Source organism: Pinus tabuliformis, chromosome 4_1, assembly GCF_031772625.1.
Source record: "Pinus tabuliformis cultivar Carrire ecotype Pingquan chromosome 4_1, CPIR1, whole genome shotgun sequence".
Lineage (NCBI taxonomy): Eukaryota > Viridiplantae > Streptophyta > Pinopsida > Pinales > Pinaceae > Pinus > Pinus tabuliformis.
Genome location: NC_142303.1, coordinates 536,268,942 through 536,413,120, shown reverse-complemented (window position 1 = coordinate 536,413,120; position 144,179 = coordinate 536,268,942).

The following is a 144,179-nucleotide window of genomic DNA, read 5'->3' as shown; positions in this document are numbered from 1 at the left end:
TCTACCCATCCATAGTGGCATTCACCTAGTCTTGTTCTCACACCGTTATCTTGTAGATTTGGTCCAGATCATCATCACTTTCATAATCGCGGACTAGTTTCGTATAGCATGATCCTTCAGCAGGATCCAAAGGTATTATTACGCGGAGTGCTTTCTTCTCAAATATCATCTTTCGCTTCTTTAGATTGATTACCCCATTCATATCAGTAGCCTAGTCGATTCCCAGGAGTGCAAGGTAGGGATTGTTGTCATCTACTATCTCTATTACTTCAAAATCTGGCAACGCGCTCGCTCCCTCAATATCCACAGTCACTCCTTGCAGTCGCCCCATGGGTAATATTTTTTGTTGATTCGCCATCCTCTGCTGAATTGGGGACCATTGCAGCACAGGTCTCCCCATTCGCTCCCATGTCTGCTTCGGTAGAAAATTCACATCTGATCCCAAATCCAGAATGACTTGATCCATTTCGTATTCTCTGATCTGCACAGTGAGTCTCATTTCATGCCCCATCCTTGTGTTATGCTTGCCAATATTTCGAACTACGCACAGTTCGCCTAGCGCAGTCCCAACACATCTATTGATGAGTTCCTGTAACCATTTCACAGCCTTATTGTCGTGCGATAACCTCATACAGGATTCCAAGAAAGTTGTGAGCATAGAGGGGTCCATCTCCGGCTCCGATTTATCCTTGCTTCCTGAAGTGGAGGCCTCAGTGAAGCTCTTCTTAGCTTCCATGAATGCTTCATGAGTGTGCTCCAAATCAAACTCAGCCTCTTTTTTTAGGGCTTTGCGAACCCATGTACTGTCTTCCGGTTGTTTCCCCTTGTCATCTCCTATCGTGATTCCACTTCGGAGCACTATATTTACATTCGGATCTTCCTCACACAGCTCAGACCTCATCATCTGCAGGTTCTGAGTCAGGGGAGGTGGTAGCGCCCCTTTGTCACATATCCTAGCTATCAGCATAGGAAAATCTTCTGTTTCATGATAAAACAGTGTGCAATACTTGCATGAAGGGTGCGCTAGATTAGTGCAATTGCAAGCATAGTGTCCTAGCCCTCCGTAATTGTAGCAAATCAACTGTTGTCGATCTCTACCAGGTCCTCCTCCACCTTGGCCTCGTCCACACCCCTGAAATCCTGTTTCCCCCATCCTTGCATTGTGGTCAAGGGGCTGCGTTTCGGCCTGAACCCTGTAAGGGGGAGTTCTATCCATCATCAATTGATAGCTCCTGCAAGTATGGTCATCATGTCCTACCGATCTGCAAAGGTTTCAGAAAAATTGTTGTGGTGCTTGCACATACTTCTGTAGTAAGTGACAGTTATCCATGGCATGTTTTCTGACTACCTATTAGATAACACACCATAAAGCAGGCACCGCGCTAGGTCCTGCTTGAGCTTCCGGCCTTAAAGGCATCGGTCCTCCTCCTGCAAGGTAATTTGCAAAGACCAGGCAATGGTCTTTGTCATGACCCTGACCCTTGCATTTCAAGCACCATACCTCCTTACGTACCTCTAGATGAACCATCCTATACTGCTTCAAACTTTATATCTCAAGGCACAGATTCTACAGCTGCTCATGGATCTGATGAACTCCTAGATTAGGATCTTGCATCGAAGTCTTGTGTAGTCTCATGGAAATCTCCAAGGCCTCTGCCTGAGTTGTTATCTTCTACTGCAATAGTGCGCTCCTTAAGTGGGGTAGTAGTGAAGCCAAAAACCACTCGCGATGTTGTCCATCTGTCAAATTCATATTGGCTTCGCAGATTTGACACTTCAATATTTGATCCAATTCCCACGGTGTCTCGCCTGGTCGCATCGCGATCTCTTTGAAGCCCACAATCGACTGCAACTCAGATTTAGGCCTGCTAAATTCCCTGTTTAGTGCTGTCTAGGTGTCCGCTACTCTAACATTCGAGTTATTGTTGGAGTACTTAATATACTAGGTTAGCACGTGATCTTGCAAAGCACTAACTAGTGTCACCTTCTTTTTGTGATCATATGTAACACCTTGAGCTTCCCATACAGCCCTTACAACGAACCATAATTGGTTCGAGTCCTCATTTCCCAAGCCTTTGAACAAAGGCAACTTCACTGTATTCACCATACTGAATCGTGGTGGAGGTGGAGTTGGTACGAGCGAAGTTGGAGACGATGGTGGTGAAGTCGGAGGTGGTGTGGGCTTAGGTGGTATTCGCGGGAATCCTTGTCTTATCAACTGAATAGCACTTCACATAGAGACCTTTGTTATCCCTTCTTCGTCCCTTCGTGGAGGTGAAATGAAGGGGCTATACTCCAGACCTTTATTCCCTTCATTTCTGTAACTTTTTCGCTTCACGTAGTCCCAAACATCAAGGTAGCTGCATAACCTATTTTTCGCACAACATCATTTTAATCCAAGTATTCCAAGATTTTACGTACTTACCTCATGCTCCTTTGAAAATGTGTCACTCTGCCTCTCTATAGCTGACTGAGGTGTCAACCATGAATTCAGTAACAAATCCTCCTATGATGCGATCGAGGCAATGATCAACAACGCACGCAATCTTATCCTCTGATGCTTCCAACCTTCGTACTAGCTCTGGGGTCCACACAATAGGACCGTCAAGTTTCCACCTTCCTTGGCTATTTTTTAGCTTCGCGATCCACTCGTATAGCTTAGTAGGAAAGGAGGCGAAAAATATTTCGTGGATCTCCGTATATAGGTATCGGTCCAACCACTATTCTTTTGACAATCGCGGGTTTCTGTTTTCTTGTGCCACAAACTCGTGAATCCTTCTATCCAACTAGCCTTCGATTTCTTGCTTAGTTGGATTCCAATGATACGACATCACACATCCCTTATGAATATTCTAGTCCTGGCAATGGAAACATTTGTTGGCTTGAGGGGGCCTGACCCAGGTTCAGCGTTAGTTAGCCAAAAAAATCCCTACACTACTGGCCCTTTCGGCATCATCCCGCGGAGCGTGGACTGAAGTCTCACTCGAAGCAGTATGGGGGGATGCTGGAACCAAGTTTCCACACCCTTGAGATGGTTGTGATGTTGGTTTATTCTAGCTAGACCTGCCTTCGTGCAGGTTTCTTAACCCTCTATTCCACCCTTCAGTACCTTCGCGAAAGGGTACAATCAACTTTCGTGTAGCCTTAACCTGGGGCTGATATAATTTTGTGCTACTAGGGCAGTGAACTATGATATTTCCTAAACCAAGCTAAGTATCTTACTTATCTTATTAACAGATATTAGTTAGCTTCATGTAAACAGATGTTCTTACTTGCATTCACTTAACCAACACAATTACATATATTCGCGCATCATATAAGCATTATAAGTGATATTCATACCCAACATAACCAGATGCATAAACAGGAAATAAAGACGCATAATTTGTAGAATACTTCTCTTTATTGATAATTCCAAACAATTACAGACTCAACCCGCCCTGCGCACTCAGCTGTAGGGGTCTGCACACTCAACTACAGACTTCCAGGCCTCTGTGCACTCAGCTGTAGAGCCTCTACCTATGCTACGACCTAAGATTTAGACTTCTACTTCGCTATCTCTCATACATCATATCTTCATTGCTACATTGATTAATTCTTTTTTTCTACTTAGAGCTTAGCTCTATTTATACAATCCCATGGTCCATGGACCATGGGTAGATCTTCTACAACCGACATTACATTTTCAAAATAAGGGTGGACAACCCTATAACTCTTTAACACCTACACGCTTCGCGACCACAAAATGCGGAGTCTTTACACTTTGATTACAAAGTTTGACCAAAATATGGGATTTTAGCCCCAAAACTACTCTTGGGGGATCCCGCGCCCAACAGACACATATCTTATTGAAGACAAAAGAAAGAAATAACAAAGAGTGGCTTGACATGGGTATGTCATCTTGAATTCCATGTCATTAGTGTCATTTCATGGCATATCATGAGTCATCATGTGCCACATTATCTTGTGGATTATGTAAATTTAATATTAGAGACATGTAATGTAAAGTGGAATTCCAAGCGTCATCCATAGAATGTGAAAATACATGAAGGAATCAAAGAGTCATGGAGAAGTCAAATAGTCATGAGTGTAGTCCAAGAGTCACAAGGGAGGTGAATGGCCACCCAATTTGTTATATTTACACCCTCATAGCCCAAGCAATGGACTTTTCACCTTGGCACCTCCTATCAGGAATTAGAGAGGAAAATAGTTGTTTTAGAGGAGTGAGTGACTTCTCTAATGCTCCGGGGCTAGTGGTGTTCATTGTCTTGATGTATCTTGGAACTTTTACTTAATTCAGAAGCTCGTTGAGCTAGAACGATTTCATGTATATGTCATGAATATTGTAATACTATTCTTTGAATGTTTCCGATCTATGTTGTTTTCATCTGTACTGAGGAAATTGAACTATTTCGGTGACTTTGGCACTTATCTTGTTGAAGGTGTGTTGCATTTCCTTTAACAATCATTGCTTCCTTGTGAACTATTTCACTAGTCGATCAAAGATTCATTCATATGTATATGTTCACGTGCCTTTTCTAGATAAGTATTATTACTTGTCTTTAAAGGGCCCACTTTTCTCTCCCCTTTTAGTAGAATGACCTTTGATACTTTCCACAGCCAAACATTACACAAGGCATACTCACTGAGTGGAAAATAGTTGTGTTTTACTCTTTTGTGCTAAACCTTGTAACCAAGGAAAATATAGAAGGATACATGGCAGCTAGGTTGATACTCTCGATAGGGCTCCTATTCCATGTAGTGTGAGGTCTAATTGGGATTTCACGTCGAGGAGACCACCTTGGTTGACGAATTTCTAGCACCCCTCAACAAAATGGCATTAGAAAGAGGGCTAGATGACAAGTTGTGCATGTTGAGTCTATTTTGAACCTCTTATTTGAGATGTCTCATTCTCAAATCATAATCCCGAGGTATTATTCTAACCTATCCCCTAGTGAACTTTCAATCCCTAATGAGTCTCTTCGTGACTTGTCTCAATTAAAGTTTGATGGTGAGGATGATACATCCATTATCGAGCATGCATATTTTTTTTAAAAGCTCTCTAAATACTATGAAATTTATTGTGATGATGTGGCTTGTATTCTTTTCTACCTCACCCTTGAAGGTTGCATTAGCCCATGGTGTCACACTTTACCCCCTGCTTCCATTCATTCTCTTGAACACCTCATCAAGGAGTCTGATTTAGCATTTGAAAGGTATGATTACCAAGATGTTTATAAAAGGATTAATCAACTAATAATGAAGCCTAATGAATAAATTAGGTATTTCACTAATTGATTCCTTCGCATCTGTTATGAATTTCTTGAAAAAGTCATATATTGGGATTTCTTTTAAAAAACGTTTGAGAATTTGGTTCATATCTCTTTTCACGGTGAACCCAAACCAACTAATGGTTCTTCTTACCCAACTCTTGTAACTCATGAGGCACCCCTAATTTTAGAGGAGGAACTTACTATTCCTTTTTTTCCTTGTCCTCCTCCTTTTTCAGTTCCAATACGGTGCCTCCTTGTGATGACAATAAAGTTGGGATATCTACAAATAAAATTCCTAATCCATCTTCTCATCCTCCTTCCTCTTTTCATGATTCAGATCCCATGGAGGAAATCCTAGAATGGTTCATGAAGCCTATGGTGAAGACTAATTTCTCCATTCCTCAAGATGATATTATTACTCATAATTTAAATCTTGAATCTGATTTGGATACTTGTCATCCTCTAACATCTCTTTCTCATGACCCATTTTCCATCAATCTGACTAATTAATATCTTCCAAATCCAAGCATTAAACAAGCGCAAGGTAATCACATTTTGCAGGTAGAGGGGTAGGAAGGTGAATATTCTTTCGATATTTCTTTTCTTTTTAAAGTCCTCCGTGTGAAGATGGTATTGCCTCACTCTTGGTTGATAATGAATCTAGTAATCTTGGTCGTAAATAAAATGTAATCAATTCTCCTAATCAATTTGAAGTTTGGGAAACAATAATTCTAATGAGGATGAATCTCTTGATATATTTGATGATGAATTCCCAAGTGCACCATCTAATCTTTCAATTTATTGAGAATATTATGTTTTGAAATATTTAGATCTCAAATCTGTTTCGGTCAAAGAAGATTTTCTTATGAATATTTTTTCCTTTTCACCTCCCTATCCTTTGTGCTCTATTGTTTGTAATGCATCAACTTGCGATGGAAATTATCATGTTCTTCAAGTTTGTCATCTGATGAGATGAATCTTGAAATCACATAGGATAGTGATATTATCCATGATGAGGAAGAAAGCAATGAAATTATAGAGCATCCATTCCATTCCTTATCATCTCTTGCTTTGCGTGGGGGAAACTTTTCGAATCAGTGTGATCATGATATTTTTCCGATGCATACATTCTTGGACTTGCGACCATAATAATATTACGACTTGAGTAATATGTTTGTTGAAGTTGAAGAATCTAATAAAACCAATGATGTAGATAGTTTCCATCCAGATAGTGATCATCTTGTTGACTTAACTGATAACAGTTGTCCACATGTAGTTCGCAATTTGACTCAATTTACAAAAAATTGTTATCTATCTTTTCAAAGTCCTGGAACTTGTCAGGAAGTCGAGGCACTTAAAAGCTTGTTGATGGTTATGTCAGATTCTCACAATCCCAGTGAAATTCCTGAACTATGTCAGATTTGGATTTTCTTTCAGTATGCTTTCATTCGTATGGGTTTCGCTAGTTGCAAACTCATTCTTGATGGATATCAGGATTTCTCATTACTATTTTCCTATTTATTGAGATCAGGTTTCTGATTATATTGTTGTAGTGAATTCATCCTCATACAAATATCTTCTGTCAAATTTAGGTTTGGAGTGTACAACTTTCTTAAATGCATGAAATCATGAAGCTGATCAATTTGAACATTACCTTTGGCCGAAGAGTTCATATTTGTTGAATGCTATGCTGGATAATCAACTCCTAGTCTCTCTTTTGGATGTATTGACAACACTAGAAATCCTCTTGAGTGTTAGCAAGTTATTGAGTTATTTGTTGAATCAAGTTCCTAGTTTTCATACATTACACCCTAACTGGTTTCGTATATTTTCTATACTAGCATTCCTCTTCAATTATTTTGATGGTTATGATGCTTGTACAATTTGTCACCAACTATGGGAAGATGATTTTTCACATTTGGCATGTGAGAAAGTTGGTTCTATTGTTCATAGCATTCACAAAGCTATTCAAATTGATTTATCCTTGTTAATTAAAAACTAGGAATTTGATTCTTTAATCAGCCCATCTGATCATGATTTTGTCTCTGATGAATGTCATTTAACTTACCATTTTCCCATCAGAACATTTGATTACAGTTTTTTTCCATCCTTTGATATTTATGGTTTATCATCTCAATATCTATATACTAGCCAAGCAGTTGGGGCACTTCAACATTCACTAATGGTTATGTCAGATACTCATTGTCTTGACATGCTGGCTAAATATGATCAGATCCATTTTCCCTCACAAGATTCTCATCCTGGCCCTATGATTCTAATTGAAAAATCATCTTTTCAAGGATTTTGGGGTTTTCTAGAGGATTGTTTTGAATTTCACAATCCAATTTATGATTTCCTTCAAGCATCTCACTTAGCAAGCCCTTTTTTTAATAATATGTTTTGGTATTTTCTCATGCCTGCCAAGCAAGACAATGCAAATGAAGATACATTCGCAATAAGTCTTTGAGGTTTGTTTGATTTTGGCTTTCTTTAAAAAGGTAAGACTCTAAAATGGCTAGAGGTGGTTTTTGTGAAACATCTTTCTGATGATCGGAAAGACCTTCGATTCGTTGTGCAAGTTATTCAAGATCTTCTCTTTTGCATTGCACACTATTTTATATCTATTTTAATTGCTCGTATCTTCGTGTATGCAGGTTGGGAGTAGCTACGGTGGCTACATTGGAAATTTCATTATACATGACCCTAACCCTTTAGTTGGTTAGCTTAGGAGTAGGCGTAGCTGCATATTAGTATTCCCTTGCACACTCATATTGTACCCTCTTTCTATACTCTTTCTTGTGTTTTCTTATTTTGTCTTGCATCTTGTTTTCAGTTTAGCCTCCATTATTTTTTCCTTTCTGCTTTTGTTTCCTTTTTGTGTCTTGTATCTCCTTTTGTGTTTTGTTTAATAAGACTTTGCATGGAGGATGTTCCTTTGGCTAGAAAGATAATGTAGAAAAATAGAAAATGGATTTGTGACACTACAACATTTCACTAATTTTTAGTCCTTCTTATACATCTTGGTTATCCCTCTGGTCAATTATGTTCTGACGCAAAATATGATCCTTGTGTGAGGAAATATCTGCGTTGAACCATGATATCCACGTCTATTTTGTAAACCTCATACCTATACTCAGTTATTTATTTTTCAATGTTATCCATGCTGATCTGATTGAGTAGAGAAGGACAAGGTGAAAATCTAAACAAGTAAATCAATATCAGAGGTCTTACACTTCTCTAAAGGGACAACCTCTTCTGCTATCAATAAGTCAGGATTCCTCTTCCTCCCGTGAAATAAATAAGCTCCAATGCATAGTTCTATATAAAATAACTAAATAAATGGTGAAAGAAGAGAAATGCTTCCTATGCAAGGAGGTGGAGGAAGAAAATCCATCAGGGTACTTACCAGGCTCACTAACAACAGAGAAATGATTGTGCTCCTAAAGTGACTCTGTCGGGGTACTCTCCAGGCCTGCTAGCAGCAAAGAAACATTAGAGATGAAAGACTATACTATGAATATCTAAACCTCATGTGCTACATTACCCTTTCCTTATCTTGAAACATTGTGATATTGTTCGTTTTATGTTTTTGCTTAACCGAGGAAGAATGAAGGGGACTATGTTTATCCATGGGTTAGGTGGCAAAGTTGTGATAATCTGAACAATGAATCAATACTTCCTTAAGAACTAGACCCTGCACAAAGACTTTACCAAGGCAAATAAGTTGGATTTCTACCTGTGTGTCGCTAAGTGTTTTCGTTGTGACAAACACCCTCAAAAAAATTTCCTACACTTGAATTTTGGAGCCTACTGTGGATCTTTTGATCAGTTGTTTTGTAGTCACTTCTTGGCTAGTTGATGCCTGGTTAAGTATTCGGGCTCCCTCATTGAATTCCAAGTGTCGAAGTCACCTACTCACACATGCTCAGTCTGCAACAAGTTCATGAGCACATTTTTTTACGCAAGCTTGAACAAGTTCAACACAGTCCATCAAGATAGTGCATATGGAATGTTCAACATATGTTAACAATCAGTTCCCACTTTTAGTTGACAATCTCTCACCTTGTTTGCGATCGTATTTCTATTTCGAGGAGTTTCTCCTATTGTCGCTTTTTATGCACTTTTACTATCACATGTGTCTTTTTAACATTTATGACAGTCACTTTCTCTTGATTTCACTTTAACGAGTGTTGTTTCCATGTTATCCTTGCTCTAGCATGTGTCTCTTTCACTATTGTTCATATATTGCAAGTGTCATTCACACTTTTCTTTTCGTATCACAAGTGTCATTGTTTGGCATGGGAAGTGTCGCTTATCATGTAAATTTGATTTATGGCTTGTTTCAAAGGGTAACTTTGGTATTGATGAGTCCTTTTAGTCAAGTAGACATGTTTTACACTCATTTGCAAAGATTTACGTACTACCACACAAGTGTCATCACTTTCATTGCAAAGTGTATCTTTTGTGTCACACGTAGAGAGGTATGTTGTATCACCATTGCATTGAGGGAATCATGTTATTATTTTCTTCTAAGTGATCAATTTTGTATTTTCAACTGTTTTGAGTGTGTGATCGTGATCTACATTTTTCTATGTTCACCTTAGCTGCACTAATCCCACACTTAGCCTTATTTGTAAAATTCTACTTCCGAGCAACTTGACCTCACTCAGCCTTCCTGAACCATGCACTACGTAGTCTCAACCCTCAAGCCCTAACCTTACCTCTTGGAATTGCACACTATGTAGGCTCAGTGTCCAGTCCCAGTCCTTAAGCTCTAGAACTACACAATTCTTTCCTCCAACCTGCCTTCACTGCGCACTATGTAGTCTCAAGCATTAAGCCTTACCCTTGAGCTCTTGAACTACGAAATTGCACAATCACTTTTTCCCTCTCCCTCTAGAACTACACATTAGGAAACTTCAAGCCTCAATCCTCAAGCTTGAGGTGTTTAACCCCTCAACTACATAATCTCCCAGCCTCTTCTCCTGTCTAAACTATGCATTGAGGAACTTAAAGCCTTAATCCTGACCTCTTAGGTTCCTCAACTATGCAGTCACTCAGCCCAAACCTTTAGAACTTCGAATCACATAGTTTCAAGCCTAAAGCCTCTAGCTTGAGCCCTTGAGTCCCTCAACTGAGAATTCCCTCTTCCTAGGCCTCCAAATCTACACATTGTGTAGTCTTAGGGCTCAAGCCTCCAACCTGAGCTCTTGAGTCCCTCAACTATGAAATCCTTTGAAATTGGACATCCCGAACTACACATTTTGCAATCTCAAGCCTCATTCCTAGACCTTTGCCTTTGAGATTCAGTCACTCAACTAGTCACTAATTCTAACCCTAACAAGTGACTTCATGAAAATTGCTAAATTAGGTGTTTTCATACTTATGTCATCTTGTCATTAATGGTTTTCAGTTGCAGGTAATTTATCTTATCATGATAGGATGATGATGGAGGGAAAGGAGAATGAGAACATGCTAGAGGACACCGATGAAGCTGAAGAGATAAGATGATAATCAAGTGAGAAGAATAAGGAACACCAAATTACAACCAAAGACAAAAGATCAAGACCGCATGAATACTCCATCTGATTCACAACGCTTTGGAGGGTGGATATGAAGAACAAATCATATCTCTCATAAATATGAAGTATTGTATACATCACTTATTAAAGAAAAAAAGAAAGAAACAACAAAGAGGGGCTTGACATGTCCATGTCATCTTGAATTAATTATTAATAATAAAAATGATAAATAAAAATTAATATTAAAATTAAAATAAATTTATTAGCTGACTTTCAATAAAAAATATTTCTTTAACTATTTATCCTTTCACAAGCTCTTCTTCTATCATTATTCAGATTGGTCCTAATGATGGATCCTTGTTGGGATTTGAAACGTTGACAGAAATATGGTCTCTACTGTGGATACTCCGAGACTAAGCTAAAAAGAAATGAACCACAAATTCCTAAAATCCATGTCCATGTCATCTTTAAGTCCATGTCATTAGTTCCATTCCATGGCATGTCATGATCATGTGCCACGTCATCTTGTGGATTATGTAAATTCCATATTAGAGAAATCTAATGTAAAGTGGAAGTCCAAGAGTCATCAATAGAATGTGAAAAGTCATGAAGCAGTCAAAGAGTCATGGAGAAGTCAAACAGTCATGAGGGTAGTCTAAGAGTCATAAGGGAGGTGAATGGCCACACCATTTGTTATATATGCACCCTTATCACTCATGCAGTGGAATTTTCACCTTGGATCCTCCTACCAAGCATTGGAGAGGAAGATAGTTGTTTTGGAGGAGTGAGTGACTTCTCTAATGCCCCATTATTGGGGTTAGTGGTGTTCACTATCTTGATGTATCTTGGAACTTTTACTTAATTCAAAATCTCATTGAGCTAGCACGCTTTCATGCATATGTCATGAACATTGTAAGACTATTCTCTGAATGTTTGCAAAGTATGTTGTTTTCAGATGTACTAAGGAAATTGAACTATTTTGGTAGCTTTGGTACTTATCATGTTCAAGTTGTGTTGTATTTAATTTAACAATCGTTGCTTCCTTATGAACTATTTCATTGGTTGATCAACGATTCATTCATATGTATATGCTCATTTGATTTTTCTAGATTAGTACTATTACTTGTCTTTAAAGGGCCCACTTTTCTCTCCCTTTTCAATAGAAGGGCCTTGATACTTTCCATGGCCGAACATTTCACAAGTCATACTCACTTCCTTATCTAAAAATACATGTGTATTACTCTCTTGTGCTGACCTTTGTAGCGAAGGAAAATCTACAAGGATACATCGTAGCCGGGACGATACTCCAAATGGGTTTCCTATTCCAAATTGTGTGAGGTCTAATTGGGAATTCAAATTAGGGAGACCCCCTTGATTGACATATTTCTAGTACCCATCAACATGAAGATTTCCTTGAAATCTAAGGAGAGCCTTCTTGAGTGGTTGGTCATGCCTTTTAGGTTGATAAATTCCCTTACAACTTTTATGAGGCTGATGGATGACATATTGCGGTCCATCACAAACTCGTTCATGGATTTATATTTGGACAACATACTCATCTTCAGTAAGAATTGGGAAGAGAACTTGCACGACATTTGACACATCCTTCAAACCCTACGAGAACACAAACTATATGCCAACTTGGAGAAATGCACCTTTGGCATGAATAAAGTCCAATATGTAGGTTACATAATTGATGAGAAAGCCATGTATGTGGCTCTGGGTAAGATCCAAGTCATTTGGGATTGGCCAGCCTCAACCACTCTAATATTGCTTTGCATCTTTTTGGGCCTTGCCAATTTTTATCAAGGGTTCACATTAAGATTTTCTCATATCACTTGTCCTTTGAGTCAAGTTACTAAGGGTGGAGAAAAAGAAAAAAAAAATTGAGAGGCATGCTAGAAACCTTAATAGGGATGATGGATGGAAATTAAGTAAAAGCTGGATTCTAGCTCTCTCCTCATGACTCTTCCTCCCTTCCCTCTCATTTCTCCTTTTCATTTTTCTGATTCTCCATTTTCGTCTTCAGGCTTTATCCCCTTTTTATTTGTATTAATTTTCTTTAACTTCTTTTGTTTAACATGAGAAGTAAATTTCTAATCAAAATGGTTGACCTAACTAATCCTGACTTTTTAATATTTATCTTATAAACCTTTAAAATTATCTCAACCATCCTCCTATTTAAAGGAGATAAGTTTTCCTCTAACAAATTATGGTCATATTAATAATATTCTTATTAATAGAAATTAATAATATTAAATTATAATGAAATCTAAATACTTTAATCTGAATTATTCCTAACAGTAAGTCTCTAACCTAATTTATCTTGAATAAGTCAAACCCTAACAAATTAAATTATATAAATTAATTATTTTTAGATAACATGATTATAAAAATTAATATTATTAGATAATCAATTTATAACATCGAAATAAAATATTTAATTATTACATAACAGTTAGTGTCAAACTAAATATTAAACAATTTAACAAATAATATTCTTACTATAGAAATTAATAATATTCTAATTTGAAATATTATCAAATTTATCCTAAGTAAGTCAAACCCTAAGAAATTGTATTATAAAAATTAATTATTTTTAGATAATATTATTATAAAATTTGATATTAATAAATAATATATTTATAATATCAAAATAAAATATTTAATTATTACATAACAGCTAGTTTTCAACTAGATATTAAACAATGTTTCCTCAGTAACAAATTAACCAACGGCTAATTTTCAACAGCTTACTCTGGGCAATGATGCATCCATGCTATTTATTCGTTCAGATCAGCTGATTTCTCACCTTGTCCTGAGGATGAACAACATTAGTTGGTTTGAAATGTCGACCAAATCCTAACGATGTGATTAATCTGAAAGGTTCATATCTACATTATGGATCACAAAAGTCTTAGATCCAACAAAAAAAAAAATTGGTCTGAGTCCCAAAAATAGGAATCTGATGAGTTGAAGAACCACATTTTCTTTACACCAGTACTCACATTTCTAGATCTACAAAAACCATTTGAAATTGAGACAGATGGCTCCAACTATGCTATTGGTGCAGTTCTCACCTAGCAAGAGCATCTGATGGCCTATCACAATGAGATGCTCTCTGATACTATTCATAAATACTCTACTTATGATAAAAAGATATATTCCATTATGCAAGCTTACCAATAGTGGAAACATTACATTCTGGGGAATGGGACAATCATCCACACAGATCACTGGCCTCTTTAGTTTATATAGACACAAGGGAAGTTGAAAAATGATCACCATCAGAAATAGTCCACATATCCACAAAAATTTCATGTAAACATTACATACAAGAAGGGAAACACCAATAATGTTGTAAATTTCCTACGTTGCCACCTGTAGCACTGACCACTATTATCAATTTTTGTGGGCACGAGACTTCTGGATAGCTCCAACTTTACAAAAATGATCAAGAATTCACCATCACATACAAGAAGGGAAACACCAATAATGTTGTAAATTTCCTACGTTGCTACCGGTTGTGGCACTGACCACTATTCTCAATTCTTGTGGGCACGAGACTTCTGGATAGCTCCAACTTTACAAAAATGATCAAGAATTCACCATCACATACTAGATGTTGATGGATGGCAAGCCAGTTCTGCACTTCCACCTCCAGGATGCACTGTTGTGAAACTTGAGACACCTTTGTGTTCCTTCAAGCGAGCATGCCAATATGATTTTGGAGGCGCACTGTAGTCAGTTCGCATGACATTTTTGTGTAGAGAAGACAATTGCAATATCGTAGAAGTATTTCTATTAGCAAAATATTCAATAGGATGTTGGAAAATATATCAGATCCCACACTTCCTATGACATCACCAAACTAACCATTAAGAAGCAAGGCCTATATACTCTTCCTAGTCTTGGTTGGCCCTGGGAATCTATCTCCATGGACTATATATCTAGAATTCCTTCTACCAAGCATGAAAATGGCTATGTATTTGTGGTCATTGATAGATTTTCTAAGATGGCTATATTGGCTGCATGCAAGAATAATATCACAGCAGAAGCCACTGCCAAATTTTTCTTTGAGTGAGGGTGGGTGAATTTTTGGATCCCGTAGAACATTATATTAGACTCGGATAGAAATTTTCTAAGTCTCATCGAGCCTCTAGACATTGTTGGACACCAATGTCACCAGGTCAATTGTATTTCACCCCTAGACTGATGGCCAAAGAGAGGTTGTCAATAGGATTATTATGCAAATACTTCCATATACAACTCTAAACATCTATGAACATGGGATGAGAGTCCTCCCTATGTGAAACACAGTTATAACAGAGCTCTCAATTTCTCGACTTGCCACAATCCCTTTCAATTATGCCTAGGGTTTCAACCATTACGTCACATTGATGTTGCATTTGTTGGGTTGTGTTATATTGTTTCCACGACTAAACCACGTAGTTCACTGAGGGGTTAGAAGGGGGGCGGATTCCCTGCTTCATTTCACCGATTGCGTAGCAGGGGCAGTCACAAGGGGGTTAAGGGGTGTAGGTAACCCCACTCTATGTGGTCTGAGGTAGCACCCCGGAAAATTTTGGTTTTGGACCCTATGTTAGGTTGGGCGGACCTACCTATGGTTTTGTGCATGATTTGCGCACATGGTTTTGGACGCGATGGTTTTCAGTCAATGGTTTTGGATGCGATGGTTTTCGGTCCATGGTTTTGGACGCTTCAGCATGTATAAATATGTATTGTAACATTGAAAGGAACATAATGAAAAATCGAGCTGGTAGTCCTGGTTTTGGGATATAGGGGAAAATCTTTGTGTATATGTGTTTTATGTGTTATTCTCTCATATTGTTTATTTTCTATGTTTTATAATTCCTATATAGGTAATTTCTGTACGGGGTTTAAACCTACATTTGGTATCAGCATTGTTTTGGCTTCAAGTGGACGCCTTTGTTTCTAAGGGGTTTTGCTCGGGCCTGTGGTAGACCCTGTTCAGTGGGAGATCTGCGAGATTGATTCTGGTGGTGAAAGAAGATGGCGAGCAGTGGAAAGATAGAGATCGAGAAATTTAATAGTCAGAGTTTTGAGTTGTGGAAACTCAAGATGGAGGATTTTTCGGTGGATAAAGATTAGTGGATCGTTGTAGATCTGGGTACTAAACCAACAGGAGTATCCGATGAAGAATGGAAGAAGTTAGATTGGAAGGCAAAGAGCACAATACGATTGTGTGTCTCAGATTCAGTATTTTTGAATGTATCAGGGGAATCTACGGCTAAGGCTTTGTGGGAAAAGTTAGGGACTTTGTACCAATCTAAGTCTTTGGTGAATAAATTATTGCTGCGGAAAAAGTTGTATAACCTGAGGATGAAAGATGGAGACTCAGTGATAGAGCATCTGAACGAATTTAATACTGTGGTAAGTCAATTATTATCTATTAATATTAAAATTTTAGATGAAGATAAGTGCATGTTCTCTACCAGATTCGTGGAATAGTCCGGTTATTGCAATAGGTAGCAATACAACTACCTTACAGTTTGATGAAATAGTCTCATCCTTGCTGATGGAGGAGATGAGAAGGAAAAATATGGAGAGCCAGAATGGTGATGCCTTGTCTGTACAAGGATGGTCCCAGAACAAAAACAAAAATAATTCATCGAGTGGGAGATCTAAATCTCCAGGAAAACCTGTAAAGGTGGTGTGCTGGAAATGCGCAAAGGAAGGGCACTACAAAAGGGACTGTAAATCTAAATCTCCTAACAAAGGAAATGGATCTGATGATGCTCCTTCTGCAAAGGCGAAAACCACCTCAAATGAAGGTGGGGATGAGTACTTGGCTTCTTCAGGTACACATGTAGATCATGAGGCATCGTTGATTGACTCAGGTGCATCCTTTCACTTCACTCCCCATAGAGAGTGGTTCTATGAGTATGAGAAATAAGATGGTGGTGATGTCTTCTTAGGGGATGATAGGAAGGATAAAATCATTGGTCGCGGAAAAGTAAAGTTGAAGTTGCAAGGTGGAAGGTTTAGAACACTTCCAGGTGTTCTACATATTCTTGCATTGGCCAAAAATCTGATTTCTGTAAGAAAGCTGGATGATGCAGGTGTAAAAATAGTGTTCGAGAAGGATACCTACATGATGGTTTAGGGAGCACTGGTATTGATGCGGGGAGTTCGGATTGGAACTCTGTACAAGCTGCAAGGTAGCACTGTTGTTGATGGGCACAACAGTTCTGTGGTTCCTAAAAGATGAGTAGAAAATCTAGTCGTTTATGGAGAGAAGACCATGTTGTGGCATCAAAGGCTTGGACATATTGGAGAGAAGGGCCTTCGAATACTTCATGTTAAAGGTATGGTAGAAGGTATGAGTAATAGCTCTCTGAATTATGATTCCTGTGAAAATTGTTTATATGGGAAGTAGAATCAGGTGAGTTTCCCCTTTGGTGGTAAGAGGGAGAAATAGATATTAGAGCTTGTGCACGTTGATGTGTTTGGAACTGTGAAGGTTCCATCACTGGGTGATTCTATGTAATATGTATCATTTATATATGACTTCTCAAGGAATACATGGGTATATTTCCTTAAGAAGAAATTTGAATTCTTTGACAGGTTTAAAGAATTTAATGCTCTGGTGGAAAACCAGATAGAGAAGAAGATAAACATGTTGAGGATAGATAACGATGGAGAGTTTTGCAGTAAGGAATTTGAAGAATTATGTAAGAAGTGTGGTATAGCATGGTATAAGACTACTCCATATACACCTCAGCAATATGGAGTTGCAGAAAGAATGAACAAGACGTTGATGGAAAGGGCAAGAAGCATGCTCAGTGGTGCCGGGTTAGGACAGGAATTCTAGACAGAGGCGGTGGAGATAGCATGTTACCTGGTCAATAGATCACCTTCATCAACGTTGGAGGATAATACTCCACAAGAGGTATGGACTGGTAAGAACCCTCTCTTTCACATCTAACAGTATTTGGATGTGATGCATATGTACATGTTCCAAAGGAGAAATGAACCAAGTTGGATAGTAAATATGAAAAGTGCATCTTTATTGGGTATAAGGATGGTTTAAAGGGTTATAAGCTTTGGAACCCAGTAACAAGGAAGGTTGTGTACAACTAAGATGTGGTGTTCAGAGAGGTGAAAGATGTTATTAAACATGAAGTCCAACCAAAGGAACCTGAGAGGATAGAATTTGAGCTAAAGGAGGAAGAATCAGACTGTACGACAAAGGAGGAATCAAAAGATGAAGAGCCACAAACTTCTGGTGCGAGAAGATCAGTTCGAGAAAGAAGGCAGCTAGAACAGTATATTCCATCTGCTTTCTGTTCTAATTTTTCTTTATCTGTTACTGATGATGATCCTAGAACTATGAAGGAAGCAGTAGATTCAGAGGATGGAAAACTCTAGAAAGAGGCCATGGTTGATGAAATGGCATCTTTGCACAAAAATGAGGCTTGGGATTCGGTGGAGTTACTGGCTGGAAGGAAACCCATTGGCAACAAATGGGTGATCAAGAAGAAGAAAAATGCAGAAGGAAATGTGGAGAAATACAAAGCTCGGTCGGTAGCAAAAGGTTATTACCAGGTGCTAGGAATTGATTTTGGTGATGTTTTTTCTCCTGTTGCCAAGGTAGCTTCTCTTATATTACTTTTATTTGTTGCTGTTGCTTTTGGTTTTGAGGTAAAACAGATGGATGTGAAGACAACATTTCTTCATGGGGATTTGGAAGAGGAGATATACATGAATCAACCTAAAGGCTTTGTGGTGAAGGGTAACAAAGAACTGGTATGCAAGTTAAATAAGTCTCTGTATGGATTAAAACAGTCACCAAGGATGTGGTATTAGAAATTTGATACATTTATACGGGGACTTGGCTTCACCAGAAGAAAACCAAATCACTGTGTGTATTTTAAATTAATTGGTGACCGTGTTATCTATCTGCTCTTGTATGTGGATGATATGTTGCTGGTTGGAAATGACAAAGAAATTATCCAGGATTTGAAGACCCAATTGTCCTCCAAATTCGACATGAAAGATCTTGGTGCTGCAAACTATAATTTGGGAATGGAAATTAAAAGAGATTGGGCAAAGAGGAAGCTCTGGTTAAACCAGAGGAAGTATGTCAAGACAATATTGTAGAGGTTTAATATGCAGGATAGTGAACCGGTGAAGGTTCCTATTCTTGTAGGTGTAAAGTTATCTGTTGAACAGTGTCCCAAGACACAAGAAGAGTAAGAGGACATGTCCCATGTTCCATATGCAAGTGCAGTCGGTAGCCTAATGTATGCAATGGTCTGTACTAGACCAGAAATTGCACATGCAGTGGGAGTATTGAGCAGGTTTATGTCAAAACCAGGGAAGGAGCACTGGACAGCAGTGAAGTGGGTTTTCAGGTATTTGCGTGGCACTAGTGATTATGGTTTGTGCTACCATGGAAGGCCAGGATTGGACAGAGTGTTGGATATTTGTGGCTTTGTTTATGCAGACTGGGCTGGAGATCTGGATCAGAGAATATCTACAAGTGGGTATGTGTTTAACCTATTTTGAGGTGCAGTCAGTTGGATGAGTAAGAAACAATCTATAGTGGCACTATCAACTACATAGGCAAAATACATGGCAGCCACTTATGCAAGCAAGGAAGTAGTTTGGTTGCAGAGATTGTGTTTAAATATGGGGTTAGTATAGGGATTTATAAGGATAGACCATGACAGCGGAAGTGCAATTTTCTTGGCAAAGATCCCTACATATCATTCAAAGACAAAGCACATTGATGTTCAGTATCATTTTGTGAGGGATATGATAGAAGACAAAAAGGTGATGCTAGTAAAGGTGGACACTTTGAAGAATATTGCAGATGCATTGACAAAATCTATGAGCTGTTAGAAGTTCTCTTGGTGTAGAGAAACAATGGGCGATGCAGGGCCGGATAAATGACTAAGCTCTCTAAAGTGTGGTTGCATTTCTAGAAAGAACACCTTACCAAAGCCCATTGGAACCACTCTGATATGAGCCTTACATCATCACCAAGGTTGTGGGAGACAAAACTTTTAATCTCAGTATCGACCCATCCTTGCCTTGTACCCCTTTTTCAATGTGGCCTACCTTCGACCATACTTTCCACCATTGTTGGACACATCAAACATTGTAGAGCAGTTGACACCAACATAAATCAACCAAGACTGCATTGAACATGCCACAACTAATCGAATCATGGAGACATAGATCAAGAAAAATTTCCAATAGAGGATCCCACTATATCGGGTTGTTAAAGTTGGCTAGCTCCTTTACCAAAGTGAGTGGATCACTAGGGACTAAGTTTAGCAGAAGTTTCCCCATCTCATGGAGGCTCTCAACACAATGTAGATCATTGCTTCCTTGGGGGGGGGTTGATTCAAGTGGATATTGATGGCCACCTTACTATTCCACTTGGACCCCCAAAACTATTTCCTTTTAGTTTCCTAATTTCTAGCACAGTTTACTATTTTTGACAGTTTCTAGAGTCCTGAAATTCCAGAGTCATTTTGAGGCCCTAAACGATGTTTTTTTGGAAAAGGGGCATACTTATATTCTATAATAGGGTTTATAGTCGAAATTTTTTATCCTCGGATATATATTTCTAATGAGGTATTGTACGTGTCAAATGAAGATCATATGCCAAACTTATGGCCCTGGGAAGTTGATGTACAAACTAACCCCAACGGGGCCCACACACTTTTGGCGCTTCATCTCCCAGGGTTAGGTTTTTGGATGTTTTTAGTATTTGTTATTAATTATTGATGTTTATTATTCACTATAGCACTATGTTTCTGTTTAAATTTGTATTTCATTTCTTTCCTACATAAATATGGATTGGTGGTATTAGAGCGGTCTTCTCTTTTTGTATTTTTTTGTGCATGTCCCCAATGAGGTTGAGGTATAAGGAGTTTGGACTTCAACTGGTTCAACCCTTGCAAGGCTAGCTTCACTGACCCTGTTGGGCTCCCATGGAAAAAGAAAATAAAGGTGAGGGAGTAGGAGATCCTTTCAGAATTTTGATCGAAGAAGCCCTCAAGCAACAAAGGAACAAGATGATGGATAAGTTTTTCCAGATCCTTCAGTGAGTATCATTGGGAAAAACATATTCATTTGGAAACCATCTCGGAGGTGCCACCCCCCTTAAGTAATAAGCTAAATTTGACATTCCTATATTTGAAGGCCAAATAGACACAATGTCGTAGATAAATTATTAAATTTGCTGGAAGGATATTTTCGATTCATAATTTTTCCAATAGAGAAAATATTAGTTTTTAACTTCTCAAAGCACACCCCCCCCCATGTCAAGGACTGGTGGGAAACCTACTGTGAGCACAGGGACAAGAAGGAACCCCCATTGTTTTTAGCCACACACTTCTGGAATTCTTTTCAAGATGTCACTAAGGAACAATATTACCCTATCAGGAGCTATGAAGATAAGTAGATAAAATGGACCACACTTTGGTAGTAAAGGGATTACGACATGCAATATTTCACAAATATTTTTCATACCCTTTGATTAAAGTTGGGTATATGGGATTTTGAGCAGCATCTGGTACTACAGTACCACGCCTATCTGCTCAAGTACATCTTGGAAAAGAAGGATTTCTTAGACATCTCCTTGCTTGGTGTTTCATATCGATATTTTGTTAAGATTGAGTTGAAATTTAAATAGAAGAAGCAAGACATTGGATTTGCAATTATGAACCATGGAAAAAGCACTTCCAAATCGCAAAACAAAGGAAAAATCCAAGGTGTGCTGACCCAAGACAACCCATCGAAGCCATAAGAAAATAATAGCACCACGAAGATGAAGAAGGACATGAGAAAATGGTGTGATTTCCACAAGAGTCCCACTCACAACACAAATGAATGTCACAAAAACCTGCCATTGGTGGATGAGCTTAAAGATTCAGAGTCAGGTGTATGTTCTGACTTTGGGTTGGAACCTGATAAGGGGACCAAAAAGGGGAAGCATATTATCAATGTTGATCCTTGCATCATAGTTTCCACCACTAGGGTCAAGAATATTGAGCCCGAAGATCTAGACTGGGGGGGCATCTCTTCCACTCACAAATTTGGGTAAAGGTTTCTCTGCTGCTGTTCATTGTCGACAACGGGATCCAAAATAATCGCATCTCACTTGAGTTCATGAAGTGGTTAGGCATACCGATGATAACACACCCACAACAATACACCATTGGATGGATCCACCAAGGGCGATATATCCTTGATAGCTAGCAGTGTTTCCTACCCTACAACATTAAGCCCTTCACGGATGAGGTACTGTGTGATGTTGCTCCCCTTGAATTTTGTGATGTGTTATTAAGCCAACCATATCTATGGAAGTTTCATGTTGTGTATAAGTCTAGGCCTTGCACTATTATTATTACTTTGGAAAGTAAGTTATGTAAGATACCAGAGGTAACCCGACCTAATGCCATTTCTTTGATATTTTTTAAGCAATGTAGTAAGATCATCTCCGAGACATAGAAATTCTTTATTTATTTTTTTATTTTTTTTCTGATTCGCTCTCAAGGTAAGGGAAAGATCATGGCCACATCCATAGCCCCTAAGAAAGGAACCTTCACGCATTAGAGGAAGGTGGATAAGGTCATGGAAGAATACATGGACATCTTCTCCTCACCAATATGGGTACCTTTGCACCATCAGGTAAGCATTTGATCGACCTAACTCTTGGAGCACCTCTACCCAATTGGCTAATATACTATTGCTTTCTTCTAGAAAATGAGGAAATCAAGTGGCAGATCCAAGAGTTGCTACAAAAAGCGCACATCTTACCAAGTTCATAACCTTTTGGGAGCCCAATTGTACTCACACAAAAGAAGGATGGGACCTGTTAACGCTGCCTTGATTATTGGGCACTAAATAAAATCACTTTCACGAACATGTATCCAATCCCATAGATTGATGACCTTCTTAACCAGTTGAAAGGGGAAACGTACGTCATCATGATTGATTTGAAGTTTGGTTATCACCATATTCCAATAGAACCCGTAGATGTATGGAAGACCACGTTGAAATCTAAGGAGGGTCTTTCTGAGTGGTTGGTCATGCCTTTTGGGTTGACAAATGGCCCTGTAAAAGTTATCCCTAGATTGACATCATCATCTTTAGCAAGAGTTTGGAAGAGCACTTGCAACACATTCAATAAGTACTACAAACCATAGGGAAACAAAAATTGTGTGTTAACTTGGATAAATTCACCTTTGGCGTGAACCAGGTCTAATATCTGGTTTACATCATTAATGACCAAGATGTGCATGTGGATTCAGTTAATATCCAACTCATTCGATATTGGTCAGCACTGACCACTCTTAACATAACTTTGGAGCTTACTAGGTCTTACCAATTTCTATAGAAATTTTTTGTTGGGATTCTCTCATATCACTTAGCCTATGAGTCAAATTACCAAGGGTAGAGAAAAAATAATGCTTTTCTAGTTCGAGTCCTAACATAAGTACCCACCTTGCCAGATCGGCAAGAGCCATTTGAAATTGAGACAAACACCTCCAACTATGCTATTGGTGCACTTCTCACCCAACAAAGGCATCCGATGGCCTATCACAGTGAGGAACTTTATGATATAACTATGAAATACCCCACATAGGATAAAGAGATGTTTTCCTTCGTGCAGGCTTTCCATTAGTGGAAACATTACATTGTGGGGTAGGAGACTATCATCCACACAAATCATCGGCCTCTTCAGTTTATAAAGACACAAGGGAAGTTGTGGAATAACTACCATCACAAATGGTCCACATATTTGTAAAAGGGAAGAACTAATAATGTTGCAGATTACCTCAGTCAGCCACTAGTTGTGGCACTAATCACTGTTCTTGACTCTTTTGGGCATGAGACTTCTTGATGGCCACAACTTTATAAAAATGATAAAAAAAATTCCATAACATACTAGATGTTGATGGATAGAAAGACACTTCCAAACTTCCACCTCTAAGACGCACTGTTGTGCCACCTGGGGTACATTGTGTTCCTTCAAGAGAGCGTACCAAGCTTATTTGGGAGGTGTAGTAAAGTTGGGTTACAAGACATTTCAATGTAGAAAAGATAATGGAAGTACTACAAAATTATATTTATTGGCCAAATATCTGACAATACATTGGAAAATATATGAGATCCTGCACTGTATGTCCCATCACCAAGCCAACCATTAAGAAGCAAGGTTTGTATACTTGTGGCTGACCCTGGGAATCCATCTCCACAAAATATATGTCTAGAATTCCTTATACAAAGCATGGAAGCTACTGCGTATTTGTGTTCATCAACATATTTTCTAGGATGGCTATATTGTCTACCTACAAGAAGTATATTACAACAGAAGCCACTGCCAATCTCATCTTTGAATAAGTTTTTGTGCATTTTAGGATCCTGTAGACCATTATATCATATCAAGATAGCAATTTATTACGTGCATTTTGGTTGAGTCTATGGTCATTTTTAGGTACCAAGCTTACCAAGTTGACTGCATTCCACCCCTAGACTAATATCTAGATAGAGGACGTCAACATGATGATTGTGCACATACTCTGCATGTACAACTCTAAGAATTAGTGAAAATGGGATGAGAATCTTTCTTATGTGAAACATAGTTATGACAAATCTCTTCATAGCTCGATTGGCCACAACCCTTTCAATGGGCCTAGGGTTTCAATAGTTATGTCCCATTGATGTTCTATTTCCTTTTGCAACTACACATGAGGAATCTACCCATGTTCAATCCGAAGCTAATAAAGGCACCAAATTTATTGAATGGATTCATCACATCTGCCCGCAGGTTAACAACAAATTAGATAAATTCAATGCCAAGTACAAAAACGACATGATCATTATCAAGTGCCACATAAGTTTCAGGTGGGCAATATAGTGTGCTTGCAATTGTAGAAGAAATTCATTACCAGAGCCCATCAAAAGCCTTGATCACTCTGATACAGACCTTACACCATCATCAAGGTTATGTGAGCTAACACTTTCAAGCTTAATATCCCCCCATTCCTTGGCTTGCACCCCATATTCAATGTGGACCATCTTCGTTCATACTTTCCACTAGTTTAGGACACATCAAACATTGTTAAGGAGATGACATCCATAGAGCTCAACCCATACTACATTGAAAAAGCCCCAAATTATCTAATCATGAACACACAGGTCAAGAACATTTTCCAACAGAGGATCCCACTATATTGGGTTGTTAAAGTTGGCCAAATCATTCACCATGGTAAGTAGCTCACTAGGGATCAATTTTATGAAACTAGCTCACAAAAAGATAGAAAAGATAGATCAACGCCTTAGAATTCAGCCTCTTCGAGGGGGCAACCTCATTTACATTACACAAATGAACAATTCTTGGATGATACAAATGAAAATACCTCCTTTCTATATATAGGAGTCTAAGGGGTCATAACATAATCAGAGCCGACATAACAATAATAATGTAAGGGCACAATAATAATAATAGTGGGCTTCTATGTCGCACAATAGTAACAATATGGGCACTACATGGGTACAGCAATATAATAAGTGGGTTGTACTAATAACAATAAGGGGTTACACTACTAGTATAGGGGCCTAACATGCTGCTCTCCTTCAAAAAGCGTTGTCCTCAATGCTTGAGTAGTTCTTGATGCTTCTGTATAAAATTCTTGTCCTCCCATGTGGAATCTTCAGCGGGTAAGTTCTTCCACTTGATGAGATACTCTGAAATTGATCGATTTCGTAGCTGTCAGGTTCTTGTTTCTGTGACTGCTCCAGGTTCCAATATGTTTTTTCCTTCCTCTTCAATTTTTGGCAATATTGTTTGAATTGGGATCTTTTGCAACTTTTGAATAAGTGGCCATACTTCTTCGTCCTTGTTCCATTCATCCCTTGCTTCATTTATCCAATCTAGTTGGATAATAGAAATAGCACAAAACAATGCTTCCACATCCTCATCCTTGAAGAGTCTTCCCATTCGGTAAGGTCGCCATTTTTTAAGTGCATGTAGTATTGCCAACATTTCCTTCTCATAAATAATTTGCTTGAGATGTAGCAGTAAAAATACCCAATCACCTACATCAAAACATTTTTCACTACGATGTTGATCTACTTGTTGTTTCATTTGATTTTGCACCGAAGTGGCATTATCCTTTAAAATTTGGAGAACTTTTTATTGATGCTCGATGTGATCTTTCACTGCTTGAACCTTTTTCTTCTTGATATGTCCTTCTATCTCTAGAGTTTGAGGAGTGGTAATTTCTTCCAATCCTTTACAAGATATGGTCGGATTCATTTCTTGATGCTCGATGTGATCTTTCACTTCTTGAACATTTTTCTTCTTGATATGTCCTTCTATCTTGATAGTTTGAGGAGTGGTAATTTCGACCAATGAATTACAAGACATGGTTGGATTCATTTCTTCTTTCTCGATGTGATATTTCACTTCATGCAACTTTTTCTTCTTGATATGTCCTTCTATCTTGAGAGTTTGAGGAGTGGTAATTCTTGCCAATGCTTTACAAGATATGGTCTGATTCATTTCTTCTTTCTCTGGGGTGGGGTCCTGGTGTATATCTTCTTCTTTTGATGTTTCTTGATCCTTTTCTTCCTCCTCTTCATATTCTATGTAAAATAATTTCTTCTCAGCACACTTATGACCCTTAGTGCATTTGCTATCAAAATTGTAACAAAGCCCTTTTTCTCTTTTTTCTTCTAATTGTTGTGGTGTAACCCTTATAGGTTGTGGAAGGCTAGGAGAAACAAAACTTCCATCTTTATAGTTGCGAGGGGTATGCTTCCTGGTTTCCATAATTTTTCTTTCCATTATGTCACAAAACCCTTTTACTCTTTCCAATTGTTGTGGTGTTGCTCTAAAGAAGGTGTTGCTTTTTGTATCCTCATAATGTGCTATCATTTCCTCTGTGAAAATTGACCATTTAACAAGTTGTTTACGAGAACAAAGCCCTTCATACCATAAAAATTGATCTGGTTCTAAATATGAAGATGCAATACATACCTTTTGTAACAGTGGTACACCATGTAGATCAAAATATTGCTCCATCTGAAGTATCCAATTTACCGGATCCTTGCCATCAAACTTCCTCATCTTCCTTTTTCTTGATTTTAGGAGCTCGATCTTGAAACAACTGTAACTCTGTCCTTTTGGATCTTTAAGTTTTAAAATGGAAACCAATGGTATCCCTCTTTGTTCTCTTTCCAATGCCACTAGTCTGATCCAAATTGGATTCTCCAAGAAAGAGTTATGCACAATCTCCCAAGATGACCCGATTACACACCTTTCCAGAAGATCGAACTTGTATGAAGTGCCACGTGTCACTGTTTTGACCTTTGGCTCTAAAAAATATCTACAAGAAACTACAGTCCGTCCTCTTTCTGTACCTTCTTACAAAATTTCAATCCGATGCTCAGAGAGAAAGTTATGATGATTTTCCCCAGGTCACCTGTTTGGAATGTAATTCAGGAGTCTGCAAAAAGACCAAATTCCTCAGATCATATCGCCGCAAATATAGCACAAAATTCTCTGAAAGTCGGAACCAAGATTCAGTGCGATCTTGTCTCAAATGGGTTTTATTTTTAGCTTCTGAAACATCACAGAAAAAAAAGTTATAGCGAAAATGCCACGATGGCATGTTTGGAGCAGCGAAACCCTAGAATCCAAGCTTTGATACCAAATGTTATGAAACCAGCTCACAAAAAGATATAAAAGATAGATCAACGCCTTATAATTCAGCCTATTCAAGGGGGAAACCTCCTTTACATTACACAAATGAACAATTCTTGGATGATACAAATGAAAAGACCTCCTTTCTATATATAGGACTCTAGGGGGTCATAACATAATCAGAGCCGACATAACAATAATAATGTAAGGGCACAATAATAATAATAGTGGGCTATTATGTGGCACAATAGTAACAAAATGGGCACTACATGGGTACATCAATATAATAAGTGGGTTGTACTAATAACAATAAGGGGTTACACTAGTAGTATAGGGGCCTAACAATCAAGTTCAGTAGAAAGTTTCCCATCTCATGGAGGTTCTTAATGCAATGGGGACCATTGCTTCCTAAGGGGGGAGGACTAATTTAGGTGGATATTGGTGGTGAATCTCCTATCCCACTTGGAACCCAACACTATTTCCTCTCAATTTCCCAATTTCTAGCACAATTTACTATTTATGGTAGTTTTTCAGGTTCCATATTTTCAGAGTCATTTTGAGGCCCTAAACCACACTTTTTTGTAAAATAAGCAAACTAATAGCCTCAAACAGGGTTTGTAGTTGAAAGTTGTTAAAATTAGATATATTTTTCTAATGAGGTATCATACACAGTAAACAGAGATTGTATGCCAAAGCTACAACCCTTGGAAGTTGATGTACCAACTAACCCCAATGGGGCCTTCAAACATTTGGCTCTTCATCTCCTAGTGCTAGGTTTTTGAATATTTATGGTTTTACCTTATTTCTCAATAATAAAAAGGCCTTCAAGCCTCATTGTAACATATTTTAGAAGGCATGTAGTTGTCACATGTCTTCTCAAAGATAGCTACCATTGCATGAGATAGTTTATTTCCCATCTGCATGTAAACAATTTTCAATATTTGTTATTAATGAATTGAAGTTCAACTTTCATTGTAGCTATGTCTTTATTTTTAAATATTGATTTTGTCTTTTTTCGTGCATAAATATTGATTAGTGTTATTAGAGTGGTCTTCTCTTTCCCTATTTGTCTATTAATATCCCCAATGAGGTCAGGATATAAGGATTTAAGACTTGAACTAGTTGAACCCTTGCAAGACAGGCCTCACTGAACCCAATGGCCTCCCATGGTAAAGGAAAATAAAGATGAGGGAATAGGAGATCATTTCAAAATGCTATTCGAAGAAGCCCTCAAGCAACAAAGGAATGATATGATGGATATATTTTCCTATGTCCTTCAGCGAGTTTTAGAGGGAAAAACATCTTCATTCGACAATCGCCTCGGAGGCACCACCCCCCTTAAGGTACAAGTTAACTTTAACATTCCTATATTTGAAGGTCAGATAGATGAAAATACTGTAGATAAATTATTAAATTTGCTGCAAGGAAATATTTTGGTTCATAAATTTTCCAATACGGTAAATATTATTGTTTCACTCCTCAAAGTTGCCCCCCACGTCAAGGACTAATGAAAAACCTACTATGTGTAGAGTGAAGAGAAGAAACCCTACATATTTTCAGCCACACCCACTTGGAATTATTTCCAAGATGTTGTTAAGGAATAATATTACCTTGTCAAGGGCTATGAAGATATATACATAAAATGGACCACAATGCGGTTGGTAAGGGAGCAGGACATTCGAGAGTTCACAAATATTTTTCATACTCCTCGCACGAAGTTAGGTATCAAGGATTCTTAACGACATCTAGTAATCAAGTACCGTAGTTGTATTTGCAATAATATCTAGGAGGAGATGAAGTTCTTGTACATATCCTAGATTGGCACCCCACACCGATATCCTATCAAGTTCAAGTATAAATTTAAACAGAATAAGAGAAACATTGGATCTACAAATCCAAAGAAGAGAAATGGAACCTCCAAACTATATAATAAAGGATAGAGCGAAGGTGGGCTGACCCAGGACAAACCATCAAAGCCACAAGAAAATAATAATACCATGAAGATGAAGAAGGACATGGGAAAATGGTGTGAGTTCCACAGGAGCCCCACTCACAACACAAAAGAGTGTTGCGCCAAGTAGTCATTGGTGGCCAAGCTGAAACCTTTAGAGTCAAATGCATGTTTTGACTCTTAGTTTGATCCTAACAAGGGGACTGACAAGGGGAAGCATATTATCAATGCGGAGCCTAGTGCCATCGTTGCCACCACCAATGTCCAAAACATTGAGCCTGGAGATACAAAGGAGGGGATCATCTCATCCCCTCACAGATGTGGGTGAAGAGTTCTCTGCTACAATTCATTATCGATAGCGGAAGACAAAAGAAACTCATGTTAGTTAAGGTCATGAAGGGGTTGACCTTATGATCAACACCACACCCACAACCGTAGACCATCATATGGATCCAAAAAGAGTGAGATATTTGCATCAGCCAGTAGTGCTAGCTACACTATAACATCAAGCCCTTCACAGATGAAGTATTATGTGATGTTTCTCCCCTTGAAGTTTGTGATGTATTTTAGACCACTATATCTGTGGAAGTGGCATGATGTGTATGATTCCAGACCTCGCACTATTATTATTACTTTGGGTAGTATGATATACAGGGTACCATAGGTAGCCCTACCTTTCACCATTTCCTTGATCTCTACTAAGTAATGCAGTAAGATCATCACCCAGAACAAGAATTTGTTTTCTTTCTATTTCACTCCCAAAAATAAGGGGAAGATTGTGGCCACATGTATTTCCCCCAATAATGGTACCTCCATGCACCAGAAGTAGGTGGATAAGGTTGTGGAAGAATACAGGGACATTGTCTCCTCACCCACAAGGGTACCGTTTAACTGTTAAGTCAATAATTCGATCAACATTACTCCCAAATAACTTATATCCAATGGGATGATATACTACCGATATCTTCTAGAAAATGAAGAAATCATGTGGCCAATCTAGGAGTTTCTACAAAAATGGCACATACGAGCAAGTTCCTCACCTTGTGGGAGCCCAATCTTACTCCTACAAAAGAAGGATGTGACCTGTTGACTCTGCATTGATTATCGAGAACTAACAGAAATCAATGTTAGAAGCAGGTATCCAGTCCCATGGATTGATGACCTTCTTGCCCAGCTCAAGGGGCCCAACTAATTCAAAAATATTGATTTGAAGTATTCCTATCACAAAGTTCCAGTAAAACCCACATATGTATGAAGGACTACCTTCAATTCTAAGGAGGACTTTTTGAGTGGTTGGTCATGCCTTTTGGGTTGACAAATGCCCTTTCAACTTTTATGAGGTTGATGGATGAAATATTGTAGCCCTCACCAACTTGTTCATGGTTGCATATCTGGAAAAATTCCTCATCTTTATCAAGGTTTGGAAAGGGCACTTGCAACACATTCGAAAACTCCTTCAAACCCTATGGCAACAAAAACTATATGTCAACTTGGTGAAATGCACCTTTAGCATGAACTAGGTCCAATATCTAGGTTACATCATTGATGAGAAAGGTGTTCATGTGGATCTAGCTATGATCCAAGTAATTCAAGATTGGCCAACCCCAACCAATCTAATAGAGCTTCACAAATTTCTAGGCCTTGCCAATTTCTATTGAAGGTTCATGTTGGGATTCTCACATATCACTTGGAATTTGAGTCAAGTTAACAAGGGCAGAGAAAAAGAAAAAAAATTCTAGTCTGAGTCCCAACAGAAAGAATTTGTTGAGGTGAAGCACCACCTTTGCTCTGCACTAGTACACACATTGCTAGTTTTGCAACATCCATTTGAAATTGAGACAAATTCCCTCGACTATGTTGTTGGTGCAGTTCTCACCCAGTAAGGGAATCTGGTGGCCTATCATAGTGAGAAATTCTCTAATACAATTCAAAAATACCCCACCTATGATTAAATATATGTATTCCATCATGTAGGATTTCTAGCAGTGGAAAAATTACTTTATGTTGAAGGAGATGATCATTCACATAGATCACTGACCTTTTCAGTTTATATAGACACAAGGGAAGTGAACAACCACCATAAAAAATGGTCAACATATATGCAACAATTTCATCTGAACATTATGTACAAGAAGGGCAACACCAATAATGTTTCATATTTCCTCAGTCATCCACTAGTTGTGGCATTGACCACTGTTCTTGACTATTGTGGGAATGAGACTTGTGAATGGCCACAACTTTACAAAAGTGATCTAGAATTCACCACCACATACCAGGTGTTGATGGATCGAAAGCTAGTTCCATACTTCCACCTCTAGGATGCACTTTTGTGCCACTTGGGACACTTTTTTGTTCCTTCAAGCGAGTATGCCAAGATGATTTGGGAGGCATACTATAGTCAGGTCATAGGACATTTCAGTGTAGAGAAGACAATGGTAGTATTGTAAAATTATTTTTATTAGAAAAACCTCTGACAAAATGTCAGAAAATATATAAGATCCTACATTGTCTGTGTTATCTCCAAGCCAACCATTAATAAACAAGGTCTATATACTCATATTCCTACCCTTGGTCGGCCCTAGGAATCCATATCCATGGACTATATGTCTTTCCTTCCTTCTACCAAGCATGGAAATTGTTGTGTATTTGTGGTCATTGACAAATTTTCTAAGATGTCTATATTGGCTTCCTACAAGAATAATATCACAACATAAGCCAATACTAAACTCTTCTTTGAATGAGTATGGTTGTATTTTAAGATCTTGTAGACCATTATATCATATTGAGATAATATGTTCCTAAGTGTATTATTGCCAATCCCCTAGTCATTGTTGGACACCGAGATCACCAATTTGACTGCATTACACCCCAGACTGATGGCCAGATAGAGGTTGTAAATAGGATGATTGTGCGCATACTTCACATGTACAACTCTAAGCATTCATGAACATCAGATGAGATTATTCCCTGTGAGCAACACAATTATAATAGAGCTCTCCATAGCTTGAATGGAAACAAACCCTTTAAAGTGAGCCCAGGGTTTCAACTATTATGTCCCATTGATGATGCACTTCCTTTTGCAACTACACGGGAGGATTCTACCTATGTTTAGTTCAAAGTTGATAAAGCCAATAGGTTTATTGAATGTATTCAACATATCCACCAACAGGTTCACAACACCTTGGATAAATCTAATGCCAAGTACAAACAACCACATGATCATCATTAGGTATTGCATAAGTTTCCAGTGGGCAACAAAGTGTGGTTGCATTTGCAAAAGGAATGCCTTTCTAGAGCCCATCTGTAGCTTCGACCATTTTTATATGGTCCTTACACAATCACCAAGGTTGTGGGAGACAATGCTTTCAAGCTCAATATCCCCCATTTCTTGGCTTGCACCCCACATTCAATGTGGACCATTTTCGACCATACTTTCCACCATTGTTGGACACATCAGACATGGCTGGGAAACTGACACCAAAAAAGTTGAATCTAAACTGCATTCAATAGGCCACAACTGATCATATCATGGACACACATATCAAGAATACTTTCTAATAGAGGACCCCACTGTATCAGGTTGTTAAAGTTGGCCAACTCCTACACCAAGGCAAGTGGCTCACCAGGGACCAAGTTGAGTAGAAGTTTCCCCATCTCATGGAGCCTCTCAATGCAATGGATACCATTGCTTCCTAGGGGGGGAATGATCCAGGTGGGTATTGGTGGCCACCCGCCTATTCCACCTAGAACCCCAACATTGTTTCCTTTCAATTTGATAATTTCTAATATATGTTAGATCTAAGACTTTTGTGATCGATAATGTATATATCAGTCTTTCGGATTAATCACGTCATTGGGATTGGGTCAACGTTTTGAACCAACTAATGTGGTTCATCCTCAGGACAAGGTGAGAAATCACTGGATCTGAAGGAATAAATAGCAAGGATGCATCATTGCCCAGAGTTAGCCGTTAGAAAAAGTAGTCGTTGGTTAATTTTTTAAAAACTAGCCATTATGTGATAATTAAATATTTTATTTTGATAGTATAAACAAATTATTTAATAATAAAATTATTAATTATTATAAGGTAATTTGTTAGGGTTTGACCTATTTAAGATAAATTAGCTAGTATTACAAATTAAAATATTATTAATTTCTATAATAAGACTATTATTTGTTAAAATGTTTTAATATTTAGTTAGGAACTAGCTGTTATGAAATAAAGAATTATTATTTTATTTTAGTATTATAAATTAATTAATTTAATAATATTAATGTGTTATCTAAATAATTAATTTATATAATGAGATCTGTTAGGGTTTGACTTATCCAAGATAAATTAGGATTAGACATAATTTATATTCAGATATTTAGATTCATTTGATTAGTATATCATAAATTGTTAGAGGAGAACTAGTCAAGATTAAACAGGAGGAAGGCAGAAATTTTAGGATAAGTTAATCCAACCAATTAGAGAACAATTTCTCCAGATAAGTAAAGGATGGGAAAGGGAGAAATAGAAGAACAAATAGGAAAAAGGGGGGAGGGAGGGAAGAGTCAAGAGGAGAGAGCTGGAGTCCAACTTTTACTTAATTTCCAACCATCATCCCTATTAAGGTTTCTGGTGTGCCTCTCAATTTCAATCGCTTCCGTAAGTTTCCTGTGGTGGAAATGATCAACCCGAGCAATGACTTTGGATTCTTCAATGCACACATGATGTTTTGATTTCTCTACATGTTCGTCAAGGATTGATGTGCGAGATCAATTGTGTCTAACGTCAACAACATGTTCAATAATTCTTTACTTGATGGACCTTCCCATTTCCCCAATGTATGGGATACCGCGGGAGTAGGGAACAAGGTAGACCCCTTTTGTGTCTTTAGGGTCAATAAGGTCCTTTACGGATCTAAGGGAAATTTTAATGGTTTTGAGAGGTCTGAAAGAGGAAGAGACATTCATATTCTTAAGAATATGGGCATTCATGTCTGTGGTTCCTTGGATATAATAGAGATGAACCTTAGTGATAGGATCATCGTGAGTGGATTTAAATCTAGGTGCTTTTTAGCTTTATGAAAGGCCTTAAGCCTCTGGGGTCTACTATACCCATTATTTTTAAAAACTTCAAGAATATGAGATTTCTCTTGATCAAGGTGGCTGTCATCAGAGATTCTTAGAGCATGAGTAGCCAGAGTGTTGAGAACCCTGAATTTCTGAGTAGGGAAGTGATGAGAACTAGCATGGAGGTTTGGTTCGAAACATCGACCCAACCCCAACGATGTGATTAATCCTAAATACTGATATATAATTTCTAATATATTTTAATATTTTTGGCAATTTTTTGGTTCCTGAACTTCCAAAACTGTTTTAAGGACCTAAACAATGCTTTTTGTAAAACATGCATATTTGTACAATAACTTAGGGTTTGTAGTTGAAATCTGTTATCCTCAAATAGATCTTTCTAATGCGGTATCGTACACGTCAAATAGATACCGTCTACCAAATTTAGGACCCCTAGAAGTTGATGTAACAACTAACCCCAAAGGGTCCCATAAACTTTTGGTGATTCATCTCCTAGGATTAGTTTTTGGATGTTTAGGGTTTTCCCTTGTTTTTCAAAAATAAAAATACCATCGAGCCTCATTGCAACATAGTTCAAAAGCTGGATCTATCTCTAATCATTTAAATGAATTTAACACAGTTACCAGTCAGTTAAGTTTTGTAGGAGTAAATTTTGACGATGAAGTTAGGGCTTTGTTATTTCTATGCTCATTTCCAAAAAGTTGGAATGGATTAGTTATGGCTATTAGTAAATCTATCTCTGGGTCTAGTACTTTGAAGTTTGATGATGTTGTTGGTGCCATCCTTAGTGAGGAAATGTGACGAAAAAGCTCTGGTGAGACATCAAGTAATGCTTTGGCTACAGAGACTAGGGGAAGAAAAATGGAAAGAGGGAGGAGCCCAAGAAATCGTATTAAGTCAAGAAAAGGAAGATCTAAACCTAGATTATGGATAGTGTGCTAGAAATGTGGGAAGAAAGGACACCTAAAGAGAGACTAGAAATCTCAGAAAGGAAAAGAAGGAGATGGACAACAAGAGAACAATCATGAAGCGAATGTGACAGATGATGTGTTGCAAGATTCTTTGAGTCTTTCATTAGAAAATATTATTAATTCTTGGGTGGTTGATTTAGGGGCTTCATTTCATGATACACCTAATAGGAAACATTTTTTTGACTATGTTCAAGGAGATTTTAGACATGTTCATTTGGGTGATGATAAACCCTATAAAATCATTGGAATGGGTAAGGTTTTTATAAATAAACAAAATGGAAACAAATTACTATTGAAGGACGTAAGGCATGTTCCATATCTGAAGAAAAATATAATTTCAACAAGGCAGTTAGGTGGTCAAGGCTGTGTAACTACATTCACAGAAAAAACCTAGAAGGTCACTAAAGGAGCCTTGGTAATAGAAAAAGGAGAAAAGGTTGGTATGTTGTATTTATCCAATGGTATTTATTATTATGTTAATTATTTGACCTCCATAGGAGAAGATACGACATTGTGGCATCATTGGATCGGGAGCATGACTGAGAAAAGGATGCAGATTATTCACTCAAGAAATTTGTTGCCAGGTTTGAAGCATGTGATTTAGATTTCTATGAAAACTGTGTTTACGGAAAATAGAAGAGGGTGAGATTTATCAGAGTTGGGAAGGAAAAGAAGAGAAAAAAAAATAGAGCTTGTGAGTATAGATGTATGGGGAACTTCTTAGGTTTCATCTCTTGGTGGCTCTCGCTATTATGTTACTTTGATTGATGATGCAACTAGAAAAACCTGGATTGATTGTATTAAGAATAAATCTGATGTATTTACTACTTTCAAAGAATGGAAAGATTTGGTTGAGAATGAGATAGGAAAGAATTTGAAGTGTCTCAGATCCGACAATGGAGGTGAATAATACAGAAAAGAGTTTGATAACTACTATTCAGAGCATGGGATTCATAGAGACTAGACAGTTCCTAGAACACAATAGGAAAATGGTGTGTAAGAAAGGATGAACAGGGAATCATGGAGCATGCAAGGTACATGAGATTTCATACAATATTACCCTTAATATTTTGGGCAGATGTTTTAGATACTGCTATTTATCTAATAAAGAGAAGGCCTTCAAGTTCCTTGGATGGTGGTATTTCAAAGGAGGCATGGACAGGTAAAAAGGTAAACTACTCGTTTTTAAACACTTTCGGTTGTGAAGCCGTTGTTCACATTAATAAAGAAAATAGAACAAATATTGAGGCAAAATCAAAGAAATGTACCATTTTTTGGATATGGTGGTAATGATTTTGGTTATTTATTATATGATTATGAAAATCATAAAATAATTAAGAGCATGGATGTCATATTCAATGAAAATGCCTTCTATAGGGATCACATGAAAGGAAAGAAATAGGAAAAAGAAAACAAAGAATACACAGTGATTGATGAGATCACAGAAAAAGTAAAGGTGTGTGAAAATCATAATGATCAATAGCCACAACAACAACAAAACCTCAATAGCAAAAGAAACCTCAAACACCTGAAAGTAGTGTTAGAATATCTAGTAGGATAATTAGAGCCCCCAAACAATACTATCCTTCATTATATTATGTATTGTTGACTGGTTTTGGTGAACTAGAAAGTTTTGAAGAAGTAATGCAAGTAGAAACCAATAAGAAGTTTTAGCAAGCCACTTCTTCTGAGAAGGAAACCCTTGGTTTATATGAGGGAATTGTATTGTAGTTGTGTATGATTATTCTAATCGAGTGAGAGAGAGGAGGCTGTGTGAGAGTGAAGAGGAAATTACAACAAATTTGTTGTAGGTTGTATCTCTTCATTTTGATGTATAATATAAAAGGAAGGACTAGCAGTTTCTCTATGGACATAGCCCAAATTGGGTGAACCACTTATATCTGTGTCTCTTGTTTTATGTGTTTCTGTATTTGTGTGTATGTAATATTTTGTGTATTTCATTGCTCCATTAATTAATTTCTAACAATTTGTATTAGAGTCAAAGGTCTAGTTGGTTGATAAACTCGCAGAAGAGAAGGGTTCATGGTTTGAGTGGGAGCAATGGTGGAAGATGGTAAGTTTAGGGTCAAGAAATTTAACGACCAAAAATACTAGTTGTGGAAAATGCAGATGGAAGATTATATGTATCATAAATATTTGTGCCTACCTTTAAGCATAAATTCAAAGAAGTCGACGAGTATGATAAACGCAGAATGGGGGATCCTTTATAGAAAGGCATTAGGAAAAATATGGTTGTGTCAGGAAGCATCAGTGGTATTTAATAGTTCAAAGGAAACAACAACAAAAGGTTTAATGACGATATTTACCAAACTATATGAAAAACCCTTGGCCTCAAATAAGGTATTTATTATGAAGCGTCTATTTAATACGAAGATGTCATAAGGCCGATCTATTGTTGATCATTTAAATGAATTTAACATGGTTACCAACCAATTAAGTTTTGTAGGGGTAAATTTTGATGATGAAGTTAGGGCTGTGTTATTTCTATGCTCATTGCCAAAAAGTTGGAATGGCTTAGTTATGGCTATTAGTACCTTTGTCTTTGGATCTAGTACTTTAAAGTTTGATGATGTTTTCGGTGCCATCCTTAGCAAGGAAATGTGACGAAAAAGCTCCAGTAAGACATCAGGTAATTCTTTGGCTGTAGAGGCCAGGGGAAGAATAATGGAAAGAGTGAGGATCCCAAGAAATCGCAGTAAGTAAAGAAAAGGAAGATCCAATCTAGATCAAGGATAGTTTGCTGGAAATGTAGGAAGAAAGGAAACCTAAAGAAAGACTGCAAATATCAAAAAGGAAAAGGAGATGGACAACAAGAGAACAATCATGAAGCGAATGTGACAGGTGATGTGTTGCAATATGCTTTGATTCTTTCATTAAAAAATATTATTGATGCCTAGGTGGTTGATTCAGGGGCTTCATTCCATGCTACACCTAATAGGAAACATTTTTTGTAACTATGTTAAAGGAGATTTTAGACATGTTTGTTTGGGTGATGATAAACCCTCTAAAATCATTGGAATGGGTAAATTTTTTATAAATAAACAAAATGGAAACCAATTACTATTGAAGGAGGTAAGGCATGTTCCATATTTGAAGAAAAATCTAATTTCAATAGGGAAGTTAGGTGGTGAAGGTTGTGTAACTACATTCACAGACAAAACCTGGAAGGTCACTAAAGGAGCCTTGGTAATAGAAAAAGGAGAAAAGGTTGGTACATTGTATTTATGCAATGGTATTTCTTATTATGTTAACTATTTGACCTCCATAGGAGCATATATGACATTTTGGCATCATTGGATCGAGAACATGAGTGAAAAGGGGATGTAGATTATTCACTCAAGAAATGTGTTTCCAGGTTTGAATTTATCAGAGTTGGGAAGGAAAATAAGAGCAAAAAATTAGAGCTTGTTCATACAGATGTATGGGGACCTACTTAGGTATCATCTCTTAGTGGCTCTTGCTATTATGTCACTTTTATTGATGATGAAACTAGAAAAACCTGGATTTATTGTATTTAGAATAAATCTAATGTATTTAATACTTTCAAGAAATGGAAAGCTTTGGTTGAGAATGAGATAGGAAAGAAGTTGAAGTGTATCAGATCAGACAATGGAGGTGAATACTGCAACAAAGAGTTTGATAACTACTATTCAGAGGATGAGATTCGTCAGAGAGAAGACAATTCCAGGAACACCATAGGAAAATGGTGTTTCAGAAATGATGAACAGGAAAATCATGGAGTGTGCAAAGTACATGACATTGCATACATGATTACCCTTAATATTTTGGGCAATTGTCTTAGCTATTGTTTCTTATCTAATAAACAGAGGGCCTTCAAGTTCCTTGGATGACAGTATTTCAGAGGAGGCATGGACAGGTAAAAAGGTAAAATACCCATTTTCAAAGACTTTCGGAGAATGTGTTCACATTAATAAAGAAACTAGAACAAGCATTGAGGCAAAATCAAAGAAATGTACCATTATTGTATATGGTGGTAATGATTTTGGTTATCGCTTATATGATTATGAAAATCTTAAAATCATTAAGAGCAAAGATGTCATATTCAATTAAAAGGCCTTCTATAGGGATCACATGCAAGGAAAGAAACAGGAAAAAGAAAACAACGAATACACAGTGGTTGATGAGATCGCAGAAAAAGTAAAGATGCCTGAAAATCATAATGATCATCAATCATAACAAAACAAAACCACAACAGCAAAAGACACCTCAAACACCTGAAAGTGGTGTTAGAATATATAGTAGGATAAGTAGACCCCCTGAATGATACTATCCTTAATTATATTATGTATTTTTTACTAATTCTAGTGAACTAGAAAGTTATGAAGAAGAAATGAAAATAGAAACTAGGAAGAAGTGGCAACAATCCATGGAAGAAGAGATGGACTCCATGATGCATAACCAGACTTGGGACTTGTTCAAGTTTCCTTCAGGTAAAACAACATTGCAAAATAAATGGGTTTATAGGTTGAAGGAAGAATATGGAGGAAAGCAAAGGTATGAGGCTAGACTTGTGGTGAAGGGGTTTTCACAAAAGAAAGGTACAGACTTTGATGAATTTTTTTCTCCTATTGTTAAAATGACTTCAATCGAAATAGCCCCAAGGGTTAGCCCAATCAGTCAAGATGGGGCCTCACCAGATGGGAGGTCACGGGATCAATTCTCGGAAGCTCTTGGGGTCAAGTCTTGCAGTAGGCCGCGAGGCGTCAAGCCCAAATTTTTCCAGTGGACGTTGCGCCACCTGTTGACCGAAGTTATCCGTGAACCACACACACAAAAAAAAGACTTAAATCGAAACTTTTTTAAGTCTAGTGGCAGCAGAATATTTGCATCTTTAGTATTTAGATGTAAAGACAACCTTTCTCCATGGGGATTTAGAGAAAGAAATATATATGTAGCCGCCACAAGGGTATGAGGTCAAAGGGAAGGAGAAATTAGTGTGAAGGTTGAGGAAGAGCTTGTATGGCCTAAAATAGGTTGCAAGTTGAGGAAGAGCTTGAATGGCCTAAAATAGGCTCCAAGGAAATGGTATCTAAAATTTGACAAGTTTATGTCTGGAAAAGGTTATACTAGATGTCATTTTGATCACTGTGTTTATCTAAACAAACAAAATGATGGAAATATTATATTGCTATTGTATGTAGATGACATGCTTATTAAGGGGTCTAACATGAAAGAAATAAATGTGCTCAAAGGAAAATTGGCAAATTAATTTGCAATGAAGGATTCAGGTGCTGCAAATCAAATCCTTAGTATGAGAATAACTAGAGACAAGAAAAATCACAAGTTAACATTGTATCAGAATGAGTACATAGAAAAGGTCTTGGAAAGATTTAATATGCAGAATGAAAATCCAGTTACTACACCTTTGGCTAGCCATTTAAAACTAAGGATATGTGTTCCAAGACTCAGGAATATATGGATTATATGTGTAAAGTTCCATATCCATTAGCAGTTCAAAGTTTAGTGTATGCAATGTTTTGCACAAGGAATGATATTACACATGCAATGGGAGTTGTAAGTAGGTATATGAACGATCCAGGAAAAGATAATTGGATGGAAGTGAAGTGGATTCTTAGTTATTTGATAGTTACCACAAGTAAACAATTATGCTTTGATGATTAAAATATTTCTTTACTGGGTGCGAGCCTCGGAAGTGATGATTGACGATATGTGATTCTTTTCACTAGCTTCAATCCCACTTCTTCACTCCTGTGAGAATCACTGATGTAATGAGTGGTAAGTGGACTATTCAAAAATCATGAGAAATTAGTCAGTTACGACTACCTCTCATGGAAAGGTCATAGATGAGTGACTTTCTTAACGCAGTTGAATCCCAAAAAATGATATTTAATAAAATATTTCTCTACAGGGATATGTTGATGCAAATATGGAAAGTGATAAAGATAATAGGAGGAGCACCATAGGTTATGTGTTTATTATAGGTGGAACAATTGTCAGTTGGGTTTCAAAATTGAAAACCAATGTTGCACTTTCAACAACGGAAGTAGAGTATGTTGTTTCTACAAAGGATAGTTAAGCAATGATTTGGTTACAAAGGTTTATGGATGAGTTGGGAAAGAAGAAGGAGATGGGTAGGTTATACAGTGACATCTAGAGTGCCATTCATCTTGCAAAAAACTCAAAATTTCATTCCAAGACTAAACATATATAGCTCAAGTACCATTCCATATGACCAGTGTTGGAAGTTGGAAAATTGAAGCTGGAAAAGATACACACTAGCAAAAATCATGCATATATGTTAACAAAAGTTGTAACTAGGGAGAAACTGAGGTTCTACTCAGTTTTAATTGGTATTCAAGTATCATGATGAACATGAGAAATGGCCAAGTCCAAAGTGGAAGCATTTTCTAGCAAGTGAAGCAGTGGTGTAGTTGTTGTAATCAATCTCCAAGTGGGAGATTGTTGGGTGTGGAGCCTAATTATCTTCCTGATTGTCCAGAGGTTAGTTATTTCAGTCGCACTAGATCCCTATTTCTAACAAGGAGGTAACACCACCCATTTAATTTTTCTGAGGGGGGGGTGACGAAGACTTTTATGATCCCCCCCAGCAAGGGTTCAGGGGGCAGTGCCGCTAAAGCTAAAAATAGATGAAAATTGTCCTTGTAAAATATTGTAATTTCTTAGTCAATCAGGGTTGTTCATTAAGCGGATAACATGACAATAAAAGTTATGTTAATTTAGGGTTTTTTGACCTAGAAGGAAAGCCTCAGTTTATATGAGGAAATTGTATTTCGGTTGTGTATCATTATTCTTAGCGAGAGAGAGAGGAGGTTGTGTGAGAGAGAAGAGGAAATTACAACAGCTATGTTGTAGGTTGTATCTCTTCATTTTGTTCGATAATGTAAAATGAAGGATTGTTTATTTATCCATGTACATAGCCAAAATTGGTTGGACCATGTATATCTGTGTCTCTCTTGTTTTATGCATTTTTTTATCTCCGTTTCCACAATATTTTTTGTATTTCATTGCTTTGTTAATTAATTTCTAACACAACACAAATGAGTGTTGCACCCAATAATCACTAGTGGCCAAAATGAAAGCTTAAAAGTTAGGCACATGTTTTGAATCTGAGTTAGAACTCGACAAGGGGACGTAGCTTATCGATGTAGAGTCCAATGTAACCATCACCACCACCAAGATTTAGAAAAATGAGCCCGAGGGTCTAGAGGAGGGGCAGTGTCTCTTCCACTCAAAGCTTAGGGTAAAGGGTTCTCCATTAAAGTTCATTGTCAATAGCGAGATTCAAAAAAATCTCATCTCAGTTGAGGTCATGAAGTAGTTGGGCCTACCGATGACATCACACTCGTAGTTGTACACCATCAGGTGACTCCACCAAGGGAAAGATCTTTGTGTCATCCAGTAGTGTCGCCTACCTTACAACATCAATCCCTTCACGAATGAGGTAGTCTGCGATGTTTGTAGCACCCTCCTCCCACATCTACCCAAGTAACCAATAAACTGGGGTAAACATGTGACAAGAAATTACTATGATATGATTAGACTCCCTATGTGTCAGTTAAGGAGGTGGAACTGGAAGAACACATCACACAGACCTTCCCAACCACTCAGGTAACCTTCCCTAAGACAAACTAAATTTTTAGTGCATCAAACTCCTGGACGCTCCCTTGATATGGACAAGGGTGCGTCTCGACAACGCTGGACTCTCCCACAGTAAGGGAAAAGGAGAATCCGGGAAATTTTTTCCCCAGTGTTGTGCCCGCGTCTCAGATATTTGTGCCACTTTTTTAGGCACAGAGCCTATATCACTGCCCAAAACTCAATGACACCTTCAGGAACAAAATTTCGCAACAGAACAAATACACATTTTCATTTCATCAAACATATCACAAATATGAAATCTACAGGTCTTAACAACATAACTAAGCATAGGGGTCTCATACTTATCTGATAATCACTGAGAATCATTGGTTCCTCAACACATTAGCTGCAATTTCATCTATTAGGCCATAGATACATTGTTCATTCATTTACAAATCAAAACATGATGAGATCCATACATTATCACTATCATAAAACATGCTCATAACCAGGATATAACTAGTAGCATAACAATGATAAAAAAACCATCAAGATCTCATAATAACAAGTACACTTACCCATCTATTAGAGGAAAATATCTCTTATTAACATATGTGAAATGCAACCACGTCTTGGACTTTAGTCAGACACCCCCATGCCATATTCCAAGCATGAATATGGGATCTCATAAAACAAATCAATCAAAACCATCTGGGGCTTCTAGAGGCCAAACCACCTCATGGTTGGACATCACTAACCATCACCCGACTAGTCTATACCCAAGTTGTCCAAGGATCCAGAGCGTTTGTTCCAACCAAGGCTTCGGGACTATTAACTCGACGCACAGGTGTTGTCGAGCTCTAGAGAATTTTTCCAACCAAGGCCCGAGGACTAGTAACTCAACCCAAAAATTTTCCTGGGCTCCAGAGCATTTTGTTAGGTAAACTTGACTCAGGATAGAGTCAAAGTTGACCAGGTTAAACAGTGATGGTTTTGGGGCACATGGTATTGTGCACCCATAGTATTCTGCCTGTGGTATTATATGTAATGGAGCTTATAAAAAGCTGCAAGGACTTCATTGTAATGCAAGACCTGGAGGTGAGCGGTGAAGGCTCACTTGGTCGGAGTGGCTAGGGTTTTGGCCAATGCTAATGAGATCTTATTACGTTGGGTTTTTCCTCGAATTTGGGGTTTTCCCAGATAAACATTTGTGTTTATGTGTTTATGGTTGTTGCTGGTTATTTTTATATTTATTCCTCTCAGTAATTTTTAGGTTATGCAGTATATTTCTTAACAACTGGTATCAGAGCCGAAGGTCTATTTGGCTGATAAACTCGCAGGAAAGAAGGGTTCCTGGTTTTAGTGGGAGCAATGGCAGAAGATGGTAAGTTTAGCGTCGAGAAATTTAATGGCCAAAACTTCTCGCTATGGAAGATGCAGATGGAAGATTATCTGTATCAGAAATATCTATACCTACCATTGGGCGGAAAAACAAAGATGCCGACGGGTATGAAAGACGAAGAATGGAACCTTCTCGATAGAAAGGCACTTGGAACAATACGATTGTGCCTTGCTGCGTCAGTTGCCTTCAACATTTCAAAGGAAACCACGACAGAGGATTTGATGCAGACGTTGTCGAAACTATATGAAAAACCCTCGGCCTCAAACAAGGTATTTCTTATGAAACGGTTATTTAATATGAATATGTCCGAAGGTGGATCTGTTGCAAACCATTTAAATGATTTTAATAAAGTTACAAGTCAGTTAAGTTCTGTAGGGGTAAACTTTGATGATGAAGTTAGAGCTCTGTTATTCTTGTGCTCATTACCAGAAAGTTGGAATGGTTTGGTAATGGCCATTAGTAACTCCGTTTTTGGATCTAGTACTTTAAAGTTTGATGATGTTGTCGGTGCTATCCTTAGCGAGGAAATGCGACGGAAAAGCTCCGGTGAGACATCGTGAAATGCTTTGAGTGCAGAGTCTAGAGGAAGAAAAATGGAAAGAGGAAAGAGCTCAGGATATCGCAGTAAATCAAGGAAAGGCAGATCCAAGTCCAGATCGGGGATAGTGTGCTCGAAATGTGGAAAGAAAGGACACCTAAAGAAAGATTGTAGATCTCGAAAGGGAAAATAAGGAGATGCACAGCAAGAAAACAATCATGAAGCAAATGTGACAGGAGATTTTGGACAAGTTCATCTGGGTGATGATAAACCCTGTAAAATCGTTGGAATGGGTAAGGTTCTTGTAAAACAGCAGAATGGAAACCAATGGCTATTAAAGGAGGTAAGGCATGTTCCAGATCTAAAGAAAAATCTGATTTCAACAGGGCAGTTAGGCGGTGAAGGTTGTGTGACAACTTTCACAGATAAAGCTTGGAAGGTCACCAAAGGAGCCCTGGTAATAGCAAAAGGCGAAAAGGTTGGTACATTGTATTTATGCAATGGTATTTCTAACTCTGTTAATGCTTTAACTTCCAAAGGAGCAGATGCAGCATTATGGCATCATAGGCTCGGACACATGAGTGAAAAGGGGATGAAGATTCTTCACTCAAGGAATTTGTTGCCAGGTTTGAATAATGTTGATTTGGACTTCTGTGAGAATTGCATTTATGGAAAACAGAAGAGAGTCAGATTTCTCAGAGTTGGGAAAGAAAAGAAGAATGGAAAATTAGAGCTTGTGCATATAGATGTATGGGGACCTGCTCAGGTATCATCTCTCGGTGGTTCTCATTATTATGTTACTTTTATTGATGATGCAACTAGAAAAACTTGGATTTATTGTATTAAGAATAAATCTGATGTATTTGATACTTTCAAGAAATGGAAAGCTTTGGTTGAGATTGAGACAGGAAAGAAATTGAAGTGTCTTAGATCAGACAATGGAGGTGAATATTGCAGCAAAGAGTTTGATAGGTACTGTTCAGAGCATGGAATTCGCAGAGAGAAGACAGTTCCAAGAACACCACAAGAAAATGGTGTGTCAGAAAGGATGAATAGAACAATCATGGAGCGTGCAAGGTGCATGAGATTGCATGCAGGATTGCCTTTACAGTTTTGGGCAGATGCTGTAGATACTGTTGTTTATCTAATAAACAGAGGGCCTTCGAGTTCCTTGGATGGTGGTGTTCCAGAGGAAGCATGGACAGGTGGTTGTGAGGCCTTTGTCCATATTGATAAAGAAAATAGAACAAAGCTTGAGGCAAAGTCAAAGAAATGTACCTTTATTGGATATGGTGTTAATGATTTTGGTTATCGCTTATATGATTACGAAAATCACAAAATCATTAGGAGCAGAGATGTAATATTCAATGAAAAGGTCTTGTATAAGAATCAGTTGCAGGAAAAGAAATAGAAAAAAGAAAACAAGGAATATGCAGTTCTTAATGAAATTAGTGAAAAGGTAAAGGTGCCTGAAAATAATAATAATCAACAACAGCAACCACCACAACAGCAACAGGCACCGCAAACACCTGAAAGTGGTGTTAGAAGATCTACCAGGATAAGTAGACCCCCTGAACGATACTCTCCTTCATTATATTATTTATTATTGATTGATTCTGGTGAACCCGAATGTTATGAAGAAGCAATGCAGGTTGAAAGCAGGAAGAAGTGGGAGGTAGCCATGGAAGAAGAGATGGACTCCTTAATGCATAACTAGACTTGGGATTTAGTCAGGTTGCCTGCAGGAAAAACTACATTGAAGAATAAATGGGTTTACAGGCTGAAGGAAGAAGATGGAGGAAAACAGAGGTACAAAGCTAGACTTGTGGTGAAGGGGTTTGCACAGAAGAAAGGTATTGATTTTGATGAAATATTTTCTCCTGTTGTTAAAATGACTTCAATAAGAACTATTTTAAGTCTTGTAGCAGCTGAAGATTTGCATCTTGAGAAGTTAGATGTAAAGACAACCTTTCTCCATGGGGATTTGGAGGAAGAGATATATATGCAGCAGCCACAAGGATATGAGGTGAAAGGGAAGGAGAAACTAGTGTGCAGGTTGGAGAAGAGCTTGTATGGCTTAAAACAGGCTCCAAGGCAGTGGTATCTAAAATTTGACAAGTTTATGTCTGAACAAGGTTATATTAGATGTCACTCTGATCATTGTGTTTATCTGAAAAAGAAAAATGATGGTAGCTATATTATATTGTTATTGTATGTGGACGACATGATTGTTGCAGGATCTAACATGCAGGAAATAAATGTACTCAAAAGAAAATTGGCAAATTCATTTGCAATGAAGGATTTGGGAGCTGCAAAACAAATCCTTGGTATGAGAATCACTAGAGATAGGAAAAATCGCAAATTAACATTGTCTCAGAATGAGTACATACGAAAGGTGTTGAAAAGATTTAATATGCACAATGCAAAACCAGTTAGTACACCTTTTGCTAGCCATTTCAAACTTAGCAAGGAAATGTGCCCAAAGACCCAAGAAGACATGGATTATATGTCTAAAGTTCCATATGCATCAGCAGTTGGAAGCTTAATGTATGCAATGGTTTGCACAAGGCCTGATATTGCACATGCAGTGGGAGTTGTAAATAGGTACATGAACAATCCAGGAAAGGAACATTGGATGGCAGTGAAATGGATTCTCAGATATTTGAAAGGTACCACAAATCAAGCATTATGCTTTGGTGGTGCAAACATTTCTCTACAGGGATATGTTGATGCAGATATGGCAGGTGACAGGGATAACAGGAGGAGCACTACAGGATATGTATTTACTGTTGGTGGAACAGCTGTCAGTTGGATTTCAAAAATCCAAAGTGTTGTTGCACTTTCAACAACAGAAGCAGAGTATGTTGCTGCTACAAAGGCTAGTAAAGAAATGATTTGGTTACAAAGGTTTATGGGTGAATTGGGTAAGGAGCATGATATGGGCACGTTATACAGTGACAGCCAAAGTGCCATTCATCTTGCAAAGAACTCAGAATTTCATTCTAGGACTAAACACATACAGCTCAAGTACCATTTCATATGATCAGTGTTGGAAGATGGAGAGCTGAAGCTGGAAAAGATACACACTAGCGAGGATCCTGCAGATATGCTAACAAAAGTTGTAACCAGGGAGAAACTGAGAATATGCTCAGTTTCAATTGGCCTTCAAGGATGACGATGAAGATGAGAAACAGCCAGGTCCAAAGAGGAGTCATTGTCCAGCAAATGAAGCAGCGGTGGAGTTTCTACAATCATTCTCCAAGTGGGAGATTGTTGTGTGTGGAGCATGATTGTTCAGAGGTCTTTGTTTCAGCCGGATGTATACCCCAGGAAGTTTGTACACCCCTCCACGCGGGGGGGTGCGGGGGGGTCCGGGGGCCATCGATCCCCCGGCGGGGGCTCGGGGGCAACGCCCCCGAAGCTAAAAACAAATGTAAAATTTCCTTGTAAAAGTATAGTAATTTCTAGTCAATCTGGGCCATTCCTTAGGTGGATGATCTGACAGTAGAACTTATCTTTAGTTTAGGGTTTTTTTCCCTAGAAGGCAACCCCTCTCTTTGTATGAGGGTATTGTATTTGAGGCTGAGAGATAGATGTGTATTCTGTGAGTGAGAAACAGAGAGGTGAGACTATGAGAGAAAACAGAGGATATTACAGCAGATTTGCTGTAGGTTGTGTCTCTTCATTTTTCTGGATAATAGAAAGGAAGGACTGGCTGTTCGGTCAGACACCCCCATGCCATATTCCAAGCATGAATATGGGATCTCATAAAACAAATCAATCAAAACCATCTGGGGCTTCCAGAGGCCAAACCACCTCAATCATCAACCAATGATTCCACCTCATGGTTGGACATCACTAACCATCACCCGATTGGTCTCTACCCAAGTTGTCCAAGGATCCAGAGCGTTTGTTCCAACCAAGGCTCCGGGACTATTAACTTGACGCACGGGTGTTGTCAAGCTCTAGAGAATTTTTCCAACCAAGGCCCGAGGACTAGTAACTCAACCCACAAATTTTCCTAGGCTCCAGAGCATTTGTCCAACCAATGCTCCAGGACTAGTAACTCAACCCACCAAGGGCTCCAGAGAGTTTTTCGAGCTAAGGCTCTGGGACTAATAGCTCAACCCAAGCTATTATAGAGCTCCAGAGTGTTTCTCAAACCAAGGCTCTAGGACTAGTAACTCAACCCAAGGGCCAAGCCATTATAGGGCTTCCAAATCATTTGTCCAACCAAGGCTCCAGGAACTAATAACTCAACTCACAGCCACAGGAGTATGAGAACCAACCAAAAAACAAAATAAAAACCCACAATCACATGGTTATCTAGGAAATTGAAAGGCTAGGAAAAACCACTATCAATCCATGCAATCCTCCATGCCAATGACAGATCATAACCAAGAAACCACATGCATGTGACATGCATACCAAAACTAACAAGGAAATCATACATGAAACATGGTACCTGCAAGAAAAACCCATTATAGCTGTTGATCCTAATGTCCTCTTGTGCTTTCCTACTTTTCCTTTGTCTTCTTGCTCCAAATTCCAAGTATGCCATACTCCTCCAAGAGTGCTCCAAGAAAACTCTAAGTGTCCAAGAGTAATAGAGAGAGAGAGAATAGAAGAGAGTTCCACCAAAACGTGTCAAGAAAATCTTTCTAACTGATCCTCGGAAGCCTTCTTATCAATGAGGCATATATTTTCTTCAATTTCCATTATTTTCCTTCAATTTCCTCCTCACATGCAGTCCATGACCTTTTACCTTCCTTTTCTCCTAATTTCCTTTATTTTCATAAATAAAATACCAATAAATGCCTCATGCCTTTCCAAATCCTTTTCCATTGCCTTTTCCAATTTCCTTAGCCATAATAAACCGAAGTGACACCCCACTAGGATGTTTTTGCCTACCATTCATCTTGGAATACATGTCCCGTGACCGTGGTCTTATATTTTTATACTTACATGGATTTTTTAACCAGGGATGTTACAGAATCCTATTCCTTGGGGGAACATCGTCCTCAATATTTAATGACACCTATAACTAGCAAGATCGTTGAAAACAAAACATACTGCCCATGGAACTTTATAACATAGCTCATTCTAGTATTTATAATGACCATGAGCTAAAATATTAAAAACATACCATTTACTAGATATTTATAACATAGATCATTATGGTATTTACAATAATACCCACATAGACACACATACACATTTTCTTCACCCAGGAAATCGTCATATTGTCTATGAACCTTTATAAATCCAAGTCGATACAATATTTACAATAATACACACATATACACATATGCACATTTTCTCAACCAACAAATAAAAGGATATGATGTCTGCATCCGCAACAAGGGAATCTAGATGCTCACACCTCCACCCTCAAAGTAATACCAGGATTCACCTCCTTCCTAGGATGTCCAAAATCCACTGTAAGGTCAAATTTGTATCCAATGTCCAACGCTATAATCCTACACCACTTGTCCTCTCAGTGAACAATTAATGGATCATTGTTTGAGGGCACACTCCCAATCTGCATTTGATTCCCTCTGGAAATGCTAATGAGCAAAATAAATATATCCTCTGCCTTCCCTTCTCCACTACATAGTCCCTTGGAAAATCTGATCACCCCATTTCGTGCAGTCACACACCTTCCAAGTTCCGTTGGCACCCCCATCTCGGGAAGTCCATCCCTCGGCAAGGTTTCCTCGCATCCGAAGGTTCAAAAACCAAGGAATATCCCTACCTTAAAACCATCATACTATTCATAGCATGCTCATGGCAATCAATGGACATTTTTGGGTACCAGTGTCCCACAATGGACCTACTCCTGAATGTTTTACCAGCATACTTTTGCATGTTCCAATTCCTTTTGTTGTTGCTACTAATTCTTGTCATCAATTTCAACCACCCAACCAAGAATTTCATGCTTTCATTTACCAGGAACACATTTCCATTAGATTCAAAATAAATTGAAATAACTTCAAATCATACCTCATTGGTGGCTCGTCAACAAGGTAAACTTGCAATTTTGTTCGCTTCTTGTCACAAGTCAAACTAACATCTTTGACCAAATCATCATGTATAAACATATCACATCAAGTTGGCTCAAACCACAACCATCATAGATCAAAATCATAAATCACATGTAATCATCATAAACCAGAATCATAGATCACATGTAATCATCATAGACCAGAATCATAAATCACATGCATAATAAAACTTAAATAAAATAATGATTGTTATCCTTTAATCAATCCTTGTATTCTACCTTTGTCCTTATTCCGTACACACATCAAATTAGTTGCCACACTCGACAAACACCCAGTGCATTCTCCTCAACCATGTGCACATACACATAGTGTGCATCACACACATACAACCACACATGACATATAACGTTGTGCAATACATGCACCTACACTTGAAATACCACACATATATCTACACTCTGTGTAAAACACAACACAATACATAATCCTACATCTGGTGTACACAACAACACAGTACATACACCTACTCTCGATGTACAACACAATACATTTACGTACACAGAGTACAACACAAAAAATACACATGTCATGATACCACAACTACACAATGCACATACATAGTACCTCACACCCACAACACAACATGTACGACATGCACACAATACCACATGTACACTAGTACCATATGTACAACATGTACATAGTACCCCCTCTACAAAGCACCAATTGCACAACATGTTCACAACATCGCATGTACATAGCACCACCTACACAACGTGTACACAATGCCACATGTACATCATACCACTTGTACAATGTGTACTCAATGACATACATACACAATACCATATGCACGACATGTACATGACACCATATGTACACAACACCATATGCACAAAATGTACACAACACCACCTGCACATAGCACCACATGTACAACATGTACACGACACCACATGCTCACAACACCACTTGTACAATCATGCACACAACACCATATGTACATAGCACCACATGTACAACATGCACACAACACTATATGTATATAGCACTATAGATACAACATGTACATAGCACCCTATGTACACAACACTGCATATATGTACAGAATACTACATATCCAAAATGCGCACAACACCATATGCACACAAGGTTGCATATCCATCATGTGCACTATACAATATGTACACAATACTACAAATATTACATATACACATTGTTACGCAGTAATTTGTCACTGTCTCCCTGTCAGTCTCCCTACTGTGTCATGAAATCAAATCCATCATGCTCATGCTCTCTGAACTGGCCAAATGACCCACTTTGCCAAAGTTTATTTCATCAGCGCGACTGTTATTAAAATAACCGCGCTGACTGGCGGCTGATAGTGCAACTGATGCGCTGCCAGCGCGGAAGCACACGGGTTTTCCGCGCTGGTCGAATTTCATAAGCCAGCGCATCCTATGCTTGTATTAAGTCGCGCTGACACAGCCTGCTCCGTTATTAAGATGCGACGTCAGTGCTCCAGTCCAGTTATGCACCCGCGCTGATCCTGTTTGGGCGAGTTTGTTCTAACAGCCAGCCTTCCAGATGACTCCAGACCTGGTTGTTGGCCTTGTGAATGTCGCCCTACCTTCTATGGCATGTCTGTTCGTCATTTGAGCCACCTTCCTTGGAGATAAGCTCATCCTCCCACCATTCATGGAAACTCCTTCTCCTATTTAAATCTCCACCATTACCATGAGCAGCTAGTTTTGGATAGTGTGGAATTCATAGTGCTTAGAGTGCTGCTGCTAGTAGGTAGTTGGTGTGACAAGTGTGGATTTGCTAGAGGAAGCTTAAGGAAGGTTGTGAGTATTGCTTGTGTGAGAGAGAGTTTTGTCTTGGGAGAATCTACCTCCAAGGGTGAATGCTTAAGAGACTTGCTGGCTGGACCCTCTAGAGAAGGACTCAGCGTCAGAACTTTGGTTGTACCTTTCTCTGTTATTGATTAATAATAGATGACTACTGTTATGGTTCCATTCTCATTTGTCTTTACAATGGTTAATGTGAATTACATCCTTTCTGACTAATGTATAATTGCATTTATCAGATTTCATGTTTGTGTTTGTGTTTCTCTTCGTGTGTGCAGGTATCTATCTACGGAGATCGTGGAAGATCGTGACCGGCCAAAGAAAAGGAGCGAGAACGACATCTCTTCATCAAACAATAGCATTGGAATCCAAGTAGGTGTTCATTGCCTATCTTTTATTTGCAATTAGGAACTTGCACAGTAGCATTGATTGATTGTTGCTAGACCCATTCTGGGCTAGTAGGGATTGCCTCTATCCGTAGAGGGGATTTACCTCTCCAACAATTTGGCGACCATACTAGGGAGCTGGCCTTTGCCTCTTTTGTTCATTCTTGTTTTTGAGTTTGATTGTTACTCTCTTTTCAAAATTGGAGATTAGTCCTCTGCTTTTAACCTTCCTGGTTCAATCTGGGAGGTGTCTTAATTGTTTAAAGAGTTTTTGCCTTGGTTTGGGAGTTTGTGGCTTGATTCTGCCTGTTTTTTAGCCTCAGCGCGGTTTATATCAAAACAGTCGCGCTGACAGCGCATAGCTGTCTCTTTGACTTCGTTGTCATCGCGCTTTTACGTAAAACAGTCGCGACGGTTCTGAAATCGAACCAGCGCGCTTAAGTCATGTTCTTCCGCGCTGACAGCACTTTGTTGCTACGCGTGACCTCTGGTCAGCGCATTGTTGCTGAGTGTTACCCGCGCTGATCCTGTAGAATTGAATTTGTTTCAATTTTGCCTCCTGAGCCTGTTGGTTTGACTATCTCTTGCTCTTTCTACTTGGTTTATGACTTGCTTTTTATTGTTTGAATTGTGAAGCACTTGCTTGCGAAGTCTTGTCGAACGAATCTTGTTTTGTGTCCCGTGACCTAGTGCCATCATCCCGTTTTTGCTGGATTGACCTTGTTTTACCACTCGTTCACGAAGATTCGTTGCTGCTTGCCTTTACTATTGCGGAAACCTTCCTCTTTTTTGCTTTCTTTGCTTGGTTGTTTGAGGTGATTGTTGTTGAACCAGTCCTCGGATTGTTTCACTGCCCAGACACAGACCACAGTTGCTTGGGTTCAATCGGATCTTTTCACGCTTGTTGTGTTTTTCATTGAGTGATTTTATTTCTCTTTACTCGGTGTTGTTGTCTCTCAAAATTCATTTTAAGTGCACAGTGCCATTGAAAAAGAAATCAAACTAATGTCTTTTGCATTCAATAGTTAATGAAAAGAAGAGCATTTCATTGATTTTTGTTCTCAAAAGAAAAATTTTATTTCTTTGTCATTAGCTGCATTAGATTGTTTGATTGATTGAGTTCATTTTGTTTGATTGAAAACTCTTAACCCTCTCATAGTTAGAATTCATCGAACGAAATGGTATTCTTTGGCATGTAGTTTGCATCTAGGTAATTGTGAGAGATCACACGATAAGGCCTGAAACCGAAACTTAATTCAAGATCAACCATAAAATAAACTGAATAAACCTAAAAACGCATTGGAACTTAACGCAAACATCTAGAGGTCTAGGTTAGAGACGTGTTCCGGCGTCTTTAAACATAGTCACTATTGTTTCACATTACGGTTGGGTGATTCCTCCTTCTATGACTCGATAGTGGTCTAACACGGACTGTGCTCCCACGTACCGTCGCGTATATAGGGAGACCCCACTAGGATTTTATCCTTGATCCATAGGAAGCCGAGTCTGCCGCCCTGCGAACCGTAACGCACCGAACACAGCATTCGGGAAGATTGACTGCAGTACGGAAAGTCCTTGGTTCTCATTCGATTGCCAAGGTGTATAAGCAGTTTTACAGATTGCTTGGTAAACCCTTTGCCTAGAATCTCCAGAGCAGTCACTTTTGATCCTTTTCGGACTCCCTAAAAGAAAAGGTGCCAGTGAGCTTCTTGTCACTTCGTGCTCATTAAACATTCGAAGGAGACTAGAGTCATCTTTTCGTCCTTTTCTCGACTCTTGAAACATGAAAAGGCCAAGTTCAGTTCCTGTGTCTTAAAAATTTATTCGGCCACGATAACATTACCTGGTTAGTTCTTGTGTGCGTTAGCTTGAGTAGGGTCTTTATCGTTAGTTTCCTTTAGGTTTTGTGTGGGGTTTGTCATCCTGGCTAACCCGTCAACTCCCGGTCCAAGTGATCAAGGTTCTCCATCTTCTGTTGCTCCTGAGGTACCAGTTGTAAGCGATACTCTTCCTGTTATCCCAAGTATCCAGCCTATCAACGTACGTGCCCCGGGCGACGAGGATTACGAAGAATATTGGAACCCTGTCTGGGAGCCTGACGAGGACGATATTCCTGTTACCCCTCCCGGTATGTCGTCTCCGATGTCCACTTCCCACATGGACGAGACATCTCCCAGCGCAGGTGAGACACCCGTGGTGTCGAATATTGAATCTCCTATCCCAGCTACTTCTCCACTCCCCCCACGATATCAGTCGATGAGGGATAGAATAGCTGCCAGGATGCCTTCTACGACTATATGGGATCCTAGTGTCATTGCCACCACGGAACCCTTTGTTTCACAACCCCATACTGCACCTGTTACCTCAGTTCCCACGATTCCAACTGTTTGTGTAGCATACTCGACCCCGGTCGTCAGTGCCGTAATGGCGTCTTCATCTACAAACCCTGGTGCTGGTCCCTCTCACGGGCAAGTGAGTAATGGCCAGCCGGGACTTTCGCCTGGAGTCGTCGACCCTGCACCAAGTGCTCAACCCTCTTCTGGTCCTGTTCCAGGAGGGGGGCTGTATGATGCCCAGGGGCAACCCATTGTGGACCCGAATTACCAAGGTCCACTCTTTTATTATGATTCTACTGGTCAGTACCTCCAGTTCGCTCAATCCGCGCCTCTTCAACATTTTGTTGAAGTCTCAGTACCATTATCCATTACTTGGGACGCCGGTACTCATTCTTTTCATGGGGGCCAGGCAATTCCTGGACAGCCTCAAGTACCACCTAATATAGGCCAGCCACCTTATGTGCAAGCCCCTCAAGGGCAACCACTTTATGGCCAGTCTTACCCAGGACAATCTGGGGGCCCACAAGGACAACCCTACCCGGGACAACCTTCGGCCATTGGTGGTCCATCTTTTTCCTATCAGAGTCAACCTTCTGGTTATCCAGGGCAACCTGGTACCCAGCAAGGTTACCCGTCTGGACAACCGGATAGCCTTACATCTAACAAGGCCAACCTGGTTTCCAGCAGGGTTATCCCGCTGGACAAGCTGGGTAGAATTATGTTCCTCAAGGTCAACCAGCAGTCCAACAGGGGTATCCTTCTGGGCAAGGGGGGCAACCCTACGTACAGCAGGGCCAACCCACTGCTCAGTCTAGTCATCCTTATGGGCAAGATGGGCAACCCTACGTGCAGCAGGGCCAACCCACTGCTCAATCCATGCATCCTCCTGGGCAAGGGGGGCAGCCCTACGTATAGCAGGGCCAACCCACTGCTCAGCCGGTACAACCTTCCGGACAAATGGGCCAGCCTTCTATGCAGCAAGGCCAACCCACTGTCCGCCCTAATCATCCATCTGGACAGGCTAGCCAACCGCAAGGTCAACCAGCCACCCAGCCTGCTCGGCCATCTGTTCCGCAAGGACAACCCTTGGTTGCTCAAGGACAACCTGGCACCCAGCAAGTACGTCCTTCTGGGCAAACAGGTCTATCCCAAACTCAACTAGGCCAACCTTCCGGCCAGATGATCCAAGCCCAGCCAGTTCAAGGACATTATTCTGGGCCCCAAACTCAAATGGGTTATCAGATGCAAGGCGGGCCACGGCCCCAACCTTCCTACCAAGCGCAGCCTGCTTATCAGGCTCAGTATGGAGCCCATCAAATGTATGGCTACCAGCAACCCCAGGGGCAAACTCAGTTTACCCCTTACCAAAATTATCAACAGATGCAGGTCACTCCTTACCAAAATTATCAGTATGCTGCACCTGCGAACCAAGTTGCTAATACATGGGGTGCTGGGGGGCAGACCCAGGGACAACTGTCTGCATATGGACAGAATCCATATGGACAGAAATCCTATGGACAAGGTCCCTATGGGCCAGGCCCTTTTGGGCCGGGTCCATCCGGACAGAGTCCATGGGGGCAACCACCACCTGGTTGGAACCCTAATACTGCCTCGGATCCACAGCCACAAATGTCCTTTAACCCTCAGTTGCCATTCTTAGCGACGTTGGAACTTCCGGATGTGTCCAAGTTAACAAATGATCCCATTTTGCATAATCCGTATTGGCCACCAGTTCCGACTAAAATACCCGGTGATTGTCCAAAATTTGATGGCAAAGCTGGTGAAGATCCTCAAGCCCACGTCATGACCTATCACCTCTGGTGTTCATCGAACTCATGGCTTGATGACTCTATCCGGCTTCGCCTCTTTCAGAGAACTCTCACCGGCTCAGCCGCTAAGTGGTATATTGAGCTGAATCGCGGCACGTTTCAAGATTTCAACTCGCTGGCTATGGCGTTCTTAACTCATTTTCAGTTACCCATTCGGTACGAGACGGGGACACATCTCCTCACGTCTCTTAAATAGGACACGGTGACCCATATATCTGATCATATACATGAATGGAGAAGGCGTCGTCGCTTGATCAAATTCTGGATTCCTGATCAACTCCTGACCGATTGGTTCACAACTTCTTTTGTCCCTGCGATTGCACGAGACATCGCCATGGGAGCTTGTGTAACTGAAGAGCAAGCGATCGTGCAAGCTCAGTACCTAGACTTAGTATACTCTCAGTCAGGTACTCTATATGATTATTTGCCAGACGCCCCGAGGCCTGGACAGCCCAAGGCTCCGCCCAAACCATCTATTGATGGAGTCATTGGCTCTGTAAATTCGTCATCGAAGAAATCGGCCGCAAACCCTGGGAAGCAAAAACAGAACGCTTCTAACGGAAATGCTCCTCAGGGCCAATCTAATCCTGGAAGTACCTCCGAGGTAACGCCGTTCAGTCCACTGCGGCGGATAAGTCCTCAAAAGGGAAAAAGAAAGGGAAAGCTAAGGATAAATCTGGACAGCCCAGCAAGATTCCCCGAAGCCTCCACCCGAGGAAGGAGCTAAACGAAAGCCTAAGTATCCTTGTCTCATCTGTGATGAGGATCACTACACTAAGGACTGCCCAAGGTGGTCCGAAGTTAGTCGGCTATTGAAAGGTGCTCCTAGGACTCCTGCCGTGCTTAAAGAGCCTTTCCCTTCCCAGCAGACTCAAATGGTGGCAGACCCATCTCAACCCTCTTCCTCGTTCAGTTCTCAAGTGTTCATGGCTGGAACGATTCCCATCCATGTTTCAACTCGAGCGAAAGACTATCCATCTCATGCCGGGAAAGAGCTGGAGGTTCCCTCCAGCGCTCCTCCGTCTAGTTCTGGTCCTCTCCACATCGAAAGGCCCAGCGCTGAGACGATCCCCCGACCCCCTCCAAAAGGTGTACTCAGGAAGTCATCTTACAACCCTAATGCTCGTGCTGCCCAACACTATAGCATTGTTGAGGACTTAGCTCAGGCTCCGTCTGCTATGTCCGCTCTAGAAGTCCTCCAGAGCTGCCCCTCCCAGAGGAAGTCCCTGCTATCAGCTATTGGTGGCATCGACCCAACAGATTCAGATTTGATTTCTTTTGATCTCGAGGGTTTTACACAGAGATTGCCTCACCAAGTCGCTTTCCTTATACAGGTCATCATCAATAGCAAAACGATTCATCGTACGGTTATTGATGAAGGTGCCTCAACCTGCATCATGTCCGTTGCTTGTTGGAAGGTGATTGGTTCCCCTACTTTGAGTCAGTCTCCTACGACTTTAGAAGCTTTCGATGGAAGAGAGTCCCGTCCTTACGGTATCCTCCAACACTTGCCCATCTCTTTGGAAGGAAAGACCGTAGAAGTGGAGGTCGAAGTTGTTGACGCCAATCTTACTTACAACCTCCTCCTCGGACGGAGCTGGACATATGCCATGCAAGCCGTGGCTTCCTCCCTGTTCCGTGTCATTCGTTTCCCTCACCAGGGGAAGATTGTCACGGTGGACCAGCTCTCCTTCTTCGCCTCTTCTTCTGAAGGTAATGTGCCATTCGTGGAGCATACCTCTAAGTCACTCGAGAGCGTGGGTGCCGGACTTTTCAAATATCCCACTTTAATGGGAGTCTTTCCCCTCCCACCTCCGAATCTCGCCCCTATCAATATGATCTCTGTCCGCTCTGATCCGTGGGTTCTTCCTCCCGCTGATCAGGAAGACTCTTGGGGTGATATGATTCCGTTGAGTCCTACCGAACTCAACTACATCGAGATTGTCGCTGCATCGGCTCCCCCTGATGAACCTGCTCTCCCGAGCAGTGTTCCCGATTCATACGTTCATTTCCCTTGGCTAGGAGACGAGGCTACTTCGGATCCATTGAAGGAAATATTTCCTTCCGATGAATCCATCATAGAGACGATGTCTCTCGAAGAGCTCCCTTGGTCAGATCACCACCACCGCTCTTCGTTTCTCCCTCCCCATCCGGAAATGACCGCATGTCTCGAGCGGTTTGCTTCGTGTGTCCCATCCCCGACCCTCCAAACACCCATTCAGCTTTATCAAGTGTCTTCAGAGGGAAATATGGGAAATATCACGCAAACCCAACCGATCGACATCTCTATCAAACCAGGGATTGTCGAGCACATTCATATCGGAGTCACTTGCACTCCAGAGGAAGTTCAACTCTATACTGCTCTATTTCGCGAATTCTGTGATGTCTTCGCATGGTCCTATGAGGAAATGCCCGGTATCGATCCTAGTATAGTGGTGCACGAAATACATACATATCCAGGTGCTAAGCCTGTTCGTCAGCGCTTATGCCCTGTGCACCCCCGAAAGGCTGCAGCCATCAAGGCCGAAGTCGAAAAGCTTCTGAAAGCTGGTTTCATTTACCCCATTCCCCTTACGGATTGGGTGTCTAATATAGTCCCTGTGAATAAAAAGCAGGGCACTATCCGGGTCTATGTTGACTACCGTGATATCAATCGTGCCTGTCCGAAGGATAACTTCCCTACGCCCTTCATCGATCAGCTTATTGACGAGTGTGCAGGAAGTGAAATTTACTCGTTTATGGACGGCTTCTCTGGCTATAACCAGATCAACATAGCACCCACGGACTAGCATAAGACGGCTTTTATTTGTCCTTGGGGCACCTTTGCCTATAAGAAGCTTCCTTTCAGTCTAAAGAATGCCGGCGCCACTTTCCAACGTGCAATGTCGTACGCCTTTCATGATATTCGTCACATTGTACAACCTTACCTAGATGACCTTCTGGCTCATTCAACTAAGCGTCAGGACCATCCCTCTCATCTTCGCGAGATTTTTCTCCGCTGTCGACACTACCGCATTAGGCTTAATCCTCATAAGTGTGTCTTCTGCGTAGAATCAGGCCGACTGCTCGGGTTCATCGTCTCCCGAGAAGGCATCCGTCTGGATCCCCTCAAAGTTGAGGCCATCTTGAATCTTCCTCCCCCTGCCTCCTTGCAGCAATTGTAGAGCTTGCAGGGCAAAGCGAATTTTCTTAGACGATTCATTCCGAATTATGCCGAGGTGGCTAAGGGTTTCACACGGTTATTAAAGCGAGACACACCCTTTCGTTGGGATGCCATCGCCCAGGAGTCTTTCGAGCGACTCAAGGACCTCCTTGTCTCGGCTCCACTCTTAAGACCTCCGAACTACCACCGTGATTATACTCTCTATCTAGCCGTCGCTGACACCACCATCGGCATGGTTCTGGTGCAGGATGATGATGATGGCAATGAGCACGTTATCTATTACCTTAGTCGCAATCTCTTGGATATGGAAACTCGCTACGCTTATGTCGAGAAGTTGGCATTAGCAGTTGTTTGCGCCGTCCAACGATTCCGGCACTATATCCTGTTGCGCACTACGACCGTGATTTCCGACTGCAACCCAATGACGTACATCTTGTCGCGTCAGCTGCTGGGGGGCAAGTACTCAAAATGGATCATAATCCTACAAGAGTTTGGCTTGGAATTTACTGCCGCCAAGTCTAAGAAGTCTCTGGTCTTTGCAGAATTGCTCTGTTCTTTGCTGTCCCCTTCTGCACCATCTCGTTCGGAAGAGCATATCCCGGATGAATCATTGTTTCTAATCAGCACCCTCGACCCTTGGTATGGGGACATCATAGTATATTTGCAGACGTCTTCCTTCCGTCCTAATGTATCGAAAGACGCTCGACGGAGGATTCGTCACCAACCCTATCACATTATTGGCGATACCCTGTACCGCCTCGGCGTTGATTCTGTTCTCCGCCGATGTTTGACTCTCGAGGAGGCTGAGCGGGTATTGAATGACTGCCACTCTGGTGCTTGTGGCGGCCACATGTCCGGATATGCCACCGCCCAGAAAATCCTCCGTGCTGGTTATTTCTGGCCTTCTATCTTCAAAGATTGTATCCTTGCCGTCCGTGCATGTCATGAATGTCAGATCTACCACCAGAAGATGCGTGCACCTCCTGCACCACTGCACCCTATTGTTACCGTAGGTCCATTTGCCAAATGGGGCATCGATTATACGTCCTGTAACCCTCGTTCGGCCAGGGGGCATGGGTATATCATCGTTGCCGTGGATTATTTCACCAAATGGGCCGAAGTGATGCCTACATTGAACGAAGACGGTTACACAGCGGTGCAGTTTTTGTTTAATCATGTCATTACTCGGTTTGGAGTCCCTCAGGCTATCGTCACGGATCACGGAAACATTTTCGTAATCACATGATGACGGAACTAACGACCCAGCTAGGCTTGCATCAAGATAGTTCAACGCCGTATTACCCTCAATCCAACGGCCAAGTTGAAGCTGTGAACAAAGTTCTGATCACAATGCTCCAATGTACCGTGAATACGCACAAGTCTAACTGGCATCTGATGTTGTTCCCCGCCTTGTGGGCCTATCGGACCTCTGTGAAGGATGCCACCGGTTTCACTCCTTTTCAGCTTGTTTATGGACTGGAGGCCACCCTTCCTGTTGAGTGTGAGATTCCTTCGTTAAAATTAGCTGTCGAGTTGCTTCCCAACACCACTCCGGTGGAGGAACGGCTTCTTTATTTACGATGGCTAGACGAGACCCATCGCTTAGCTTCTCTAGCTATTGAAGCGCAGAAGAAGAGGGTTAAGGCTCACTTTGACAATACCATTCAACCTCGTTCCTTTATTGAGGGAGATCTAGTACTGCTCTATGATCAAGCTAAGGATAAGCTAGGGGCAGGAAAACTCGAATCCATGTGGCTAGGCCCCTATATCGTGAAGAGAGTTCTGCAAAAGGGGGCATATGAGCTGATCGACTACGAAGGAAATCCTCTCGACAAGCCCCGCAACGGGCTCTATTTGAAAAAATATTATGCATGATTTCGTGCACCTAGTTTGTACGTACATGTGTTTTTTAGCAAGTGTGTTATGTGTGCATGATTTCTTGTTTTGCTTTGGTGTGAAGGCGTGTTTGCCTCTTATTGTGTTTTCTGCTTCTTGTGCAGATGTCTAGTACACCTTATGTTGGTTTCGCTGATGGCGCCTGCCGCAGCACTTGCAATTTGTCTTCTGCGGCATGGGCGATCTACGATCCTCACGGCGAGTTGGTAGATCTTCAAGGCGTGTGCTTGGGTCGTACCACTAACAATGTTGCCGAATACAGTGCTGTAATTGAATTACTAGCCGAAGCAGTTGATCTCGGCATTCGTGCATTGGTGGTGAACCTAGACTCTCAACTTGTCGTCCATCAACTCAACGGGCGATATTCCGTCAGAGACCAACGCATTCTAAGGTTGTATTTACGTGTAAGATTGTTAGAAAGGAATTTTGATTACATCACATATCAACACATTCCGAGACGATTAAATACGTTAACTGATGCATTGGCAAACCATGTGTTAGACAGACATTTGCGTAATAGATAAACATCATACAAGAAGACATAGAAAGCATAATAAGACCATAGAATAAGCATATGTAAATAATTTCCTTTCCAAGCATAGTTTGCATGTGTGTTCGCATGTGTGCTTTTAAGCTTGCATAAAAAATTAAAATATGTGGATCACATGTTGTTCAACTGGTACATTAGATCACATTTGTATTAGACATTTTCATAGCATATAAAAACATCATCACATGTGAAAAAATCCATCCAAAAACAGTATATATATATATATATATCGTGTGGCGCACTGAGGCGCTCAAAAATAAGTGTATATGTCTGAAATAAGGCCGATGTCCTCAGTACATCTGAGACGCGTGTCTCTCAAAAAACATCAGTGGAAATAAAACCTAGATGTCTACTGTGGTGGGTTGTGCTCTCTGTAGCACACAACTGCCCGTGCCACCCGCCTCAAAAGGCGGTGCATCCTGGGTTCCACCCCCACTGTGTGGATCTGAGATGCTATGGGGACCTCCTCGATCCCCTGGTAATCTGGCACTCCTGCCAGTAAACCCTCAAGGTTCTGTAGCACAATCTCCGGTGTGTTGACTCCTGGAGGAGCCAAGGCTAGGGCTCCAGCACCTTGTCCCTCTCGCCGTGCCTCCGGGGCTAGACCAAGGGGTCTCACAGGTCCCACATCTGCACATCATAGCATTTATCAAGACATGTACATGAAAAAATTAAAAATATTAAAAAGATAAAAAATTTAAAAAAGAGATCGAGTGTCATACCTCCATCGTCCCAATGCTCTCCTGGGGGCAGTGGCATGTCGGGATCACCACGGAAGTCGATACCGGCATATGGCCAATCCTCTACGAAAATGACCTGCCGATCTAGCCACTCTCGAAATAAACACCCCATGCCACTGGGCGGCTGCCACCTCCGCGCGGCATGACATGGCCCCACCGACAGGTCCTCGTCTCCCGGGGACCTCTGGGTGGATCCACGACCATGTCCTGTAGCTGTAAGGCCAGCACCCGCTCCAGCATGAGCGGAAGTAAGAGCGACCCATAACCGAACTGCTTCGACTCTCCGCGTCGACAGTTACTCAGTTGTCTCTTCATGCTGATCATCACTGCTGCTGCCCAGTTGAATACGGTGGGCTGTAAGCACTCGAGAGCTAGTAGTAAATGGGTCTTTGAGGCCTCATGATTGGCCAAACAACCCGCTGCCCGTGTCACCATAAAGAGTATGGTGCGAAGAACGATGTCATCCACCGTCGGAATACCCACCTTCCCACTCCGTGTTTTAACAGCCCGTGGGCACACTCGAGCCATGAGCTGGTCAAGGGTCTCACCGCTGGGCCGTTGCCCCTCCAGAATGGGCATCTGGCCCCGGCGTGACAACCCAGTCAGAAAATAAATATCCGTGTAATCGAACTCCATGTCACGGCCTCGGATTGTGAATTTCCCGTCAACTGGGTTCCAAGCTCTGATTAAGAGCTCGAGGAGATCAGGTTGCGCTCTCAGGCGCGGAGTGAGGAAGAATTTTAGGAATCCGCATGCCCGCATTGCATTTCGGCAATCCGCATTGGCATAAGCTGCTATATCTTTGTTATCGTGAGCTCTCTCTTGCCAAACAAATGCCATTATGCCCTACATAACCATGAAAAAATATTACAGCCCTGACCGTTGAAGTTTGTACGTTCAATTTCTTAAAAATAAAATTTCACGGCGTTAGCGCGGCTGTTTTTAAAATAGTCGCGCTGATCATGGCGCCCCTTTGTTTTTTCCTTGGGTCAGCGCGGAAGCACACGTGTTTTCCGCGCTGACCCGAGAGGTGGTGTGTGTAAAATTAATCGATCAGCGCGGACCCGAACGGGAAATCCGCGCTGACCGAGAGCGCATCAACGCTCAAAAAATTTGCCCAAACGGCCAAATCCCACCGTGGAAATGCTGCAAAAAAGGCTCAAAATGAAGCGCAGAGAGAGGAGAACCTACCTGGAACAAGCTGTCGGATGAATGGTGTCCGCACGGGATGGAAATCGCTCCATCAACCTCGCAGCTCCACAACATTCTTCACAACTCAAAATGGTAACAATGGTAAAAAACGACTTTTACCCCCCTATTTATGGTAAAAAAATTATAATTACTTATGGTTTTTTATAAATGTGGGTTTTTGTCATATTTTTGCCATAGATTTAGCTCTAATGTTGTTATATTATGCTTTTATGCATGTTTTACCATGCTTTTTAATGTGTCGAATAGATTTATGCATGCAGTGTTCTTGTGCAGATTCTAGTAACCGGTATGGTCATAACAGTCCTATGTACACTTGGTCCCAAAAAATGTCGTCTTTAAGCTCTTTTCCGACATAAACCAAGAAAAGATGGCCGAGCTTCCTTTCGGCTCGTTAAAAGGAATGAGAAAGGCGGTCGCTTTTAAAGCGTCTTTTTTCGACCGTTTCCACTTTATAAAGATTGTCGCTGGTGTTTGTCGGCTTTCGACACTCGTCTCGGCTCTCAAAACGACCAGTACCGTTCCGACCGCATTCGTTTTACTTTTTCGGTGTCGAATCTGCTCACCTATTCACAGAAAAGTACTTGGCCTCTGCATCATATCTTGGTCGATGATGCATGGTTCTTTCGCACTTGTTTTTCAGGTACCTTTTTTCTCGAGATGATTCACAAGCTTTGATTAAAATAAGGACCCCCCTGGTAGTTTTCCATTGACTTTCGCATGCATCTTCATTTTCAGACTCTCAAAGCAGGAAACCAGACATGTCGAGCTCTTCCTTTGTCAAACTTAATGACAACATGTCATGTTATTTAAGATGCTACGTCAGCGCTCCAGTCAGTATGCACCCGCGCTGATCCTGTTTGGGCGAGTTTGTTCTAACAGCCAGCCTTCCAGATGACTCCAGACCTGGTTGTTGGCCTTGTGAATGTCACCCTACCTTCTATGGCATGTATGTTCGTCATTTGAGCCACCTTCCTTGGAGATAAGCTCATCCTCCCACCATTCATGGAGACTCCTTCTCCTATTTAAACCTCCACCATTACCATGAGCAGCTAGTTTTGGATAGTGTGGAATTCATAGTGCTTAGAGTGCTGCTGCTAGTAGGTAGTTGGTGTGACAAGTGTGGATTTGCTAGAGGAAGCTTAAGGAAGGTTGTGAGTATTGCTTGTGTGAGAGAGAGTTTTGTCTTGGGAGAATCTACCTCCAAGGGTGAATGCTTAAGAGACTTGCTGGCTGGACCCTCTAGAGAAGGACTCAGCGTCAGAACTTTGGTTGTACCTTTCTCTGTTATTGATTAATAATAGATGACTACTATTATGGTTCCATTCTCATTTGTCTTTGCAATGGTTAATGTGAATTACATCCTTTCTGACTGATGTATAATTGTATTTATCAGATTTCACGTTTGTGTTTGTGTTTCTCTTCGTGTGTGCAGGTATCTATCTACGGAGATCGTGGAAGATCGTGACCGGCCAAAGAGAAGGAGCGAGAACGACATCTCTTCATCAAACAATAGCGTTGGAATCCAAGTAGGTGTTCATTGCCTATCTTTTATTTGCAATTAGGAACTTGCACAGTAGCATTGATTGATTGTTGCTAGACACATTCTGGGCTAGTAGGGATCGCCTCTATCCGTAGAGGGGATTTACCTCTCCAACACACATCACCATAGCTACAATCACTAAATATATAACATGAACAACATATACACAATAGTAGTACCGCACATCCAAAACCACACTTTCTATACTAGGAAACCTTCCTTCTAGTGTCTCTCTACCATCCATGCTTATCCTAGCATGTCTTGGATCTCACCGCTTTCATTTGGCTGATGTATCCCTTAGAGTTACCTGTCATAACATAAACATAGGCATAATACAAGAATACAATATCAATTCAAATCAACATGATACTGACCTTGTATATTTGTCATGAATACTCTTCCACATTGATTCCCCATAAGACCAGGGACCTCATCATGTCATTCACCTGCATAAGCAATCATTTCTCCACAAGAATGATCCCTCACAACCCTATTGGACAATGACATAGATGCACGGCTACATACATACATATAAATAAACATTAGAATAAAATAATCATGAACCTATCAGACAATGACATACACACACACATATATACATATAAACATTAGCATTAAACAACCATGATCCATGATTACCCCGTTAGACATGACATACATACATACATACATACATAAATGTATACATATATAAACATCAACATAATCTTGATCATAACATAATTACCAGATAACATAAGGTCAAGGTTAAGAGAACTCCATTTATCTGTGCACATCATGAACACCATTGAGAACAATCGTTCCCAAAATAGCCAAGGCATCTGACACCTTAGATCCATTTACTTCACCTTTCATGATACCTTTCTCACGGTCATCCTGCCATTGTCCATTTACCCCAATGGACCCAACCAATCCAACTGATTGTGATACTCTTGCCTTCAGTTTACCTTATATATGCATGAAGCTTCATTATATGTTGGGTTTCATTTATCTCTTCCCGAGCTCCATTAACTTGCCTCTTTTCCCAACCAATTCCCAAGAATCAAAACATAAAAAGAAAGAACGAGAAGAAAACAATAGAAAACCATGAAAACCGATAGCAATATGACATCACAAATAAAGTGTCAAGGCCTTGTACCACACACAATCAAAACCCATAAATCAAACTCAAATAAATCATAAAATACCAAAGGCACAAAACTCCTAGCAAACACCATGAATCAACCCCATGGGTTCCCAATGCCTCCAAGGGAAATTCAACCTGAGCCTTCTTCAATATTTCATGGCAGTCTCTTTTGCCATGCAACCCCCTACATCATACTTCCATAAACACACAATTGTCAGTGCACAAGTAAACATCACAATATACCAGTTATCTTACCTTGTTTTTCCAAGCATGTTACCACATTGTACACCTGCACATATCATTCCTCAAGGGATTCCAATTCTCCTGATGAACCCAACTATAGCTAGAAACTAGATAATATACCTGTCAAACATGTTTAGGAATATAACATATATTCACATAATATTAGACAAAATCTAGGTTAAGAAGACTTTGTGTATTCAAAGCATTCATTTGATTGGATCTTCGGTTTCCAAATATAGCCAAAGGAATCCTCACCCAATTTCCTTCTTTACCTTTGTACCTTGCTGCAATCAAGTCTTACTATGTATTGCCACATCACCCCGTTGTTAGTTATATAAACAATTCAACTATTACCTTGTCATGCTAATACCATGCATGTTTCCCTACAACTGTTCACACATGTTCCACAAATCAAGGCATCACGCATATGAATTTGAAATCAACCTTTACCAAGTCTAATAACCATGTCATAGTCAACAATCAACTCACATTCACTAGTCATAACACATAATGCTATAACTATCACCTACTTACACTCAAGTACATATCAATTGTCTCAACACATGTGTTAGTACAACCAACTTAAAACAAGATCATTTCTTCATGCAATCTTACAGACACATACTAATACCATGTGATTAATCAAAAATTCAAACAAATTGTAAATGTACCATGTTATATAATTCAACTAGATGACATAATTGTTGAAATGTGGTAACAAGAATATTCCAATTTTAATTTGTCCTTGAATTAAAATTGAGAATTAAAATTCGAATTGAGTCTCACCAGCTACTTGAAAAACAATTAATTAATTCATCTTGAGTTAATTAGTTGGAGAAATTCAAGTTAGAAGTTTTTGTGAAGTCATGCAATAGTTATCCCTTTGATTGAGAAGGTTATCCCTTAATTAAGGAGATAAGGATGAGTTGTAATTAGTTAGCTTAGTTAACTGAGTTAAGTCCAGTTAAATTAGCTCCAAACAGTTTGAGGAACTAATTGTGAGTTTAGTCAGTTAATGCATGCATGCATGAAACTAATGTACTCCAGATAACTAAATATTCTCTCATAAATAACTCATGCATGTAAGTTCAGACAAAGACCTAGTTGAGATTAAAGGTAGGGATAGTGTACTATCAGTTGCAAGAATTTTCCTATAAGAAAATCTCTTGCATGCAGAAGGAATTCATTCCTTGAGATTTGCATAGTTTTACAGTGTGTTGGAGCAGTGTGTGAGATCAGTGTCACACAAGGTTACAACTAGAACACCCAGGTAACTAGAGGAAGGAGGATGCTACTTCAGGAGAAGTAGTAGAAGATATTATGTATTGGCAGCTTGTGGGTTCACTGATGTACTTAGTGAACACACGACCAGATTTGTGCTATGCGGTGAACCAACTGAGTCAAGCTATGGTTCAGCCTACCAAGATGTTTTGGAAGGCAGCTAAGCATGTTTTGAGATACCTCAAAGGCACATCTCAATATGGATTATCGTATAGACAAATAGAAGGAGTGAAGCTACAAGGCTTCATAGATGCAAATTAGGCAGGGAGTCCATCAGATCGGAAGAGCACATCAGGAAGAATTTTCAACCTTGGGTCAGTTGCAATTTCTTGGTACAGCAAGAAACAAAGGCCAGTTGCACTCAGCTTAGGAGAGGTTGAATACATGGCTGCAATTCAAGCAGCATGTGAGGCCATTTGGATGCGGAAAATTCTAGTTGGTTTGTTTTATCAGAGGATGGATCCAACTGTGATCTATTGTGATAATCAGAGTTGTATCAAACTCAACAGGGATCCATCATTAGGACTATTTCTGAATGTTGATAGTAGAAGAGCTAAATGAGAGTTTTAAATAGTTATGAGGTTCCTTTTTGAGTGGTTGGTCGCGCCTTTTGGGTTGAAAAATGCCCTTACAAATTTTATGAGGATGATGGATGACATCTTGTGCCCTTCACCAACTCATTCTTGGTTGTATATCTAGACAACATTCTCATCTTCAACAAGAGTTGGGAAGAGCACTTGCAACACATTCGATAGGTCCTTCAAACCATGTGGCAACACAAACTATGTGCCAACTTGGAGAAATAAACCTTTGGCATGAACTAGGTCCAATATTTGGGTTACATCATTGATGCACAAGGTGTGCATGTGGATTTGGCTAAGATCAAAGTCATTAAGGATTGGCCAAACCCGACCATTCTAACAAAGCTTTGCAACTTACTGTGCCTTGCCAATTTGTATCAAAGGTTCATGTTGGGATTCTCTCATATCACTTGGCTTATGAGTCAAGTTACCAAGGGAAAATTAGAATCAATTTTTTTATGCTCTAAGTCCCAACAAAAATCATTCATTGAGATAAAGAACCACCTTTGCTTTGTACTAATACTCATATTTCCAGATCTGCAACAACCATTTAAAATTGGGACATATGCCTCTATGTATGTTATTGGTGATATTCTCACCCAGAAAGGGCATGTGGTGGCCTATCATAGTGAGACACTCTCTAATACAATTCAGAAATACCCCACCTATGATAAAGATATGTATTCCATAGTTTAGGCTTACCGATGCTAGAAAAAATACATTCTAAGGAGGAAAATGATCATCCACACAGATCACTGACCTCTTCAGTTTATACTAAAGAAAGGTATGTTGTGGAATGACCAACATCATAAATGTTCTACATATCTGCAACAATTTCATTTAAACATTAAGTACAAGAAGGGAAACACCAATAATGTTGTTGATCGCCTTAATCGGCCACTGGTTGTGGCACTAACCACTTTTATGACTCTTGTAGGTAGGAAACTTCTGGATAGATGTTAGGTTGTATGGGCCTGACCCAAGTTCAGAGGTGATTTAGCCAAGAAAATCCCAGTACAACTAACCCTTTCGGCAATAGTCCGCGCAGCGCAGACTGAGGTCTCACCCGAAGTAGTATGGGAGGGTGCTAGAACCAAGTTTCTACACCCTGGGGATGTCTGATGAGTTTCTAGAGGTCCATGGTTTGACCCATCGCTATGCGCACTTACTATCCCTTCGCAACCTGTAGTGTTGCTTCTGCGCAGCCCTACTCAGGGCATAACCCATATAATACCGAAGTTCCTTGCTATTTAATCTGTTATTACCCGATTACTTGGCTTATTGGTGCAAGATTAATGATTATTACAACATATTCAGCAATCATATCAGTGCACGCAATACATAAAATAATATAAATGTAAAGAAGGCAATGCACAGTAGATACATAGAAATAGAAATCAAGTTCTCTTTATTATTCTTCAATCCAGATTACAGACTCCACACCGCCCTGTGCACTCAGCTGCAGGGGTCCGTGCACTCAACTTCGGACTCTACTAGGCCTCTGCACACTCAGCTGCAGAGCCTCTTCTTACTACTACGACCCAATACACTTAAACTCCTACACTATGCTTGAACCATTCATATTCCTTTTTTTTTTTCTATTCATCCATTCCCTCTCTTTACAACTTAGAGCCTCGCTCTATTTATACAATCCCATGGTCTGTAGACCATGGGTAGGCTGACATGACTTTACATTACATTACATTACTTTAGGGTGGACAGCCCTATGACTTAACCTATACTTCGCGCTCCGTGCCCTCAATTCGCGGAGTCTAACAAAACCATTGACCAAAACTTGGGCTTTAAGTCCCAAAACCTGTTGTGGGGGATTCCATGCCCAAAAGGCCCCCAACACAATCAACGTGACTTATCCTGAGTCACTCTGTTGGTGCGGTGACCTTAGCGTGGAGCCCCTCCAACAAGTCCCGTTCTGCCTGAAGGTCTGCGACGCACTGTTTTGCATTTTGCTGGACCTGTTGCATGTGCTCTTTTGATGCTTCTTTGTGAGGATCTGCTACCTTCCTTAGTTCATAGACTCTGTGCATCTATGCGAGCTTACCCTCAATATCGACCGTAATGGTGAAGGCCTCATCAATCCATGGCTGGATGCGCACCTTGAGAAGTGCCTCTTTCTATCTGGCGGCATCCACGTGCTCTTTTAGCGCCCTTGCTTACTGCATCTTGGCTAGCCGTTGGGTGAGGACGACTGTCTACGCAGTTCCCCTTACATTATCATACTGCTCCTGCAGTTTGCGCGCCTCTGTTTCTAGGCGTTGTATGTTGGGGTCCTCCTACAAGGATGTGAGGACGTCAAAGGCTTGGTCCAACATACCGGTACAGTCCTACACTTCCCATCCAATTTCTTCCAGTCCTATTTCAATCGTGCTAACGCGCTTCTCTCTAACTTTCGGAGGAGTGGAAGGTTGTGCCTTCAACCGCAGCTCAGCAATATGGAGGTTCAGTTCAAGTTGCACTCGCGTTGTTTCCTCGCGCACGCTTCGGACTCCACTTGCCAGAGAGTGGATCCGCATCTCTGTGGGTAAGTCTGCGAAGATGGACAACTCTGGGACTCGCCGACATCCTTCATCAACTGTTTGCATGATCTGCTGGTTCTGTGACACCAGTTCGTCATGCTGCAGGCTGAGCTATTCGATGTTGATCTTCTGCTCACTCATTACCTAGATCACGCAGCCCTCCCTAGCACAGAGCTCTGCTGTTATGCCATCATGCAGTTGATACAATGTGTCTCACAGAAGGGTAGCCAAATTAAGGCCCATTCCCTTGATCCTGCTTATCGTGGCTCTATCATCCTCATTCTCCGCTATTAGCACTCCTTCCGGTAGCACTATGGTGTTGGCCATATTTGCGCGTAGCAACTGCTCTACTACTGATGTACTTGCTATGTCGTAGGTGGCTACGGTTCCTTCCTGTGGGCGACGCACCTATAGTTCCTGCAGCTGCGGCCTTAGGGCCCCCAACACAATTTGCTACTCCGATATGGCTTCTTGGAGTGCTTCCTTGGTGACCTCACGAACTGTGTCACTAATGTCATAGAGGTATCCTTCTGTTAATGTGATCGACTCGATGGCCAATTTTGATGCCTTGACCTTTTTCCGTGGACCCGATCTCTCTGTGATGCACGGTATTTTCAGTTGGGTGGAAGTTGTGCCCGAGTCCACGCCTTCTTCTGTGTCCTCTACTCCCTATCCTATAGACAAGTCCTGCCCTCCTCATCCTGTGTTGTGGTGGCCCCTGTTGTCTGCGCTGTTACTGCTTCTTCGACGGCCTTTGCCTGCTCTGCAGCTTCCTTTGCTACCTCGCAGACAACCCTTACCTCTGTGGCCACTTGTTCGTTACGCCATTTCTGGGCCAACTTCGTGACATGCAACTTGGCTTCATCCTTCTATTTCTTCACTATTGTTCTATCCATCTCTACCAGATCCGGGGCGCAGCACTCAGGGGGCCATGATTCTAGCACTAAAAATATCGCATCATCAATGGTCATGAAGGGGAGGTTAGTCCATTGCTACACCGGATCCTTATGCGCCTTGATGTACACATTATGCATGTCTGCCTTGAAGTCTACAAAGCTTCAGAGACTGTTTTACACTGTGGGAGACAAGCGCAGTCGTCTATTGATTCACATTCGTATGCTCACTTCCATGAGCACCCAGAAGATCCTGGTTTCGCAAATCAACTTTATGTCCTTGGTGGCCCAGAGCGACACATACTTTGCAGCCTCTGGTAAGTCCTGTTCAATGCTGGGGAATTGACTATCCTCAGGCAGTTCCCCTGTCACCAATAAAATGTACAAGAGCAACCACGTGTAGTGGAAGGTCTTGCCTTGCTCCTAGGCTTCCTTGTAGTTAGTTAGGAACTCCTCGCATAGGAACTTGGCCCAATTGAATTGGACCCCTTCTATGCATTGTTCTGCCAGCGCAACTACCGACACTAGTACCTCATCTCTGTGGCACTTCCTCATTACCTTCCCAGCCAGGAGTTGGATGGCTACACACACCCCTTTATCTTTAATGATGCTAATTGTGTAACCCCTCTTTTTCTTCTCCAGTTTGTATTTTTTCTTCATGGCCTCGGCGAGCACCAAATCTCTGCTTTTACCTACTATTGCCATGGGGTTCTTTCCCTTACAGGGGAGCTGGGAAATCCTATGGATGAGATCCGCCATGATGGGAATAGGCTCCTCCAGCCATAAGTACCCATCATGCACCAGGAAAAGCAGCTGCCTGATGACAAAAATAGTGATAGGCATGTGGTGAAAGTGTGGAATCCACAGCAGATGAAGTAATCTGGCCTTCTCCACACCGTGCAGTCATTTCCGCGGCTCTAGTGTTGTGACTGACCCCTCTGTGCTCTGCTTCATGAGGCTCTCTGTCTCTAAGTGTGGGAACTTTTCACTGTCCGCGAGGTCCCAATCTTCAAACTTCATTATGGGTAGGCGACCCAGGTGCGAGCCTTCAAACACAATTCAATCGGGGAGGAGTAGGTTCTGGAGTGCGCTCTTAGTGGCATCCAAGTCCTTGGGTATCTTATCTTTCCCTTTTCACAGAGGGACGTACTCAGGCAATTTCGCTGCAGCGCGCACCGGTTAGATGTACTCTTCCATGTCTTCTACTGCCTCTATCTCATCGTCGAGAGCCTGTAGGTCCTCCTCGTCATCTATCTCAATGGTGATAGCCTTGCCCTTTTCTTCCATTTAAAGTTTACCGAACCACGGATTCCTTGGGGACATGTGAACTAGTGTCACTGCCTACTTAGCTTTTTGGGCCTCGGTGTTCGAGTTGATTTCAGGATTTTCGATGTGACCCCATTGTCTCTTAGAACATCACGTACCATGGGGTTCTATGTGGCCTCGTCAGTGGTTCCTTCTGCTAAGCCCAAACCTCTCTTGTTAGCCATCATCCTATTTGAGATGTCTATGGTTGTCTGCGAACTTCGAGGCCAAATCTTGCTCGGCGCTCAACACTTTGTGCTCTAATCAACTGCTCAAATCTCAAATGAACAAGTGTTGTCTCATGGTTAGCCCCTGGATTTTTATATCGCATTTTGAATTCAAATTCAACTGTTCCCCCCAATTCTGAGCCATCAATGCTTTCTTGGCGGCAAATTGCTCCAAATCCAGCCCTTAATTCATGTCTTAAATGCCCGTCGCTTGCTCCTTTTTGCCTTAAATTGGACATCTCATCATGAACAGTGACACCAATGATTACTTCCCAACCTACCCACGCAATAGCGCAGCCCCCCGTACACGGGCACGAACCTTGTGTCATGTTGATTCTGCACGAACCTCCCTCATCGTGAACCTCCCAAACAGACTCTTTTATAGTCCCGCGCTCTCTTTCAACTGCCTGGAGCGCTGAGACTATGCTCCCTACGGCTAGTTAGGTGGTCGCACGACCTATGCGAGACTTCAACTCACCTTTCAGTATAGTCCGCGGAAACTCCTCAATTGCCTTCGCGACCGCCAGCGCAGTGCATTCTACTGTATGTAGTGCACTTCCCTGGTTACTACATTTGGTGAGGTGCGGTCGTAGCCATGGAAGTAGAGTCATAAACTCTTGGCGACAATCTTCTAATGCAGTGGTACGATCATCCATACCTTGCCTTTTCCCTCTTGGCTTATCAACGAGACATGCTTGTGTGATCTCGTTTTCCAGCCTCTTGATCGCAACGTCCATCAAAATGCTTTTCTTTCTCAATCATACTCGGTCCTTTTTGAGTTCACAAAGTCTAAGGTTCCCTCGCTGGTTGGCTTCCTGAATATTTATATGTTCGACCTCACGTAGATGTGCGATTTCTCTTCCTCCTGGTCATCATGCACTGTCACCACTTCGGGAGCCAGTACATGCGGATTCCTTTTTGTATTTCCTTTAGTAATTACGGCCTCCACTCTATTCCGCACCTTTGGAATCATCTCTGCATTCAGGGTTTTGAACATGGTCCGATAGGCCCATCGAACCGCTGGTACGTGTAGGTCCCAATCAGTTCATCTCGCCTAGTGAGCCTTGTTCAGTACTCCGCACACCCTATCGAATGCTTCGTTGTGGAGAATTGGTAGTGCGCAAAGCCTTTACTGCTGTTGTGGTTTGTTCTGATTCTCTAGTCTAGGGGTGGTATGCACTTGTGTGGGTTGTATAGCATATGTCTATACCCATCGAGAAAGGTGGGTGCACACATTGTTCCGCCCTTATTGATTGGCTTTCGTTCGGAGTTGGGGTTTTCCAAAATGTAGGTGCATCATCCTTCTACATCCACGCCAGTCCTCAAAATTTCCTTGATGCGTACCGCACCATCATGCGGGTGTTGCGCGCAACGCCCATTTCAAAGCATCAAATAGCTACTGTTTTGGTACTGCGCTTTCAAATTTTCGCAGAAATTCATCTATCGTTGTTAATCCGTCATATGTTGGCAGCTCCCTTGCCTCTGTTGTCACGCAATGCAATGATCTGATCATCATGTTGCAGTTCAGCGTTGTTACTTCGTGCAACCGATTCTACCATCGCTATATCTCTTCGTCTGAATCCGAAGTGTAGGAGCTTTCACACTCCCACAAAATCCTTCCATCTACAATTGGATTCACACAATCTTGTTCTCATGCTGTTATCTTGTAAATACAATCGAGATTGTCATCACTATCATTATCGCGCACCGGTTCAGTGTATCGCGCTCCTTCGACAGTATCTAGCGGCACTACTAAGTGTAGTGACTTTTTCTCAAAGATCATTTTGCGCTTCTTCAGATTTATGACTCCATTCATATTAGTGGCCCAGTCTATTCCTAGTAGCGCGGGATAGGGATTACTGTCATCAACAATCTCTATCACTTCAGAATCTGCCTGCGCACTCACACCTTCAATCTCGATTGTGACCCCTTGCAATCTTCCCATGGGAAACATCTTCTGTTGGTTCGCCATTCATAACTGAATAGGAGACCATTGTAGGAGGTACCAGTTGTAAGCGATACTCTTCCTGTTATCCCAAGTATCCAGCCTATCAACGTACGTGCCCCGGGCGACGAGGATTACGAAGAATATTGGAACCCTGTCTGGGAGCCTGACGAGGACAATATTCCTGTTACCCCTCCCGGTATGTCGTCTCCGATGTCCACTTCCCACATGGACGAGACATCTCCCAGCGCAGGTGAGACACCCGTGGTGTCGAATATTGAATCTCCTATCCCAGCTACTTCTCCACTCCCCCCACGATATCAGTCGATGAGGGATAGAATAGCTGCCAGGATGCCTTCTACGACTATATGGGATCCTAGTGTCATTGCCACCACGGAACCCTTTGTTTCACAACCCCTACCTGTTACCTCAGTTCCCATGATTCCAACTGTTTGTGTAGCATACTCGACCCCGGTCGTCAGTGCCGTAACGGCTTCTTCATCTACAAACCCTGGTGCTGGTCCCTCTCACGGGCAAGTGAGTAATGGCCAGCCGGGACTTTCGCCTGGAGTCGTCGACCCTGCACAAAGTGCTCAACCCTCTTCTGGTCCTGTTCCAGGAGGGGGGCCGTATGATGCCCAGGGGCAACCCATTGTGGACCCGAATTACCAAGGTCCACTCTTTTATTATGATTCTACCGGTCAGTACCTCCAGTTCGCTCAATCCGCGCCTCTTCAACATTTTGTTGAAGTCTCAGTACCATTATCCATTACTTGGGACGCCGGTACTCATTCTTTTCATGGGGGCCAGGCAATTCCTGGACAACCTCAAGTACCACCTAATCTAGGCCAGCCACCTTATGTGCAAGCCCCTCAAGGGCAACCACTTTATGGCCAGTCTTACCCAGGACAATCTGGGGGCCCACAAGGACAATCCTACCCGGGACAACCTTCGGCCATTGGTGGTCCATCTTTTTCCTATCAGAGTCAACCTTCTGGTTATCCAGGGCAACCTGGTACCCAGCAAGGTTACCCGTCTGGACAACCGGGATAGCCTTACATCCAACAAGGCCAACCTGGTTTCCAGCAGGGTTATCCCGCTGGACAAGCTGGGCAGAATTATGTTCCTCAAGGTCAACCAGCAGTCCAATAGGGGTATCCTTCTGGGCAAGGGGGGCAACCCTACGTACAGCAGGGCCAACCCACTGCTCAGTCTAGTCATCCTTATGGGCAAGGGGGGCAACCCTACGTGCAGCAGGGCCAACCCACTGCTCAATCCATGCATCCTCCTGGGCAAGGGGGGCAGCCCTACGTATAGCAGGGCCAACCCACTGCTCAGCCGGTACAACCTTCCGGACAAACGGGCCAGCCTTCTATGCAGCAAGGCCAACCCACTGTCCGCCCTAATCATCCATCTGGACAAGCTAGCCAACCGCAAGGTCAACCAGCCACCCAGCCTGCTCGGCCATCTGTTCCGCAAGGACAACCCTTGGTTGCTCAAGGACAACCTGGCACCCAGCAAGTACGTCCTTCTGGGCAAACAGGTCTATCCCAAACTCAACTAGGCCAACCTTCCGGCCAGATGATCCAAGCCCAGCCAGTTCAAGGACATTATTCTGGGCCCCAAACTCAAATGGGTTATCAGATGCAAGGCGGGCCACGGCCCCAACCTTCCTACCAAGCGCAGCCTGCTTATCAGGCTCAGTATGGAGCCCATCAAATGTATGGCTACCAGCAACCCCAGGGGCAAACTCAGTTTACCCCTTACCAAAATTATCAACATATGCAGGTCACTCCTTACCAAAATTATCAGTATGCTGCACCTGCGAACCAAGTTGCTAATACATGGGGTGCTGGGGGGCAGACCCAGGGACAACTGTCTGCATATGGACAGAATCCATATGGACAGAAATCCTATGGACAAGGTCCCTATGGGCCAGGCCCTTTTGGGCCGGGTCCATCCGGACAGAGTCCATGGGGGCAACCACCACCTGGTTGGAACCCTAATACTGCCTCGGATCCACAGCCACAAATGTCCTTTAACCCTTAGTTGCCATTCTTAGCGACGTTGGAACTTCCGGATGTGTCCAAGTTAACAAATGATCCCATTTTGCATAATCCGTATTGGCCACCAGTTCCGACTAAAATACCCGGTGATTGTCCAAAATTTGATGGCAAAGCTGGTGAAGATCCTCAAGCCCACGTCATGACCTATCACCTCTGGTGTTCATCGAACTCATGGCTTGATGACTCTATCCGGCTTCGCCTCTTTCAGAGAACTCTCACCGGCTCAGCCGCTAAGTGGTATATTGAGCTGAATCGCGGCACGTTTCAAGATTTCAACTCGCTGGCTATGGCGTTCTTAACTCATTTTCAGTTACCCATTCGGTACGAGACGGGGACACATCTCCTCACGTCTCTTAAATAGGACACGGTGACCCATATATCTGATCATATACATGAATGGAGAAGGCGTCGTCGCTTGATCAAATTCTGGATTCCTGATCAACTCCTGACCGATTGGTTCACAACTTCTTTTGTCCCTGCGATTGCACGAGACATCGCCATGGGAGCTTGTGTAACTGAAGAGCAAGCGATCGTGTGAGCTCAGTACCTAGACTTAGTATACTCTCAGTCAGGTACTCTATATGATTATTTGCCAGACGCCCCGAGGCCTGGACAGCCCAAGGCTCCGCCCAAACCATCTATTGATGGAGTCATTGGCTCTGTAAATTCGTCATCGAAGAAATCGGCCGCAAACCCTGGGAAGCAAAAACAGAACGCTTCTAACGGAAATGCTCCTCAGGGCTAATCTAATCCTGGAAGTACCTCCAAGGTAAACGCCGTTCAGTCCACTGCAGCGGATAAGTCCTCAAAAGGGAAAAAGAAAGGGAAAGCTAAGGATAAATCTGGACAGCCCAGCAAGATTCCCCGAAGCCTCCACCCGAGGAAGGAGCTAAACGAAAGCCTAAGTATCCTTGTCTCATCTGTGATGAGGATCACTACACTAAGGACTGCCCAAGGCGGTCCGAAGTTAGTCGGCTATTGAAAGGTGCTCCTAGGACTCCTACCGTGCTTAAAGAGCCTTTCCCTTCCCAGCAGACTCAAATGGTGGCAGACCCATCTCAACCCTCTTCCTCGTTCGGTTCTCAAGTGTTCATGGCTGGAACGATTCCCATCCATGTTTCAACTCGAGCGAAAGACTATCCATCTCATGCCGGGAAAGAGCTGGAGGTTCCCTCCAGCGCTCCTCCGTCTAGTTCTGGTCCTCTCCACATCGAAAGGCCCAGCGCTGAGACGATCCCCCGACCCCCTCCAAAAGGTGTACTCAGGAAGTCATCTTACAACCCTAATGCTCGTGCTGCCCAGCACTATAGCATTTTTGAGGACTTAGCTCAGGCTCCGTCTGCTATGTCCGCTCTAGAAGTCCTCCAGAGCTGCCCCTCCCAGAGGAAGTCCCTGCTATCAGCTATTGGTGGCATCGACCCAACAGATTCAGATTTGATTTCTTTTGATCTCGAGGGTTTTACACAGAGACTGCCTCACCAAGTCGCTTTCCTTATACAGGTCATCATCAATAGCAAAACGATTCATCGTACGGTTATTGATGAAGGTGCCTCAACCTGCATCATGTCCGTTTCTTGCTGGAAGGTGATTGGTTCCCCTACTTTGAGTCAGTCTCCTACGACTTTAGAAGCTTTTGATGGAAGAGAGTCCCGTCCTTATGGTATCCTCCAACGCTTGCCCATCTCTTTGGAAGGAAAGACCGTAGAAGTGGAGGTCGAAGTTGTTGACGCCAATCTTACTTACAACCTCCTCCTCGGACGGAGCTGGACATATGCCATGCAAGCCGTGGCTTCCTCCCTGTTCCGTGTCATTCGTTTCCCTCACCAGGGGAAGATTGTCACGGTGGACCAGCTCTCCTTCTTCGCCTCTTCTTCTGAAGGTAATGTGCCATTCGTGGAGCATACCTCTAAGTCACTCGAGAGCGTGGGTGCCGGACTTTTCAAATATCCCACTTTAATGGGAGTCTTTCCCCTCCCACCTCCGAATCTCGCCCCTATCAATATGATCTCTGTCCGCTCTGATCCGTGGGTTCTTCCTCCCGCTGATCAGGAAGACTCTTGGGGTGATATGATGCCGTTGAGTCCTGCCGAACTCAACTACATCGAGATTGTCGCTGCATCGGCTCCCCCTGATGAACCTGCTCTCCCGAGCAGTGTTCCCGATTCATATGTTCATTTCCCTTGGCTAGGAGACGAGGCTACTTCGGATCCATTGAAGGAAATATTTCCTTCCGATGAAGCCATCATAGAGACAATGTCTCTCGAAGAGCTCCCTTGGTCAGATCACCACCACCGCTCTTCGTTTCTCCCTCCCCATCCGGAAATGACCGCATGTCTCGAGCGGTTTGCTTCGTGTGTCCCATCCCCGCCCCTCCAAACACCCATTCAGCTTTATCAAGTGTCTTCAGAGGGCAATATGGGAAATATCACTCAAACCCAACCGATCGACATCTCTATCAAACCAGGGATTGTCAAGCACATTCATATCGGAGTCACTTGCACTCCAGAGGAAGTTCAACTCTATACTGCTCTATTTCACGAATTCCGTGATGTCTTCGCATGGTCCTATGAGGAAATGCCCGGTATCGATCCTAGTATAGTGGTGCACGAAATACATACATATCCAGGTGCTAAGCCTGTTCGTCAGCGCTTATGCCCTGTGCACCCCCGAAAGGCTGCAGCCATCAAGGCCGAAGTCGAAAAGCTTCTGAAAGCTGGTTTCATTTACCCCATTCCCCTTACGGATTGGGTGTCTAATATAGTCCCTGTGAATAAAAAGCAGGGCACTATCCGGGTCTATGTTGACTACCGTGATATCAATCGTGCCTGTCCGAAGGATAACTTCCCTACGCCCTTCATCGATCAGCTTATTGACGAGTGTGCAGGAAGTGAAATTTACTCGTTTATGGACGGCTTCTCTGGCTATAACCAGATCAACATAGCACCCACGGACCAGCATAAGACGGCTTTTATTTGTCCTTGGGGCACCTTCGCCTATAAGAAGCTTCCTTTCGGTCTAAAGAATGCCGGCGCCACTTTCCAACGTGCAATGTCGTACGCCTTTCATGATATTCGTCACATTGTACAACCTTACCTAGATGACCTTCCGGCTCATTCAGCTAAGCGTCAGGACCATCCCTCTCATCTTCGCGAGATTTTTCTCCGCTGTCGACACTACCGCATTAGGCTTAATCCTCATAAGTGTGTCTTCTGCGTAGAATCAGGCCGACTGCTCGGGTTCATCGTCTCCCGAGAAGGCATCCGTCTGGATCCCCTCAAAGTTGAGGCCATCTTGAATCTTCCTCCCCCTGCCTCCTTGCAACAATTGCAGAGCTTGCAGGGAAAAGCGAATTTTCTTAGACGATTCATTCCGAATTATGCCGAGGTGGCTAAGGGTTTCACACGGTTATTAAAGCGAGACACACCCTTTCGTTGGGATGCCATCGCCCAGGAGTCTTTCGAGCGACTCAAGGACCTCCTTGTCTCGGCTCCACTCTTAAGACCTCCGAACTACCACCGTGATTATACTCTCTATCTAGCCGTCGCTGACACCACCATCGGCATGGTTCTGGTGCAGGATGATGATGATGGCAATGAGCACGTTATCTATTACCTTAGTCGCAATCTCTTGGATATGGAAACTCGCTACGCTTATGTCGAGAAGTTGGCATTGGCAGCTGTCTGCGCCGTCCAACGATTCCGGCACTATATCCTGTTGCGCACTACGACCGTGATTTCCGACTGCAACCCAATGACGTACATCTTGTCGCGTCAGCTGCTGGGGGGCAAGTACTCGAAATGGATCATAATCCTACAAGAGTTTGGCTTGGAATTTACTGCCGCCAAGTCTAAGAAGTCTCTGGTCTTTGCAGAATTGCTCTGTTCTTTGCTGTCCCCTTCTGCACCATCTCGTTCGGAAGAGCATATCCCGGATGAATCATTGTTTCTAATCAGCACCCTCGACCCTTGGTATGGGGACATCATAGTATATTTGCAGACGTCTTCCTTCCATCCTAATGTATCGAAAGACGCTCGACGGAGGATTCGTCACCAACCCTATCACATTATTAGTGATACCCTGTACCGCCTCGGCGTTGATTCTGTTCTCCGCCGATGTTTGACTCTCGAGGAGGCTGAGCGGGTATTGAATGACTGCCACTCCGGTGCTTGTGGCGGCCACATGTCCGGATATGCCACCGCCCAGAAAATCCTCCGTGCTGGTTATTTCTGGCCTTCTATCTTCAAAGATTGTATCCTTGCCGTCCGTGCATGTCATGAATGTCAGATCTACCACCAGAAGATGCGTGCACCTCCTGCACCACTGCACCCTATTGTTACCGTAGGTCCATTTGCCAAATGGGGCATCGATTATACGTCCTGTAACCCTCGTTCGGCCGGGGGGCATGGGTATATCATCGTTGCCGTGGATTATTTCACCAAATGGGCCGAAGTGATGCCTACATTGAACGAAGACGGTTACACAGCGGCGCAGTTTTTGTTTAATCATGTCATTACTCGGTTTGGAGTCCCTCAGGCTATCGTCACGGATCACGGAAACATTTTCGTAATCACATGATGATGGAACTAACGACCCAGCTAGGCTTGCATCAAGATAGTTCAACGCCGTATTACCCTCAATCCAACGGCCAAGTTGAAGCTGTGAACAAAGTTCTGATCACAATGCTCCAATGTACCGTGAATACGCACAAGTCTAACTGGCATCTGATGTTGTTCCCCGCCTTGTGGGCCTATCGGACCTCTGTGAAGGACGCCACCGGTTTCACTTCTTTTCAGCTTGTTTATGGACTGGAGGCCACCCTTCCTGTTGAGTGTGAGATTCCTTCGTTAAAATTAGCTGTCGAGTTGCTTCCCAACACCACTCCGGTGGAGGAACGGCTTCTTTATTTAGAACGGCTAGACGAGACCCATCGCTTAGCTTCTCTAGCTATTGAAGCGCAGAAGAAGAGGGTTAAGGCTCACTTTGACAATACCATTCAACCTCGTTCCTTTATTGAGGGAGATCTAGTACTGCTCTATGATCAAGCTAAGGATAAGCTAGGGGCAGGAAAACTCGAATCCATGTGGCTAGGCCCCTATATCGTGAAGAGAGTTCTGCAAAAGGGGGCATATGAGCTGATCGACTACGAAGGAAATCCTCTCGACAAGCCCCGCAACGGGCTCTATTTGAAAAAATATTATGCATGATTTCGTGCACCTAGTTTGTACGTACATGTGTTTTTTAGCAAGTGTGTTATGTGTGCATGATTTCTTGTTTTGCTTTGGTGTGAAGGCGTGTTTGCCTCTTATTGTGTTTTCTGCTTCTTGTGCAGATGTCTAGTACACCTTATGTTGGTTTCGCTGATGGCGCCTGCCGTAGCACTTGCAATTTGTCTTCTGCGGCATGGGCGATCTACGATCCTCACGGCGAGTTGCTAGATCTTCAAGGCGTGTGCTTGGGTCGTACCACTAACAATGTTGCCGAATACAGTGCTGTAATTGAATTACTAGCCGAAGCAGTTGATCTCGGCATTCGTGCATTGGTGGTGAACCTAGACTCTCAACTTGTCGTCCATCAACTCAACGGGCGATATTCCGTCAGAGACCAACGCATTCTAAGGTTGTATTTACGTGTAAGATTGTTAGAAAGGAATTTTGATTACATCACATATCAACACATTCCGAGACGATTAAATACGTTAACTGATGCATTGGCAAACCATGTGTTAGACAGACATTTGCGTAATAGATAAACATCATACAAGAAGACATAGAAAGCATAATAAGACCATAGAATAAGCATATGTAAATAATTTCCTTTCCAAGCATAGTTTGCATGTGTGTTCGCATGTGTGCTTTTAAGCTTGCATAAAAAATTAAAATATGTGGATCACATGTTGTTCAACTGGTACATTAGATCACATTTGTATTAGACATTTTCATAGCATATAAAAACATCATCACATGTGAAAAAATCCATCCAAAAACAGTATATATATATATATATATCGTGTGGCGCACTGAGGCGCTAAAAAATAAGTGTATATGTCTGAAATAAGGCCGATGTCCTCAGTACATCTAAGGCGCGTGTCTCTCAAAAAACATCAGTGGAAATAAAACCTAGATGTCTACTGTGGTGGGTTGTGCTCTCTGTAGCACACAACTGCCCGTGCCACCCGCCTCAAAAGGCGGTGCATCCTGGGTTCCACCCCCACTGTGTGGATCTGAGATGCTATGGGGACCTCCTCGATCCCCTGGTAATCTGGCACTCCTGCCAGTAAACCCTCAAGGTTCTGTAGCACAATCTCCAGTGTGTTGACTCCTGGAGGAGCCAAGGCTAGGGCTCCAGCACCTTGTCCCTCTCGCCGTGCCTCCGGGGCTAGACCAAGGGGTCTCACAGGTCCCACATCTGCACATCATAGCATTTATCAAGACATGTACATGAAAAAATTAAAAATATTAAAAAGATAAAAAATTTAAAAAAGAGATCGAGTGTCATACCTCCATCGTCCCAATGCTCTCCTGGGGGCAGTGGCATGTCGGGATCACCACGAAAGTCGATACCGGCATATGGCCAATCCTCTACGAAAATGACCTGCCGATCTAGCCACTCTTGAAATAAACACCCCATGCCACTGGGCGGCCGCCACCTCCGCGCGGCATGACATGGCCCCATCGACTGGCCCTCGTCTCCCGGGGACCTCTGGGTGGATCCACGACCATGTCCTGTAGCTGTAAGGCCGGCACCCGCTCCAGCATGAGCGGAAGTAAGAGCGACCCATAACCGAACTGCTTCGACTCTCCGCGTCGACAGTTACTCAGTTGTCTCTTCATGCTGATCGTTACTGCTGCTGCCCAGTTGAATACGGTGGGCTGTAAGCACTCGAGAGCTAGTAGTAAATGGGTCTTTGAGGCCTCATGATTGGCCAAGCAACCCGCTGCCCGTGTCACCATAAAGAGTATGGTGCGAAGAACGATGTCATCCACCGTCGGAATACCCACCTTCCCACTCCGTGTTTTAACAGCCCGTGGGCACACTCGAGCCATGAGCTGGTCAAGGGTCTCACCGCTGGGCCGTTGCCCCTCCAGAATGGGCATCTGGCCCCGGCGTGACAACCCAGTCAGAAAATAAATATCCGTGTAATCGAACTCGATGTCACGGCCTCGGATTGTGAATTTCCCGTCAACTGGGTTCCAAGCTCTGATTAAGAGCTCGAGGAGATGAGGTTGTGCTCTCAGGCGCGGAGTGAGGAAGAATTTCAGGAATCCGCATGCCCGCATTGCATTTCGGCAATCCGCATTGGCATAAGCTGCTATATCTTTTTTATCGTGAGCTCTCTCTTGCCAAACAAATGCCATTATGCCCTACATAACCATGAAAAAATATTACAGCCCTGACCGTTGAAGTTTGTACGTTCAACTTCTTAAAAATAAAATTTCACGGCGTCAGCGCGGCTGTTTTTAAAACAGTCGCGCTGATCATGGCGCCCCTTTGTTTTTTCCTTGGGTCAGCGCAGAAGCACACGTGTTTTCCGCGCTGACCCAAGAGGTGGTGTGTGTAAAATTAATCGATCAGCGCGGACCCGAGCGGGAAATCCGCGCTGACCGAGAGCGCATCAACGCTCAAAAAATTTGCCCAAACGGCCAAATCCCACCGTGGAAATGCTGCAAAAAAGGCTCAAAATGAAGCGCAGAGAGAGGAGAACCTACCTGGAACAAGCTGTCGGATGAATGGTGTCCGCACGGGATGGAAATCGCTCCATCAACCTCGCAGCTCCACAACATTCTTCACAACTCAAAATGGTAACAATGGTAAAAAATGACTTTTACCCCCCTATTTATGGTAAAAAAATTATAATTACTTATGGTTTTTTATAAATGTGGGTTTTTGTCATATTTTTGCCATAGATTTAGCTCTAATGTTGCTATATTATGCTTTTATGCATGTTTTACCATGTTTTTTAATGTGTCGAATAGATTTATGCATGCAGTGTTCTTGTGCAGATTCTAGTAACCGGCATGGTCATAACAGTCCTATGTACACTTGGTCCCAAAAAATGTCGTCTTTAAGCTCTTTTCCGACATAAACCAAGAAAAGATGGCCGAGCTTCCTTTCGGCTCGTTAAAAGGAATGAGAGGCGGTCGCTTTTAAAGCTCTTTTTTCGACCGTTTAACTTAAAAAGATTGTCGGGTGTTTGTCGTTTCGCACTCGTTATCGGCTCTAAAACGACGTACTTCCGACCGCTTTTTTACTTTTTCGGGTCGAAGTCACTATTCACGAAAAGTACTCCTCGATCATACTGGTCGGGCGGTTCTTTCGGGCATTGTTTTATACTTTTTCGGGCTCGAGAGACACAACTTTACGAAAAAGGACCCCCCTGGAGTTTCCTTTTCCGCTGTCTTTTCAGACTCTCTAAACAGGAAAAGACGTCGAGCTCTTCCTTTGTCAGGCTCGTTAAAACTTAATGACATCGGACATCGTCGAAATGACGCTTCCTAAGCATATGCTATCCCCGTCAAGCTTGTCCTCCAAAAATAATCGGGGTACCTACCAGAAATGGTGGGGAAAATGAAACCGTAATAATGGTCGTGTCGGCAGTATGTCGCTCTTGAACATGGCACTCGTCTGCATTCGTTTCTGGGTGGGGATTTCTCATCTTGTTTTACACTAGCCTCCGTGGGTTTGGGTTATCCTATTTTGACCTCTCATCTGCTCATTGCCTTGTCACCATGACCTCTGCTCATTTGATGTCAGATACTGCCAAATCCGTTGTCGTGCCGCCGATATGTTCAAGAGAAGTTGGCCTCTGCAAGCTTACCACCTCCCTCTGATGTCTCACACAAAATATTTTATCCTTCTCTGTCTCGTGTCGATGATGTGGGAAACATCATGGCCCACCTTCGATCAAGGTTACTTCCTGTCGACCTCAGCTCATTATCCAGGAACGTGACCTAGAGACTCCCTTCAGGTGCCTTAGAGCCTGCATGCCTCAATGGCAGGTTCTTCGTGTTTGACGTGAGGTTTTCATCATTGGCCTCCGATCGGATGATTCTGCGGGTGTTCGACACCAGCTCATTGATTCACACGCCACGGATTGTACCTATAAGTACCTTGGGGACCATTGTCATTATTGGTGGTACCTCTCGCGTCTGTTAACAGTTTTCATCATTGACTGGTAATCAGACGATGTTCATGCATGTTCGACTCCAGCTCATGTATTCACATGCTTGGACTTGTACTTTGTTCAGGTTGGGATGGAGCGCAAGACCCTGGTTTTTGTCTATTGCGAACCAGGCTGCGATTTTGTGGATTGTTATTACATGACTCATTGATGGATGGCTGCGCCCATACCAGAGTCTTCATGGATGGCTGCGACCATACCTTCTTATCAACATGGTCTCTTCAGATGGGTGGCTGCGTCCATACCATAGACCTTCTTCGTATGTCTTTTGGATGGCTGCGCCCATGCCTAGACTACATGTAATCGAGATATCAGTTGTACATACATGCAGGTCCTTCCTGGTGGTGTTCCAGTTTAGCAGTTTTGTAAAGCATTTCACCCCTCCCACTCTCTCGGGCTTCATGCTTTAGGGGGCAATCTGTTACACAATAATTTGTCACTGTCTCCCTGTCAGTCTCCCTACTATGTCATGAAATCAAATCCATCATGCTCATGCTCTCTGAACTAGCCAAATGACCCACTTTGCCAAAGTTTATTTCATCAGCACGACTATTATTAAAATAACTGCGCTGACTGGCGGCTAATAGTGCAACTGATGCGCTGCCAGCGCGGAAGCACACGGGTTTTCCGCGCTGGTCACATTTCACAAGCCAGCGCATCCTATGCTTGTATTAAGTCGCGCTGACACAGCCTGCTCCGTTATTAAGATGCGACGTCAGCGCTCCAGTCCAGTTATGCACCCGCGCTGATCCTGTTTGGGCGAGTTTGTTCTAACAGCCAGCCTTCCAGATGACTCCAGACCTGGTTGTTGGCCTTGTGAATGTCACCCTACCTTCTATGGCATGTTTGTTCGTCATTTGAGCCACCTTCCTTGGAGATAAGCTCATCCTCCCACCATTCATGGAGACTCCTTCTCCTATTTAAACCTCCACCATTACCATGAGCAGCTAGTTTTGGATAGTGTGGAATTCATAGTGCTTAGAGTGCTGCTGCTAGTAGGTAGTTGGTGTGACAAGTGTGGATTTGCTAGAGGAAGCTTAAGGAAGGTTGTGAGTATTGCTTGTGTGAGAGAGAGTTTTGTCTTAGGAGAATCTACCTCCAAGGGTGAATGCTTAAGAGACTTGCTGGCTGGACCCTCTAGAGAAGGACTCAGCGTCAGAACTTTGGTTGTACCTTTCTCTGTTATTGATTAATAATAGATGACTATTATTATGGTTCCATTCTCATTTGTCTTTGCAATGGTTAATGTGAATTACATCCTTTCTGACTGATGTATAATTGCATTTATCAGATTTCACGTTTGTGTTTGTGTTTCTCTTCGTGTGTGCAGGTATCTATCTACGGAGATCATGGAAGATCGTGACCGGCCAAAGAGAAGGAGCGAGAACGACATATCTTCATCAAACAATAGTGTTGGAATCCAAGTAGGTGTTCATTGCCTATCTTTTATTTGCAATTAGGAACTTGCACAGTAGCATTGATTGATTGTTGCTAGACACATTCTGGGCTAGTAGGGATCGCCTCTATCCGTAGAGGGGATTTACCTCTCCAACACACATCACCATAGCTACAATCACTAAATATATAACATGAACAACATATACACAATAGTAGTACCGCACATCCAAAACCACACTTTCTATACTAGGAAGCCTTCCTTCTAGTGTCTCTCTACCATCCATGCTTATCCTAGCATGTCTTGGATCTCACCGCTTTCATTTGGCTGATGTATCCCTCAGAGTTACCTGTCATAACATAAACATAGGCATAATACAAGAATACAATATCAATTCAAATCAACATGATACTGACCTTGTATATTTGTCATGAATACTCTTCCACATTGATTCCCCATAAGACCAGGAACCTCATCATGTCATTCACCTGCATAAGCAATCATTCCTCCACAAGAATGATCCCTCACAACCCTATTGGACAATGACATAGATGCACGGCTACATACATACATATAAATAAACATTAGAATAAAATAATCATGAACCTATCAGACAATGACATACACACACACATATATACATATAAACATTAGCATTAAACAACCATGATCCATGATTACCCCGTTAGACATGACATACATACATACATACATACATAAATGTATACATATATAAACATCAACATAATCTTGATCATAACATAATTACCAGATAACATAAGGTCAAGGTTAAGAGAACTCCATTTATCTGTGCACATCATGAACACCATTGAGAACAATCGTTCCCAAAATAGCCAAGGCATCTGACACCTTAGATCCATTTACTTCACCTTTCATGATACCTTTCTCACGGTCATCCTGCCATTGTCCATTTACCCCAATGGACCCAACCAATCCAACTGATGGTGATACTCTTGCCTTCAGTTTACCTTATATATGCATGAAGCTTCATTATATGTTGGGTTTCATTTATCTCTTCTCGAGCTCCATTAACTTGCCTCTTTTCCCAACCAATTCCCAAGAATCAAAACATAAAAAGAAACAACGAGAAGAAAACAATAGAAAACCATGAAAACCGATAGCAATATGACATCAAAAATAAAGTGTCAAGGCCTTGTACCACACACAATCAAAACCCATAAATCAAACTCAAATAAATCATAAAATACCAAAGGCACAAATCTCCTAGCAAACACCATGAATCAACCCCATGGGTTCCCAATGCCTCCAAGGGAAATTCAACCTGAGCCTTCTTCAATATTTCATGGCAGTGTCTTTTGCCATGCAACCCCCTACATCATACTATCATAAACACACAATTGTTAGTGCACAAGTAAACATCACAATATACCAGTTATCTTACCTTCTTTTTCCAAGCATGTTACCACATTGTACACCTGCACATATCATTCCTCAAGGGATTCCAATTCTCCTGATGAACCCAACTATAGCTAGAAACTAGCTAATATACCTGTCAAACATGTTTAGGAATATAACATATATTCACATAATATTAGACAAAATCTAGGTTAAGAAGACTTTGTGTATTCAAAGCATTCATTTGATTGGATCTTCGGTTTCCAAATATAGCCAAAGGAATCCTCACCCAATTTCCTTCTTTACCTTTGTACCTTGCTGCAATCAAGTCTTACTATGTATTGCCACATCACCCCGTTGTTAGTTATATAAACAATTCAACTATTACCTTGTCATGCTAATACCATGCATGTTTCCCTACAACTGTTCACACATGTTCCACAAATCAAGGCATCACGCATATGAATTTGAAATCAACCTTTACCAAGTCTAATAACCATGTCATAGTCAACAATCAACTCACATTCACTAGTCATAACACATAATGCTATAACTATCACCTACTTACACTCAAGTACATATCAATTGTCTCAACACATGTGTTAGTACAACCAACTTAAAACAAGATCATTTCTTCATGCAATCTTACAGACACATACTAATACCATGTGATTAATCAAAAATTCAAACAGATTGTAAATGTACCATGTTATATAATTCAACTAGATGACATAATTGTTGAAATGTGGCAACAAGAATATTCCAATTTTAATTTGTCCTTGAATTAAAATTCGAATTTAGTCTCACCAGCTTCTTGAAAAACAATTAATTAATTCATCTTGAGTTAATTAGTTGGAGAAATTCAAGTTAGAAGTCTTTGTGAAGTCATGCAATAGTTATCCCTTTGATTGAGGAGGTTATCCCTTAATTAAGGAGATAAGGATGAGTTGTAATTAGTTAGCTTAGTTAACTGAGTTAAGTCCAGTTAAATTAGTTCCAAACAGTTTGAGGAACTAATTGTGAGTTTAGTCAGTTAATGCATGCATGCATGAAACTAATGTACTCCAGATAACTAAATATTCTCTCATAAATAACTCATGCATGTCAGTTCAGACAAAGACCCAGTTGAGATTAAAGGTAGGGATAGTGTACTATCAGTTGCAAGAATTTTCCTATAAGAAAATCTCTTGCATGCAGAAGGAATTCATTCCTTGAGATTTGCATAGTTTTACAGTGTGTTGGAGCAGTGTGTGAGATCAGTGTCACACAAGGTTACAACTAGAACACCCAGGTAACTAGAGGAAGGAGGATGCTACTTCAGGAGAAGTAGTAGAAGATATTATGTATTGGCAGCTTGTGGGTTCACTGATGTACTTAGTGAACACACGACCAGATTTGTGCTATGCGGTGAACCAACTGAGTCAAGCTATGGTTCAACCTACCAAGATGTTTTGGAAGGCAGCTAAGCATGTTTTGAGATACCTCAAAGGCACATCTCAATATGGATTATCGTATAGACAAATAGAAGGAGTGAAGCTACAAGGCTTCATAGATGCAAATTAGGCAGGGAGTCCATCAGATCGGAAGAGCACATCAGGAAGAATTTTCAACCTTGGGTCAGTTGCAATTTCTTGGTACAGCAAGAAACAAAGGCCAGTTGCACTCAGCTTAGCAGAGGTTGAATACATGGCTGCAATTCAAGCAGCATGTGAGGCCATTTGGATGCGGAAAATTCTAGTTGGTTTGTTTTATCAGAGGATGGATCCAACTGTGATCTATTGTGATAATCAGAGTTGTATCAAACTCAACAGGGATCCATCATTAGGACTATTTCTGAATGTTGATAGTAGAAGAGCTAAATGAGAGTTTTAAATAGTTATGAGGTGCCTTTTTGAGTGGTTGGTCGCGCCTTTTGGGTTGAAAAATGCCCCTACAAATTTTATGAGGATGATGGATGACATCTTGTGCCCTTCACCAACTCATTCTTGGTTGTATATCTAGACAACATTCTCATCTTCAACAAGAGTTGGGAAGAGCACTTGCAACACATTCGATAGGTCCTTCAAACCATGTGGCAACACAAACTATGTGCCAACTTGGAGAAATAAACCTTTGGCATGAACTAGGTCCAATATTTGGGTTACATCATTGATGCACAAGGTGTGCATGTGGATTTGGCTAAGATCAAAGTCATTAAGGATTGGCCAAACCCGACCATTCTAACAAAGCTTTGCAACTTACTGTGCCTTGCCAATTGGTATCAAAGGTTCATGTTGGGATTCTCTCATATCACTTGGCTTATGAGTCAAGTTACCAAGGGAAAATTAGAATCAATTTTTTTATGCTCTAAGTCCCAACAGAAATCATTCATTGAGATAAAGAACCACCTTTGCTTTGTACTAATACTCACATTTCCAGATCTGCAACAACCATTTAAAATTGGGACATATGCCTCTATGTATGTTATTGGTGATATTCTCACCCAGAAAGGGCATGTGGTGGCCTATCATAGTGAGACACTCTCTGATGCAATTCAGAAATACCCCACTTATGATAAAGATATGTATTCCATAGTTTAGGCTCACCGATGCTAGAAAAAATTCATTCTAAGGAGGAAATGATCATCCACACAGAACACTGACCTCTTCAATTTATACTAAATAAAGGTATGTTGTGGAATGACCAACATCATTAATGTTCTACATATCTGCAACAATTTCATTTAAACATTAAGTACAAGAAGGGAAACACCAATAATGTTGTTGATCGCCTTAATCGGCCACTGGTTGTGGCACTAACCACTTTTATGACTCTTGTAGGTAGGAAACTTCTGGATAGATGTTAGGTTGTATGGGCCTGACCCAAGTTCAGAGGTGATTTAGCCAAGAAAATCCCAGTACAACTGACCCTTTCGGCAATAGTCCGCGCAGCGCAGACTGAGGTCTCACCCGAAGTAGTATGGGAGGGTGCTAGAACCAAGTTTCTACACCCTGGGGATGTCTGATGAGTTTCTAGAGGTCCATGGTTTGACCCATCGCTATGCGCACTTACTATCCCTTCGCAACCTGTAGTGTTGCTTCTGCGCAGCCCTACTCAGGGCATAACCCATATAATACCGAAGTTCCTTGCTATTTAATCTGTTATTACCCGATTACTTGGCTTATTGGTGCAAGATTAATGATTATTACAACATATTCAGCAATCATATCAGTGCACGCAATACATAAAATAATATAAATGTAAAGAAGGCAATGCACAGTAGATACATAGAAATAGAAATCAAGTTCTCTTTATTATTCTTCAATCCAGATTACAGACTCCACACCGCCCTGCGCACTCAGCTGCAGGGGTCCGTGCACTCAACTTCGGACTCTACTAGGCCTCTGCACACTCAGCTGCAGAGCCTCTTCTTACTACTACGACCCAATACACTTAAACTCCTACACTATGCTTGAACCATTCATATTCCTTTTTTTTTTTCTATTCATCCATTCCCTCTCTTTACAACTTAGAGCCTCACTCTATTTATACAATCCCATGGTCTGCAGACCATGGGTAGGCTGACATGACTTTACATTACATTACATTACTTTAGGGTGGACAGCCCTATGACTTAACCTATACTTCGCGCTCCGTGCCCTCAATTCGCGGAGTCTAACAAAACCATTGACCAAAACTTGGGCTTTAAGTCCCAAAACCTGTTGTGGGGGGATTCCATGCCCAAAAGGCCCCCAACACAATCAACGTGACTTATCCTGAGTCACTCTGTTGGTGCGGTGACCTTAGCGTGGAGCCCCTCCAACTAGTCCCGTTCTGCCTGAAGGTCTGCGACGCACTGTTTTGCATTTTGCTGGACCTGTTGCATGTGCTCTTTTGATGCTTCTTTGTGAGGATCTGCTACCTTCCTTAGTTCATAGACTCTGTGCATCTATGCGAGCTTACCCTCAATATCGACCGTAATGGTGAAGGCCTCATCAATCCATGGCTGGATGCGCACCTTGAGAAGTGCCTCTTTCTATCTGGCGGCATCCACCTGCTCTTTTAGCACCCTTGCTTGCTGCATCTTGGCTAGCCGTTGGGTGAGGACGACTGTCTACGCAGTTCCCCTTACATTATCATACTGCTCCTACAGTTTGCGCGCCTCTGTTTCTAGGCGTTGTATGTTGGGGTCCTCCTACAAGGATGTGAGGACGTCAAAGGCTTGGTCCAACATACCGGTACAGTCCTACACTTCCCATCCAATTTCTTCCAGTCCTATTTCAATCGTGCTAACGCGCTTCTCTCTAACTTTCGGAGGAGTGGAAGGTTGTGCCTTCAACCGCAGCTCAGCAATATGGAGGTTCAGTTCAAGTTGCACTCGCATTGTTTCCTCGCGCACGCTTCGGACTCCACTTGCCAGACAGTGGATCCGCATCTCTGTGGGTAAGTCTGCGAAGATGGACAACTCTGGGACTCGCCGACATCCTTCATCAACTGTTTGCATGATCTGCTGGTTCTGTGACACCAGTTCGTCATGCTGCAGGCTGAGCTATTCGATGTTAATCTTCTGCTCACTCATTATCTAGATCACGCAGCCCTCCCTAGCACAGAGCTCTGCTGTTATGCCATTGTGCAGTTGATACAATGTGTCTCACAGAAGGGTAGCCAAATTAAGGCCCATTCCCTTGATCCTGCTTATCGTGGCTCTATCATCCTCATTCTCCGCTATTAGCACTCCTTCCGGTAGCACTATGGTGTTGGCCATATTTGCGCGTAGCAACTGCTCTACTACTGATGTACTTGCTATGTCGTAGGTGGCTACGGTTCCTTCCTGTGGGCGGCGCACCTGTAGTTCCTGCAGCTGCGGCCTTAGGGCCCCCAACACAATTTGCTACTCCGATATGGCTTCTTGGAGTGCTTCCTTGGTGACCTCATGAACTGTGTCACTAATGTCATAGAGGTATCCTTCTGTTAATGTGATAGACTCGATGGCCAATTTGGATGCCTTGACCTTTTTCCGTGGACCCGATCTCTCTGTGATGCACGGTATTTTCAGTTGGGTGGAAGTTGTGCCCGAGTCCACGCCTTCTTCTGTGTCCTCTACTCCCTATCCTATAGACAAGTCCTGGCCCTCCTCATCCTGTGTTGTGGTGGCCCCTGTTGTCTGCGCTGTTGCTGCTTCTTTGACGGCCTTTGCCTGCTCTGCAGCTGCCTTTGCTACCTCGCAGACAACCCTTACCTCCGTGGCCACTTGTTCGTTACGCCATTTCTGGGCCAACTTCGTGACATGCAACTTGGCTTCATCCTTCTATTTCTTCACTATTGTTCTATCCATCTCTACCAGATCCGGGGCGCAGCACTCAGGGGGCCATGATTCTAGCACTAAAAATATCGCATCATCAATGGTCATGAAGGGGAGGTTAGTCCATTGCTACACCGGATCCTTATGCGCCTTGATGTACACATTATGCATGTCTGCCTTGAAGTCTACAAAGCTTCAGAGACTGTTTTACACTGTGGGAGACAAGCGCAGTCGTCTATTGATTCACATTCGGATGCTCACTTCCATGAGCACCCAGAAGATCCTGGTTTCGCAAATCAACTTTATGTCCTTGGTGGCCCAGAGCGACACATACTTTGCAGCCTCTGGTAAGTCCTGTTCAATGCTGGGGAATTGACTATCCTCAGGCAGTTCCCCTGTCACCAATAAAATGGACAAGAGCAACCACGTGTAGTGGAAGGTCTTGCCTTGCTCCTAGGCTTCCTTGTAGTTAGTTAGGAACTCCTCGCAGAGGAACTTGGCCCAATTGAATTGGACCCCTTCTATGCATTGTTCTGCCAGTGCAACTACCGGCACTAGTACCTCATCTCTGTGGCATTTCCTCATTACCTTCCCAGCCAGGAGTTGGATGGCTACACACACCCCTTTATCTTTAATGATGCTAATTGTGTAACCCCTCTTTTTCTTCTCCAGTTTGTATTTTTTCTTCATGGCCTCGGCGAGCACCAAATCTCTGCTTTTACCTACTATTGCCATGGGGTTCTTTCCCTTACAGGGGAGATGGGAAATCCTATGGATGAGATCCGCCATGATGGGAATAGGCTCCTCCAGCCATAAGTACCCATCATGCACCAGGAAAAGCAGCTGGCTGATGACAAAAATAGTGACAGGCATGTGGTGAAAGTGTCGAATCCACAGCAGATGAAGTAATCTGGCCTTCTCCACACCGTGCAGTCATTTCCGCGGCTCTAGTATTGTGACTGACCCCTCTGTGCTCTGATTCATGAGGCTCTCTGTCTCTAAGTGTGGGAACTTTTCACTGTCCGCGAGGTCCCAATCTTCAAACTTCATTATGGGTAGGCGACCCAGGTGCGAGCCTTCAAACACAATTCAATCGGGGAGGAGTAGGTTCTGGAGTGCGCTCTTAGTGGCATCCAAGTCCTTGGGTATCTTATCTTTCCCTTTTCACAGAGGGACGTACTCAGGCAATTTCGCTGCAGCGCGCACCGGTTAGATGTACTCTTCCATGTCTTCTACTGCCTCTATCTCATCGACGAGAGCCTGTAGGTCCTCCTCGTCATCTATCTCAATGGTGATAGCCTTGCCCTTTTCTTCCATTTAAAGTTTACCGAACCACGGATTCCTTGGGGACATGTGAACTAGTGTCACTGCCTACTTAGCTTTTTGGGCCTCGGTGTTCGAGTTGATTTCAGGATTTTCGATGCGACCCCATTGTCTCTTAGAACATCACGTACCATGGGGTTCTATGTGGCCTCGTCAGTGGTTCCTTCTGCTAAGCCCAAACCTCTCTTGTTAGCCATCATCCTATTTGAGATGTCTATGGTTGTCTGCGAACTTCGAGACCAAATCTTGCTCGGCGCTCAACACTTTGTGCTCTAATCAACTGCTCAAATCTCAAATGAACAAGTGTTGTCTCATGGTTAGCCCCTGGATTTTTATATCGCATTTTGAATTCAAATTCAACTGTTCCCCCCAATTCTGAGCCATCAATGCTTTCTTGGCGGCAAATTGCCCCAAATCCAACCCTTAATTCATGTCTTAAATGCCCGTCGCTTGCTCCTTTTTGCCTTAAATTGGACATCTCATCATGAACAGTGACACCAATGATTACTTCCCAACCTACCCACGCAATAGCGCAGCCCCCCGTACACGGGCACGAACCTTGTGTCATGTTGATTCTGCACGAACCTCCCTCATCGTGAACCTCCCAAACAAACTCTTTTATAGTCCCGCGCTCTCTTTCAACTGCCTGGAGCGCTGAGACTATGCTCCCTACGGCTAGTTAGGTGGTCGCACGACCTATGCAAGACTTCAACTCACCTTTCAGTATAGTCCGCGGAAACTCCTCAATTGCCTTCGCGACCACCAGCGCAGTGCATTCTACTGTATGTAGTGCACTTCCCTGGTTACTACATTTGGTGAGGTGCGGTCGTAGCCATGGAAGTAGAGTCATAAACTCTTGGCGACAATCTTCTAATGCAGTGGTACGATCATCCATACCTTGCCTTTTCCCTCTTGGCTTATCAACGAGACATGCTTGTGTGATCTCGTTTTCCAGCCTCTTGATCGCAACGTCCATAAAAATGCTTTTCTTTCTCAATCATACTCGTTCCTTTTTGAGTTCACAAAGTCTAAGGTTCCCTCGCTGGTTGGCTTCCTGAATATTTATATGTTCGACCTCACGTAGATGTGCGATTTCTCTTCCTCCTGGTCATCATGCACTGTCACCACTTCGGGAGCCAGTACATGCGGATTCCTTTTTGTATTTCCTTTAGTAATTATGGCCTCCACTCTATTCTGCACCTTTGGAATCATCTCTGCGTTCAGGGTTTTGAACATGGTCCGATAGGCCCATCGAACCGCTGGTACGTGTAGGTCCCAATCAGTTCATCTCGCCTAGTGAGCCTTGTTCAGTACTCCGCACACCCTATCGAATGCTTCGTTGTGGAGAATTGGTAGTGCGCAAAGCCTTTACTGCTGTTGTGGTTTGTTCCGATTCTCTAGTCTAGGGGTGGTATGCGCTTGTGTGGGTTGTATAGCATATGTCTATACCCATCGAGAAAGGTGGGTGCACACATTGTTCCGCCCTTATTGATTGGCTTTCGTTCGGAGTTGGGGTTTTCCAAAATGTAGGTGCATCATCCTTCTACATCCACGCCAGTCCTCAAAATTTCCTTGATGCGTACCGCACCATCATGCGGGTGTTGCGCGCAACGCCCATTTCAAAGCATCAAATAGCTACTGTTTTGGTACTGCGCTTTCAAATTTTCGCAGAAATTCATCTATCGTTGTTAATCCGTCATATGTTGGCAGCTCCCTTGCCTCTGTTGTCACGCAATGCAATGATCTGATCATCATGTTGCAGTTCAGCGTTGTTACTTCGTGCAACCGATTCTACCATCGCTATATCTCTTCGTCTGAATCCGAAGTGTAGGAGCTTTCACGCTCCCACAAAATCCTTCCATCTACAATTGGATTCACACAATCTTGTTCTCATGCTGTTATCTTGTAAATACAATCGAGATTGTCATCACTATCATTATCGCGCACCAGTTCAGTGTATCGCGCTCCTTCGACAGTATCTAGCAGCACTACTAAGTGTAGTGACTTTTTCTCAAAGATCATTTTGTGCTTCTTCAGATTTATGACTCCATTCATATTAGTGGCCCAGTCTATTCCTAGTAGCGCGGGATAGGGATTACTGTCATCAACAATCTCTATCACTTCAGAATCCGCCTGCGCACTCACACCTTCAATATCGATTGTGACCCCTTGCAATCTTCCCATGGGAAACATCTTCTGTTGGTTCGCCATTCATAACTGAATAGGAGACCATTGTAGCATGGGTCTGCCCATGCGTTCCCATGTTTTCTTTGGTAGCACATTCGCATCTAAACCCAGATCCAGGATTACCTGATCCATTTCATACTCGTTGATTTTCACAGTCAACCTCATTTCCCTTCTTGTGTGCAATGCATGCTTTCCAAGTTTCCGAACCACGTGCGGTTATCCTGACCCCGCGCACCTAGCAATAAGTTCTTGTAGTCCTTTAACTGCCTTGCTTTCGCGTAGCAGTTTCATGCATGTCTCCAGAAAGGTAGTGAGCACTGAAGGATCCATCCCTAGTTCTAGTTGATCCTTACTACCTGACGTGGAGACCTCTGTGAAGCTCTTCTTAGCTTCTAGAAATGTCTCCTTCGCGTGTTATAAATCAAACTCAGGTTCCTTTGTAGGAGCCTTGCGAACCCACGCACTTTATTCTGGCTACTTCCCTTTATCATCTCCCATGGTCATACTGCTCCTAAACATCATGTTTATATTCGGGTCTTCTTCGTGCAGTTTAGACCTCATCATCTATAAATTCTGAGTCGAAGGGGGCTGGAGTACCCTTTTTTCGCACCTGCTTTCTATCTGCGAAGGGCAATCTTCTACCTCATGATCAAACTAAGTACAGTACCTACATGATATTCTTATCGGTGTGGAGCTATAACAAGCGTCTCTTTCACCTCTAATTATCCCACATTAACAAGTCAATCCGGGAACGTTTTGTTATTGCAAAGAGTATCTCAATCCAAGGCTATTCGTCAGAGTAATGCTTAGTAGTACAGCGTTCAGAAAATACAAGAGTAAACGGATGCTAAACTATGACTAAATTACTTCAAAAGGATAAAATCACACAAGACAGCTTATCAGTCAAGGGTGCGGAAACGATAACCCATCCCTCTAGAAACTGATGGAAAGGAAATTAGAGCATGGACCATAGGTCTGGGAGCTAGGCAGCGACTGCTGAGGCTCACTACAGCCTTAGACCTTCTCTCACACCAAAGCAGAAAATGCAAGTAAATGGAACGGCAGAAAGTAAAATGGAACAGCAAATAGGAAATGGAACAGCAAGTCTAAAATGGAACAGCAGTAAATGGAACAACAATCAAATGAACTAAGTCTCGCGAGTCAGAACCAAACTTGCTCTATTGAACCAAACTCACACTCTGCGGTAACAATCTTCTCTCTTAAGGCAAATTGGATGGAATGTACTTTATGGAACAACACTCATTGATGAATTATGGAACAGCAGGAATCAATCATACATACACGCAACACGCTAGTATAGTAATCTGATGATTAAGGAGAATACGACTATGTTTCCAAATAGAATAACATTACTTTCGGATTCCAATAATCGGGATTTCAAATGAATCCAATAACATTAGTATTCAGTACAAACGCTCTGTAACAGAAATAGCTGGTTTAGACTAATAACATGCAATCAACTCTGAAAAGATTCAATCATGCAATGCAGAGTCACTACATGGATTTCCTGAAAGAACCATTAATGAATTAATCGTAGCAGAGCATGGAACAGCACATGAAAAGCATATCAGATTACCGAGCAATAAAGATAAGCAAACCACACATAAATCAAGTTATAATGATACAAAAGCAAGTGTCCTTCGGAGCCGGGCCCTTAGCTTCCAATGGTACACCGCCTTAGATTACTCCAGACGCAAAGATGAAATAAACACCAAGTCTTTTATATTAATGCATCAACAAACGTACAGTAAACCAGGTCTCAGTGAGACTCGATGATCAAAGTTTAGTCTGAAACTGAGAGTTACAAAAAAGTCCCTTTGCTTAACGATGCTGTTCCTTTTTATAAAAGTAACGACAGAGATATCTAGGTAACAAAATAAGTATCCCTCAAGCTGTTAATCTTTTACTTTTCTTTCCCTTTTCCGCCGAATTGGTATCCATTCTTCCTTTCCTGGGTCGTTCTGCTTTGATCTGCTCGATCTCATTTGCATCTGGTTCCCTTCTAGAGGGACAGCAGTTATTCCTCCTTTGTCTTTCCCTTTTGAATGACAGCTCTTCGTTTCCACCTTTCCCTGCATAGAAAAATGACAATTATCAGCGATTAAGCTTTCCATGTTAATTCTCACACGTTTTATTAGAATTCTTTATTTCTTTGAGTTCATGATGCAGAAAAGGTTACAAATGTTACTGAAAAGCCACTAAATTGTTTGTCAAAAACATACCTTTCAAGTGCTCCACACACCCCCCTGCTTACCCTGTTTCATGCCCTCATGAAAACATTATAGTTGACATGCAAGGCGGTAAGAGAATAGGCCGGAGAGGGAACCTCGTGTGGAGGCCTACAACCGTGATGAGCAACTAGATCATCAAAGAACTGATTTGTTTGACCTTCAGGCATTTCATACAAGGCCTGATATCCGGGTGCAGGGTGCCAAATGATTGGACTACGAAATCGATACCCTAACCAGGATGGCCCTGCTTGCAAAATACGCTCGCCATAAAGGTTCAATCGGCTGGCAGCCAGCTCAAAATTTTCGTATTTGAATGGTTCCCTGAGCTGGATGTTTGGGCTAGAAATCCGGTATCGGAATTTTGCAGCATCGATGGCGAGGTCTTTAATAGTCAGAAAATATTCCAGACTGCGTCGGATTAGGTCCTCGTGCATGGGTCCTAATGTCTCCATGACACCTGGGGTTCTCATAAGGTTCCTATGTGCTCTCCATAACAGCACTGGGTCTCTAGGCTCGGCTCTCATCCACAAGTCTAGGCTGTTTTCCTGTCTCTGAAAAGTGTTATAAGCTCTGAGCCATTTCAGCTGATTAACCCCGAATGAAACGAAGGCTTGCAATTGTATGTCCCCAACAAAAGGGCCAGGATTTAAGTCAGTTTCCTGGTCTAGCACGAGGTTGTGCAAGTAAAATTCACACAATAATCTTTGAACCTTAACTCCATAATGCTTGCAACAATCTATGAAATCATTAACAGTATTGATTTGTATAGGGGCACCCGCCCTAACAGCTTTTATCTTTAATCGTAAATATCGTTCAAGCAAAAATAAAGCATAGTTTTTAGCAGGGGCCCTACAGGTCAGAACGTCATTATACAAAGAACACACAGTGTCCATCTGCCTAATAACAATATCTAATCGACGAGTTACCTTGGCAACCTTTTCTTGCTCCTTTTGCCATCCTTCGAAGGCCTGGCTCTCGGACTGACTAATATCCCGAAGTTGCTGTTGTAACTCTTTATATTTCTCCCGGGGGACTGTTTGTTCTCTCAGTTGTTCAGCTTCTTGCTGAGCTTGCTTCATCATCTTGTGCAAGGTTCTTGTTTTCAGATCCTTTTTCCATAGAGCCGTAGAGGCCGGGAGTTTTACCTGAACCTTTTTGTTATGCTATTTGGAGTTCAGAACCCGAATTACCCCTGAGGGTGGTGCCTCTGTTTGGATCTCCTTATTCTCCTTTTCTTTCTTAACAGGAATGAAAGGTTGTTGTGGTCCCCCTATTAATGGAACATCATCATGTTCCTCTGCCTCAATTGGAACGGCAATCCGTTCTTCAGTGTCATTTGGAACAGCAGTCTGTTCTTCAATGTCATTTGGAACAGCAGTCTGTTCTTCAATGTCATTTGGAACGGCAGTAGGTCTTCCAGCGGGGTTTTGACCAACAGGGCAGCTATAAGTCCTTCGTCTTCTTGTCCTACGGGATTTTACTGTAGTGGCCCTTTTTCTTTTCCTTGTGGTTCTTCGTATCCTCAGGTTGGCTTTCAGAATCCGAATTTGCTATCGGAGCTGGGCTATAGTGTTCAACAACCTCTGCTGTTTCCTCCTTAATTTCTTGATTTCTATTGCCTCAGCAGAGGGCTCATGATTGGCCCTTAAATCTGCTCCTACTCTTTCTAGAATTTCTTTTGGTGTCTTGGGAAAAGATTGTTCCCGATTGGTGTCTCTTATTTCCTCATCATGAACGGGCAGGTTTTCTTCTCCTGCCTTTTCTGCATGTGATTTCTCAGGTGTGTCTTCCTCCGGAGGTCCGTCAGGGAGGCCTGTTGGGCTGGAGGGTTGGCCATACTCCCCCATATTGGCCAGGATTGCGGCCAATTCGTCTTCACCCACAGGGTCCCGCGGCGGGCTGCCCTCCGGCTGTCCTACTTCCTCCTCTTGATTGGACTGCTCAGTGACTGCCTTGGAGTGTTCAGCTTCTGTTTCTGTTTCGGAATGCTCATCTCCCTCCTCGACTCCTTCTCCGTGCTGCTCAGCCTCGCCCCCAGATTGTTCAGCATTTTCTTCGGAAGGTCCTCCTTCTGGTTCTGGAGGTTCGTCCGTAATCTCGATTGGCTGGCTGGTGCTCTCCTGGATCTTTTCCAGCCTCCCTCGTATCCGGGCTAGCCGGGCTGATTTCCTTGGTCTCTCAGGTTGTTCGGGTGTACTAGCAACATGTTTTTCTGCTACCAATTCTCTGCGTTTTTCTGGTCGTTCCGGTGTGCTTGAAGAATGTTTACGTTTTGGAGCAACATGTTTTTCTGCTGCCAATTCTCTGCGTTTTTCTGGTCGTTCTGGTGTGCTAGAGGAATGTTTAGGTTTTGGGGATGGTGCTGCCAATCCCCCCTCGATCATTGCAATGAGCTCCTCCCAGCTACTCTGTTGTTGAGTGAGACTATGGCTCACTATCAATCGAATCAATCCATGGTGGCTAAAAACTGTTTCTACGTGTTGTGCCTTTTTCAGGCTTCGGGCCGCATCATGCAATAATGACTTTAAAAGTGCAGGCAGATTTACAGAACATTTTTCTTTCAAAACAGCTAAGAGTTTAAGATGACGTGGTCTTACTACGTCTTTCCTTCCTTCGCAAGTGATGTAGCTCTGCACTATCTTTGCTAATTCGGTCCAGGGTTCTCCTAACGTTGCTGGCAGAACTCCCTTCCCCTTAACTGTCAAGCTTTGGCCTTCATCCTAGAAAATCTCCATAATCTTTTGTAATCTTTCTTTCTTCAGCATCCATGTAGGTCCGGCGGCTGGTAGTCCCGAGACTTCTGCAATTATATCATCAGTGACCGCTATCCTCCTCCCTCTTACTATGGAGTAGTTCTCCTGCAGGTTTTGCAGAAACTCCAATGCCACTGTTTCATTCGATTCTTGTAGGTGACTGAAATAATTCAGCCACCCTGCCTTTTCCAGGATCTCCCAGGCAGCAGCGGAGACTGTCAACTTCTGAGGTTCGCTTCGGATTGCCTTTCCCCCCATGGTTCCACTAAGAATTCCCAATGGAACAGCAACTGCCTGTGCTGTTTGAGACACAGAGAGGGTGATCGTCGCAAGGTTTTGGAAAAAAAACACAGAGTATGCAACAAAAATGGATTGTGGATGGCAACTTTCGTAAAAATAGAATTATCATGCCGTTAAACCATGCCATACCTTCGTACACTATCTTCCCCGAATGGTGTGCTGACACGTAATTCGTGGAGTAATGAGGTTACCTTCCCCCCCGCAATATGATAGGTTGTCCTAGCCGTCAAATAGAGGAGCAGCAGCCATTCTGTAACCAAGTCATAAAGGAACAACATATGAAATTATGCCATGTTTTAGATGGACAACGAAATACCGAAATCGAGGCAAAAAGGTGGATCGTGTTTTACATAAGAGCCTGCGTGATATGATGCGAGGCCGGGGGATGGGACGTCTGTCAATCGTACGAAATCTCCAGAGGTCAATGTCAGTTCCTTTTCCATGATTGGTGGTAATGAGTGTTCATGCGATGTATACATCGGGACATAAAATATGATTTATTCATAGGATATAAGAGACAAAGAAGTATTGATATCATACCTATTGGTGTAACCATTACGACTTCAATACCATTAACAGAGAACTGCTGCCGACAGGTGTTCATAACCTTGGCAGAGTTGTTTATTTCACCCCCGGAACCATGATCCTTTGTGTGTATTTTGAAGAGTATTTTGTCAAAATGTAGGCCATTATGCTGGCTTGGTAACCAGGTAGCCATAATGCCATTCACAAGGAAGGTGTGAAACGTGGGCAGGCCGGCTCATGATGAGACACCCTGTTCCAAGGTCTGTTTATTTAGTGTACCTTTTGGACCATATCCCTGGTGTGGTGGCCATAATGGGAATGCCACTTTGCTTCCATCCTTATGATCATGGTAGGCTGGCTCTTGATGAGACCCCCTATCCTGCATTTGACAATTGATAATCCATATTTACTTCTTTTTTTGTCTTTTTGCAAAGCACTTTTTCTTATTTATTTACACATAAGGGTGGTTCAGCACTCCTTAAGAGTGGGAATGGTGGAAGAAGTCTTATCATCCCAACAGGAAGATATAAATCCTCTGCTCTTATTCCTAAGTAATAATCAAAGAAATTTTTTTAGGGAAATCGTCATGATAAAGATAACCAACCAGAGCAACGGTAATAAGACAATGACAACAAAGATGAGAAGTAAGTGTGTCCCTCCTCTTGTCCTCTTATCAATACTAGGCCTTATAAAGATAGCGATCTATGATCCGCTGACTTCGGTATGTCATGATTTATGTTCATTGCATAAGTGCATAGCTGTATCTTAAAGACTGGAGAGAACATGGGCGAAAAGCATCCTCAATATAAATCATCAAAGAGAGCAAAAACATGCCAATGGTGTTCCTTTTGAAAAAGGAACAGCAGAGAAGAATCCATGCAAACAAATACTTGAGATGCCATTTCTTTAAAAGGAACAACAAAAATAATCAACAAAAAGAATGTTGTTCCTTTGGAAAAGGAACAGTAGAAGAGCAAAAATGTTGTTCCTTTTGAAAGGGAACAGCAGAAAATCACGAATGTTGTTCCTTTTGAAAAGGAACAGCAGAAAATCACGAATGTTGTTCCTTTTGAAAAGGAACAGCAGAAAATCACAAATGTTGTTCCTTTTGAAAAGGAACAGCAGAAAATCACAAATGTTGTTCCTTTTGAAAAGGAACAGCAGAAAATCACAAATGTTGTTCCTTTTGAAAAGGAACAGTAGAAAATCACAAATGCTGTTCCTTTTGAAAAGGAACAACAGAAAATCACAAATGTTGTTCCTTTTGAAAAGGAACAGCAGAAACTCACAAATGCTGTTCCTTTTGAAAAGGAACAGCAGAAAATCACAAATGTTGTTCCTTTTGAAAAGGAACAGCAGAAACACAACAATGTTGTTCCTTTTGAAAAGGAACAGCAGAAACACGCAAATGTTGTTCCTTTTGGAAAAGGAACAACAAAGACACGCAGAATGCAAAAATCAAAATTTTGAAAAAAAAGAGAAAGATCAATGAAAATGTTAAGAAAACGTATATACAAAAAAAACTTATGTACAAGTTATAGAAAAAAAATGAATTCCTTACTGAATTATAGGTGAGGAAGATTTTGCTTCCTCTCCTAAAATTTCCATATCAATGTCTCGACGTAGCTGCTGACAGAAGGATTCCCGAGTGAGTGGCTTGCGATAGAGACGAACTCGGTGGCCATTTACCTTGAATGCATATCCAGAACCGTCGATTGTGATCAGAGTGAGGGTCCCATTATCATGTACTTTCTGGATTTCGTATGGTCCCAACCAACGAGTCTGAAGTTTCCCCGGGAAGTCCTGAAACCGAGAGTCATATAACAGAGCCCAGTCTCCTTCGTGAAAGACTTTGTTCTTGATGAGTGCATCATGCCATTTAGCTCGCTGCTGTTGAATAAGTGATGTATTCTGTAATGCAGAGAGCCTGATTTCGTCCAATTCATTAATCTGCTGTAATCGATTAATTTGTGCCTCACTTAGATCTAGGCCAACTTCCTGTGCAGTTTGTAATGTTTGGATTTCGAATTCTATGGGGAAAATAGGTTGTTTTCCAAACACTAATTGATAGGGTGAATAACTGGTGGTACTTCTCCATGTGGTTCTATAAGCCCACAGTGCTTCGGGTAATCGGGCGGCCCAATCACGCCTATGTGACGCAATGGTTTTTGTCGAAATTGATTCTATTACCTTATTGCTACTTTCTACTTGCCCATTCGCCTGCGAGTGATATGGGGTAGTAATTTTATGCTGGACGTGATAATTGTTAGGTGTTGCAGCTAATTTGTTTCCGGCAAATTGTGGTCCTCCATCTGTAATTATTTCTCTCGGAAGGCCATAACGTACAAACAAATGGAACAGGAACTGTATTACAGAATCTTCTGTGGCTCTAGGCAACGCTTTGGCCTCAACCCATTTGGTGACATATTATGTCGCCACCAAGATATATGTTCTCTGATTTGATGATGGGTTGATGGGTCCAACAAAATCAAGAGCCCATCGTTCAAATGGTTCAATGACTAATTGTGGCCTCAGAGGCATTTCGTCGGCTTGACCAGGTCGTCCTGCTCGCTGGCAGCTGTCACAGGCTTGGACAAATTTCTTCGCATCTTTGAAAATTGTAGGCTAGTAGTATCCTGTCTGCAATACTTTATGTGCTGTTCTTCGTTCAGCAAAGTGTCCCCCACATGGTCCATCATGACAGGCTTTTAAGATGTCGAAAATTTCATCTTCTCGAATACATCTCCTAATTTGCATGTCTGCCCCTGTGTGGAACAAATAGCCCCCAATCCACGAAAATCGAGTACTCTTCTGAACAATATGCTTACGTTCATTACGGGTTAAGTGTTTTGGTAGCTTACCTACTGCAAGATAATTGGCAACATCAGCATACCAGGGTGTTTGAACAGCAACAGCAAACAGGTGCTCATCAAGAGATTGATCTTCCACTGCTGATGCTTCAATTGATTTTGGTATTCGTGAGAGAAAATCAGCTACAGGGTTTTCCTTGCCAGGTCGATCCTTGATTGTGATATCGAACTCCTGCAATAAAATCAACCATCTAGTTATTCTAGCATTTGTAACAGGCTTATTTGCTAAATATTTGATAGCAGAATGATCTGTATATAAAATAACCGGATAGCCTGTGATATAATGTCTAAACTTATTGACAACATGTATTACAGCCAGGAATTCTTTTTCAACGACAGTGTAATTTAATTCAACAGGGGATAAATTTTTGCTGATATAATAGATAGCATATGGTTTTTTATCCTCTTCCTGCCCAAGGACTGCACCGATTGCTGTATCTGAGGCATCATATGAGATTTGGAATGGTAAATTCCAGTTTGGTACTCGAAGGACTAGAGCTGTTGATACAAGCTTCTTTAATTCCTTGAAAGCACGATCACATTTTTCTGTCCACAAGAAATCAACATTACCAGTTATTGCATATAGAGGTGCAGCAATGTGTGAATAATGTTCTATAAATCGTCTATAATACCCAGAAAATCCAAGAAAGTTGCGTACCTCTATTTGAGTAGTCGGGGTGGGGATAAGCAAAAGTATTTGAATTTTGGCCGGATCTACCTGAATGCCAGCTGCTGAAACATAGTGTCCTAGAATGAGCCCTTCATTCATCATCATATAACATTTTTCGTGGCTTAAGCAAAGCCTGGTAGCAATGCAACATTGTAGGACTTTTTCTAGAGTGTCTAAAGCTGGATCAAAATCATCTCCATATGGTGTAAAGTCATCCATGTACACTTCAAGTCCATCATTTATTAAATCTGCAAAGATGCTAAGGACAACCCTTTGGAATGTGGCAGGAGCATTACATAGGCCAAAGGGTAGAACTCGATAGGCAAACGTTCCCCAAGGACAAGTAAAAGTAGTTTTATCCTGGTCTTCAGGGGCAATCTGAATCTGATTGTATCCACTGAAGCCATCCAGGAAAGAAAAGAATTTCTTTCCTGCTAAAGTGTCCAATACTTGGTCTATGAATGGGAGAGGGAAGTGATCTTTTTGTGTGGCTTTGTTTAACTCCCTGTAATCCACACAAATCCTCCATTTCCCATTCTTCTTGGGTACCACCACAAGCGGAGAGACCCATTTACTATCAGAAATAGGATAGATAAAATTAACATCTAAAAGTTTCTGAAGTTCAGCTTTTACAACATCTTTTAGATGAGGGTTGAGTCTTCTTTGCGGTTGACGAATAGGTCTTGCATCTTTTTCTATATAAATATGGTGGGTGCACAATTGGGGATCAATCCCTTTCATATCAGGGTAATCCCACGCAAATGCTTCTTGATACTTTCGTAACAGATGGATGAGCTTTATTTCTTGGTCCGGTGTAAGGTTGGCATTGATATTTAGAGTCTTTCCCGGTTCAATTTCCACTACTTTATTGTTGGCAACAGAAGTCACAGGTATTGTTTGGTCATGCGCATCTTTCAAAGGATATTCTTCTAGTTCACTATCGAATGCTGCTTCTATCATGAAACACTGTGTGTGAGATCTAGATTCAGTTTGACTAATGAAATTATTGATGGCATCGTCTTCTGTTTGGTTTTTAAAGTCTAGAGCCTTTTGTATAGTCAATGGGGATCTGATATTGTCAGTAAGGTATGACACAGGGCGCTGGTTAGTTTTTATCATTGTAAGACTTGGCTGTGCTGGAGGGTATAGAACTAGATTTTTAATATCTGGTCCTCTAGTTATAGTCATATTTCCCTGCCGGCAACCAATGTAAGCATCGGCAGTAGCAAGCCAAGGTCTACCTAAAATTAGCGGGTGTCCATCCAGTCGGGTTTTTGGATTAATTATCAGGAAATCGGTTGGGTATTCCCAGGAATCTACAGAGACCATGACATCGTATAGAGTACCTTCTGGTCGAACTACAGATCGGTCGGCCAATTCTAACAAAGTAGAAGTAGGTTCTACCGATGTAATGCCGAGCTTTTGGCAAGTAGAGGTTGTCAAAATATTAATTGCAGCTCCTAGATCAACTAAAGCATTAGTCAGGGTCTGACCATAGATTTGAACAGTTACGATTGGATTTCCCGGATCTTCATATTTAATGGGTGTCTCTTTTCCTGATAACAGGTCAGATAAAGTACCGACTACTTGGACTCTTGGGTTAGTGGTTGCATTCCTCCTTGATTTTTTTATGCACAATTATTTTATAGTTTTTGCTTATATAGGGATGTCTTGAATGGCTTGGAGGAATGGAATTCTTATGTACAGATTTTGTAACTCTCCCAGAATGTCAAAGTCTGGATATTGTATAGGTCGTGGTATGACTAATCGTTCTGGGAAGGGAGGAGAGGATGTACTTGCTTGATGATGGGTCTGCTCCTTATTTACACCCTCTTGTTGTAACAGCTGTTCTATTGGTAACTGATCTTCAATGTGAACTGTTTTATCTCCCTCTGTTTCTAATATACATCCAGATCTTAACTGAAGATCATTGCACTCCCTCAGGTCAGGTCCGATTTCTGATGATTCCATGATTTGGAGGGATTGGACCGGTCTATTATTTGGATTTGGATTGGGTTGGGTTGGGAGTTGCGGTCTCAGATTAGACTGGGGGTTTTGTTGTAAAGCTGGCAGAGTCGGTTGAGGGAGCGGAATAGTTCCTGCTGGCTGATATGTCGATTTTGGCCAGTTTGTCTGCCAGGGTGAACCTTGTGAAGTAGGGGGAGTCCATTGTGGAGGATATGGGTTATTCTGCCAATATGGTGGGGCGTAAGGAAAATTCGGCCAACCAAATTGGCTTGTCTGATTCATCCACGGATTTGGAGAAGGAAACGACTGTGGTGACCAGTTCGAAAATGGGGGTTGAGATTGGTTTTGCCACATACTATATTGCTAAGCATTATATTGCGGAGGCTGGAAAGAAGAAGTTGGGTCTGTAAACATACCAGATTGCCTTGGTTGCCATTGGCGATGCTGGTTAATGAAGTATGCTGATTCTGGCTCTTCTTCCGCTTCCTTATATACTGCCTTCAGTCCAGGAAGTGAGGGGCAGCTCTCAGTAAAGTGATCTTTTGTACAGATAGCACATGTTTGAACTGCATCCAGTGGACATTCCTTGTGGCTATGTTTTCTTCTACATCGGGGGCAGAAGATCGCTAAATTCTATTCCACCTCCATCTGCTTCTATTTAGCCTGCACAATATCAAGTTGTGTAGTTAATGTCCCCAGAATATCAGTTTTAAAATTTTCTAATAAATTTCCAAGTTCTACACGTGTTACTCCTTCTGTTGATATTTTGTTATCTCTGACAAACCGATCATATTCTGCTGGTTTTATCCTTGTGCTGCCTCTCAAACTCCTGATACATAAATCAATGATGTCAGCAAAATTCTCTTGATAAATATCCCCTTTTCCCATGATATTTAATGTTTCAATCCACTGTTCCTTCATGCCTCTGATCAATGCAGTTTTTAACACATTATCAGGCAGAGGTAGTGATGCATAGGGAGATCTTTGTAAATTATACTGAAAACGTTCTACATACTCCTCTAATGTTTCATTTGGTCTAGCTGTCATTTGGAATATTTCATCTTTTAATTCTCTAGACCTACAATAATCCTGATATTTTTTTAAGAAGGACTCTTTCATTTGATCCCAATTATTAATGACCCCACCACCTAGGCCCATAAACCATCTTAAAGCAGCCCCCTTTAAGGTAGAGGGGAACAATTTCAATTTTTGGGGATCGGTGGTGTAATCATACCCCCTGCATAACACATTGAATTCGAATAAAAATGCATCTGGATCTTCTGATGTGAGACCGTGAAATGTGGGGATATGTTGGAGAGGGATAGCTTTCATGGGCACATTTGCTGTGGAATCCACTATAGGATATTGCAATGTAGAAGTTTGAGTATTTGGCTGATTCTGCACCATGGGATCGAATATATGCCAATAACCTTCCGGGATTTCTAAGAGGGTATTCCTAGGCTGAGAAGGAACAGCCTTGACAGGGATTGTTTTAATAACACTTCCTTTGTCTGGAATAATGAAAGTCCCTATTGTTTGAGGAGATTGAATTCCTCCAATAATGATTTTTGCAGCGCTCCCTTTATCTGGGCTATTTAATGGCTGGTCTGTTTCAATAGGAGATTTGGGTTCCCTGGTTTCCCCTGTTTCTCCTTCTCCTTCACAAAGGTTACTGAAATTCCCTTCCTGCAATAGCTCGGGAGTAGAATTTTCAATTTCTTGAAAGTCCTGCTCCTCAGTTTGACTATGCACTTCAGCGAAGGCTACAGATGGTGATCCTGTGGCCTGAAGGGAGCTAGTAGGCTGTTTAGAATTGATTTTCCTGGGGCCTACTGATGGCTGAGATTCAGTTTTCTTATAGATTTCATCTATGAAGGTTGTTCAGCCAAGGGTCACCGGCCCTTTGGCTTTTTCGAGTTTGAATGGAGGTTTGATATTCTTTTCTGGCTTTTTCTGCTTAGTCATGCACTCTAATAAACTACTAAATCCTATTCAACCAACAATTCTGTTAGGAAAGCGGACGGTGGAGCAGGGATTTTACATGCTCCGTACGCAGGTTCTTACCTTTCATTTTTAAAATCCAACTCTCCCCTAGCAGATTCGTACACTACTCTGTAAAAGACAAATGGCTATACTCTTTCCCCGACAATGGCGCCAAAGTGTGGAGCTGTAACAAGGGTCTCTTTCACCTCTAATTATCCCACATTAACAAGTCAATCCGGGAACGTTTTGTTATTGCAAAGACTATCTCAATCCGAGGCTATTTGTCAGAGTAATGCTTAGTAGTACAACGTTCAGAAAATACAAGAGTAAACGGATGCTAAACTATGACTAAATTACTTCAAAAGGATAAAATCACACAAGACAGCTTATCAGTCAAGGGTGAAGAAACGATAACCCATCCCTCTAGAAACTGATGGAAAGGAAATTAGAGCATGGACCATAGGTCTGGGAGCTAGGCAGCGACTGCTGAGGCTCACTACAGCCTTAGACCTTCTCTCACACCAAAGAAGCAAATGCAAGTAAATGGAACGGCAGAAAGTAAAATGGAACAGCAAATAGGAAATGGAACAGCAAGTCTAAAATGGAACAACAGTAAATGGAACAGCAATCAAATGAACTAAGTCTCGCGAGTCAGAACCAAACTTGCTCTATTGAACCAAACTCACACTCTGCGATAACAATCTTCTCTCTTAAGGCAAATTGGATGGAATGTACTTTATGGAACAGCACTCATTGATGAATTATGGAACAGCAGGAATCAATCATACATACACGCAACACGCTAGTATAGTAATCTGATGATTAAGGAGAATACGACTATGTTTCCAAATAGAATAACATTACTTTCGGATTCCAATAATCGGGATTTCAAATGAATCCAATAACAGTAATATTCAGTACAAACGCTCTGTAACAGAAATAGCTGGTTTAGACTAATAACATGCAATCAACTCTGAAAAGATTCAATCATGCAATGCAGAGTCACTACATGGATTTCCTGAAAGAACCATTAATGAATTAATCGTAGCAGAGCATGGAACAGCACATGAAAAGCATATCAGATTACCGAGCAATAAAGATAAGCAAACCACGCAGAAATCAAGTTATAATGATACAAAAGCAAGTGTCCTTCGGAGCCGGGCCCTTAGCTTCCAATGGTACACCGCCTTAGATTACTCCAGACGCAAAGATGAAATAAACACCAAGTCTTTTATATTAACGCATCAACAAACGTACAGTAAACCAGGTCTCAGTGAGACTCGATGATCAAAGTTTAGTCTGAAACTGAGAGTTACAAAAAGGTCCCTTTGCTTAACGATGCTGTTCCTTTTTATAAAAGTAACGACGGAGATATCTAGGTAACAAAATAAGTAAAACAGCGATCCCTCAGGATCAAAGATCCTGAGGGATTCGCCAAGTTGTTAATCTTTTACTTTTCTTTCCCTTTTCCGCCGAATTGGTATCCCTTCTTCCTTTCTTGGGTCGTTCTACTTCGATCTGCTCGATCTCGTTTGCATCTGGTTCCCTTCTAGAGGGACAACAGTTATTCCTCCTTTTTCTTTCCCTTTTGAACGGCAGCTCTTCGTTTCCACCTTTCCCTGCATAGAAAAATGACAATTATCAGCGATTAAGCTTTCCATGTTAATTCTCACACGTTTTATTAGAATTCTTTATTTCTTTGAGTTCATGATGCAGAAAAGGTTACAAATGTTACTGAAAAGCCACTAAATTGTTTGTCAAAAACATACCTTTCAAGTGCTCCACAATCGGGTTTTTACAATCGCGGGCATAGTTCCCTGGCCCTCCACAATTGTAGCAAAGTAGTTGTTTGCAACCCATTCCTAGTCCCATTTCGCCTCGACCTCGACCACGCCCCTGTAACCCAGCGTGCGCCATCCTTGCAGTTGGGTCGAGGGCTCGCATTTCAGTTTGTACCATGTAGGTAGGAGTCCAATCCATCATTACTTCGTAGCTTCAGCAGGTGCGTTCATCATGGCTTATCGACCTACAAAAATTACAAAACAATTGTTAGGATATCTACGTACACTTCTGCAATAGATGACAACTATCTATGGTGTGTTTCCCTACTATCTGGCAAATCACACACCATAATGCAGACGCTACGCTTGGCCCTACCTATGCCTCAGGTCTTAATGGCATCGACCCTCCTCTTGCCAAGTAGTTTGTGAACACTGGACAGTGGTCCTTGTCATTCCCTTGGCCTTTTCATTTTATGCACCATACTTCCTCGCACACCTCCGGCCGAGGTGTCATGTCCTATTTCAAACTTTGCATTTCCAAACAAAAGTTCTGCAGTTGTACCTGGATTTGTTGGATTCCCAACCCAGGATCTTGTATAGGGGTCTCATGTAATCTCATTGCCATCTCCTACGCTTCGGCCTAGGTGGAAAGTTTTTGCTTTGACAGCGTCATCCTTAAGTGTGGTGTAAGTGAGGCCACAAACCATGCGCAATGTTGTGCATCTGTTAATGTCATATTGGCTTCATGGATTGTACTCTTCAGCCTTTGGTCCAAATCCCAAGGTGTCTCACCTGGGAGCATCGCGATCTCCTTAAACCCGATGATTGATTGTGTTTCTAATTTTGGCATGCTAAATTCCCTATTCAGCGCGGCCTAGATCTCTACGATTCCTACATTCGGGTGGTCATTAGAATGCTTGATATACCACGTTAATGCACAATCCTATAGCGCGCTCACCAGCGTAGCCTTTTTAATATTTTCATCCACGATGCCTTGTGCTTCCCATACTCCTCTTGCCATGAACCAAAACTAGTCCGGATCTTCATTCTCCACTCCTCTAAATATTGGTAGTTTGATCGCACTCACCATACTAAACTGCGGTGGTGGCAGAGGTGGGGTGGGTGGAGATGGAGGTGAGGAGGGTGAGACGAGTGGTGGTGTGGGTGGAGGTGGTAAACATGGAATGCGCTACCTTATCAGACTAACAATGCTTCTCGGGGAAACTTTCACGAGCTCTTCCTCGCTTTCCCGCGAGGGTGAAATTAAGGGACTGCTTTCCAATTCTTCACTACCTCCACTTCTGTATATCTTCCCGCTTCGCATAGTCCCAAATGTTAATTTATTCACAGAACCCACTTTTCACACATAGCATCTTAATCTAAGTGTTCAAAGATTTAGTATACTTACCTCGCAGTCCCTTGAGAAAATGTCGCTCCGCCTCACTGTAGCTGACGGTCGTGTCGACCGTGAACTCAGTGATAAATCCTCCTATTATTTGGTCGAGCCAATGGTCCACAGCTCACACTATCTTATCTCCTGACTCTTCTAGTCTGCGTACTAATTCCGGAGTCCACACTATTGGTTTTTCAAGCCTACATCTTCCCTGTCTATCTGCTAACTTTGCAATCCACTCATATAGCTCAGAAGGAAAGGATGAAAAGAAAATTTCATGGATTTCTGTATACAAGTAGAGCTCCAACCATTGTTCCTTAGATACTTGTGGATTTTTGCTTTCCTGCGCCGCAAATTCGCAAATCTTCTTATCCAACCACTCTTCAATTTCTTTCTTCGTTGGGTTCCAGTGGCACGACATCGGACATCCTTTATACATATCCCTGTCCCAGCAATGGAACCATTTTTTGGCTTGTTTGGGCCTGACCCAAGTTTGGAGGTGATTTAGCCAAGCAAATCCTGGTACTACTGGCCCTTTCGGCAATAGTCTGCGGAGTGCAGACTGAGGTCTCACCCGAAGTAGTATGGGAGGGTGCTAGAACCAGGTTTCCGCACCCTAGGGATGTCTGATGAGCTTCTGGAGGTCCGCGGTTTGACCCGTTGCTATGTGCACTTACTATCCCATTGCAACCTATGGTGCTGCTTCCGCACAGCCCTACTCGGGGCGCAACCCGAATAATACCTAAGTTCCTTGCTATTTAATCTTTTATTACCTAATTACTTGGCTTATTTGGTGCAAGATTAATGATTATCACAGCATATTTAGCAATCATATTAGTGCGCGCGATATATAAAAAAGTATAATTGTAAAGAAGGCAATGCACAGCAGATACACAGAAATAGAAATCAACTTCTCTTTATTATTCTTCAATCTAGATTATAGACTTGACACCACCCTGTGCACTCAGCTGCAAGGGTCCATGCACTTAGCTGTGAACTCTACTAGGCCTCTGCACACTCAGCTGCAGAGCCTCTTCCTACTACTATGGCACAATACACTTAGACTCCTACTCTATGCTTGAACCATTCGTATTCCGTTTTTCTTCTATTCCTCCATTCCCTCTCTTTACAACTTAGAGCCTCGCTCTATTTATACAACCCCATGATCTGCGGACCATGGGTAGGCCGACATGACTTTACATTACATTACATAACTTTAGGGTGGATAGCCTTATGACTTAACCTATACTTCGCGCTTCGCACCCTTAATTCGTGTAGTCTTACAAAACCTTTGACCAAAACTTGGGCTTTAAGCCCCAACACCTACTGTGGGGGGATTCCATGCCCAACAATAGATGCAACTTTACAAAAATGATCCATAATTTTCCACCACATACCATATGTTGATGGATGGAAAACCAATTCTGGAGTTCCACCTCCAAGATGCACTGTTGTGCCACCTGGGAAACCTTTGTATTCCTTTGAGAGAGCATGCCAAGATGATTTGGGTGGTGCATTGCAGTCAGGTTATAGGATATTTTTTTGTAGAGAAGATAATGGAAGTATTGTAGAAGTATTTCTATTGGCCAAATATCCAATAGGACACTAGAACATATATGAGATCCCGCACTTCCTCTGCCATCATCAAGCCAACAATTAAGATGCAAGGCCTATATTCTCCTCTCCCTACTCTTAGTCGGCCCTGGGAATCCATATTGATGGACTATATCTCTGGTATTCCTTCTACCAAGCTTGGAAATGGTTGTGTATTTGTGGTCATCAACATATTTTCTAAGATGGCTATATTGGCTTCCTGCAAGAAAAATATCACAGTTGAAGCCATTACCAAACTCTTCTTTTATTGAGTATGGTTGTTGTTGTAGCGGCTGAAATCACCCTCCAAAATTTTGCCTATGATTCAATTTTGGAGCCTTCCTTCTTAACACAATAGCTCATCTAGAACTCACCCAGGTATTCGTGGTTTGACTAAGACTTATCTTTTCAATTTTCCTTGTGTTTGCTTACTTATTTGATTTTCTAACTCACAAGTTGATCTCCTAACTTGGTCCCACAACAGTTCTAGGCTTGACCCCAAAAGCTACGCAACGCTTGAGGGCAACTAGCCTCGTTGTTGGCAATTGTGCAATCCTGACTACCATTGAGCCTTGAGATAAGAAAATGCACATTCATGACGAGGCAACCCAACATTGAGCCCAGAAATTGTACAACCCTCACTAAGCTCAAAATTTGCGTAGTGCAATAAGCCGGAAATTTGCCTAGTTCCTGGAACTTCGTTGTCTCTCTCGACAGTGTGCATGGAAAGTTTCCCTAGAAAAATAAAAAAGTAAAAAGTAAAAAAACATCACTAAAAAAATAGGGATCTATTTTTAGTATCCTGAAGGAGGCACTTGCACTATTTTTAGAAACTTCTTCCAAGTGTCACTTTTTCCTTGATTTTAGGCATGCACGTCATAAACCCTAATTTTTCCAAATCTATTTAATCGATGCTACTATAGCTCATTCTCAAATTTGATCTTGGAGCTATAGTATTCTCGAGGAGATCAAGGAACCTTTAGTGCGACCGTCATCATTTTCTGGTGAGTTTTTCTTTTGTCATATTTTGTCATTTTTTCTGTCGCTTTTTATTGTTTGGCTTGTGTGAGTGTTGTTTCACTTGTTTCTTTGCATGGTTGCTAGAATTTTAACTTGTTTTAACTTGTATAAGTGTTGTTTCAAGTTATATATTTCCTTTCCCAATTGTCACATTAGTTTTCTTGTTTTTGTACCAATGGTTCATGTTGCGGTTACTCTCCTCACATTCTTCATTTTCCTTCCGTTTAATCAATTGTTGCACTTGATTCACATGCTTGCATCTACATTTAATTAGATATGTACTAAGTTTCACACTATCTCCCATATCTTTTTGTTTTCCACACTTCCCTTGGGAAAATCTGGATTTCCCTTGCCCCGATCTCACTTTGCACATCTTGCATTACACAATATGGAGGCTCAAGCCACAAGCTTGGCATTTGGAATTGTGCAGAGCATAGCCTAAGATGTCTCCCACTATGCACTGTGTAGTTCCAGGAACCAACCTTCTAGCTTGGCCATTGATACTGTGCAATCAGAGTCTCTCCCAGGTCTTGGCGCAGGCTAAAATCTGCATTGCGTAGTTCCAGTCATCAAGCTTCCACCTTGGCTGTTGGGACATCATAATGCGTAGTTCCCACTGTTAGCTAACCACCCCTATCAAGAATAACTATGCAATCTATCACATCTAGTGCCCTTCTTGCTTCTTAAACTTGCCTTGAAGTATTTTTGCTTTTAAACTGAGATTTGCTTGCAATGAGCACCCTCTCTGTCCCACGGGTACAACTGTTGCTGAGCATCTCTCCAATCATCACAATTAACATGGAATCCAAGAGAAATGCATTAAATAAAACCACTGAGAGAAGTATTGGGGAAGAATTTGAGCAGACATAAGTTGATTTACCAGTGTATGTAGATACTAAGTTGTTTATTGAGAAAGGAACAACACTAACTCTGGAAACAGATCAAAGACACTTTTGCAAATGATTTTGAGGAAAATTTGGAGGAACAAAAGGTCTATCTTTATATCTAGCAGTCACGGTTATACAAGGTTTCATGCAGGTACCCCTCCTTCCCATTTGCAAACATCATCAACTAGATTGTCTCAGATACTATTTTAGCGGCTACAACCACCCTCAAAATTTTTTCCTTAGCTTCATTTTGGAGCCTCCCTACCAACCTTTCACACTAGCATGTCTTGCTTCATCAAGTACACAAGCTCCAGTGATATTCTTGTAGAAAGGTAGCCGGTCTACTAGAGCTTGATGCATTCCCCTCACAGGTTGTTTCTCCAAACTTGGTCCAGCTGCAGGCTGAGCAGCTCCTTCAAGAAATTGCACAATTCTGGAGGGCAACTAGCCTTCCCTCCAGAAATTGCACAATTCAGTCTGGTGACCTGTTAGGATCTAGAATTGCGCAATTCTTCTAGTCAGGGTTCATCCATAAAATTGCACAATTATTCCCAGCAGGTCTTCTTAGCCCAGGAATTGCGAAATCCTAGGCAGCCAGCCCAGCTCCCATCCAAAAATGCTCATTTTATCCTAGCAGTTGAGTAGCCTCTTTCATGTGCAGTTGGGTTGACCAGTTCCACCTGGGACTAGGGAAACTTGACTTGCATGTATGTCTTGCCTTTCCCGAAATAGAGAAAGGCAACATGCAAAAAGAATCCCTTGATTCAGGGAGCTATTTTTAGCAATTGAAGGCTACATGCAAAGATCGTCTTAGAATATTTCCTCCAAGTGTCGTTTCTTCCTAGATTTGTGCCATGCATGTAATGAGCCCAAACTTATTTATTCAATGCATTAGAGCTCATTATTTCACATCGATCTTAGAGCTCGATATCCCACAGCACATCCAGGAATCTTCGACACATCCAGCTCAACTATTCTCGGATAAGTGGTCTCAACTTGTCTTTTTTAGAATTTCTGTCACTTTTTATGTTTTCTCTTGTGTGAGTGTTGTTTTCTTGATTTCTTTGAATTCTTGCTATCATTTACATGCATACCAGCTTGTACTAGAACCGTTTCAGTTTCTGTTGCTATCTCACTGCTGTCGCATGCATGAAACTATTTTGCATGAACGATTGTCGATTCAATGACCCGCTTCACCCACATGCATGTTGCTCTATTTTCTAAATATTTCATTCAATGTTTGCATGCACAATCAATCACTTTTTCTTACATTTGGTATCTCCATGCAATCACTTTCACATTTTCTTTTAGTTGCCCGTCGGTGGGTCTGGGAAGCCTTGGCCCAGACTCTGCCTCACCAAGACAGTATTGCGCAATCCTAAGAGGGAAGGCTCCGCCTTCCTCTCTAGAAATGCACATTTCTGCCCAGCAACTGTTCCCCAAGCCTGCTTTGTGCAATCCTGAGGGACAGTCACTGCTGGCCTAGAAAATTGTGCAATGTAGTCACTAAACCTATAGTCATTGCGAGCTGAAATTGTGCATTGCGTAATTCTAGTAGTCAGTAGTCAGCCTGGATTGTGCATTATGAAATTCCAGCAGCCAGTCAGCCTCCCTAGATAGCCCAAACTACTTTTTGTGTAGTTCTGGCAGCCAGACACCAGTCTCCCAGAAGAAATTGCGCAATGTTTTCCTATTAATCCCCAGGTATGTGTTATGTTGTTCCCGAATTTTCTTTGGTTTCTGCAGACATATTTATTGCCATGCATGTTGCTTTGTCTCCAGATCTAGCATGTGTTCGTCCACCTCTTGACAGTTCAGGATCAATGGCCTCCAAGAGATCAAGATCAAAGGACAATGATGGAAGTGAAAATGGAGTAGCGGTTGTGTGAGTGTTGACAAGTCTACTGATCTATGAAAATACCAAGCTGATTCTAGACATGGACATCAAGCTGAAATAGAAAGAGGTTAATGATGCATTTACAAGCACATTTGGGGAAGACCTTGAAGACCGCTAGGTATAGGTGAACATTCACAAGTCTGGCTTGTACCGAATTGCATGCAGATACCCCGTGTTCCCATGCACGAACATGATACACTGGATCATCTCGCACAATGACCCCGAGACGATGACCTTGAGAAGTGTCAGTGGGACAAATATTATAACCTTAAGGGTAGAGGATTATGATGAGATGTATAAGATGTCGGAGCCCATGACTATCATGGAGACTCCCTTCAGCTTACCCAACAAAAATGCCAATTCTAGAGAGATTCTAAAGAACTAGGTAATGGAGTCAGCTAGATTCAAGATGACACCCAACCAGATCTACAAGACGAAGATACTGTAGAAGGTGTATCAATACTTGGTCATTTTTGAATGTCGACTTTATGGCCAAGAAATCATGAAAACCTTCCCACAGAATTGGATGATCGCACTGGACCAACTAGCCCGAGAGGGAAAACCTTGCAACTAGTCTGACATGTTGGCTCATCAGCTGAAGGAATAGGTAACGAGGGCTCGACAGCCACCCAAAGGTGTGCAAGCGGAAATCTACATGTTCACCTACATCTTGGATGTAGTCTGTGCTCGACAGGCATTCCTAGGTTTGAAGTGGGCATGGTCACTGGCAGAGACTGCTGTGAACACGTATTGTAAGATGTTTTTCGAATGCAGCTTCAGAGAAGTTATCACACGGCCTTACGATCATTTTGTCACCCTAGTTTACAAGATGATATTCGAATAGGATCCACCCTGCATGTTGAAGGTAGAAATGGAGGTACTAATAGACATAGCTGATTGGTATGCCTCACCCTCCGGCACCTTCATACATATGCACAGCATGGAGAAACCTCCTCATGTTCTACCAAAGTTTGCCTTGGACATGCTCGTCATGCAGGAAGTAGCATATCACGTCTCGGCAGGATTGACAGCTATACTGCACTAGAAGAAGAAGGCACCTTAGCCCACTCTTCCATTGTGGATTGGGTTATATGAGATCCGAATTTTCAAGCATGTGGATGTCAAAGCAGAGAAAATGAAGAAGTACCCATTTGACCTCCAAAGTTACAGTCCGTATGACCCACATTGTCTTGTGAAAGATCACTGCACGAGAGTACAGTTCAACTGGATCCACTAGGGATGTCATTGGGCAGAGGAGGACCCATGGAGATATTGCTACAGTTTCTCCAGACCCAATGAACAGGTCAGCTTTGTTGTAGAGTGGTTAGTGAAGAAACATGAAGCAGCATCTCGGAGAGCACCAGAAGAAGTAGCAACAATAGAGGTGAACATACCAATGCACGATAAGGGAAAGAGGAATATTATCGATCACATGGCGGAAGAGAAAAGCTACAAGTTCTGAGAATATCCACTTGTGGAGAAAGCATCTATGGCTATAGAGGCAAGGAGGAAACAACGCGATAAGAGAATCGTGCAAATGCAGAGAGAGAAACAAAGAATGGAGGAAACAAAGGAGTTACATGAGTTGGAGGAGCAACTCTGAAAGGAACAAGATCTGCACAAACAGGAGAGGGAACTGCAGCAGCAATAGGTGCAGTAAGGGGTGCAACATGTGAAAACAGATGAAGCAGTGCTCGTACAGGTAGTGGACTCATCAGAATAGCTGGCATCAGGTAGATAGAGTGAACCATCATAGGAGCAGGGCTTTGCTCATGAGATAGAGCAAGCACCTCAACAGTTGATACGGATATGGAGCAACAGGAATTGGAACAAGACATCGACCTCATGCCTCATCAACAAGAGGTTGACTTACCCGCTTCACCGCATCCAAAAGATGAGAAAGTCTCAAGTGACCAATGAGGCATTGAGATCCTTGGATATCAGCCGAAAGGAGATATGCACAACATCTCATTTGACAAGTCTCAACATAGAGTTGTGTAGTCTCACACAGTGTCAACTCTAGATGATCATACATCTCTTGCGCAAGTTGAGGAATGAGTGATCGTGTCTGATGTGCACAAACATCCAATAGCCTTGGCCAATGCTACCAGAGTGTATGCTGAAGCCACTAGCTCAAGCATTCACTTTTTTGATAGCTGAGAATGAGAGAATGGCTAAGGAACTACAGATAGCCAAGCAAGGAGGAGAGTTGGTTATAGCATCTGCCCAAGCAGAACTAAGGAAGGCAATACTAGATGAAGTGTTGTCCCTTGACATAGTAATGCGGGCATTGTATTCCAATTTTGGTACCATGCACAAGGCAGTGGTCCATCTCAATGGATGGGAGCAACAAATTTTCAGGGAAAATTTTAGGGGCTAATATTCGCCCATGGGCTAATTTTTTATACTTTTTCCAAAAAAAAGCTTCACTAATTTCAACTTTTTTGTCAAAATGATTCACCCAACTTTTATAGAATGAAATTATTTTACCCTAAAAATCACCAAAAAATTATATATATACTATATAAAAATATTACAAATTTGAATATTTTTACAAAAATATCTCCAAACATTTGATATATCTCATATTATGGACTAGTGGGATTTGCCAAGGTTTCTAAACTTTGAGATAAATTTCCATCCTTAAAATTTTCCCTGGCAGCGATGTATTAGAAGAGCACGTATATTGGCGAATGTGTATGCTTCTGTTGATTACATGCAAACATGGACGATGAGATACAAGGGAGCCCTGCTTCACTTGCCTAAGATGATGAAGCCCATAGTGGTCTAGCTAAAGGCACGTATCCGAAGTCAGATATGGAACTATGAAGATCTCCCATAACTCATCACTAGTATACAGGCTTCCCATGCATGTGTATTCAAGAATATGGATGTTGTGGTGCGCACACATGTGATCCCATCTATTGGGACTCTCACCTAGGTGAAGACAAAAGCACGGGTCCAATTAGAGCATAACTCATACTTTGACGAGTTGATGTACATTGCCACCAACCCAGACTTGCCCATCAGTGCAAACATCATGCACAAGTATGTTGATGGTCCGGCTACATTGAAGACAATGATGCACATGCTTTTAGACGAGTTGGACAGAGAAGCCCGAGCAGTGTACCCGGATGTTGTGGAGGCCAGAGTTAGATTCCAGAAAGATGTCACCTTAGAGCACACAGACACCATCGCAGACTACCAGTCTTGGCATCAATACGCTATTGTCAACCATAATGAATATGTCAAAGTGTTGGTCTTCCAATAGTTTTCTGAGTCATAGTGATGTCTAGCATGGCTTGCTCAAGCCATTTTGTCTCACATGGGTACATGTGCATTGTAGTGTAACGTCTTATCAAGTGTAAGTTCAAGTGTCGATAATTGGATGTAACAATCATAGAGTAGATGAAGGGTCATGAGGGTAGATGAACTGTCACAAAGGGGAATTTCAAGGGTCACGCCACCCTTTGCTATAAACAGTCCCTAATAACTCATTGTATAGGCTTTTGGTCAACCAAGCTTCTGATAGGACTATCTTAGAGAGAGCTTGGATAGTATTGCAACGAGCCTTGGCTTCTCCACTGCGCAAAGCTAATACATCTCTTTGGAGGAGCAGGTAGTTGTGGTTGTAATGTTCCACTGTCGGAACTAGCGGTTGGACATGGATGTATTGTATGAGTGGAACTTACACTTCTTAATATAACAAAAGCCAACACATTTCATGCATATGTTGTATTCTATTCTATGCTATCTGGTTTACTCTAAATGATATATGTATCTATTTTCTTACGCATGCGTGTATAGCTTTCTATGTATGTATGTATGAAGCTTTCTGAAATGTGTTGTTGGTTTAACCATCACTTTGGACTGCTAGCTAACTTACATTCCATGTTGTGATGCATCTTTTCTCGTGTGTTCCCTTCTTAACTCCATGCTATCATAGGTTTCCAAGGGGCGCACTCATCTTAACCGCTATGTGTTAGAAACTCTCATGCACCTTCCTTGGCTCACTGCATATGTCACACCCTTGCTACCAATAGAGTTATCTTACTTCTCTCTGTGCGAAATCGTGGTCAAGGCATTACTGTACAACCCACTGATGGGACTCCTACACCAAATGATCTAAGATCTAATTGGGACTTCTTACTGGTGAGATCCCCTGACATGTTGGCAGGTCTAGCACTGTCAACAGATACATATGAATAGAATATGACATTGAGTAGTGCCAGCGGGAAGAAGCTTGACACCTTTAGGGGAGAAGACATTTAGCATATGTATCACTTTCCCAAGCCAGTGAAGTACATAGAATCACTCTTATATTTCATCCATATCTATGTGAACATAAGAGACATTTTCAAGTGTTGGGTCAAAGAGCCATCGAAGTTTTGGTAGACACCCACCCATGTTTACAAGAAAAATTCCCTCAAGAAGGTTTACCAGTTCTTGATTATCTTCGCTTGTAAAATATATGGTCAAGAGAGGATGGAAACCTTTCCTGAAGAGTGGTAAGACTTACTGGACCACTTGGTGAGTGATGGGAGGCCATTCAACTGGTCATATTTTTTCTCTCAATGATTGAAGTCTCATGTAGCATAGGCTCAGAATCCTCCCAAGGGTGAGAAAGCAAGATTTTATATGTATGCATACTTACTGGATGCAATCTGTGCACAACAGCAGTTCCCTGGCATGAATTGGATGTGGACACCAAAATAGACTGTCGTGAACATCTATTACAATTTTCTTTTAGAATGCAGTTATCGAGGAGTGATGGAAAGGCTAACTAACCACTTTATCATCCCGCTATACAAGCTTATATTTGAACAAGATCCACCTTGCATGTCTCGGGAAGCAATGAAGGCAATAGTAGACATTGCAGATTGGTATGCCTCACCAAGTGGCACCTTCATCAGATTGTTTGGTGGAGAGAATCCTCTACATGTCTTACCAATGTATATCACTGAGAAACTGATCATGCAAGAAGTATCATACCACCTCTCTATAGGGTTGTCAGCATCACTGCATAGGAAGAAAAAAGTTCCATGGACCACTCTTCCTTCGCAGATCAGATTAGACAAGATTAAGAACTTAAAATATGGAGATGTCGAGGCTAAGGACATAATGAAATTTGAGTTTGGAACCAAGGACTTTAATCTGTATTATGCCCATAGTATTTTCAATGACCATTGTACGAGAGTTTACTTTCTGTGGATCAGCGAGGCATTTCATTGGCCAAAAGAGAATCCTTGGAGGTATTGCTATAATGCCTCTAGACTAAATGAGTCGGTCAGTATAGCAAGGACTTTGAAGGCTAATCCATAGACAACAACAACTCCAAAAGCAACAAAAACAATAGAAGAAAGAAGCAATTCAGTATAGGACAAGGGAAAGAGGAAGATTTATAATAGTTAAGAGGGAGAGAAAAGTTGCACAATGAAGGTAGATCCTATTATCACGAAGGAAACTTTGGCAACAAAAGAAAATATAGAGTAGTAGATGAAAAGACCAGAGAAAAGTAGAGGTTGTAGGAAGAAAAACTAAAGTTGCAGGAGATGGAGAAGAAGTTGAAGGAAGAACAGAAGTTGAGGAGGAGAGAACGAGAAGAGAAGAAGAAGCAGGAAGAAGAACAAAGGCAAGGCACAATGATAGAGGAAACAACACCAATACAGGTTGAAGAGTCAGAACAACCAACAGCTGAAGAGGAAGGCAAAAATATGTAGGATCGAGAGCTTGCTCAACAGATTTAGCAATTAATTGAAGTGACAAACATAGATTTGAAACAGGAGCCACAACATGAAGATGTTGACATGATGCCGAGAGCACCACAGGTCATCCCTCAGTCTCCACCACCTCTAGAATCATAGCCAACCCCGAGAAAGCAAGGAGATGATTTTCTCCTTGATGATGATTCGGTCATGGATGTGTACAGTATATCATTTGATGAGTTCCAGAAGAGGATTGTGCAGGCTCAGAGGAAACACTTTCCAAATTATCACGCATCACCTGCATTCGTAAAAGAAATAGTGACAATGTCATACACCAGGAATCGTCCAACTACCATTGTCGAAGCTAGCTTAGCCTATGCAGAAGCAACAAGCTCAAATGTTCATTATCTGATGGACAAGAATGAGTAACTGGAAAAGAACTTTCAGGATGCCATGAAACAGGCAGAACAACTCCGAGAAACAACGTAGAATGTAGTTTCCACATTGGCTGAATGAGAATAGAGATATTGGTTGAAGTATCAACACTTGAAGAAACCCTATGGAAGCTCTATGACAGACTTGTCACTATGCATAAAGCAGTTATCTGTGTGCATGGCCTACATCAGTGGAGCAAAGAGTTTGCTAAAACTCTCAGAAACATAAATGTTGCCAGTGCCTATGTACAAGAGTGGATAATGTGGTACGAAGGGGCCCCTATTGACTTCGTGAAGAAGATGAAGCCACTGGTAGAGTTGGAGAAATTGAAGGTCTGAATGTTGATTCAGAACAAGGAGCATCTCACCTCATTCATCGGCAACACACATGCCTCATATGTGTAGTTGTACAATAGTTTGGATGTCTTTGGTGAGAACACACCAGATCCCCTCAATTGGTTCCCTCACTGATGCTAAACCTAATAACCAAGTCTGGAAGGAGATCAATGTGTACTTGGAGCATCTAAGACAAGAAGCCACCAGGAAATACTTGGAGATGAATGCACACAACATGCAGAAGTCCATCGGTGGTCCTTGGCAAGGTCAAGACAATGTTTCTCATGCTTCAGAAAGACTTAGATACAGGTTCCAAGATGGTATACCTGGATGCCATGGAGGCTATAGTCCACTTTCAAAAAGACATCGTTAAGCAGTTTGGGGACACCATCACACAGTACCAACCTTGGCACCTATATGTGACTAAGAAACAACAAGTGGAGGTTATTGAGTTGGACTTTCCCCAAACTCCAGAATCATAGTGTTATGTCTTGTTAGGCTTTCTCTACCCTATTTTGTCTTATATGGGTACATGTGGAAAATGTAATATTATTTGTAATTATGTTGCAAGTGAAATTCCAAGTGTCAATATTGGAATATGAAAATTCATCATGTAATGTAATGTGTCATTTTGTGAAGAAGTTGAAAAGTCATGAGGGTAGTCCAAAAGTCACAAAGGGGAGTTGAAGAGTCACCTCATCTTGTTATAAATAGAACCTCATAACTCATGTAACAGGATTTTAGGTGCCAAGGTTTTGGCTAGGATTAGGCTAAGGAAGAGCTTGGGAGTATTGTGAGGAGCCTTGGCTTCTCTGTAGTGTAGAGCAAGTATACTTCTTTGGAGGAGATATGTTCTTGACTGTAGTGTTCCACTATTAGGGCTAGTGGTCGTCAATGGTGTATGTATGGATGGAACTTTCACTTATAATAATAAAATCAGAGCCAACACACTTTCATGCATATGTTGTTAATATAGTAGGACTATTATTTTTTTATTGTAAATGTATCTTATTTAATTTACACATATGCTTATGAACTATTTTGTTTGCATTTATACGAACATTGTTGAATGTGTGTTGTTGGATTAACTCATCACTTTAACTTGTGTACTATTCTCCATCTTAGCTTGTGATGTTGTTTCACTCATTTTTTCATTTCAAGCTGCGTACTATTACAGGCTTCCAAGGCGTGCACTTCCTTTCCCCTTTGTTTGTTGGAACCTTCATGCATCACACTTGGCTCTCTGCAGGGTCACACACTTGCTCTCACCCAAAGTTATCATACTTTCATCTGCGCGTTTTAGCGATCAAGGCATTACATTAACACCCATTGTTGGGACTCCTACTCTAAATGGTGTGAGGTCTAGTTGGGACTTCATATCGGGGAGATCCCTTGAATGTTGGTGGGTCCAGCACTATCAACATTTATGGCACTAGAAGGAGGTCCAGATGAAAAGTTGAGGCCTTGAAGTCTATTTTGAATTTCTACACTCTTTTATGACTTCTTCCCAAATCATAACCCCGACATTTTTTCTAACTCTACAAATTTGAAAGTGTCGGCGAGAATTTTAAATGACTTGTCTAAATTTAAGTTCAATGGAAAGAGTGGAATAACCTTGCTCAAGCACACAATTTTTTTCTTGGTTTCTATGACAGGCATGATGTCCAATCTAAGGATGTTGCATGTGGGTTGTTTTCTCTCATGTTCGAAGGGTGTGAAAAGAAATGGTGCCACACATTGCCTACAACCTCCATACACTCTTTCAAACAGTTTGTTGGTGAATCATGTTGTGCTTTCATTCTTTATGATCACAAATACCTTAATAGAAAAATTTTAAAATTACAAAAAAAACCTGATGAATCTCTTCAAGATTTTCATGATTGTTTTGTTCATCATTGTTTTGAATTTTCTGAAAATGAAGTTGACTGGGATTTTTTTACTAAAATATTTCAATATCTTGTTCACATTTTTGAAAATCCACATGAGTTATAATCTTTCTAACCTCTCCCAACATACCTCAGTGTTAGAGATTCTAAATTTGAGACATACAAGGTTGTTGTTCCAAGTGACCTTCCGTGCCATTTTCATCAAAAATTTATAGCTCTGCATGCCAAGGTTGGGGGTTATTTGGGAATCCATATGTTGATCTACCACCATCGCCTCCTACCCCACTTACTTAGAATTTCTGCACAAATTTTCATTGTAGCTTCAATGATTGTGTTGAAGTTCTATCTCCTCATCCTACATCCTTCGGTCCCTATGATCCTCTGGATTTTGGTATGTTTTTCTTATCTGTCTCAGATCTCTATTGTGATGTTCATGAGGATCAATTTCTGGATGGAGTTGGTGTTGAAAAACCAACCTCCGATATCATTTTTGATGAGTATGTGTAGGAGTCTAAACAAGAATCTGCAATGAAAGATGACCTTCTTCTGTCCACACCTAGTCCGCTTTATCTTGACATCTTCCATGGTTCTTTCATTTAAGTTCCATCTTGTGAAAATTAATTTTCAAATGTTTCTACTTTCGATCATTCGCAGAACACATAAAATGTCAGTTCTTCATTTCAATGCAGAGAGGACAAATATGTCTTCTCGGATCCTCCCAATATCTCATCATACCTTTCTAGAAACATAGAGGATGAAATTTCTGATTTCCCATCATCCCCTCTTTATGATTCATCAAATCATGATCATACCTCTGTTCATGATCTTGAACTTTCTAATCGTGTTTTTCGTGATCTTTTCATTCATTCATGTGATCATGACTTTGATTTATCCATTGTTGATATTTCTAAGCCACCGGTATTTGATGATACATCTTCTAATGAATTTGAACCTCCCCAAGTTGTCAAGGCACTCAAACTCAAGTTGATAGTTATGTCAGGTTCTTGTATCCTTGAGGTCAATTCCACTTCTAATCAGAAATGTGTTGAATCTCTCCAGGCTCCTCATCACTCCATTGCTCACGTTGAAAATCAATATTTCTTACAATTTTCACATCGGACTCCATCTGTATCACATGATCCTATCAGTAAATCATTGGAGGAGTCTTATGTAGCAAGCACTGTTGCAAAACGTAAATTTTCTTCTTTCTTCATGTTTGCTCATTTTTCAAGTTCGAAAGTGTGTACCTGCTTGTCTTTGACTCGCAATGTGTTAGGACACCATGATATGTCCACAGAATTCCTTTCATGCACTTTTTGTTTTTACATTTCTTGGGATGCATTCAAGCTTTGAACATTTTGGTTTGCATTGTTTTATCTTTCTTGTTTGTTGGTTTGATTGTATATCGTTCTTAACATACATACTCTCGCCTACATGGGCCAACCAATGTGCCAATGGATGCATTGGAAGTATCACTTTACATGAGTTGGCCTATTTTCTGCTTAGGTTAGGAGTAGGAGTAGTAGTTTTAATGTTCTTGTTTGTTTCTTGATTTGCTTTACTTTGTTTTTCTTTCCCTGCTTCTTTCCTTTGTTTGTTTTATTTTGCAACTGTAAGGTTAGTTTTCGCATGAAACCATGTTTGGCTTCTTTGAAAAGCAAGGTGAAGTTCAAGAGCAACTTGTACTTCTATCACCACTTGGTTATATGTCTATTCCCTCTCTTTATGTGAATCTTTCATTCCTTTAGTCGATGATACCCTAATGGAAAATACATCCCTTTCGAAGAGAACCATGGTCAAATCATGATGCTTGCACTTTCAACTAGTACCACCTACTCTAATAAGTTTTCTATTTTTGGTTAACGCTTTTTGACTAAGTCTACTAGAGTAAGGTGAGGGGGGAAAACCTTAACAAGTATGTCAGAGGTATAAATAAATATCCTTCTCTGAAGGAACAACCTCTTCTGCTCTCAATAAGTCAAGATCCCTCTTCCTCCCCATGACATAAATAAGTGCCTATGCACAGTTCTTTGAAAAAATTAAAAAATGAATTAAAGGGAAAAATAATAGAAAGGGTTCCTGCACAGAGGGGTGAAGCAAGTAACTCCAGCGAGATATTGTCCAGGCTCGCTAGCAGCAGAGCAATGGTTTTGTTCCTAAAGTGGCTCTGACGGGGTACTGTCCAATCCTATTAGCAGTGGAGCAACATAGAGATGGAACTGAACCTTTGATAGTCTATTTTACTTGTGCATGTATATACTGCTCATCCCCAATCAAAACAACTTAGTTTGACTTGGCTTGGTATGTGTGCTGCTGATAAAGAGAATGGTAGGGACTACATCTTTAACTCAATCTAAGTGAAGAATCTATGATAATCGAAGAACTGAACAATACTTCTAGTAGAGTTAGACTCGCTTTGCATTAGACAAGGTCCATACAGAGAGCTGGAGTTCTACCATTGTGTCACCAACGTTGCAGCGAATACAACCACCCTCCAAAATTTTGTTTATGCTTCAATTATGGATCCTTCCTTCTTAACCACAGTAACTCATCTTGCAATGACCCAGGTATTCATTCTTCGGGTGAGACTTAACTTTTGAGTTTGGCTTTTGTTTACTTACTTAGTTGATTTTCTAACTCACAACTTGATCTCCTAAGTTGGTCCCACATTAGTTCTGGTCTTGCCCCGAGAAACTGCACAACTCTTGAAGGAAACTAGCCTTATTGTTGGGAATTACACAGCCCTAATTTCTAGTGATCCCTGAGCTCATAAAATGTGCAGCCTTGAGGAGGCAGCCCAACACTGAGCCTAGAAATTGTGCAACCCTCACTTTGCTCAAAAAATGTGCAGCGCACTGAACCAGAAAGTTTCCCAATTCCTGAAACTGCATTGTCTCTCCCAACAATGTGCATGGAAAGTTTCCTTAGAAAAAGAAAAAAAAAAGCAAAAAATCATCCCTAAAAAATAGGGATCTATTTTGTGTATCCTAAAGGAGCCACTGCCAAGTGTTGCTTTTTCTTTGATTTTAGCCATGTGTGTCATAAACCCTAATTTTTCCAAATCTATTTAATCGACGTTGATAGATCTCGTTTGCACATTAGATCTTGGAGCTCTATCATTCCCGAGGAGATTAAGGAACCTTCAATGCGATCGTCGTCATTTTTCCAAGTGTTTTTGCTTTTTTTGTCTTTTATCGTTTTTTCTGTTATTTTTATTGTTTGGCTTGTGTGTGTTATGAAACTAGCTCACAAAAATATAGAAAAGAAATAGCAACGCCTTAGAATTCAACCTCTTCGAGGGGGAAGCCTCCTTTACATTACACAAATGAACAATTCTTGGATGATACAAATGACAAAACCTCCTTTCTATATATAGGAGTCTAAGGGGTCACAATATAATCAAAGACGACATAACAATAATAATATAATGGCACAAAAATAACAATAGTGGGCTTTTATGGGGCACAATAATACCAATATGGGGACAATAGGGGCACACACAATAACGATAAGGGCTACAATGACAATAGTAATGGGGGAATCACTAGTATTATAGGGACCTAACATGATCCTCTTCTTCAAAAAAGTGATGTCCTCAAGGCTTGAGTAGTTCTGGATGCTTCTGTATAAAATTCTCATCCTCCCATTTGGAATCTTCAGTGGGTAAGTTCTTCCACTTGACAAGATACTCTGAAATTGATCGATTTCACAACTATCGAGTTCTTGCTTTTGTGACTGGTTCAGGGCCCAATATGATTTTTCCTTCCTCATCAAGTTCTAGCAATATTGTTTGAACTGGGAGCTTTTCACCAATAACCTTCTTTAAGCATGAAACATGGAAAACTAGGTGCACTCAGGAAGCTGCAAGAAGCTCCAATTTGTATTACATAGTATTAATATTTTGCAAAACCTTGTATGGACCATAATACTTTGGTGATAATTTATTATCCTTCTTAGCTTGCTTGAGTTTTGTTTATATGGTTGTATCCGTAGAAATACCCGATCACCTATATCAAAACTTCTTTCGCTGCGATGTTGATCTGGTTGTTGTTTCATTATGTTATGTGCCAAAGTTAGGTTATCCTTCAAGAGTTGGAGAACTTGTCGTTGATGCTGGATGTGATCTTCCATAGCTTGAACCTTAGAATTTTCTCTTAAATATGATGTGATGGATGGTGGGTGATATCCATAAAGTGCCATAAATGGGGTCATTTTTGCTGCGGTATGGAAGGAAGTGTTATACCACCATTTAGCCAAAGGTAACCATTTGACCCATTGTGTCTATTTATCAGATAGAAAGAAACGAAGATATCCTTCTAAACATTTGTTTACTATCTTAGTTTTCCCATCAGATTGAGGATGATAAGATGAGCTATGAGCTAACTGAGTACCAAGACAAGAAAATAATTATGTCCAAAAATTTCCAGTGAGAATGCAATCTCTGTCACTTACAATAATCTTTGGGTTTCCATGTAGCTTTTGAATTGTTTCCATAAATGCAGTAGAAACTGTACTGGCTTTAAATGGATGAGATAATGCACAAAAGTGTAAATAGACACCTACATTGAAACCTCCTCCCAACGTTGACTTGGAATGAATAAAGGTTGTAATAGACACAGGGTATTAATTGTTTCAACTTTATTTTGTTGGAAAACCAAACATTCCACCACAAAATTTTGAATATCAGATTTAAGGCCATCCCAAAAAACTCCTTCTTAACCCTGTGGTAAGTTTTTAAAAATCCCAAGTGCCCTCCTAAGGCAGAGGCGTGCAATTCCATAAGAACATAAGAATATTTTGTTTGAGTTTGGAATTCCGACATAGGTATAAGCAATATTTGTACCATAACTAATCATTTTTCCGTCTAAATGTATCATATGTACTAGGATCTTGTTGTATCTTTTGAATGAGTGCCCACACTGCTTCGTCATTCGTCCATTCATCCCTTGCTTCGTTTATCCAATCTGGTTGGATAATATAAATGGCATAAAGCAATTCCTCCACATACTCATCCTTTCTTGAGAGTGCATCTGCCACAACATTTTGCTTCCCTTTTCTGTATATGATTTCAAAGTCATAACCCCACATCTTTGTGACCCATTTTTTCTTCTCTTCTGAAGATAATCTTTGTTCTAAAATGTATTTAAGACTATCATGATTCGTTTTTACCTTGAAGTGTCTTCCCATTAGGTAGGGTCACCATTTATTAAGTGCATGTAGTATTGCCAACATTTCCTTCTCATAAATAGCTTTGTGTAAATATTTTCCTTTGATTGGACGACTTTTGAATGCAATGGGTCTTTCTTCTTACATTAAAACAACACCAAGTCCATTTCCTAAGGCATCAAATTCCACAATAAAGGTTTTTGTGAAGTCCGGCGTAGCTAAGACCAATGTTTGGCACATTGTGCTTTAAGATGCTCAAAGGTCTTCATTGCTTCTGGATTCCATAAAAATGCATATTTCTTCAATAATGTTGTTAGAGGTGCTGCTATTCTCCCATAATTCTTGACAAACTTGTGATAATACCCTGTCAACCCAAGAAATCCTCGCAGATGCTTTATGGATGTGGGGATTTTCCATTCCTTAATGGCTTTAATTTTGCTAGGGTCTATCTTAACACCTTCATGAGATACAACATGACCTAGATATTCCACCTCTTGTACTCCAAACAAACATTTAGATATTTTTGCATATAATTGTTTCTCCTCCAATAGTTTGAGCACCCTGTCAACATGTTGAACATGATCCTTCCAAGACTTGCTATAGATTAGTATATCATCAAAAAATACTAACACAAATTTTCTAAGGAAGGGTTTGAAAATGGAATTCATCAAACCTTGAAATGTAGAAGGTGCATTGGTAATGATAAAAGGCATGACCAAAAATTCATAATGACCTTCATGAGTTCTAAATGTTGTTTTCAGAATGTCTTCTGTCTTCGTTTTGATTTGATGATATTCTGAACAAAGATCCAACTTGGTGAAGTAAAGTGATCCATGCAATTCGTCCAATAGTTCATCACTGATAGGAATGGGAAATTTGTCTTTAATAGTGAGCTTGTTTAGCTCCCTATAATCCGAACACATGTGCCATGATCCATAATTCTTGTGCACCGATACTACTTAAGAAGAGAAAGAACTTTGACTAAGTTGAACTATACCAACCTCTAGCATTTTTACAATGATACGTTCAATTTCACTCTTTTGGTCATAGGGATATCTATAAGGCCTGATGTTTGGAGGAACACTTCCTGGAATCAAATGAATAGCATGACCATGATCACGAATAGGTGGGAGACCTTTGGGAGTCTCAAATACCTTGGATTGATTGTCCAAGAATTTTTGGAGATCTAGAGAAATAGATGATTTTGATGTGGGAACCTCTAGCGAGCATAATTGTGGAATTACGCCTCGTTGTTCTTTCTTTAGAAGATTTGTCATTCCATTAGAGCTGATGATCTTTCCTGGTTTCCCTGTGATACCTGTTAATTCAACTTCCCTTCCTTCCGAAGAAAATTTCATGAAAAGTTCTTGAAAATTGAAAGCTATTGTACCCAAGGATTGTATCCATTAGACTCCTAGTACAACATCAACACCACCCATTGGAATGTAAAGCATTGGGATATTCAATACATATTATCCCATGGATAGCTTGATATTATGGCACTTTCCAAAGCAATTTATGGTTCCTCCACTTGCAACCATCACTTCACACTATGGTGTTGGATATAGGAAGCAATTCAATTCCGTGGCTATCTTACAATGAATAGAATTATGGGTATTGCCCGAATCAATCGACACTAATACCTTTTTCTTCTCGATATGTCATTCTATCATGATAGTTTGAGGAGTGGTAATTCTGGCCAATGCATTACAAGATATGGTCGGATTCATTTCTTCTTTCTCTAGGGTTTGTTCCTAGTGTATATCCTCTTCTTTTGACATTTCTTTTTTCGTTTGTTCCTCCTCTTCACAATATATGTAAAATAATTTCTTCTCAGCACACTTATGACCTTTAGTGTATTTTCTATCACAACTGTAACAAAGCCCTTTTTCTCTTTTTTCATCCAATTGTTGGGGTGTCAACCTTGTAGGTTGTGTAAGGCTAGGGGAAACAACACTTCCATCCTTATAGTTGTGAGTGGTAGGCTTCCTTGTTGCCATAATTTTGCTTATCATTTTTCTTGCCAACCTGAATGCCTTCTCCAATGAGTCATATTCCCAAAGGAGAACCTCATGTTGGATGTTATCCTTTAAAGTCCCTATGAACACATCAAAGCTATGTTCCTCTGGAATATCTTTTACCCTTATATTCAATTTTTGGAAGTCCTCAATGTGCTCCATCATCGAACCCTTTTGTTTGAGGTTTATCAATTGGCTAAAAAAAAGTGTTGCTTTTTGTATCCTCATAATGTGCTATCATTTCTTCTGTAAAAATTACCCAAGTGACAATTTTTTATGAGAGCAAAGCCATCGATACCATAAAAACTTATTTGGTTCCAAATATAAAGTTGCAATGCATACCTTTTGTGTGTTTTTCACATTATGGAGATCGAAATATTGCTCCATCTATAGTATCCATGTTACGGGACCCTTGCCATCAGACTTCCTAATATCTATATTTGGAACATGGTGGGTGCTCAATCCAACATTGGAGTCTATGAAATCATGATTAACATTTATTTTCTTCTCATCATGAGTTTCCTTTACTAGCCTTTCACCATTAGTAAGCATTTCTTGTAGCAACTCATTCAAATCTATATTCAAGTGTTCCATCTTTGTGTCTATTCCATTCATCTTAGCTTCCATGCCATCCATCTGAGCTTCCACACCATCCATCTTATCTTGCACACCATTCATATTAGCTTCCACGCAATTCATCTTAGCTTTGGTTACCTTTTGTGAGAGTGAAATTTGTTGCACTTGGTCTCGTAATTTTGATATGTCATGTTGCGTTTCTTCCTCTTCTTCATGAGTCATGCTAGAGATTTCAGGTTTCTTACTAGGTGTTTCCATTTTCTTTCTTCGGGGCATCAATTAATGATAATTATGCTTCACTATTCCGTTTGAACTTCAACCTGATATTTCAACCCAAACTTATGAAAAAAATTTAAAAGACTACACACCTTTTTCCACTTTGTAGAAGCTCGATATTGAATCTGTTTTATTTCTGTAATTGCAGATCTCCAAGGTCTAAAATTTCTTCCTGCAATAGCCCTCTGAGTCCTCTTTCCAATGCCACCCATCGGATAAAAATTGGATTCTCCAAGAAATAGTTATGCCCAATCTCCTAAGATGACCTGATTATATAATTTTTCAGTAGAGCAAACTTGTACGACGTGCCACGTGTCACTGTGTTGACCTTCGAATTTAAAACAGAGACATAGAAAACTACAATTCGTCCTCTTTCTGAAACTTCTTACAAAATTTCAATCCGATGCTCAGAGAGATAGATATAATGATTTTCCCATGATCACCTGTTTTTAATGTAATTCAGAGTCTACAAAAACCATAACTTCCTCAGATCATATCTCTGAAAATATAGTGATACAAGATCTGAAATTTGGACCCGATGTTCAGAACAATTTTGTCTCAACTGGATTTCTGTTTTAGCTTCTTAAACATCGCAGAAACAAAGATATAGCACAAATTCCATGATGACCTATTTGGAGCAGCGAAATGCTAGAATCCAAAGCTCTCATACCAAATTTTATGAAACCAGCTCACAAAAAGATAGAAAATAAAGATCAACGCCTTAGAATTCATCCTCTTTGAGGGGGAAACCTCCTTTACATTACACAAATGAACAATTCTTGTATGATACAAATGACAAAACCTCCTTTCTATGTATAGGGGTCTAAGCGGTCACAATATAATCAAAGCCAACATAACAATAATAATATAAGGGCACAACACTAATAATAGTGGGCTTCTATGGGGCACAATAATAACAATATGGGGTCAATAGGGGAACAACAAAAACAATAAGGGCTACAATGACAATAGTAATGATGGAATCACTAGTATTATAGGGACCTAACAATGTGAGTATTGATTAATTTGTTTCTCTACATGGTTTCTAGTGTTTTACTTGTACAAGTGTTGTTTCAAGTTATAGATTATCTTTCCCAAGTGTTGCATTAGTTTTCCTGTTTTTTCACCAATGGTTGTCGTTGTGGCGACTCTCCTCAAATTATTTTTTTCCTTCTATTTAATCAATTGTTGCACTTGATTCACATGCATGTATCTACACTTAGTCATATATGCACTCAACTTCACACTATCTCTTAGATCTGCTTGTTTTCCACACTTCCCTTGGGAAAATCTAGGTTTCCCTTGCCCTGATCTCACTTTGTCGAGCTTACACTACAAAATATGGAGCCTCAAGCCACAAGCCTGGCCTCTGGAATTTCATAGAGCATATCCTATGTTGGCTCCAACTGCACACAATGCAATTCTAGGAGCCATCCTCCCAGCTTGGCCACTGAGACTGCACAATGTGTAGTTTCTCCCAAGACTTAGCCTAGGATGAATTGTGCATTGCGTAGTTCCAGTCATCAATCTTCCACCTTGGTTGTTAGTACTGTGCAGTGCACAGTTCCCATAATTAGCCAATCACCTCTTTCAAGGAAATCTGAACAATCCCTCACATCTTGTGACTAGCTTGCTGCTTAAACTTGCCATCATATTGTTTTTCTTTTAAACTAACATTTGCTTCCCATGAGTGTCCTCACTATCGCAGAGGTACAATAATTGTTGAACATCTATCCAGCCATCACATCTAACATGGCATCTAGGAGAGTTGCATCAAATGAAACCACTGAGAGAAGTACTGGGGAAGCATTTGAGTAGACATCAGTTGATTTACCAGTATATGCAGATACTTAGTTGTTTATTGAGAATGGAAAAAAATCGACATGGAAACAGATAAAATACACTTTTGCAAAATACTTTGAGGAAAATTTGGAGGAACGACAGGTCTATCTTAGTATCCGGTAGTCAAGGTTATATAAGGTTACATGTAGGTACCCCACCTTCTTATGTGCGGAAATCATCAGCTGGATTGTTTCACATACAGATGAACATACTATGACATTGAGGAGTGTCAATGCACATAATCTTTCCACCTTCGGGGGAGAATACTTTTAGCATATGTATCACTTACCTGAGCCAGTGAAGCGCATGGAATCACTATTCTATGCCACCCATAGCTATGTGAACACAAGAGACACTGGCAAGCGCTGGGTGAAACAACCATCGAAGTTTCGGCAGACACCCACCCATGTTTCAAAGGAAAAGTCCCTCAAGAAGGCTTACAATTTCTTGATTATCTTCGCTTGCAGAATACATGGTAAGGAGAGCACAAACACCTTTCCTTAAGGGTGGGTAGCCTTACTGGACCAGTTGATGAGTGATGGAAGGCCATTCAACTGGTTAGATATGTTGGCTCAATGATTGAAGTCCCATGTAGCACAGGCTCGAAATCTGCCCAAGGATGGGCGAAAAAGATTTTATATGCCTCCATACTTACTGGATGAAATCTTTGCACAACAATAGTTCCCTAGACTGAGTTGGACATGGACACCATGAGAGACTTTCGTTAACATCTATTGCAAGTTTCTTTTAGAATGCAGTTATCAAGGAGTGATGGCAAGGCTAACTAACCACTTTATCATCCTGCTATACAAGCTTATATTTGAAAAAGATCCACCTTGCATGTCCCGGGAAGCAATGGAGGTGATAGTAGACATTGCAATTTGGTATTACTCACCAGGTGGCACCTTCATCAGAGTGTTTGGTGGAGAGAAGACTCTACATTTCTTAACAAGGTATGCCACTAACAAACTGATGATGCAAGAAGTATCATACAACCTCACTACAGGGTTGTCAGCAGCAATGCATAAGAAAAAGAAAGTGCCATGGCCCACTCTTCCTTTTGTAGGAATTTACAGGGTAAGTTCCTCAGAAAGAATACCAAAAGGACACCGCTCACAACCAGATCTCAAATCAATACACCAGTATTTTTGACGTGGTTAAAACCCTCAGAGTGCAAGGAGGGAAACAGTCCACGGCCTGTCCCAACGTGGGTACAGACAATTTATTAATCAAAGAATGAAAATTTACATAAGCTTCTCTCATGCACGGATTACCCGAACAATGACCCTCCATGCGCTTTAAATAGAACTCATGGACCAATCGGGTGTCAAGCCACGGATCAAGTGTCGGTAATACCGAGGTGAGAGTGAACCGTCGGATCACTACATATCGTGACCGTCGGATTGTAAGTTACAAAATGTACAACGGTAAAGAAACACACTTTACCTAACTCTAACCTAACTCTATGCTAGACCAAGTTGAACTTAACTATATCCTATGTGTCGGAATATCCTAACATCCCCCCTTAAGAACAACTTGGGATAGGATTGAAGGATTTACAAATATGACACAATAGGAGAAGGAAGGAGGCACTAGAGCCTATCCCCCCTTAGTGACAACTTCCTGAACTCCAAGCATATATCGAAGTTTAGTGAACTTCGCCTCTGTGAGAGCCTTTGTGAAGATGTCTGCAACCTGATCATCCGTTGGACAATATTGCACTTCAAGAACATGGTCATGAATGAGCTTTCTGATGAAGTGCATGTGTAGTTCAATGTGTTTGCTGCGCTGATGCTGGACTGGATCTTTGCATAGCTGAATGGCACTTTGATTATCACACCAAAGTGTGGTTGGATGCTGCTGCTCAAAGCCAAATTCTGATAGGATCTGACGAAGCCACAAGGCTTCCTTACTAGCTTCCACGGCACCACGATACTCTGCTTCTGCTGACGAAAGAGAAATGGCAGCCTGTTTCTTACAAGCCCATGTAATAGGTCCTGAACCAAGAGTGAAGACATAACCGGCAGTAGACTTCCGATCATCAAGGTCACCAGCCCAATCAGAATCAGTGAAACCAACTAACAGAGGAGCTGCTTTGGCACTGTAATGAATCCCAAACTGTACTGTACCTCGAACATAACGAAGTATTCTTTTAGCTGCTTTCCAATGACTTTCACGGGGGTTTTGCATAAAACGAGCAACAAGGCCAACAGCAAAGGAAAGATCAGGACGAGTATGGGTTAAATACAAGAGTTTTCCGACAAGTTGACGGTATAAGGTAGCATCAACTTCAGGAGAAGTACAAGAGACTGAAAGTTTGACTCCAGACTGAAAGGGAGAAGGGGCTGGCTTACAGTCTTCCATGTGAAAATGACGAAGAATATCACAAGCATACTTGGACTGGGAAAGGAAAATACCTTCTTGGGATTGCAAGACTTGAAGACCGAGAAAATAGTGTAAGTGTCCTAAGTCTGTCATTTCAAATTTCTTTTTAAGGCTGGACTTCACATGGTTTATAAGGTTGGGATCACTACCAGTAAGAATAAGATCATCAACATAAAGAACAAGGATGATTAGAGAGTTGCCCACTTTCTTGGTGTAGACAGTATTGTCAGAATGACACCTAGAAAAGCCAGATTCTAAAAGAAAGCTATCCATTTTGGCATACCAAGCCCGAGGAGCTTGTTTGAGGCCATAAAGGGATTTCTTAAGTCGACAAACGAGGCTGGAGTCTGTTTGTATGAAGCCAATGGGTTGTTCCATATAGATTTCTTCCTGCAAGTCCCCATGCAAGAAGGCAGATTTAACATCCATTTGATGGACTTCCCATTTTAAAGAGGCAGCAAGGGAAAGAACAAGGCGGATAGAGTTCATTTTGGCAACTGGAGAGAAGGTTTCAGTGTAGTCAATGCCTTCAACCTGTGAAAAGCCCTTAGCAACTAGACGAGCCTTATGTTTATCAACTTTCCCATCTGGTCCATACTTGGTTCTGTAAACCCATTTGCATCTAACAAGTTTGCGTCCCTTTGGTAGAGGAACAAGATCCCATGTATCATTTGTCATCAATGAATGATATTCTTCATTCATAGCTGCTTCCCAATGTGGATGGCCTGAAGCTTCTGCAAAAGTGTCAGGATCATGATTTACTGGAGCTTGAGCCAGTAAAGAAGAGGCTCTTTCAAACTGAGAACGTGTACGTCGCTGATCTGTAGGATCACCGGCAAGATCACCTGCTGCATCCCGAGTAGCACGGACCCATCTTGGAAGTTGAGGATCCTGAGAAGGTGGGGGAGGATTATCATCCTCGCTTTCATCATCAGAAGAAGAAATGTTTTCAAAGATAGAAGAGATAGGAAGAGGTGGCACATCCGCCGGACTAGGCTCGCAGGCCGATTTATTTTCATCAAATTTTACATCTCTTCTAATGATAACATTTTTGGACTTAAATGGAATAAGTCTATAACCTTTTACATCTTCAGAATATCCAACAAAAGTACATTTCTCACTCTTAGGTTCTAAAGCTTTATGCTTTTCATCTGGAATATGGGCCCATGCTTCACTTCCAAACACACGAAAGTGACTTACATCTGGTTTAATGGAACTCCAAGCTTCTTCTGGAGTGATATTCTCTAGAACCTTAGTAGGAGTGCGATTGATTATATAATTTGCACAATTAATTGCTTCGGCCCAAAAACTAAGACTGAGTCCTTTAGATTGCAGCATACAATTAGCCATTTCCTTTAAGGTGCGATTTTTCCTTTCAGCTACACCATTTTGTTGTGGAGTGTATGGAACAGTATGTTGCATTTGAATTCCATTTTCAGTGCAAAAGTTGATGAATGCGTTTTTAACATATTCTCCACCATTATCAGTTCTTAGCTTAAGAATTTGATGTCCAGATTGTTTTTCAACAAATGCTTTGAAGGCCAAAAAAGTGCTAAATACTTCGCTCTTGAGTTTTAAGAAGTATACCCAAGTGCGTCTAGAGAAATCATCAATGAAAGTTAAGAAGTACTTGCAGCCAGAGAATGAAGCAACAGGAAGAGGACCACATAAATCACTGTGCACAAGCTGTAAAGGGGCTGAGGCGTGCCAAGAGGCACGTTTGTCAAAACTGTCCCGATGATGTTTTCCGAGTACACATCCGGAACAAACACCATCTTTGCAAGATACCATAGGAAGACCTGTCACCATATTTTCTTTACATAGATGCTGAAGGGAGCGATAGTTTAAGTGACCAAACCGCTCATGCCAAAGTTTGCTCACTTCATCATTATGAGCAACAAATACTGAGGGAAGATGGGATGACCCAAAGTTGTGAAACTTATACAACCTTTTGGAATCATCAGCAAGACCAGTAGCTAGAATCTGTTTAGGATCTTTTAGATCCTTGATTACAACATCATGAGGTGAAAATTCAACAATTTTACCTTCACCTGAATGAGTTATCTGATAGACAGATAGAAGGTTGCAGGATAAGTTTGGAACACATAATACATCATTGAACTGACCATTGTCTAGATGAACAGTTCCAGTCCCTACAACA